Source organism: Rhineura floridana, chromosome 3 (genome assembly GCF_030035675.1).
Source record: "Rhineura floridana isolate rRhiFlo1 chromosome 3, rRhiFlo1.hap2, whole genome shotgun sequence".
Taxonomy (NCBI): domain Eukaryota; kingdom Metazoa; phylum Chordata; class Lepidosauria; order Squamata; family Rhineuridae; genus Rhineura; species Rhineura floridana.
In genome coordinates this window covers 150,944,767-151,088,945 of record NC_084482.1, presented here as the reverse complement: position 1 = coordinate 151,088,945, position 144,179 = coordinate 150,944,767, and the positions used below count along the sequence as shown (strand labels likewise).

Here is a 144,179-nt window from a genome sequence, read left to right as displayed (position 1 = left end):
TTCAGGTACATCCATAGTAAAAGACAGAGAAAAGAAATGGTGGCACAGGTACTCAATGAGGAAGGCAAAATGATAACAGATGACAAAGCAAAGGCAGAAGTGCTCAATTCCTACTTTGGCTCAGTCTTCTCCCCAAAAAGGGTCTATGACCCTCCCGGGAAACATGAAGTAGAAAGGGCAGGATTGGATCTTGAGCTTGACAGACAAACGGTCAAGGAATACCTAATCACTTTGAATGAGTTCAAATTGGCAGGGCCTGATAAACTGCATCCTAGAGTATTGAAGGAACTGGCTGAAGAACTCTCAGAACTGATGTCTATTATCTTTGCAAAATCATGGAGGACTGGTGAAGTGCTGGATGACTGGAGGAGAGCTAATGTTGTCCCTGTCTTCAAAAAGGGCAAAAAGGAGGAACCGGGGAACTACAGACCAGTCAGCCTAACATCAATCTCTGGAAAAACTTTGGAGCAGATTATAAAGCAGTCAATCTGTAAGCACCTTGAAAACAATGCAGTGATTACCAGGAGCCAACACGGATTTATGAAGAACAAATCCTGCCAAACTAATCTTATCTCATTTTTTGATCAGGTAATCTCCCTCGCAGACTGCGGGAATGCTGTGGACATCATATATCTCGACTTCAGCAAAGCTTTTGACAAAGTGCCCCATGATATTCTGATTAGCAAGCTAGCTAAACATGGGCTGGATGGAACAACTATCAGGTGGATCCACAGTTGGCTCCAGAATTGCACTCAAAGAGTACTTATCAATGGTTCCTTCTCAAACTGGGTGGAAGTAACAAGTGGGGTACCACAGGGCTCGGTCCTGGGCCCAGTGCTCTTCAACTTTTTATTAACTACTTGGATGAGGAGGTACAGAGCATGCTTATCAAATGTGGAGATGATACAAAATTGGGGGGGCATAGCTAATACCGCGGAAGACAGAAACAAAATTCAAAGGGACCTTGATAGGCTGGAGCATTGGCTGAAAACAACAGAATGAAATTCAACAGGGATAAATGCAAAGTTCTACACTTAGGAAAAAGAAACCAAATGCACAGTTATAAGATGGGAGATACTTGGCTCAGCAATACGACATGTGAGAAGGATCTTGTAATTGTCATTGATCACAAGCTGAATATGAGCCAACAGTGTGATGTGGCTGCAAAAAAGGCAAACACTATATTAGGCTGCATTAACAGAAGTATAGTTTCCAAATCACATGAAGTATTAGTTCCCCTCTATTCAGCACTGGTTAGGCCTCATCTTGAATACTGCGTCCAGTTCTGGTCTCCGCACTTTAAGAAGGATGCAGACAAACTGGAACAGGTTCAGAGAAGGGCAACAAGGATGATCAGGGGACTAGAAACCAAGCCCTATGAGGAGAGACTGAAAGAACTGGGCATGTTTAGCCTGGAGAAGAGAAGACTGAGGGGAGATATGATAGCACTCTTCAAGTACATGAAAGGTTGTCACACAGAGGCCGGGATCTCTTCTCAATCACCCCAGAGTGCAGGACATGGAATAATGGGCTCAAGTTGCAGGAAGCCAGATTTCGACTGGACATCAGAAAAAACTTCCTAACTGTTAGAGCCATACGACAATGGAATCAATTACCTAGAGAGGTAGTGGGCTCTCCGACACTGGAGGCATTCAAGAGGCACTGGACAGCCATCTGTGAGGAATGCTTTGATTTGGATTCCTGCATTGAGCAGGGGGTTGGACTTGATGGCCTTATAGGCCCCTTCCAACTCTACTTTTCTATGATTCTATGATTCTAGGAAAATGATGTAGAGGGAAAGGATCAACACCCCCTCCCCCCGACACACAATGGTGTAGACCAAGTTTCCCTAATTTATTTAAAAAAAAAAAAACAGGTGGAGATGTGATCATGGACCTCCAGTTTCATGTCTAGCTTTGTCCTCAAGCTATTTCTGTTGATGTTCACACAATTTATTATATTTATGTCCTCAAGGTGGTATATGTAAGGTTCTCAGATGGTCTCCCATCCAGGCACTGACTAAATCCAGACTAGGGGCCCATTCACATGGAGATTTACAGTGAGATAGGGGCTACTTGCATGCACGTTTAATTCGCAAGGTTTACATGATGCTGCTGGCAAAGGGAAGGTATGTCACTGTTTTCCCCTTTAAATCTGAATTAAGCCAACCTGCTGAAAATGCAAAAAGTGAAAGAAAAACCGTCTCCGCTTCGCTACTCTCTTCCCATGTAGGCATTTTGCTCCGATGCTTTTTGCTGGGGGGTGGATAGTCACTTTCAGATACTCCCCTTTCTCCACCCACTAAAATCTCCATGAAATTCATTTCATTTCCATCAGCTTAACCAGCCACTTCCAGTCGCTCTAGCCTTCCTTTTCCCCCTTTCCCCCAGTTAAGTTCCTTCCCTTGCTTTTACTTCTATAGTTGAAATAAATAACAATGAAGGCCAGACGCATCACTAGATCGTAGTGGGCCGGGAAGAGTTATTTGCACGCACATCCAGTCTTGTTTATAGGCAACAATAGCTTGGGCAAGACCCATGACACTCTATCTGTTGGGAGGAACTTCTCTATGGTTATCAGTGATGGCTGTTCCCCCCTTGTCTCTGTGGCTGGAGGGGGATTTGGGTTGATACCCGAGCCCTGAGTGGAGGGGGAGAAGTAACGGAGACGCTTGATCGGACACATGCGCCAGTGTGAGGAGTGGTGAGGAAGAGGGTAGGAATTGGGGCGGCGACCACCTCATCCACTTGGAAGGCGCTTCCCCGTAGGAACGGCGCGGTCCCTTTGGGAGTGGAACAGCAAAGTTCTGAAGCTTGTGTGAATGCTTCCTCCAAAGTAAGCCCCACTGTGATCGGTGGGCCTCCTTTGTAGGCAAATATGTATTGGGTTGTAGACTTGTGTATTGCCCGTTCGCTTGAGGATGAGCCCTGTTGAGGCTTACTTCTGAGTAAATAAGGACCAGGTAGTTGTTTGAGGCTGCAACCTGCGCACATATACATGGGAGTAAATCACACTGGACACGGTGGAACTGACTTCTGAATAGGCAGGGTGCATAGTATTGCATTGTATAGTGGCAATTTTACTAACACCTGCCTGGGGAAGTCAAGCTCCTTGAATTTACAAGAAACTATGAGACAACAAACCCCTCCTCTTCTCCATTAGCAATACTCCGGAGGGAGTAAACATGTAAACTTGGGAGTGCGGCCACAAGGAAACAGTGATACTAAATGTGAATGGAAAACAGCGGATTGGAAGGTAGTGGAAAACAGCGGATTGGAAGGCAGTGTGAATCTTGCAATCTATCACAAAGGGAAAAGTTGCATCTTTAATCTGAAGTTTACCTCCCATGTGAATCAGCCCTCGCTTAGCGTCTGCAAAACTGTTGTATCATATGTCTTCAAAATATTACCTATGGGTTCTCTAAAAAAAGTGTACGGTACTACCGATGTTTAATGACACACATAGTCAGTACTACTCCTGATTCTTAGGGCAGATAACGTTTTAGCTTATTCACATCATTTTTGTGAGATGGGTCACAATAGTGGATTTCCATTGAATAGATCATAGAGGGGAAACTCAGGACAACACGCCAATGACTTCCCCAAGGCTATGCAATGAGTGGTATTAAGCGGAATTTTTATCTAAGGCCCCATCTACACTATACATTTAAAGCAGTAGCATACCAATTTAAACAGTCATGGCTTCCCCCAATGAATCCTGGGAATTGTAGTTTGCTAAGAGTGTTGAGAGTTGTTAGGAGATACCCTATTCCCTTCACAGAGCCTCAATCCCTACAGAGGGAGGAGGGATTGATTTGTTAAATCACTCTGGGAATCTGTGAGGGGTTTTATTTATTTATTTAAAACATTTATATACCGTTTAATCATTTGCATTTCTAAGTGGTGTCTCTTAAATAGGGAATTATTCAATACGCAAAGCAGATGCTGTGCCCTGAGCTATGGTCCAAAGTTGAAAAATCTGCACTCTTCATTAGAGCGCCAAAAACTAAGAAGTTGTCAAACTACAAGGGGAGGGAGTGCCAATAGACTTGAGACCATGGTTTAGCATAATGTGCATAAGACTTGGGTTTATGTGCCTTCTCCCCCCCCCCCCGGTCCCTTCTCCTCCTCTGGCACAGCTATGAGGAGAAGATTGGAAGCTTTCACTTCGGTTTTCAGCTAACCACGGTTTCTTGTTATATCCAAAGTGGGAAATGTGGTTAGTGTTAACTAGGCTGCATTGAAACAAGCCAGGATTTCAGCTGAAATTCACAGGATTTCCTGATTTCCATTCCAGTGTTTTGACCGTTCGGTAGATCAAGCTGCTTTTCTCATTTAAAAAATGTCCTAATTCCTAGGATCTGTGAGAAAACATACAGCCATACACGTCAGAGCAAGATGTTTCTCAGCCTCTGCCCAGACACTCTAAGGAGCAATTATTACCTTTCAAATGTATGGTGTGAAGTGACCTTGGGGCACAGAGTTGATGCTTGACTCCAGAACAATGGGAAAGAGCTGGCAAAAAGGAAACTCTTTAAGTAACAGACGGTAATCCCAGGGCCAGTGGAAGAGAGGGGCAGGAAGCTTCTGCATGCCTAAAGGTCACACGTAAAAACCACAACAGATCTTACTGGGGCCCTTATACACAAACAGGAGCTGTAACAGCACACAAATGTGACCCTGTTTATAACTCCTGTGAAATATATGTAGCATTTTTATCATATTCCCATGCAGTTGAGCCTGGGAGAAGGATTGCCTTGCATCTCCATGGCAATCGCTTCTTCATTTCTTGCTTAGAAGACAGGGGTTCCCACTTCCATGCTGTGTTTGGTGCTGAGATGTATTTGCATCATCCACATGGGGTTAATTGAATTGCCTGGTATACCTTTGCTGCAGTGAACGCCTGATGCTTCAGTGTAATTATTATCATTGGTCTGCCAACAGTAACAGTTATGCTAGGAATGCTTCATACAGCTAAAATTACATCAGGCGCTTTCAGCCTCACAGATACAACGTGAACATATATGCTGTGTTTTAGGGCATGTCTGCCTCCTAGGACACTTTGATACAGGGTAATTTTGAGGGACTGAATAGCCTCATCCAATCTGTGTAAACTCTATAGCGTCTGTACTCAGCCAGCTCTGGTCTCCTCCCCTCCCTGATTATGGCTGGAGCATCAGAGGCATAGACCTTACCAAACAAGGAGTAATTTCATTGTGGGATATTCCATGCTGTACCTGACACCCTAAGTTTGTATCCTATGGTTCCTACTTAGTATTAAAGCAACAGATTATGGGGTGGTATTCAATGCTAGTCCTACTCAGACCCATCGAAGTAAATGGACATGACGACCTGAGGTTAATTAATTTCATTCTGTCTACTCTGAGTAGAATTTAGTTGAATACAATCCTATGGGATGCTCCTGTGCCTATGCACTCTAGGTGGCCAACTACAGTTCAGTGCTAAATGGAGGCTTCATATTATTATGATGACGATGCACAGTGTTGTATGCGCATCCGCACATGTGCTATATAGCTCTGGCAATTGTACCAAGTAGAAGAGTAACAACCATTGCAATTCATTTTATTGTGGTTCATCTCCCACAGATCTGACACTGGTGGGTGTATTGTCAATCCCCTACCAATTCAAAAGGTGAGATTTACACTGGATTTCATTTTTCTTGCTTGTGATTAAGCTAAACTGAAAGGCAAGGAAATCTAGTGGCAATGCCTTCCAGCCAGAACTCCACCCAGTTCTTTTGTTATGGTTTTCTTCCTTTCTCTTGATTCTACTTTGCACAATGTACAACTTTTAAAAGAAGCAGGCCTAAAAAAAACCTGAATTCAGGCTATGGCTAGGCAATGCATTCATAGCCTTGGAATAACTAAACCCATGCACATTGTGTTGGGTATGAAGGTAGAACACCCAGGTTCTTGTTCCATCATGCAGCTTGTTGCTTATCCCTGGACCAATCAAGCATGCTCTCAGTCTAATCTACCACCTCCTAGTCCTTGTGCAATTGTATTGAGGAAAAATGAGGTATAGATTTATTAAGAACTGACCTTCTCCAACATTTCCTTCCCCTGTTTTGTTTTGTTTTTAAGAAAATCAGTAAAAAGACTATGAGAATTTCCCTGCTGGATCACAACTAGTCCATCTAGTCCTTGTTTTCTTTTCCAGCAACAACCAGCTAGATGCCTCTGGAAGCCCAGAAACAGAGCATGAAGGAGGTGGGCATGCCTTGATGTCTCCTTCTCTCCCCCTCGAAAATGTGAGGAATAATTAATAATTCAATCTGAAAGATTTATTTACTTACTTATTTCGTTCCAGCGCTTGCATGGCACTCTGTAAGTTCTCTGGGCACCTTACAATGCATTATAAAAACAATTTAAATACAAAATCAGTCGTAAACCCATAACATCAAAATAACAGAAGTGCAACAAAAACAAAACACTGCACACACCATTAAAATACAGCTTTAAAAACGGAGAGGACTAGACTATCAGACCACAAGGATAGCACCAGGCGAACCTCCTTGGAAGGGTGTTCCATAACTGAGATGCCACTACTGAAAAAGTCCTCTTCTTGGTAGTTATCCGGAGGCACTCAGAACAGAGTGTCCAAAAAGGATCTTAAGGTTTGTGAGAAAAGGTGGTTTTTCAGGTGAGGAGGAGGAATAAGCTGCTATTTAGTGGCATACTGCCCCTGAATATTTAGATGGTAGTGTGTATGATTTCACTTCAAAATGTGGTAAACCAGCCTGTGTTTGAGGGCCCTGCACATTCTGTTGAATGGGGCCCTGGACATCTGCCCCAAAGTACTGCCCTGCCATCACTTTTTTCAAGCCAATTTGCTTTTTTTCATTCCTTACTTTAATTTGCCTTGAATCATTAAGAAAAGGCACAAAAGAGCTGTAAGTCTAGTGCCGTGGTAGCCAAGACGGTGCCTTCCAGATGTTGTTGGATTCCAGCTCCCATCAACCTGAAGACAGGTCAGGACCGATACAAATTTTAATCCAACAACATCTGGGTATCTGGGGCCTAGCATTTGGGGTTTTGAATAACAAAAGATGAGGGAGTAACCAGCATGTTTTGAAGGAATTCTTCTGCATGAATGTCATAAGGTCAATCACTGCCTAGATTTATCAGTTAAGAAGCATTCATAGCTTTAGATTCAAGAATCTTCATGAAGGTGGGATTTTACATACATACAGCATACATTGGGCATACTACAGTCACAGCCAGCAATGGACAAAGGATGCACAACATACATAGGTAGGACATAGCTGATAGTTTCTCTTGAAAACATACAGAGGACTGAGGGCAACCATTGAACATATAGTGCATTATGACAGAGGCCAAACATCTGAAGCTGTTGATGTTACATAATCAATACAGCAGCACAGAAGCTTTGCCAGTTTCATGATGAAAAAGGGTGGTGAATGGTATGCTGTGGAAAGTAATACCAGGAGACTGAAGTCATTATGATGGCTAGAACACTAGCCACTCACAGCAGCCTCTTCCTGTCCTTTCCCTCAACCCCACTCCCGTTGGAGTTTCTTGTGATCTATGGGGCAGAGGGAGGGAATCCAGCTTCCCAGGTAATAAAGGCAGCTAGCAGCAACTGCTGTTGGAGGATATCATGGCAAAATCAGCCAGGCTATTTATAGGCAACTAATTGATTAGGGTGGCAGCATCCAGAGGAAATGACTTTCAGGACTGACAGAGAAGTACAGTGAAAAGTATTTCAGATCCAGACCTTTAAGCAATCAGTGTCTTTCAGACCCTTGAATGCAGAGAACATTTGAAAGGGGAGTGACATGAACCAAGGCCAGCCATGAACAACTAGAACAGCCTTCCCCAACATGTGCCTTCCAGATGTTGTTTGGGCTCTAAGATCCCATTAGCCCCAGCCAGCACTGCCATGGTCAGGGATGATGGGAGCTGGAGTCCAACAACATCTGTAGGGCACCAGCTTGGGGAAGGCTGAAGCAGAAGTAGCAAAGCTGGCTAGCTGGCCCCATCTGAGGTACATCTTCATGGTGTATAAATTTCTATCCCACTCTTCTTCCCAGGAGGAGCTAAGGACAGCAAACAAGGGACAAAACACTAAAAACATTTTTCAAACATCTTTTTTAAAAAATATTTTAAAATATCTTAAAGAGCAATTCCAACACAGATGGAGACTGGGATAAGGTCTCTACTTAAAAGGCTTGTTGTTGTTACATACATCCTCTGCTGTATATAACCTCTGGGCACACAGAAAGACCAAGGCAATCCTTATTAGTCCTCATCCTCTGGTGAAAAATGGAAATGGCCTGCCTTCAAGTCGATTCCAACTTATGGGCGACCGTATGAATAGGGTTTTCATGGTAAGTGGTATTCAGAGGGGGTTTACCATTGCCTCCCTCTGGGGCTGGGAAGCAGTGACTGGCCCAAGGTCACCCTGTGAGCTTCATGGCTGTGTGGGGACTCGAACCCTGGTCTCCTAGGTCGTAGTCCAACACTTTAACCACTACACCACACTGGCTATCCCATAATTGTGGCATTGTGCACAAGGTGCATCTGTGCACTTTGGACAATGAGCAAAGCTTCTGTGGTGCTGTGTTGATTAAGAGCTTCAGATACTTGGCCTCTATACCTATCCAGTAAGTATTGGTTGCCCTGAGTTTCCGTAAAGTTGTTCTATGAACTGACATTGTTTCCAAGAGAACGACCAGGCAGATCCTCAAGCCCAGCAATTAGTTAAAAAAATAAAGGAAAACGTAAGAAGAGCCTTGCTGTCACACTGGACCAAAAGCTTGGCTCCTAGACTGCTGACGGCATTGTTCTCTACTTCTTCGACACTCTCAAACCCCCTCACTAGGTTAAGGTGTGCATCCTAGAAAGGGTTTATCTGTTAGTCTTGTCTTTTTATTTTTATATATGTGTGTTCGCATTTTTTAGCCTTGTATATCATCTTGAAATCAATGTTGAGGAAGATGGTATACAAATGTGGAAAAAAATAGTAGGACTTCATATGCACTTAAGTCCGCTTTGCTGTTTTTAATGAAATAGCAGTATACAAATATTTTATTTAAAAAATTAAAAAATAAACTTTCTAGAATCAACTGAAGTCACAACTGTTCGCTTAGGCTTTGAGAGGGGGAAATGAAGATGATCTTGACTCTCAAAGTTAGTCTCTTTCAGCTGTTGCATTATGGAAAGAGGGCTGATAAAAAAAATGTCTTCCCATGTCATTTTTAAATGTTTTTAATTGTCTTTGTAACCAGATGTATTTAATATGATTTCACTGTAAATCAATCTGAACTCCCATAGGAGGAAGGGCAATTTAGAAATAATACAAATAAATAATATAATGAGATTGCCTTAAAGGAGACAAATGTTTCCACTAAATCATTTGCTCACCGGCTTTTCAGGAGAGGCTCATCGAACATTGCCAAAAGCTTTGTGATCTTTGACTCAAAAGTATTAACGAAGTGGGAAGTATTATTATGAAAATTATATTGCATAATACCAAAAGTTTAAAGTGCTTCTGCAAAAAAAGAAAAAAGAAAAGAAAATCTGAGCAGAGAGCACCATGGATTGTCAAATACAAAGACTCATGTTTACTCCTCAGCTTGTCAAGCCAGAAATTCTCCAGTTACAACAGATCTATAACCATACCAGATCCAATTTCTCTAGCACTACAGCCCTGTGCCTCCATCATTTACTGATTCAATGACTGATCTTGACCTCTGTCCTTGATGATTGACTCTGACCACAATCAGATTTCAGGTTTTTGTAGAACAAACTGCACCCCTCACTACACCACCTATTCCTATCTTGCTACATGAAGAATAAAACAGCCCTAGGTGAACCCTTTTACGACTTCTAATAATACAAAAAATCCATTCCATGTTTGGGAACTGGTACACATTTTTCTGTGGCTCACAGTAACAAGAAACCAAAGTTAACATTGCCCTGCAGCTAGGGATGTTCAAGAATTCTGCCCAATTCAGAGATGGTATCAATTTTTTCATTAATTCATTTATTCTCTAATAATCTAAAAATCAGATTTTTATGCAGCAATTTGCTGTGGCTGTTTTCAAAAATGGTTTTTAAATAAAAACAATTCCACCTTTAAGTTATTGCTATTAAGAATGATAATTTTAACTATCATTTATTGATATTTCCTTTCAAAATATCAATATTAATATCAATATTTTTGGAAGGAAAAAAAACAGATGGGCAAAAGCAGCAGCTAATGGGCAAAAAATGAACTTGAATCGATATTGGTCTGCTTTCAAACTGATGGTGCTTGGCTTCCAGAAGTTAGGTGTGCAATACCTTCCTGCCTTCACACCCCACCAATTACTACTGCTTCTGAAGCAGGCTGCTGAAATTCAGACATCTCTTCAGCATGCAGCAGTCAGTGGAAATAAGCACACTAATACAGCAATACCACAGTTAACAAAGCAGATGCGTTCCTGGACATCACTTCTTTAACAGAAATTTGGTACCAGAGGTAGGAATAGGGAAAGAATGGGGATAGGTCCCTACACCTGCTCATAGATGGAGGAGGCAGCTTCAGCAGGGGCTTTAAGGGGTACCTACCCAGTATCGTCCCCCTCCCCTCTTCTGAATCATATTGGTTCCTTCCCGCCCCAGCCTTGGGAGAAAGCAAGAGATCTCTTTAATGCAAAGCAAACACACAGGCTTACTGGTTTCATCCTTGCAAAACAAAGGCACAGACTTATCAGTTATCCATAGCAAAGCAAAGATACAGGCTGTTCAGTTTTACCCTAGCAAATCAAAGGCACAGGTTTTTCAGTTTATTGATAGCAAAGCCAAGGCTGATCAGTTTCACCTTAAAGCAAAGGCACAGGGTTGAAAGTTTATCCATAGCAAAGCAAAGCTGGTCAGTTTCACCTTTTAAAAAGCCTTCCTCATAAGGTGCTTGGGAGGATTTGTTAACTGAGGTATTACAGTAGCATTTGGACCACAAGACTCAAAATGGCTACCAGGCATGGATAGCTATTGTTTACCTCTAGGATGCTTTAAGCCAAGCAGTCACTGACAATAAAGTCAGACACGTTCAGGGCTGGCTACAGCCTGTTTATCTCCCAGCACACAAGAAATGAACACTTCCTTCAGGTGGAAACAAATATTCCCCAAGGCGAGTGCTACAAAATTGGAGCATGTCCACAAGCAAAAAGCACGATTGTAAGTATGCCACCTCGAGAGATGATGCCTGTTTGCTATGTTCTTGGCCATCTTGGAGAACAATTGAGAGGATCTAGCTCAGTAGTAGTGCCCATGCATTGCATATAGAAGGTCCCAGGTTCAATCCCTGGCATTTCCAGTTAGGACTGGGAAAGACCCCTGCCTGAAACTCTGGAGAGAAGCAGTCAGCCAATGTAAATCAGGCATGGGGAACCTTTGGCTCTTCAGATGTTGCTGAACTACAATTCCCATCATCCCTAGCCATTGTCCATGCTTACTGGGGCTGAAGGGAGTTATAGCTCTGCCACATTTGGAGGGCCTAAAGTTCCCCACACGTGGTGTAAATACTGAGCTAGATGGACCAATGATCTGACTTGGTACCTTTCTGCCTCCTCCTGCTACAATGGGTGGATCCCATGATATGAAGCAACAAAGAGTTCAACTCCACATCCTATGCTAGGCAACAGTCCTGTTCTTCTCAGATTAAAGAGTAAGAGAGATATGGGTTGTAGAAGTCAGAAGACGGCAGAAGAAGACGAAGGGAAACTTTGCCTGTGCTGTGCCATGAGGGGTTGCGCAGACCAGTGCAGTTCAGTTGGTGAGAGTCTGGCAGGAATCCTCTGTTTCTGAGTTTGCTCATCTGGAAGTGGTGCTCTTTTCAACGGTCCTGTTATCAGATGGAGCATTTCCTTCATCAGTGTTAATATCCATGTAGCAAAACAATGAAAGGGCTTCCTATCAGTTCCAAATAGGACGTGAAAAGCTCTCAGCATTAAGAGTAGAGGATGCGGGAATAGGGCAATGGGAAACGCCTGAGTCACTGAAATGCCTCTTTGATTCCAGTAGTCTGATACCTTCAAAAGGGCAGGGGGAGGGAAGGAGAGGGGGAGACAGACAGACAAAGCAGCCAGCTAATGGTCTGATCTGACAAGACAGGAAAGGAAAGGTATACAGTATGGATTGTAAAGAAAAACTAATGTTGGTTATGCAGGCTGGATGGCTGGAAAGCAGTTATTTTGAGGAGCATTTAGGAATTTGCAGTTTGGGTCTCTTCATTTTGTATACGTGGGAACAAATTAGGGTTGAGGAGTTTCTTCTTAATGTGAACCTACCTAATTACCACTTCCCAAACCAATGCGCAGACTGAAATGCAGCTGTCCTTCAACATTTGCACTTCTCCAGACTTTGGGACAGTTCTCCAACCAAACAAACAGGGTATAAAATGCATGTGTTAGGGGAAAGGGTGCATTTAAAAATGCATATATAGGGGGAAATAGCATACAAATGCCTTATATTAGTGAACATTGCATAAAATGTGCATTAAAATGCTAATGAGTTTTCATGAGGATTTTTTTCTATTAAAAAAAGTCACAAACTGATACAGGCATGTGACAAACTAAACTTAAGACTGGGGGAAAATGAGAAATTGAGAGCAACGGAAACTGGAAGATTCATCTGTCCCTAGAATAAATCTCAGTTTGTCACTGAGTATATACTCAGCAAGGATGTTAGTTGCCTAACAAGTATAACACATGCTTGGAAAAATGTGTTTACTGGGGCTGTGTGCAGACACATACCCTATTTATTTATTTATCTATTTATGATATTTATTAGTCGCTTTTTTCCAAAATGGAACTCACAGCGACTTACAAAAAAAGATTGTGCTCAAAGTGGCTTACAACAAAAGCAAACAACAATTGCAAAAACAATTTCATAATAAAATAATACAACAGCAGTAATAAAACAATAACAAATGTCACAGCAAACACAAAAACCTTTTCAATACTTTAAGTATAACATTACATTCTTTAGCAGGCCACATTACACCTCTTGGCAATATAGCAAAAATAAAAGAAAATTAAGACAGTTTCAGCTTTGCTCCTAGAAACACCCCATCCGCGATATTATGCACAGTCTCACCCCTGCAGCCACATCTTGCAAGCCCTCCAAAGGCCGGAGGTAGGCTCTAATCTGGTGGGGGGAATCACACCTACCCACCCTGGGTCAACCTGGGGACTAAACAACCCAGCTCAGAGCCACTCCCAAATATGTTTGAGGGGCAGGGGTTAATGTTGAATTAGGTTTTTAAAAATCCCTAATTAAACTTATGGCTGGCAGGGGAGAGGAAGGAGATGTTGCATCTTCTCCCCACCCCCAACCAAGAGTGGAATCAATTCTGTGCAGAATCGTTCCCTCCACTCATCAACTGCTGAACCACAGTAGCAATCATGCGTGATGCCAGGTTGCAAGAGGTTTTTCTGCAGGAAAGCCCCTTGCAAAACACCTTCATACACACACCCGGATCGCTCCCTTGGCTCAACGGTCAATGAATGAAGGGAGCGATCCTCTGGGGTTGTGCTCAGCCAGGAAGGAGAGCTAAGACTGCCTCTTCTTCCTGCTCAATGGCCTGCCTCCTGACAGCCCCGGGTCACTTTAGGTCATCCAAAGCAACCCGTAGCAATCTGTGGCTGTCGGAACCTGAGTTGGCCAAGGCCAAAAAAGGTCTGAATAGGCCTGATTTGGCTTGGACTCGCTGAATATGATGCATAGCCCTAGTGTTTGTTATATTCACAGTTTACATTTTTAGGTGTACACTTTTTTTAAAGTATGTATAACATGGTTCTAAAATTCCACACCAGTGTCTATTAAAGATGCATGAGGTGAAATTGACTCATTGACTTCAACTTTACTGTGGGCCCATGGGAGATCAGCTAGCAGTCACAGTGTGAATCATTTTCCTCCTTAAGTACGTCACATAACAGCATGGCATAAAGGCCACAAATACAGGCAGATATTAATGATGCTCTTGTCAGGATGTAATGGGAGCATGATAGATTGCAATGCCCTGCAATTCAGCACAATGCAAGACAATGCAGGACAATGCAATGCAATACAATACTGCAGAGTGCCATGTAACTCAGTACAATGCAATATCACCCAGAATCAGACAATACTGTGCTGAGCAAAGGAACAAGAACGCAATACAGCCGGTTTCAATGGCAGCAGTACAGAGCAATTTCAAGTGATAACACAGCCCTAGCTGTGTGAAGTCGGGGAGATTTTTTCCATTTATTCTGATGTGAAAAGAATTGGCCTTAATGCCACACTACATTAATTATGGCTTTCTTGAAAGAATCTCATGTAAAACAGTCACTTCCTGCCCCACAGACCATGAACTATAGGGCTTCACAGATTACACTTCATCTACACGCAGAGCATGTTTACACCCATGCACGTTACAATGTGTGAAATGGAAGCCCCTGATTTGCTTTGAGTACATGTACTTGGAAGCCACTGCATGTAGTGTGGCTTCCAAACATGGGTGTATATGGTGAAACAGACGTTCATGTTATTTTAAAAGTTCGTGGCAGGGTGCTGGGGCTTGAGATGCAAGGAGGTAAAGTGCTTCATCTCCTCTTTTGCAGTCTTGCCTCCAACAAATGCCAGCAACACCTGCTACACTGTGGTAAGCTCAAGTGCCCGGGAGGGAGCTGTGGGCAATTTGGTGCACCTGGGAGAGGAGGCAACCAGCAATAAAGTCAGCAGCAGCAGCAGCCGCCGCCAAAGGCCGCACCTCTGAGCAAGGACGTGGCAAAGCAAGACTCTGATAAAGTGGGGCTAAGTAACAATTCTGTCCCTCTCCTTTTCTTTCTTATCAAGGCACCAAGAACTAAAGATGTATATGCCAAGCACATACGTGAACTTTAGTTGTTGACTATTGAATGATAAATGGATTGGAATATTTTCAATTTTCTCTAATTATTGATTGCTTTTCTGATTTACTAATTATTTGGTGTAATTCCAGAGAAATTTATTTGTTTGAGGAAGCATATCAGCCAATAGCAAAATCTGTTACTTACTGCAAGTCATACAGTATTTTCTTTTAGGCGCCAGGTTAAGACCTGGCTATACTCCCATGCATTTTAATGTTTTAATGTTTAATGTTAATTGTTCATTTTAATGTTTTAAATTTTCCTGTTATTTGAATTGGATTTTATTGACATGGTATTTTAACTCTGTTTTGTACACCGCCCAGAGAGCTACTAGCTATGGGCGGTTTAAAAATGAAATGAAATAAAATAAAATAAAATAAATAAATAAATACAGTCCTTTATTGTAATCATAATGAAGTGAAAGTGATCTGGACTAGAGCATTAAACATTTTGAATGAATGAACACAATAAATTAAGAATTATTTAAGAGAGTTAAATGGTTAATCAATACCGACCGCAAATTAACTACTGATTCTTGACTATATCCTGAGATTTTGCTTTTGGGAAAAATATTTTGCTTTTGAGAGAAATATTGTTGTATCTTCAGAATTGGAAAACAAAACCAAAATTAACTAAGGCTAAAACCTTTTTACTCTAAAGCAAGCTAACTACACAACTAAAGAATTACACAAGCTAAATTCAACATTAACAAACTATAAGACGGAAAAATGTAAAGCATAAAGAACTCAAAAGAAACAAAGAAATAGACTCTAAACAAAGCTTGATTATCAAAGACTTAAGAATATTAAAAGGTCAAGAACACTTCAAAATGAATACAGAATAGAAGTTAAAAACAACAAAAAATAAGGAGATCAACAAATTCCCTAATGGCTAATAACTCTGTTGTCCAAGAGGACAACAGTGAGCAAAGCATAATAAAAATATATCTGATGTATCAGTGGAATTTGGAAGCAAAAGACAATAATAATACCAGCCTGTTACTATCCTTGAAGCAATTGAGGAACAGGAAAACTCTGAGATAAGAATAAATAAAATGCTAGAACTAAGGTCAGTGGGTTGTATTCAAAGTAGCACTAAGTGGATCATTCCATCAGTGCAAGGATATTTCTCTCCATCCCCTCCCCTCATGTACCCCCAAAATCTGTTCTGAGGGTTCCACCAACCTTCCTGAGCAGATTTGGAGATGACAGGGGGCGTGCCCAGGGAAGGAGAGGGGAGAAACCCCATTGTTCTAGCACTAATTGTAGCACTGGCGCTGCCATGGGAGCCATGGAAAGTTCTTGGTGGAGTGATCAGGAAGAGGAGGCCTGGGATCCTGGGGAGGGACCCAGTGGGCTACAATGGGAGGGGGCTGAAAAATAAGATAGCTTCAGTAGTTTACACAGTGACAACTCCACCCCCTTAGGTCCAGTTACAACTGAAGAAGCGCTGCCTGACAATGAGCCAGTCTTATCGCTCAAGCTGTCATTTGCGCCTCCTGCAGAGGAGGAGAATCAGAGGCTCAACCAGAGAGAGTGTCAGAAGAGGATCTGGCTGAAGTACCTCCACCCCCATCACCAAGGATGCCCCGGCAGATGCGCAGGTGCGAGCAGATAGCGCCCATTTTTCAACCTGCTCATAGGAGTGCCCTCTTACTAACCTAGGCCCATTCAGAGACACCTTCCCCACGCAAATAGAAAGTTCATCGTGAGCCTGCTTAAGGGTCTCAAGGGGTATGTCATATTGCTGCAACAAAGTCTTAGCCTGAGTAGTCATATCCAATTATGCTGTGTATCAATGCAGAGTCCTGTGTAACCTGTAAGGTGATCTATGAAATGCTTTAAGCTGAGATTCCACATTAAACATAACTGTGATAAACGCACCAGTGAGTCTGAATCTAAATGCAATGGGAATGGCCAGGACAGGTGCAATTTAATTGAATACTGGCCTTTCCCCCCACTAAAAATACTAAATCAATGAGATAAAGAATTTAAGAAATAATGTGGATGGAGATAAAAAAAAAAAAAGATAAACAACTAGAAAGAGTTATTACCCAAATGAAAACTCTGGAAGAAAAGCTCCAAAATCAAGATAAAATAATAGAGGAATTACAAAAGAAGCAACATAATGACAAACTGTATCAGAAGCAACATCAAAAGATGTAGAAGAACTTGGCAGTAAAGAAATTCAATAAAAAGCAGACTTTGATAAAATAGACAAAATACAAGAACTACAACATGAAACTAGAAAATATAATCCAAGACTAAGAGGAGCTGCAGAAAAAATAGAAAAAGGAAACTTAGTGGGCTTCTTAGCAACTACATTGGTAAATACCTGGATCTGGATAGTTCAGGAGCCATGGGTACCAAAACTGCATTGAAAATAGGAGCAAAATCAGCAATAAGGCTGGATCAGTCTAGACCAGCCTTTCCCAACCAGTGTGCCTCCAGATGTTGTTGGACCACAACTCCCATCAGCTTCAGCCAGCATTGCCAATGGTCAGGAAAGATGGGAATTGTGGTCCAACATCTGGAGGCACACTGGTTGGGAAAGTCTGGTCTAGACACATTGGGCCATATTCAACTAATTCATTGCACTAGTGGAAACCAGTCCAACGATTCCTGCTAGCACAATGGGACTTTTCCCCTCCTCCCCCTGCATGTCCTCGTACCCTCCCCAAATCTGCTTTGGGAGGTCAGCAAAACTCTAGAACAACACAAAGTGGGAGGAGAGGGGAGAAATGTACAGAAATGCAGTGCAGAAATGCTTGCGCTGATTGAAAAATCTCCTTAGTGCTATGTTGCATAAAACACATTCTGATTATCTTCATAACATTAAGAGTCAAAGAAGCAATTTTAACATATATATGGGCCAGAAAAAAACAACTAATTGTAGACAATAGAGAAATTTTAAGTTTCAATTATATCCACCCTGAAATATTGGCTAACAGAAATGAGTTTAAATTCCTAACAGTGGAATTGCATAATTTTAGAAATAGTTATAATCGGAGCATTCCATTCAGATGGAATGTTTTGATTACAAATGTATGGGTCTGGGTGAAAACTACGACCTACAATTCGCTCAAATTTCTTCAACCAAAACCAAATAATAGTGGAAATGTGTTATTTTTAACTTCTTTCCCCCTTATTTTCTGTAATTACTTCTTAGCAATAAAATGAACTCATTAAACATTCTTTCATCAATGTAAAAGGTTTGAATGGAAAAGAATGTGAGACTATTGAAACAAAAGAAAGCAGACATTTATTTTCTACTGGAAACACAAATAAAACAAGGAGAAGAAAAATATCTTGAACAATTGAAACTAGGAGAATTGTATGCATCCAGTGAAGAGAAAAAATAAGAGGAGTGGCAGTAGCAATAATGCCCCCCCAAATTATAATTAACAACTGTGAAAAAAGATTATAAGGGGTTATATGTTCTTCTAAATTTATCAATAAATAATATATTATTTAGTATATATATATTAAGTATACATATGCCACAAACTGGACAAGCATATTTTTGTTAGATCTGCAATCAAATTGATATTTCTCAATCTGTAGGAGAAGTAATATTGGGAAGATATTTCATTGGGTGATGTCACCCAAGACAGATTGGTGATCGATGACTCCAAAGGAATGTTACCAAAAAGCTTTATAAATGCACAGCATGGTAACAGCCTGATAGATGCATGGAGGTTCTGTCACCCCAAAACTAAACACCATACATGTTACTCTTCAGTTCATGTCTCGTATTCATGGATAAACGTTTTCATTAAAACAATTTTTAATATTTGACAGACTTATTCATAATCCCTCCCAATCTAACAAACCATTTTTACATCCAACAAATGGTCTGTGCTGACCATGTGACAATACAAAATGCATTCCAAGGTAAACCCTGGAGACTAAGCAATAGCATTCTACAAAATGAAGACTGAGTAACTAGTATCCAAGAACATATAGGTTATTTTTTCAGCAAAATACAGCACCTGAAGTAAACTGGCTTGTAACCTGGGATACAGCAGAAGCCTACATGAGAGAAATACTAATGTCAGAAAGCTTCTGCACTACAAAATGTTTTAAAAAGAAAATGAACTGATCAAAAGAAACAACAGAAGCAAAACTAAAGCATAAAATAACAAAATATCCTGATACCTTTGAACTGTGAAGTCTCTAAGAGATCAGGATCAAAATGTCAAGCTCAGAAACTAGAAAATACACATATAGCATCAAGCAAAGATGGTTCAAATATGGAAACAAACCATTTAAACTGTTATCCAAATTCTGAAAAGAGAAACAAGTTAGAAGATTGGTTCTGTCAATCACATATAAAAATAAAACAGCCACAACATCCCAAGAAATTGCAGTACAATGTCGTGCATTCTACTAGGATTTATAAATGACACAAAATCCACCAACACAACAGATTATACTATTATTTTCTAGGATATCTCTTTCTAAAGCCTCAGTTAAAGACTTGACCATACAAGGGGCTCTAATAACTGAAGCGGAGGTTAGAACAGACAATGTTAAACCTCAAGAACTACAAAGTGCCAGGCTCAGACAGATTTACTGGAGAATTTTCAAAACCTTTTCTGATAAAATAATTCCATACTTTACAAGAGTACTAAATGAATATTTACAAATACATGATCTGCCTAAAATATAGTCAGAAGCAACAATCACACTAATACCCAAACCAGGCAAAGGTCCTTCCATCCCTTAGTCATATAGATCCATTTCACTTAGTCAAAATGCAAAAATGTGACATCATTTCTTACAAACAAATATGATTTCTAAATCACAGAATCATAGAATAGTAGAGTTGGAAGGGACCTATAAGATGATCGAGTCTAACCCCCTGCTCAGTAAAGAAATCCAAGTTAAAGCATATCCGACAGATGGCTGTCCAGCTGGTTCAAGACCAGAGTGGTTGCATCAAAAATAGAAAACTGTAAAGTAATGTAAAAAGAGTTATTAACAGCATAGATCTGTGCCATAAGCTCCAAAAACAGTGCTATTCCTGTTTCTAGCTGGTGAAAAAGCCTTTGACAGAGTGGAATGGAAATTCTTGTTAAGAGGGCTAAAAGAATTCAACTTGGGAGACAATTTAAGTTCTGAATAAATGTATTCTTTCAAAAACCCATTTCTAAAACATATGCCAGTAATTCCCTATCAACTCAGTTTGAAATAGAATTTGGAATGTGTCAAGGGTGTTCACTATCTCCCACGATTATTAGCTCTTTTTCTGGAACCATTTGCTATCCTAATCAGAAATAACAGCCGCATCTCAGGGATAAAATTCAGAAATGAAGAATTTAAAATCACTCTGTACATGGATGACAGCATTTTGTCTTTAACAAACCCAGAGCAATCAATTCAGGAAACACTTCAAATACTAAACCTATTGGGTAATTCTTCCTGGTTTAAAATCATCATGTCTAAGTCTGAATGGTTTGGAGTCAGTACCCCTTCTGAATGAAGAGATAAAATTATATCTAACTGTGATATCTAATGGAAAGAGACACTTGTAAAGTATCTAGGTATATGGTTGCACCCTGACTTACAGGTGGTAACAGAATATAGCCAGACAAAAAATAATGACCAAAAGAAAAATAGACCCTGCAAAATGGGAAACATATCCATTATGTACATATTTGTACACATTATCTGGGCATGTGTCAGAATAAAACATTTCTGGAACAACATAAAATAAAAACAATAACATATCCTTGTAATGGTCACACGTGCGCACACACAATATTTCTAGTGCTGAACAGAGCATTGCCATTCCATCAAAGGATGGAAACAATTCCCCTATTCATATCCCAAAACATCACAGTCAGTTTGTTGTCTATGAAAACCCTTGAAGCTTTCACATTCTTCAGCATCACAAAAAGTCTTGAAAAGTGGATTTTGTCAGGTGCTAAAGTAGAAGAGAATCTGCCTGCATATTCCACACTGATGACAAAAGAAGCACATGTACATCAGCATTTACTTTTTATTGTGAACCTTTATGTCCACAGTCAGTTCTGGTTGTGTTCCTTTGGGATTGAAAGCTTGCAAAAATAGTTTATTTTATATCACGCATTTCCTTAGATGCTTAGAGCTGCAGATTAACCTCACCATAACCCTGTGAGGTAGGCTACATTGAGAGCTACTGATTTGCCTTATCCTGTCTAGTGAGTTTCATAACTTACCAGGGATCTCAGCTGGGGTTTCCATAGCCAAGGTCATACCCATCAGCCCTAGCAAGCATGTCTGATAACCAGGAATGATGGGAATTGTAATTCAGCATCTGGAGGTCTAAAGTTTCCCAGCCCCTGCAGTAAAATATAATTTCATCTGTTCTGTATAGAATTCCTCCCTCCTCCCAAAAATTTTCTAAAGGGATTATATTTATTATTTATTTATTAGATTTATATCCCACCCTTCCTCCCAGTAGGAGCCCTGTTTTTATTATATAAAAAGTACAGATTAAAATAACAGTATATTAGTCATCACATAGTTTCTATAGTAATGACTCCAATAAATTTACTATTCGTATAGATTCCCCCCCCCAAAAAAATGGTGGTACAGTTACACTTTCCCTAAGGCATTTGAGCACATGAGCATAACAATGCTATGGCCTAGAGAAGATGACTGCTCTTATACCTGCACTTAATGCTGGTGCAACTTAGCTGGGAGCTTCCACTTTCCCAGCAACAGTCAAAAGCACAATTATAGCAATAAGTGGGGGAAAGATCTAACTTACCACCACCACAGTGCACCACCACATTGCCACTAATTGATGATACCCCTGTATTAGCCATGCATGGAAGGCACCCATTAACTTGTGGTGATTATGCCAATCAACCCATTCCTTACTTTCTCTCACATATATTGCCCATTCAGGCTGCCAGGAAGAGCCACCAGCACCTCTCCCCTCCCCTCCCAGCCTTCTCCAGTTAGCAATCAGGAGGTTAGTATGTGGAACGTATAGGCTACAGGCATCCCAGGAGAATGCTTTAAGTCCTGCTGTGCTAACTATGCTTCCCCACAAACAAAGTTAATCATGTTAATAATGCTTGTGCACATCATGCTTGTGTGATCAAAGCAAGCATTTTGAAGGGATGGGGGGCATAGACAAGGAGCACCACAAGAAAACCATGCATGAAATGCATGTGTGTGAACTCATTGGGAAACAGTACTGTAATGCAATGTGAAAAGCAAGATACAGCTTTGATTCTTGCTTCTGGGTGATAGTGAGGTGACCTTTACAAGGCAAAGCTTACCTTTTTGATGTCTTGCCAGCAACAATAACTTCTGGATGGAAACAAGAGCTGCAGAAGTAAAAACAGAACCCAAGCCTCCCAAAGAGTAACACACTACCAAAAGTCAAAGTCCTCATGAGGACTTTGTAGGTTTCTGTGGGCCTCTCTCCCTCCCAGCCCCCTCATGAAACTTAAGGTTTCTGACTATAGAGCAGGGGCAAGAAATTTTTTTCAGCCCAAGGGCCACATTCTCTTCTGGATGATCTTCTGAGGGCCACATGCCTGTGGTGGGTGGGGCCAAATGCAAAAGTGGGAGGAGCAACAAATGTAAATTTCACTATTATATAGTAAGCTAGTTTCTGCACAAGCTCACGTACCCCTCTGTATCTTCCATCCAGATAAGCACGATGCATTCAAGGTTCAAGGACACAGGCAAAAAAATGTGGGGTGCAAAGCAGAGCAAGTGAGGGTTATGGCCTCAGGAGAGGGGGTGTGACCTGGAGAGAGTTTCAGGGACCAGATAAAGAGGCTGGTGGGCTGTGTTTGCCCCCCAGGCCTGAGGTTTCCCATCCGTTACGCACCCTGTACCAAAAGGGCCCTACATGGAGCTGTAGTTCAACAGGACAGCACAGATGTAGCATGCAAGAGGTCTTAATTTCAGTTCCTGGCTATAGCCTGCCAAGAGAAATGCCAGATCTTGGGGTTTTCATGGAGAGCTCAATGAAAATGTTGGCCTAGCACATGGCAGCTATGAAAAAGGCAAATTCCATGCTAGGCAGCATTAGGAAAGAGATTTTTAAAAACCTGCCAATACTGTAATGCTTTTATACAAATCTGTGCGACTGCATTAGGAATACTGTGTACAGTTCTGGTCGCTGCATTTCAAAAAGTATATTCTGGAGCTGTCAAAGTCCAGGAAAGAGCATGCAAAATGATCAGGGGGCTGGAATAGCTAAAGGTACGTAAGTGGGGCACAATAACTGTATATAATTATGCATGGTGTAGAGAAAGTGGATAGAGAGGCTTTTTACTCTCTCTTAAAGCGGACAAGGAAGGGGCTGGTGTGTGCAGCTGTGGCAAGCTGAGCAGGCCCTAGCCAGCTGGGGAGGACTAGCCTCAGAGAGAGGCAATGGTAAACCCCCTCTGGATACTGCTTACCATGAAAACCCTATTCATAGGGTAGCCATAAGTCGGGATCGACTTGAAGGCAGGCCACTTCCTTCCTTCCTTAAAGCGGAACTTAGGGTCATCCAATGAAATGGAAGGGTGGGAGATTCAGGACAGACAAAAGGAAGTGCTTTTCACACTGCACATACTTAAATTATGGAAATCATTCCCACAAGGTGTAATGGACAACAACAAAATGGCTTTAAAAGGAGATTAGACAAATGCAAGGGTCGCCGTGGCTCAGAGGTAGAGCATCTGCTTTGCATGAAGAAGATCCCTGGTTCCATCCCCAGCATCTCCAGGTAGGGCTGGGAATGTTCCCTATCCAAAACCCTGGAGAGCCGCTGCCAGTCAGTGTAGACAATACTGAACTAGATGAACCAATGGTCTGACTCAGTGTAAGGCAGCTTCCTATGTTCCTAAGACATACATTCAGTCATGTGATGTCCTAATGACACCATGTGATTGACAGGTGGGTGACACTGTCCACCTGTCAGATGTGTCCTGCAAGGCCGATCCTGATAAGGACGTGGGCCAAAAATATCCCCCCACCCACAGTCTATAGCCAAGCAGCCTAGAAGGAGACTCAGGTGAGGTGCGTGCACAATGCACAATGCTAAAAGAAATGCAAAAAGAAAGAATGTAGAAATGCAGCATGCTACTGCCAAATGCCTTTAATTAACAAATCTTTTTTTCCAAGCACTCTTCCACTACTGCTGTTGCTACAAGCATTGTTTTAGAGGAAGACGTTTTGGAATTAAAAGAGAGGGGTGATACATTTCATACAGAGCAGTTGGATTTTGTAATAAAACTATTTCAAAAATCTGGACATTTTCAGTGAAATGTATGTGCTAAATTTCTTTAGATCATGTTTTATGTGAAAATGCACTTAACATAATAGTCCCTTATTATTTAATTTGTATTTTTATAAAAGGTCAAAAGTGCCTCTTTGCATAGTCAAAACTGACCCTTGAACTTCATCCCTCCCTTGAACATTCCTTTTAAAAAGCATTGGGGAAGGGGAGTTGTCAAGAGCTCTGTGGGGACCCCTGGGCATACCAAGGATATTGGCAGAAGAGGACTTTAGGCATAGAAAGTGAATATATAAATGTGTAGCGTGTTGTTTGTTTCTGATTCTATAGTCAATATGGGCACAAACATTATGAATCTCTACATGTCCTTTCTTCACAATGAAGAATCCCAGTTCCTCCAGAGCGTTACATAGAGAACTGCACCAATTAAAGCACTTGTTACGCCAAAAGGACCTTTACATCTGGAGGAAGCTTCAATAATCACCAGATGAGAAACCAGATATAAAACAACACCTTTATTAATTGATTACCTATATCTTTTGCAAAAGAGAGACAAAGTATTCAGCTAACGCCCGAATCCTGGTCTGAAAGCATAGCTACACAGATTACATTGATATATGGCTCCAAATCCTCCTCACACATAGCCCCTCCCTTATTGCTTTTTAGCAACAGTTGTCAGCGACTCCATTGTCTTTGCATTTAGAGCGTTCTAATCTTGAGCGCTCCCTTTGCTGTTCCTACCTCCCCCAGGCACAGCATATTCTAGCTTAGTCCCTATCTTCTTGGAAGGTGTCCCGTTACATGAGAAGAGCAAACTAGCATTTTAAGTATCAAAACAGCAACTGAGAATTTTGCCTTCACAGAGACTGTTAGAAATTTATTTTCTGCTTCTATGTGGATCAAGTTAACTCATTTTCTGCTGTGCCAAATCAACACTACATACTATAGTTCCCAAACTATAACTCATCACACACTCAGAGCACAATCCTAGACAAATGTGGTCAAAAATAAGGGCAATTCCAGACTGTTGATATTTTGGGGTGGGATTCAATCGCATACTGCAAAATTCAGATCATGCAGTTATAGATGTTGGGGGGGTCTTGCACAGCAAACTGCTGCCCCAAAAGATCAGACTTTCAGCAATAAGGAAAATTATGAGAAAATGCATTGGCAAATGTGGGATAGCTTTGATGCAACATCATCTAAATTCCCTGTAAACAAATCAGAATGAATGCTCAATAAATAGCCAACATTGTCTAATCTCCCTGCAAACAAATCAGGATGAATGCTCAACAGACAGATTGTCTGAAACATCCAAGTCTTACTGAGTGGGACAATAAGTGGGTATAGCCTCTGAGAGTGACTAAGCAAGAACTGTTAAGAATCTGCACAAACCCTAGTTCAGGCATCCCCAAACTGGTGTCCTCCAGAAGGTTTGGGCTACAACTCCCATCAGCTTCATTCATCACAGCTGAGCTGGCTGGGGCTGAAGGGAGCTGTGGTCCAAAACATCCGGAGGACATCCAGCTGGGGAAGGATGACCTTGTTTTATAGATGCAGAAAGCTTGCATGTTTCATGGAGCTTGTGGGATTAGTGGGAAGGATCTTGTGGGATTTGCACTAATTAGAATATTCTGCAATCAGAAAACCACAAATCCAATAATAAGAATGTATTGTACAAATGTACACCTCCTCAGTTCTGTGGGATCTCATTTGTGCAAGAGAGAGCCCTTGTGGTCTAGTAGATAGATGGGGGCAGGCTTGAGTTCAAAGTCCTATTCAGACATGAACCTTCAGACCATTATTATATATAGGAAGTGTGCTTAATATAGCAATAGCAATAAATGTGTTTCTGTTATGTTTATAATCCCCTTGTTGACAGATATACAGATTTTGTATTGATTATTAATTGGATTATTAGATAATGTTTCCTTTGTATGCCTTTGCTATTTATTTGTTTTTGTATGATGTTAGCTGCTTTGGACTTCTTTTTGAAGGAAAATCAGGGTACAAATAAAATGGTAAGAACATAAGAATGATGGTGAAGGTTTACTTGAGAGTAACTCAGCACCCTGGTAATATCTTGTGTTCAGAGTATGCCCATGTTATCAGCACTGCAAATTTCCTACTTGAACATGTGCCGATGGGGAGCATCAACCTAACCTCAATATGGAGTTTAGTCAAGATTATTTTAGCGTTAATTTCATTATGTGCACAAGTCATAAGTGGAATTATTTGGGCTTACTTTTAGCTACCTGGATTTACTTTTGAAGTTAATGCATTTAAGATCAGCTTGCCAGCAAGTTTGGCAGACCAAAAACACCTGTTGGACATAGATTTTGCCACCTCTAAAACAAATAATTCTGATGGAATAACTTTTGACTACTTGGGGCCAATGCCAGAGGGGAAAAAATAAGTAACGGTGGTGTCTTTGGCAATACAGTGCAGTATTAATCATAAGAGAGGGTATTGTGTAATAAATATTTGCCCAGTCAAATCACACACTATCATTGCTTTATGTATAATGAGAGACCTTCAAATCCCATGCCGTTAGCATAAACGTAACGTTAGTGTGTTTGTGTTTTGTGTGTTGCTGTTTTTTTAAAGGGTACCATGATGATCCTGGCTGTTCAGTCCTGTCCCCTCCCTGAGTTCCATAAATATGCCTCAGGAAAGGAGGCTCTTTATACAGCATCCAAGGTTAAAAGGCTACAGAGTTTTGACCCGCTTTATTACCTATTGTCGTCACTGGGGCAGGAAGTGCTTTTTCTGCACTGAGCTGAATAGCTGAAATGAATACTGCTTAGATGCCAAGGAGACACTACATTGGCTAATAACTTGTTGTGACTCTCCTAACAAAGAGATGGAGCCCTCAGTCTGAAGAAATCTCCTTACTTGAACACGACAGAGAAGTTGCAATACTTTCCCTCCACTGATGACTGCCCATTTTGTTAGATCCCTTGAGCCTCTATCTAGCCTCCTGGATCTGATGCACCAGCTACAATTTCCCAAGGCTGATGCAGAAATCATCCAGTTGTCCTCTTGCCAAGATGGGGCCCAAGGAGCATTTTTCTCTAGCTATATGAAAAATGCAGGAAATCTCTCAGCAAATTTGTTGTACATCATCCCTTTTCTTCTCTCTTCATGCATACAAAATCCCAGCTGCTGCCTCCTCCCTCCAGATCCTCAAATTAGGAACTGGTGCCCCCTGTAGATAGAACTAGCAAGTCTGCTGGTCATGAAATCAATCTGATTGGTATTGGGCTCTCATTATGCTTTGAGAGAATCTGTATTCTGAAGATATTTAAAAGGACTGTGTACATGAATAGAGAGGTTTTAAAATGGATAACATTTACTGGAAGCCAATTTTGTATCAAACCACCTGAGGAGACAGAATAAGAATTAGAGAAAATATTCATGTTGAAAACATGAATTACTATTTAAAAATTTAGCAATGCACAGATATAAACAAGATTTCAAACTGGTTCAACAATCACAGCTTCCCTGAAAATGCAATCTTGTGAGGGTGCTGAGAATTCTCAACCAAAGAATCTCTTGCAGAACTAGAATTCCCAGGACTCCTCATGAGGAAGTTATGACTTGTCATTCACCAGTCAGACCTTTTTATTATAATGAATATGGTTGATTCCTCCTTGGCTCATAGTTTGGTTCTCTGTACACCTGTAGAATGCTGGTGTCAAGGAAAAAGTCAGATTCTCTCCCCTACCTTCATTCAAACTGATAATAACATTGTCATATGAATAACTACAATCACAGTTTTGCTGTGCCCAGAAGTATTTAACTTGCCTGGGATGAAGGGAATGTCAGAAACTAACTGTCAACCAGTTCATAAAACCAAACTGATGGTAGTCATGGAACAGTTTCATCATCCATGTAAAACACAGGGAACCTGTAACCCTCCAGATGTTGTTGGATTACAACTCCCATCATCCCTCACTACTGGCCATGCTGGGATGGGGAACCTCTGGCTTTCCACGTGTTGCTGGGCTACACTACAACCCCCATCAACCTTGACCACTCGACAAGCTGGCTGGGGCTGATGGGAGTTGGAGTCCAACAACATTTGGAGGGCCACAGTCTTCCCATTCCTAATGTAAAAACTCCACCTAATTTCTGGAAGCACTGCAAATAGCTTCCGGTTTCCTTATGGCACATCAAATCCAGCATAGATCTACCAGCACCAGTTTGGTTGTGTAGATTTGCTCTGAGATGTGTTCGCAGAGAGTTCAGAGAAGTATAACAGAAGAATTTTTCAGCTGGCCCTTGCCTGGCCTGGCCTTCACTCTCTCCCCACATAGAAACAGATTGGCAACAGTCCTTTTTAAAAGGTGGCAAGGCTTGGAGAGCCCCCTCTTCTTCACCCCTCAAGGCAAATATCCTCAGCTGGGGTGGCACTGTTTGCCACCACTTCTGGCTTCTACTTACCTGCCAGGCTTGTGTCTAGAGCAGCCTTTCCCAACCAGTGTGCCTCCAGATGTTGTTGGACCACAATTTCCATCTTTCCTGACCATTGGCAATGCTGGCTGAGGCTGATGGGAGTTGTGGTCCAACAACATCGGGAGGCACACTGGTTGGGAAAGGCTGGTCTAGAGCATGGCTGTCTTCTGGTCTTCTCCAGTGAATCACATTAAAGGGTTGAGCACCTGGTAATGAAAGCATGGCATGTTTTTATTCCGACAATTGTTTAAGAGGCATTTGTTTGTTTCTCCCAATCAGGGGTTTATTCAGGCTTCTCTTCACCATCACAGCCTACCTGAGACCCAGCCGACGGCTCTTAAACTGTCAGCTGTCTCACCCACTCTTTATCTCCCTCACTTTGGAACCAACCATTTTGGTTCGAGGAGACAGGCTCCAAACTGGCACATACTGCTTTTAAGAAACTGAAGCCAAAGCCCTTAAGAGAAAATGTGTGGCTTTTCATCATCTTTGGGAGCTTATTGTTCTGCACATCTGCAGCAAGAAGTTTCATTTAAGCCTGGAACCAAGCTTCAGTGATCTGGGAAGCATTTTTACACTGGGTCCACATGTAATCTAATAAGCTATTATGGAAATCAAGTGAGCACCTCTTGATGCTCAGAGCGTCTCTTGATGTGCAGAGGCATTATGGGAAGGAATGAAGCCGGCCTGACTCTGTGTGGGGAATCAGGCAGTGACGAGTTAGGAGTCCCATTTATGCAAAGAAGAAGCCCTCACCGCACTGCGGGGAGGGGGAGGGAAAGAACGTGACAGGAGAAGGGATGGAAGGATCCATCAGTTGGGGTTCTCAGTTTCTTATCTTTTCAATCTTCAGTTCTCCACATTTCTGCAGCAGTTTGCAATTTAGAAAAAGTCCTCATGAAAATTCCTCAGCATGTGAATTTTTCCTAACACACATTTTTGTATGCGGTTTTGACCAATTTAGCTGTACTTATGTACACATTTTTGCAAGCAGTTTCTCCTAATATAATGCATTTTTGTATATTTTCACTAACATATTCATTTTCATGCACACTTTCCCCAAATAAAAGCAGGCCTGTGGTGGATCAGAAAGGCTGAAAGGTGGAAGAGGATGGTGAGGGTGGTAGACATTCTTTGGTTGACGAACTTCATCGCAAAATTCAGACATGTATGAATTTGAAGGGATGGCTGTGTTTTGGTTCTCATATTGTTTTGGAAAAATTTGATAGATTCAGCGTGACCTGAATTGAATTTCTCCTTCATCCCTAGCAATCCTAGCTGGGCTGGAGGCAGGGCTAGAGGCAGGAAGCAGGCTTGTGGTGGATCAGAAAGGCCAGAAGGTGGAAGAGGGTGGTGAATGGCTGCTGGGAACAGATAAAGAGGCAATTGAAGACGCTTTAGGGGTCAAGGAAAGAACGCTCTCAGACTGATGCGGAGTTACACCCCTACTGTCCTGCTGGGTGTTTGGAAGTTGAACAGGAAACTGAGGTTGTGGTAGGCTGCTACCTCCCATAGGCCTAAAAAGGCTGATCTAATGTGGTTTGCTCATCCTTACAGCAGAAAAAGTGGTCAGGAGGAAGATGGAAAGATGTAGGAGTGCCACACTCTGGTAACAGTTGTATGAACAACAGTTCAGAAACAGGAGTTATTCCTCTTTTTAAAATAATTATAATCATAAATTGTAATAATAATTGCACTTCTGCTTCTTTCTCACCTTCATGCCTCTTTCTGTCAGAACAGACTACGTGGGAGGGATGGGGAACCTTGGGCCTGGGATGAGCAAATGTCACCCTCCAGACCTCTCTGGCTGGCCCTCAGGCCACACCCCCTCCTCAGCCCCCCTCCTCACCAGCCCTTCTTTGCATTGTCGTTAAGTGTTTTGCCTACCTGGCTGGTGTGTTCTGATAATGCCTCTTGTCTGAATAGAGGACAGAGAGGGGTATGCACGTAGTATCTAGCCTATTGAACAAAGGTAACATTCACATTCGTTGCTCTGCCCGCTTTGGCTCCTGGCCACCACTGGCATGTGGCCCTTGTGAGGTTGCCCAGAAGGTAATGCAGCCCTCAGGCTGAAAAAGGATTCCCCACTCCTTCTCTATGGTTTGTTAAACTGGAGTAATTGTGGGTGTGGTCTTCGTTACTTCGTTTTTAGCAGGCAAAGCAGGCAGTCATGTTTCTGTGTTGCATCTCTGGCATTTTAAAACATCTAACCTTTCAGGATCCAAGCGCCTAGGCCCCTGCGAGTGATGTTGCCAGACTGAGAACCTTCCACCCTTGCCAGGGTTGTGGGTGAGAAGCCCAAGCCAAGGAGGGATAAAGCCACCACTAGCAGAGAAAAGACGTCAGAAGAACTCATCAAGCATGATCAACACTTTCAAATAATCTCATCCTGGGCAGACGTAAAGACAAGCCACAAAGGGAATGCCGATAAAGGAGCTGTCCTCAAAATGCCACTAGCACTCACAGTTGGCATCTTCTGGCCTGTTATTTTTCCTGTGCCAAATATGCAGGCTGTTAAAAGCAGATTGCTAGAGGGGACATCCTGGGTCCTGACTTGAAGGTAATGAGAGGATCCGTTGACAATACCTCAGGCTTTTAACTGAGAGAATCTCTTTCCTGAGCTCATTGACATCAACGGGGCTTTTGGTGGATAGATCTGTCTGGTACCAGTCTTCCACCTGGCAAATATATCCCATTCTCAAGTGGAGGTACAAACAGAGATTGTGTGGGTGAGCAAGTCCTGTCAGCTCTTTTGCTGTAACATGAAACAGACAAAGAAAGCCATTTGTTACTCTATTGGTCTAAGACAGGAGGAAATACAAAATATATAATGTGTTTTTAAAAGGTAGGGTAGAACTCCATAATAACATAAATAAAACATAAAAATAAAGTGATATACTGGATCATCTTATGATGGGAAGGGGTACGGCAAGTTCTGAGTTATGTAGCATTGCTCCTTAAGAAGAAGAATAAAAAGCTCTTGTGTAGTTCACAGGCTTGCGATATTCTCTGTGCAAGGTATCTTACATATTTTCCTCTCCCTCAGCTGTCATCTTTCAACAACATTCCACCAAGTCGCAGCAGAAGCAGAGAAGGAAAAAGGACAACACCATCGTCAGCTGTGCTGAGGAGCCCTTTCCATCAGGCTCCTCCCTCCGTCAACTGTCACCTAGCAGAAGCCATTCTGTCAGGATACAGCAGAGGAGGAGATGGGAAGGAGGGCCACGTAATTGGCTCAGCTGAGAGGCGAGCGACTTCTGGTTCCTCCTCTACCTTGAACGTTCCAGCTCTGAACTAGGGTCTGAGTTTACTTTTTTCCTCTTCACTTCTGATCCCTTTTCCTTGTCTGTCATGTTATGCCTTTTCGGTGGTAAGCTTGAGGGCAGGGGTTGTCTTATTCTTCAGCTGCGGGGAAACCTTTCGGGCTGAAGAGCGGAGTAACAATATTGTTCATGCTTGATGGAAGGAACAGACACGCTTCACAAATGTGGCAGCAATTGCAAACTTCTCTAGAATGTGATTTAGTTGTCTCTATGAAGGGAGGAATATGACAGTGTGAGAAGCAGGCAGGGAGTGATGGGAAGGCATGGGGTAGCTTCTTGGCATTCCCATGTACAGCCTTGCCTGTTCAGCCCAAAGGCATGCAGAGCACGATCGTGGATTGGCCTGTTGTGCTGCAGTTTTCATAGAGGGCTGAATGAGCATGGTGGAGGAGAAGGTGAGAGTAAGCATTGAAGCCTGACCCTAACCGTGTCAACTCAAAAGTAAGCTTCATTGATTTCAAAGGGACTTACATCTAAGAAAGTGCACTTAAGATTGCAGCCTTAAAAGCAGGTAAGCCAGACATTAACATAACAAGAAATAGGGAGCTGCTAACACAGCTCCGTGTTGAGTTTCCCCTCTATAATGTACAATATGGCTCGTCCCATGTCCTGAAGTCCTCATAGATGGGTGTTTCCCTGACCCTGCAGCAACCCTCATCCTTCTTGTAACATTTACTTCTGTCCAAAGATTGCTGCTTTCAGCAATTGCTTTTGTGCTATGGAAACTTAGTCTGCAAAAACTATTCTAATACTCCCCAAATGCGGGCAAGGGAGAAATCAGATGTGCCATTAAATGTGTGAATGCAATTTATATGTGCATCTTTTGTTACGTAGATAGCAGCTTTGGGGAAGCCTGAGCAGCCTCGGGGTTCGTGGGGAGGGGCAGTTTAACTCTTTTCCTGCAGTGATCCCAGTTGCCTCTCCAACCCTGCTATTTGCATTTCAAGGAGAGATTCCATTGATGCTATTTGGCGCTTTCCATGAGATGCAAATGGCAGTGTCAGACCAATGGTTTTTGTGGCAGTGACAGAAAGTGTCATTCCACCACCCCTGCCACAGTCTCAAGGATCTTCAGGCTGTATTCGCACAATCAATGTCTTGTCTAGTTTTGCCCAAAAAAGGACTTTAACGAATGAAGTTGCCTTATGCCAAGTCAACTAGCTCAGCATTGTCTACATCTGGGGTGAAGACTCTGTGGCCCTCCCAACATCATTGGGCTACAATTCCCATCATCCCTGACCATTAGTGATGCTGGCTGGGACTGATGGGAATTGAGACCTGCAACATCTGGGGGGGCACAGGTTCCCCACCCCTGGTCCACAAACTCTCAGCAACTCTCCAGGCTTTCAAACAGGGGCTTTGGTACCCTTTCCTGGAGATGTCAAGGAGAGAACCCGGGACCTTCTGCAGGCAAAGCATGTGCTCTACTCCTGAACTACTGTTCCGAAAGGATACATTTGTAGAAACCAATGCATTTGACCAATGCATGAATGATGGAGCTTTGTAGGCCCATTTCCAGCTTAAAACACTGTCACTTCTCCTGATTCCCTCTCCTGAAGCCCTATGGCAGTTCCACATTTGCAAAAACCCCTACAGACTCTTATGAAGCAATCGGAGCCCAAAAACTAAGAATATCTGTTCTCCACCCACTGGAGATCCCCCCCCCGCCATCACCACCCTGCTTGGAAATGAATGTGAAGGAGACTCCTCTACTGTTTGACACCCTTTGGAATGCCAGCCTCTTACCAAGGCTATCAGCAAGAACCCCCTAGCTGTGGCTGAGGACACTGCACTATCTGCCTAGGCCTAGATTCAGGTATGTCTCTAATTCCCTGGAGTGACAGGAATGCCCTTTGTGGAAGGCAAGATTAGAGCAAGCACGCGGCTGCACAGCCTTGGCCCAGGTGACAGGAGAAGCGAGCCCTGCGCTCTGTTGAAAAGCAAGACAGAGACGAGAGAGAGAAAAAAGTGACAGCCTTGGAAGGAGTCCAAAAGGCAGGGGGAGAGGAAGAGGCTTCTGCACAAAGGGCCAGCCTGTCTTCACACCTGCTCGGACATACAGGGAGCATGGAGGCCCAAAGCATACAGTTGTGGGGACAGAAGCCAGGAGGGGGGAGACACACACACTGACAGATAGAAGCAGGGGGAAATAATTCTCACTGAAAGAAGCATGTCATTGGGAGATAGCTCAGTGAGACACTTCAAATAAAGGGAAGCAGCTGTGGTGACAGGAGACATTCTTTGCCTCAAATGTGCTGCAGGGCTGTGAGTGCCAGAGACATTGCGGAGGGAGGGGAGGGGGAAAGGGAGAGAGAGAAAAAAGGCTATTTGAGTCGCATCAAAGGCAACTACCAGTGACACGCAGTTGAAAGCCCTTGTGTGACGATAGCCAGCCTGAAAGCCGGCTCAGCACGGGATGCTTTATTCTTTGATTGATCCAGACACTTTGCCCTCTCCTTTCCCAACACTGGGCAAGAAGAAGCCAGATAGGACCTAAGCGTGCTTCTTTTCATGAAGGGAGACTAGACCATCAGGCAGTGCAAGGCTGGCACTAGGTTTATTTATTGAAGCTAAGTTTGATCCCACCCTTCAAGCGCAAGTGCTTTCAGGGCAGCTATGTTCTATCCCCTCACAACAACCCCGTGAGGTAGGTTAAGCTGAGACAGATAGTGACTGCCCCCCCGGTCAGCCAGTGAGCATCATGGCTGAGTGGGGATTTGAACTGGGTCTTCCCAAGGCCATGACTCTAACCGCTACACACAACTCAGCTCAACATGGGTTAAGCCAAAGTCGTGTGTTTGTGTGAAATTTAAAGTGCAGCAGGGGTAGATAGGAAGGGGAACGGGATTCTTCACCCACCCATGCTTTTATCGTCAAATGTGGTTTTATTTAAAGCTTCCCCACACCACACCTCCTTCCAGGACAAGTTATTTCTAGCCACAAAGCCTCACCAGGGGAACAATAGCTTAAAAAATTAATGTGGGGAAGGGAAGAATTCACTCTCTGCTTCCACCCCATCATGGTTTGTTTAACTCTTCTGTCACCATCCCCCTGCTTTATAGATTCAGCAGTGACAAAGGCACAGCATACTGGTCTGATGCCCCTTCAGGGGGCCACTAGCCAGCTGTGGCCTGGGCCAGAGCTGAAAGTGGGCAACCTCTCTCTCACTCACTCACTCACTCACACACACACACACACACACACACATTCTCTCTCACACACACAAACATTCTCTCTCTCTCCCCCCCCCCACCATTGGGGAAAGACCTGTACATTGTATAGAACTGCAGCTTTAGCATTAGATGTTTGGGGATTCTCAGTTCAGTTCCCTGTAATTAGGGATGGGAAGATCTTCAAATTTGGTTCTCTTGGTTTCTTATTTTTCCAAACTTAAATTCTGTTCTCCATATTTCTGCAGCAATTTGCAGGGGGGGGTTAATTCTCATGGCAATTCTCCAGCATTTTAGTGCAAATTTCTCCAAATAAACACATTTTTGTATGCAGTTTTGATTAATGTACACATTTTTGCATGCAATTTCTCCTTATGTAATGCATTGTTGTATGTTATTTTCACTAATATATTCATTTGTGTGGACTTTCCCCCCAATATATGTATTTATGTAAACATTGTTTGAAGGATGGTTCTCATATTGTTTCGGAAAGCGTGAATTTGATAGACGTGGCTTTAAATGCAAACAATCAAATTTGTCCCCCATCTGAAACTGTACTGCTTGGAAGCAGTTGGAAATTTATCACTTTTAACTGGCCTATCCAACCTGTTGACACTTTCCTAACAGAGGTCGTTTTGTACCCTTTCAATTCTTCATTGACCCTAACAGATAGGAATCTGAGCCAATATGAAATTTGGAGAAAAGGCATACAATACAGTCCTAATAGGACTGCATGATTTTAGAATGCAGGTTGGGGAATCGCATATGTGAATGTTCCCCCTATCCACAACTCTCTGCACGGAAGTGAGCATGTCAGGGAGAGATTCCTAGCTGAGTCTCCAGTGTGGTGTAGTGGTTAAGGAGTCTCCAGTGTGGTGTAGTGGTTAAGAGACCAGGGTTCAAATCCCCACACAGCCATGAAGCTCACTGGGTGACCTTGGGTCAGTCACTGCCTCTCAGAGGAAGGCAATGGTAAACCACCTCTGAATACCCCTTACCATGAAAACCCAATTCATAGGGTCGCCATAAGTCGGAATCGACTTGAAGGCAGTACATTTACATTTTTCCATCTGTAGGGAATTTTTCACTTGAGGGAACATTCCAGCATATGACCTCCTGCCAAAGTTCTAAAGCAGTCCAATCCCAGATGGACTGTGCCATGTGCTTTATGCACACTTTTGAACAAGGCCTCTGATTATATCAGACCACTGGAGATGGTTCCATCTGCATTTCAGTTGCAACAGCCTGGATTTTTATGTGAACTTACCTTTATTATTATTGTTGTTGTTGTTGTTATTTGATTTATATCTTGCCCTTCCTCCCAGCAGGAGCCTTAATTCATCCTTCTAAAGCAATATGCAGACCGAAACACAGCCATCCTTCAAAATTCACACTTCTTTGAATTTTGCAATGCAGTTCTTCAACAAAAATGTGTATACTGAAGTGTATAAAGTGTATATATTAGTGAAAATAACAAATGCAATGCATGATGCTAGGAGAATTACTTGCAAAAATGTTTATATCGGGCAACATTGTATACGAAATTGTGTATGTATTCATAAGGACTTCTTTTTTTAAAAAAATCACTAATTGATCTGAAAATGTGCAGAATTAAATTTAAGACTGGGAAAATAAAAAACTGAAACTGAAATTGACAGATTCACTAGGCAGGGTACATTTTCAACCCTGCCTGAAGATTCCAGGGATTGAATCTGGGTCCTTCTGCATACAAAGCAGATGCCCTATCACTGAGCTATGGCCCTAATAATAATAATAATAATAATAATAATAATAATAATAATAATAATAATAATAATAATAATAAAATTTCTTACATTTATATCCTGCCCTTCCTCCCAGTAGGAGCCCAGGGCAGCAAACAAAAACACTAAAAACACTCTCAAACATTAAAAAAGACATTAAAGCATATTAAAACAAAACATCTTTTACATTAAAACATCTTTTAAAATATTTTTAAAAACTTTGAAAACCTCTTAAAAAGCAATTCCAACACAGATGCAGAGTGGGATATGGTCTCTACATAAAAAGCTTGTTGAAAAAGGAAGGTCTTCAATAAACGCCAAAAATATAACAGAGATAGTGCCTGTCTAATATTTAAGGGGAGGGAGTTCCAAAGGGTAGGTGCCACCACACTAAAGGTCCTCTTCCTATGTTGTGCAGAATGGACCTCCTGATAGATAGTATCTACAGGAGGCCCTAGCCTGCATAATGATCGGCTGGGTATATAAGGGGTAAGACAATCTTTCAGGTATCCTGGTCCCAAGCTGTATAGGGCTTTATACACCAAAACCAGAATCTGGAACTTAGCCCAGTAGCTAATGGGCAGCCAGTGCAATTCTTTCAGCAGCAGGATGACATGTTGGCAACTGCCCCAGTGAGCAGTCTCACTGCTGCATTTTGCACCAGCTGCAGCTTCTGGACCAACCACACAGGCAGTTCCACATAGAGTGCATTACAGTAATCCAATCGGGAGGTTACCAGTGCATGGAAAACAGTGGTCAGGCTATCTCAGTCCAGAAATGGCCGCAGTCCAGAAATGGCCGCAGCTGTCTTACCAGCCAAAGTTGGTAAAAGGTACTCCTAGCCACTGAGATCACCTCGGCCCCTAGCGACAAAGATGGATCCAGGAGCACCCCCAGATTATGAACCTACTCTTTCATAGGGAGTATAACCCAATCCAAAGCAGGCAACTGACTAATTATCTGAACCTGGGAACAATCAACCCACAGCGGGGGTTTTGCCAGGGTTCAGACTCAGTTTACTGGCCATCATCCAGTCCACCACTGAGTCCAGGCACCACTCCAGGGCTTGCATGGCCTCTCCCAATTCAGAGAAATAGAGCTGGGTATCATCAGCGTACTGCTGACACTTTGCCCCAAATCTCCTGATGACTGCTCCCAAGGGCCTCATATAGATGTTAAACAGCATGGGGGGCAAGATGGTACCTGTGGCACCCCACAGCACAGCTGCCAGGGGGCTGAAAACAATCATCCAATGTTATTATCTGAAAATGACCCTGGACGTAGGATCAGAACCACTGTAAAACAATGCCTCCAATACCCATCTCACCAAGTCGGTTCAGAAGGATACCATAGTCAATAGTATCAAAAGCCGTCAAGAGATCAAGTAAGAATAACAGGGTTGCACTCCCTCTGTCTTCCCGATAAAGGTCATCCATCAGGGCGATCAAGGGTGATTCAGTCCTATAACCAGGCCTGAACCCAGATTGGAATGGGTCAAGATAATCTGTTTCATCCAACAGTACTTGCAATTGCTGCGCCACAACTCTCTCGATCACCTTCCCTAAAAAGGGGGTATTTGTGACCGGGCAGTAGTTGTCACAAACCAATGGGTCCAGGATGGGCTTTTTCAAGAGCGGTCAGATCACAGCCTCTTTCAGAGCGGCTGGAACCACTCCCTCCCACAACAATGCATTGACCACGCCCTGGATCCACTCGGTCAAACCCCCTTGGCAAGCTTAAATAAGCCAGGAAGGGCAAGGGTCGAGAGGACACTTTGCTGGCTGTGTCATCGCAAGCACCTTGTCCACATCATCAGGCCACATCAACTGAAACCGATCCCAAGAAGTTGCAGCAGACATTGCACTGGACACCTCACTGGATGGGGCATCAATATTGTTATGGGGGCGAGCAACTTTACCTTCAAAGTACCTTGCAAACAATTCACAGTGGGCCTCCAAAGGGTCTAAAATTCCATTTCCTGGAGTTGATGTCAACAGATCCTTGACAATACAGAAAAGCTCCACCAGACGGCTACTTGAGGATGCAATGGAGGCAGAGAAGTGGGCCTTCTTTGCCGCCCTCACTGCCACAGAGTAGGCATGGTTATGATGTTTTACTTGTGCCTGATCAGCCTCAGAGCACGTCTTTTGCTATTTGTGCTCTAGCTGTCGTCCAGCCTGTTTCATTGCCCTTTTTCCACTGGTGTACGAAGGGGCAAACCGGGCTACACAATGCTGGAGAGGGCACTCTGGGGCAACTGTGTCAAGAGCCTGATGTGCCTTGCTGTTCCACAGCATGACAAGGTCTTCAACAGGGTCACCTGCTCTATCTACTGGGAACTCCCCCAGAGCATTCAGGAATCCAGTGGATCCCATTAGTCTCCTGGGGCGTACCATCTTAATCTGTCACCATCGCTGCAGGGAAGGATCAGAGCCATAAGTCTAAACTTCATCAGGAAGTGGTCTGACCATGACAATGGTGACATCCACCTCCCTATCGCCTGATGAGCCCTTCCTCCATCTGGAGCAAAAACCAAATTGAGGGTGTGCCCTGCCCTATGCATTGGGCCAGTGACAACTTGAAACAGCCCCATGGTTGTCATGGAGGCCATGAAGTCCTGAGCCAGAACACTAGAGGCAGCCTCAGCATGGATACTGAAATCACCCAGGAGCTGGGCTCCCCCAATACCACAGCTAAGATGGCCTCCACCAGGTCAGTCAGAGATGCTGCCAGGCAGCATGGTAGATGGTACACCAGCAGCAACCCTAGTTTGCTGTCTCCTTGGCCTGACACCAGGTGCAGGCCCTCACAACCAGCTCCAAGACAGAGTGGTTTCCTAGTGACAGAGATGGAAGTTCTGTAGATCACAGCAACCCCTCCCCCATGTCCCTGCAGCCTGTACTGGTATTGCACCAAGTATCCAGATGGGCAAAGCTGGGTCAGATCAACTTCTCCCAGCTCACCCACCCAGGCCTCAGTAATGCACACCAAATCGGCACCTTCATAAATGATCAAATCATGGATGAGTATGGTCTTATTGTGTACCAATCTGGCATTAAACAACAGCACACACAGGGCAGTGGGCACAGCAGATGAGCAACGAGGAACCCATCCATGGGAGGAGAGGGAGTGAGGAACAAGACATAGATAGGCTTGCCTTCTGTTTCTATAGTAGCCAGGGCTGGTTCTAAAGGGCGGCCAGGTTGGGCACTGGCCTGACGGCCCCTGAAGCTACAGGGGGCCCCTCAGCCACCCCTCCACTCCCCTTCTGTGATCCGTAGCCCCCCACATCCCCCCACATCTCCCCACTTACCTGTCTGCTGTCTTTTACCGTTGCCCTTAACAAAGATGGCGGCTGCGGTTTCCCTAAGGTACTGAAGCCCCTGCCACCATCGTAGTTGATGGCAGAGATGCGCGCACGTAGCACGCATGGTTGCAATCAACAAAGATGGCGGCGGAGGCTTCATCCCCTTAGGGAAACTGCGGCTGCCATCTTGGTTAATGGCAATAGTAAAAGACAGGAGACAGGTAGGTGGGGGTGGGCTGCCGGGGCCCAGGGCAAGCTGATGCCCAAGGGCCCTGGCATTCCTGGAGCCAGCCCTAATAGTAGCTCACCACCTCCTCGTGGCTATATCTTCATCTACTCATGATCCCTGAAATTAGGGTGGCATCACCCATGTTCCTCCTTACTAAGAGTCCTCCTAAACTCCTGATATGGACCCAACAAGAGCCCACCAACAAAACCTACCTGAACCAATTATCCCAGTAGACATCTGAGAGAATTGGGAACAGTCAGACCCACTCAATATCTTTCACACTGGGCACATTTACTCCCCCGTCTCACACCCAGGGAGGGCCAGCCTTCTGCCAGTTGCAGACTCTCACTCTGAAGGCATCTGGTGACTTTCTCCTATCATTCAGTTCACTGCACAGGTTCTCACCCTGCACAGGAACTACACAATTGCCTTATGCCCTCCTCACTACCAATCTCCTTTAGATTGTTTTTTTTAAAAATTAATAATAAAAGGGTGGATTTCTCCAACTCATACAACATTGCATGTTTGTGCATGGCATGATGAACCCAGATTAGCAACAGCAAATATGAAATTAAATGAAAGGAATTGCCCCAGAGGCGGCTTCTTCTTCACACAGAGGCCCTCTGGGGTGTTCTTGTTGTTAGCAGTGGGAGAGTTCTTCAGCTTGGGATGGACGGACCATCCATGGCCAAAGTGCAGAGGGACTATGGGGAGAGGCAGTGGGGTTCTCATGCTGGTGAGGCCTGATATAGTCAAGCAGCTTATTCAAAAGTGCATAAATACCATGTGGCACACAATCCCAAAGTCCCTCCAGACTGCCATTCCAGACTGTAATAAACCACAAGTTTCATTAAATCTCTTCTGGATACTTTTCCAAACTGATCAAATATTGCTCTGGTTAGACAAGGATTGTCTATGTCCCATTGTAGACTATGCACACTGTGGTCACATATGTGCCATCATCATACACATAAGCCATTTAAAAAATGGATTTCTCAAGGAACTGAAGCTGAAAATTCTTTATGAAATCTGAACTAACTCCTTACACAACTTCATTCCCCAGTGTTTCTTTCAGGTGATGGGGAGGAACATAAAAACCTTTCTCAAGATTTCCTGTGGATATAGCCAGGGGTTTGGGGGTGGAAAGCTGGTTAAGTTTGTAGTGCAGTCATTCTTATATTTGTCTCTGGATTTAAAAAAAAATCATTGAAAAAAGCCCACACAACTAAAATGGCAGGAGAGTCACCAATCATCCCCAGTATAGTACTGTAAAGTGCAGATCTAAAAAAAAGGGATGAATTTGAAGCCATACCACTACCGGCCCCAAAAGGAATATTCACCTTTGCTGATTTTTCAACTGTCCTTGGCAAATACATATCCCCTTCAACTTACAGTGATATATAGTGAAATATGTACAGACACCATTCTGCCCAATTTCTCCATGTCACTGGTCTGACAGCATTCACTTGTGTTTGTAGCCCAACTGGTGGCATAGCAAAAGGAGAAAGTGAGCCATACAATGGACCTAGTGTGCCCCATGGTCCTTCAGGGATGGGCTCTATGGAAGCAAACAAAATAGAAGGTTGTTTCACTAGCAGTGATGGTCAACACAAAGGGAGAGGCATACGTAAGCCCCTCCAGACTTGGAGTGTGTGCGCAGATGTATTCCACAACATGGCACTGATGCAATAATAGTGTGTTAGTGGTGGATTTATACCAGACCATCCATGTATCATTCCACTGTATTAGTTGTTCTGTAATGTTTCTCCAGTGTTACTGCATTATTGCCATCTAGAGGTAATAGCTTTCACTATAGTGCAACAAACCCGGCACAGAAAAAATAAACCAGGACATTTGTGGTCTAAAACGTTAAGGATTTCATCAGGAAGTTACGGGACCTGCGCCAATTGGAAATGAAGCAATATGTCTGCCCTGAAACTTTTGCAGGCACAAACAATATTGAAAGTGGGATTGCATATAACTGCCCCAATATCATCATGAGTACAAATAGTCATGAATCACAATAAAAAGGATGTCTGGAGGGGCCCACAATGGTGCTAAGCCCATCAACATATCCCTGGAATGTTTACAAAGGAATCTTCATGGTGCACCCTTCACCCTTCACTGCAGAAGTTCATGTCACACTTTCAGGACGCATGGTGTAGAGCACTGATCTTCAACTCATGGATTGGAACCCACTACTGGGTCACAACCTGGTTTATGGTCGGTAGCAACAGAAGCACCACTACCACACAAATGTATGGTAAAAAATGAAAAAGAAATGGGTCCCCAAATGCATGTTTGCATTAAAGGTGGGTCCCGGGTCTGAAAAGGTTGAAGACTACCTTTTCCTTTCATTGTAAGGAAGTCATGAATCTCCTCCCACTAGAGTCTCAGAAGCCACTTTATCTCCATCTTATCTAAATACTTTATAACTGTTTTGTGGATCATCTCCTAGGCATGCTGTTTATAAGATCACCTGATACACTTCTTTTCTCTTGCTCACTAAAATGCCTTTGAAGTGAAGATGATGTGGGGAAGCTGCTTGCAACACCACATCCCCTTCTACAGGACAAATATTCAAGGTCTGTTCATGAGCCTTGTTGACCAGGAAAGTCAAGATAATTTAGGCAATTGCACCCCCAAGTGGTAAACCATGATGTCTGCGGCAGCAAAATACAGAATATTCTAAAAGGAATTATACCTCACTGAATCCAATTTACTTGCTTCTGAACTCACAGTTGTTTCCTTGCTTTTCCCTCATGCTTCTCCTTTCCTCCATTGTGTCTGCAGACTTATTAAGGAATCGTATAGGTCTTCTTGGCTTTCTTGAAAACATCCCTACTGCTACAATAAACATGAATTGTAAGAACCCATAATAAAGGAGGCCTTCAGTCTTGAAAGGCTAGCCTTCTGAGCCATTACAGAATAGACTGTTATATGTTCTTATCCTGAAGAGTGCATGCTGTGTGCCATGGCAAGCACTAAGAGCCAGCGGAGGTTTGACTCCCCTCTGTAACCTAGTAAAAGTTGTTTTATCTGAGCACTAACACCCATATGCTCCCATAGTCAGAGCAATCATTCTTTTTTAAATGTTCTTGAGTACCTACTTAATGAGGATCTAAGTGGTTTAGCTGCAGAACATTGATATTGTTTGGGGCAGATCTGATTGTCTCCTGCATTTTGATATCACCATCATCTCTTCATTCTTCACCCCATAGGATGTCAGTCTACTTTGTGTGAGAGTTTATTTGTAGGCTTTTGCATTTCTCAAGTTATGGGGGAAGAGGGACAGAGGAGCCCTTACCTTTTGAAATAGCTCCCCTAGTGACTGTTTTTAGATGCTTATGGCAAGCATGACTTGAAGTGAGTTTAGGGGAAAAGAGGAAGCAGGGCCTGTGGATTTCAATAAGCTCCCCTCCTCCTCCCCATTGTTCCCTTATAACTTGAGCACTGCTTCTGGAGTGACAGAAGGAATTTCAAAATGCTGGAAAGGTGGGCATGCCATTTTCAGTGCAGAGTGGGGCATCCCCCTCTGGCTTAATGTGGGAAGGAATGCATTATGGGGCCGACAGAACTGGGAGAACAGGTTTTTGCCATCACAATAACATTACCAGGCTGCTGTTTCTAGGACACTGTGGTTTCCCTATCTCAAAATGGTTCCCTACATCCCCAACCCACTGGCTTTCTACCTGACAAAGCAGCAACATAAGACGAGGATGTTTCTGTTGTCATCTTGCTTTCTCCTTTGGAGGTGCCAAGGGGAGTCAGACGTTGCTGCTGCTCTCTCCTTGATTCTGCAGCTTTTCTCCACAATGGCCTTGCGATTAGGTCACATAGATCCAGGTCAGATTTGCAATAATGCCGCACTTGCATACGAGAGATGTGTGCTGTCAGACTCGTTGCTAGACATTGCCAAAATGCTCTCTAGATGGATGTCGTCCTTTGGGTGATATTGTTCCCTCTGGGGACAATAGCAACAATGAAGCCTTGTGTAGGTCAATCCCAGAAGAATACCCTGTTCTCCTAAACATGGAGGCAATTCACCATGATGATCCAATACTAACAATCATTTTTTCCTCCAAATGTTTTAACGGCAAACATCAAGAGCCTTCTTGTTCCATTACTTTGAAGTCAGTAAACTTGAGTTCCATCAAACTAAAGGAGAAAAAGAGTAAAGTCTCTCTTCAGCGAGGACAGGGACATTCAAACCTAGGGGCAGTGCCTGAAAATCCTTTGCTTACAGCGTCATGTTTGTAACAGCCAAGAAGGAATCAGTGAAGGTTCTATAGATCATATGGAAAATTCTTACCAAGGTAATATGCGGGCCCTAAACCTTAAGGGTGGGGAACTAAACAAGTAACACTGCTATAACCAGCTTCAAAGGTCTCCCTCCGAGGGAGGGACAATGCATTGTTCAGAAATCATGGGCTTCCCAAATCCATGTTTGCCTCATAATGCTAATGGAAGAGCAGGGGGTATTTGCAGGGCAGGATCAGCGGGAAGAAAAGGGGTGCTTAACTCTCTCCCTGCTTGCTGATTCTCCGCTGGAACCCTTGCTGCCAGGTTGCCACTATTTTTTCCTCCAGCCAGTTTCAGAAATAAGAAATAAGCCCACTGGCAATGGCCTGAGGGTGGCAGCTGCAGAGGAGAAATAGTGGACAGTTCCATTGGCATGTTGAGAGCCCACATTGGGCCGCTCCATCCAGAAACCAACTTATCAAAACTTGGTCATCTAACACTTGCCACCCCAGAGCTTGGAAGAAATTTGTTACAAGTAACGAATTACTTGTAATTCATTACTTTTTTGAGTAACGAGTAGGTAATTCCTTTACATTTTGATTGTAACAGAACTAGGAGTAATTTTATTACTTTTGTGGAGTAATTGTAATGTTTCCAGCATTACTTGTGGGCATTACTTGGGGGAGGGAAGCAGGGGAAGTCTTCTGCTCCTCTGATTTGTGGATGAAAATCATATGCCTCAAACTGGGCTTCTGTGCAGTGTCGCTCTTCCCTCATGCTCCGTGCGTGGGTAGGAGGTGAGAAGGGAGGAGGTGGAAAGTGAGACAGGGTGGAATAGAGAAAACAATTGTTTAAAAAAATAGGCTCTGGTGGAGAAGAATGGAGTGCAGGGAGAAAGGAACTGGAGGGCAAGAACATGGATAAAGGAGGAGAAGGAGGCAGCAACAGAATGGAGATAAAGAACTGTGGAGGTGAAAGATGGCTGTGTGTGTGTGTGCGTGCATGCGTGCGTGTGTACACTTGGCACACAAAGTAGCCTCAACCACCCTCTCTGGCTACTGTGCTGCATTTGCAGTATTTTATTTTTTTTTGCATCTCAGGGGGAAATGTTTGCTTGGGTGAGTGTCCCTTAGTTGGTGGCAGGGCAGGGGAGATGGTTAAGTGAGAGAGATTATGCTGGCTGGCTGACCCCCCTCAGCTTGCACTTGGTTTGCCTTGCAAAGATCTGAGTAGTTGCCTTCCTGCCCACCTCCCTTACCAGCGGAGAGACCACCATTGCTATCTTATGGATAAAAATAATTATTCTACTACCTCTGTATGTGTGTGTTTATTTTTAATGTTGTTTTAGGCTACTTAGATGTGCAACAGCCAAGGCCACCACCTTGTAGGTGTTGTTTTTTAAAAAAAGTAACTGAAATGCAATTCTAGTTATTACTTTTGAGAAAACTGAGGCTCAATCCAGACAAGACTGAGATGCTGCTAGTGGGTGGTTCTTCTGACCGGATGTCCAACCTGTCCTGGATGGGGTTGCACTCCCCCTGAAGCAGCAGGTTCGTAGCTTGGGGGTTCTCCTAGAACCATCTCTGTCACTTGAGGCTCAGGTAGCCTTGGTGGCATGGAGTGCCTTCCACCAACTTCGGTTGGTGGCCCAGCTACGCCCCTATCTGGTTGGGGATAACCTGGCTTCAGTTGTCCATGCTCTGGTAGCCTCCAGGTTAGATTACTGCAATGTGCTCTATGTGGAGCTGCCTTTGAAGATGGTTCGGAAACTGCAGCTTGTACAAAATGCAGCGGCCAGATTGGTAACAGGGACCAGACAGTTCAAACATATAAAACCGATTCTGGCCCACTTGCATTGGCTACCTGTATGTTTCTGAGCTCGATTCAAGGTGCTGGTTTTAACCTATAAAGCCTTACGTGGCTTAGGACCACAATACCTGATGGAACGCTTCTCCCGACACGAACCCACCCATAACCTATGCTCAACATCCAAGGCCCTCCTGCGGGTGCCTACTCTGAGGGAATCTGGGAGTCTGGCAACAAGGGAGACGGCTTTCTCAGTGGTGGCCCCCAAATTATGGAATGACGTGTGTGACAAGGTGCGCCTGACGCCAACACTGTTAGCTTTTCAGCGCCAGATCAAGACTTTCCTCTTCTGCCAGGCATTTTAGCATGTGTTTTTAAACTGCTTTTTAAAAAATGTGTTTTTAAATTTGTATATTTGTTTTTAATGTTTTTAATTTTTGTAAATCACCCAGAGAGCTTCAGCTATGGGGCGGTATACAAATGCCATAAAAAAATAATAAATAAATAAATAAATAATCAGTTACTTTCAGAGCAATTGTAATTGTAATGGTAATTACTACTTTTTGGGCCGTGTAATTGTAACTGTAATTTATTACTTTTAAAAAGTAATCTTCCAAGCTTTGTGCTGCCCTGGGCTCCTGCTGGGAGGAAGGGCAGAATATAAATAAAATAATAAATAAATAAATAAATAATAAATATAGAAGGAAATCAGGAGAAAAGGGGGATATGTTGAAGATAACATTGGACAGTTACTCCAGCTGGTTTTGCTTTGTTTAAGGATATGTGTGTTTTTTAATCTATGAAATGTATGAAAATGTAAACATTTCATAAATGTTGTGGGCCACTATGACAACTCCAGTCAAAAGGCAAGATATACATCTATGAAGTAATAAACACATGAATAAATGAACAAGCTGCAAGTCCTGAAATGTGCGCATTAGGTCTGCTTTCACCCTGCAAGCAAACCACTTGCTCCATCCCAGAGTAGCACTATTATTATTACACAGGCCCCATCTGCATTAAACATTTAAAGCAATACCATGCTTCCTTAAATAGCCATGGCTTTCCCCAAAGAATCCTGGGAACTGTAGTTTGTTAAAGAGTGCTGAGAATTGTGGCTCCTTGAGGCTCCTATTCCCCTCACAGAGCTACAATTCTCAGAGTCATCCCTCTTCTCTGGAAATTCTGGGAACTGTTGCTCTGTGAGGAGAATAGGGGTCTCCTGACATCTCTTAGCACCCTTAACAAATGACTGTTCCCAGGATTCTTTGGAGAAAGCCATATTTATTTATTTATTTATTAATAGCCGAAGCTCTCTGGGCGGTTCACAACAGTAAAACTTCAATATACAATAAGCCATGGCTGTTTAAAGTGGTACGATACTGTTTTAAATGTATAGTGCAGGTGAGATCTCAGTCACATATCATGAGACCTAAACCTTGACTGTATCATATGCATCTTTTGACTGAGAACAGGCCTTTTTGGCCATCTTTCCTCCTGTCACACAGACATGGTACAAGCTTTGCCCAAGGGAGCCAGGTAAAAAGGCCATAAACAATAAAGGGTGGGGGTTAAATAAATAAATAAATGCATTTTAACCCCCATTATAAATCTCTGCCAATGAGGATGGAGACACAAAGGTTCCCAGAGGATGCCAGAACATGACAACAGGAAGATGGAGGTTCTTAGCCTGGTCCCGGGAGAGATACTCTGATGAGCTGAGAGACAGAGACAATATCAAAGCAAGGGTCTCCTCAGCTTTGGAGATTTAAGTGATTAATGGTTTTTATTGTCATTTTCAAGACCCTAGGAAGAGGAATACTTGGCAGGATTAGGCAAGTGGAGTCTCTGACCCCCACCCTCTCTCCTTGTGCCATCCTGTCAGAGACAATAGTAACTCAAAGAGGAGAAGCTGCAGGGATGACAGATAAACTGGGCATGTCCCAAGAGAGTAGGCCTCCCTCATCAACTTCTATCTCTTCTGATCAGCCACATTGTTAAGTCCTCCATTACTTAGTTTCCAGGCTTTAAGTTGATCTTGCTTCCACAAAGAAAACCTTCATACATCCTTGGTTATATGAGTAGGTCGCTGCTGCAGTCATTGCGGCCACTAAAGTGGTTAAGCATTTGCTAGCTATGAAGGTGTCTGCTCTTAAAAACAAAGCAGTTATGCAAACATGGCTTCTTCTTACTCAACCTGCTAGATCTGCATCTCATTGAAGAAGAGGAAGAATATAGTCCTGTGGTTATGGCAGCAAACTGGGGTCCAAGAAATCTGAGTTTTTGAGTTCCTGACAGCCAGTAGGATCCTAACTGTGCAATTCTATGAATGTTTTGCTTGGAGGCAAGTCCGAATGTGTTCAGTGGGGATTACTTCCTAGCAAATTTGTTTGGAATTGCAGCTGAATCTGGTCACTCAATCTAAGAAAGGGTAGACTTCAGGCTTGTGGAATCTAGTTGTTTTTTACTGGAACCTATTGAAGACCTTCCTCTTTCAACAAGCCTTTTAAGCAGAGACCTTATCCCAGTCTGTATCTGTGTTGGAATTGCTTTTTAAAATGTTTTTAAACCTTTTTTTTTTTCAAAAAAAGATGTTTTTAACGCTTTTAAAATGTTTTTAAAGATGTTTTGTTTTAATATATTTTAAAGGATGTTTTTGTTTTAATATACTTTGAAGTCTGTTTTTATGATGGTTTAAGGCAGCTTTTCCCAACTAGTGGGCCACCAGATGTTGTTGGACCACAGTTCCCATCTTTCCTAACCATTGGCAATGCTGGCTGAGGCTGTTGGGAGTTGTGGTCCAGCAACACCTGGTGGCCCACTAGTTGGGAAAGGCTGGTTTAAGGTATTTTTAGTGCTTTTGTTTGCCACCCTGAGCTCCTACTGGGAGGAAGGGCGGAATATAAATTTAATGAATAAATAAATAAACCCTTAGATCTACCAATTACCAGTGCTTGTTGTGAAAGAAATACATTTATAATTGAAAAGTTCTGAGCCCAGGAATTTGTTTTGAGTACCAGAACTGCTCTCAGTCCTTCCACATAAAAATCCACTCCTCCTGGCTACCCCAAGCTTTCTTCATTTCAACAGTGTAATTTAGGGCTTGGGGAGCCTCTTGTTGTTTTTGCTATTGTAAAACAACTGGGAGACAGGAATCCTTGCTGATCTACTGCAAATTACGGAGATCTACCAGTAGATCCTGATCTAACTTGCCCACCCCGAATTGGTCTATCTGCAGTGTAGACACCTGGTATAAGACAGAGGTAATTCCATCCACCTTATGGTTCATCACACTGTCGACTCCTTTGTGTCCCCCCAAATGGTGGCATGCCCATTTGTTCTGTTTCCTATCCAGGTGCACTATTTACATGCCATACACAGTTCTACCTAAGGAGCACCTGATTTAGCTCCAAAAAGCATTTTGATTGGTTCTAAATGCTCACTCCTGGCTCAGTCTATGTAGAAGTGAGGTTGTTATGTACTAAATCCCAAAAAGTGATATGTGGCTACTGTAGAACAGGATTGGGCTGACTCCAGTCTTGCATGATCTACCTTTAAAACAACAACTAGACACCCTGTTGCCACTGATGTATTTTAAATTTCTAAAGTAAGAAGACATAGGCTCTTTTAACAGATGAGACAGAACTAATGTGGGTTATGTGAGGACCATAGCTTGTAATAGAACATCTGCTTTACATGCAGAAGTTCCAAGGTTCTGTCCCTGAAATCTGCAGGTAGAACTGAGAATGTCTCCAATCTGAAGCCCTGGAGAGCTGCTGCCAGTCAGTGTAGACAATACTGAGCTAGACAGACTAATGGCCTGACTTGGTATAAAGCAGCTTCCTGCGTCCAACCTATGAGTATGCACTGTTGATTGACATATAAAATGCCTTGCTGGATCGGAGCACGGTCCAGCTGGTTTAGCATTCTTTGCAAAAGAAAAGCAAAAAAACAGACAAATCTGCACTTGGTGGTCAGTAATCCACAGATGGACCTTCTGCCTACCCCACTGTAGAAGACATCAGGAAGGACAAATGCACAACTGCTCAGGGCACAAGATGAGGACTCCTTTTAATAGATAGTTGATTAGTTGATTAAATTCTCTGCATAGTGATCATGGCTGTTTGCCACTTGACAAGCCAGATATTGGTACCTTTGTGCTCACTAGCTATATGAAACACTATTCACTAATAGGCAAAAAAAAAAAACTCTTGTGGTTAAGAATGTACCTATAGCCAACAGATATTTCTATCAAACTTTAAAAAGCAGGAAAATTGAGCAGCTATAGTGAATGCACCAGGGGAGCAGGAAACCTGACCTCATCTCTGAGATATTGTACTGCCCTACACATTGGTCAAAATGCAAACACAATTTGGGTTGGTCTTCCACAGTCCAATCCACTTCCTGTGTAGCTTGGAAGAATTTGGTAACGTGCCTCTAAGCATATGGTGAGTGGTGGTAACACCTGCAGTCAGCCCAGATAACAGAAACAAGACATGTGCTGTGCTGATCTTGTTTTAGCAGGGAGGAAGCAACTTTATTAAAACAGTTGATGTCGTTCAGATAGTCACTTTAAATATGTTTGATTTACTTTGCAATTTTAGTGAAGTTTCCTATAGTAAACCATGGGGAGGGAAGTCTGGAGTGGGCAGAGGAGGAGGAGGAAGGAAGAGGGGAGGAAAGGAAGAAGGGAGGAGGAAGGGAAAGGAGAGGGGAAAGGCAGGTCTGATCATTTGCATGCTTATTGGGTTCAATGGGATTTACTCCTGTGCAATCACAGCTAGGATAGGTAAAACTGACGGGGGGGAGGGGGAGGGGAGAGTGGAGGGAAGGAAGAAGGGGGAAAGGGGAGCAGAAGGAGTGGAAGGGGGAAGGAGAGGATTGGAAGGGGAGGGGTGAAGGAAGGGGGAGGAAAGGAGCAAAAGGGAGGTGATGGGAGGGAGGAGGAGGGGAGGGCAGGTTTGATCATTTGCATACTTATTGAGTTCAATGGGATTTACTCCCATGCAATCATGCTTGAAAATGAAATGGATTGTCTTCAAGTCAATTCCGAGTTATGGCAACCCTATGAATAGGGTTTTCATGGTAAGCAGTATTCAGAGGGGGTTTACCATTGCCTTCCTCTGAGGCTGAGAGGCAGTGACTGGCCCAAGGTCACCCAGTGAGCTTCATGGCTGTGTGGGGATTTGAACCCTGGTCTTCCAGGTCGTAGTCCTAGGATATGTAAAACTGACCATGGGGGAGGGGGAGGGGGAGGGTAGAGTGGAGGGGGAGGAGGGGGAGGAGGAAGGGGAAGGAGGGGTTTGGAAAGGGATGGGGAGGGGAAGGGACGGGGGAAGGAAGGGAGAGGGAAGGGGCAAGATGAAGGGGATAGGAGGGAGGAGGAGGGGAGAGCAGATTTGATCATTTGCATGCTTTTTGAGTTCAGTGGGATTTGTGTGCAGTCATGCTTAGGATAGGTGAAACTGACATGGGGAAAGGTGGGGGAAGGGAAAAGGGGCAGAGAAGGTGAGGGGGAGAGAGGAAGGGGGAGGGGAGGAGATTGCATGGGTGGGCACTGGGCAGGGGGAAAGCCCCTTTCCTTTCCAAAAGAAAAACATAGTGAACAGGATCATTCTTTTTCAGGGTTTCCCCCACCTTTTAATTCTACAGCAGGCACATCTAGCCTCCCACCTAAATTTAAACCAAATCTGTCCTTGACCACATCCACACCAGACTGTTATTTCACTTTAGATAGTCATGGCTTCTCCCAAAGAATCCTGGGAAGTGTAGTTAGTGAAAGGTGCTGAGAGTTGCTAGGAGATGCCCTGTTCCACTCACAGAGCTTCAATCAGAACAGCTGACTGTTAAACCACTCTGGCCACTAGAGCTCTGTCAGGGGAATAGGGGTCCCTCTCAGCACACTTCACAAACTACACTTCCCAGGATTCTCTGGGGGAAGGCATGACTCTCACATGAAATCAAAGTCTGGTGTGAGTGTGGCCCCCTGATTAGCCAAGCCCAGTAGCTGGGAGTCTGGCTTTTAGAACACTGACAGTTGGTTCTTATTGAGCATGCCTGACATTATCACTGAGTTCAAGCCAAAATTTCCCAAATTAATTACAAATCAGCCAGGCATTTTTTTTAACTTTTAAACTGCAGAAGATGAAGGTCAGAGTATGAGGCAAGGTCAGTAATAGGATTACAGGTACTCTGTGAACATGGCTGATTTTTAATTAATTTCAACAGATTGTGAGAACTCTGACAGAAAAAAGTCCAAAAGGGGTCTTGTTTTTCTCTCTCTCTTTTTACATTTTGAACTCTTGATTCTCTCTGACTGTTTTGTGTATTCCCATGAAAATTTAGAGGGTTGTTAAGCAAGCCTTTCTGAGTTTAGGATTATAAGTTTTGTAAGGTTTTGTTTTGAAATGAGCTTATGGGAGGGATCAGAATGGCATGAGTGGGTATTTTCAATTTAACATTGCAGAATGTGAAAAATCCATGCTGACTATAGTATACAGCCACTTTTGTGGCTGTATAATACCTCAGGGAGTTCACGAAGCCACTAGGATGAGGGACACCTGATTAGAGAAACTGGAGGTGTGTTTGTGCACATTTATCCAGCAACCTTTTTTTTCCCAAGAGATCACCGATTTTAAAAGCCTGGGCAAAGAAGATTCAAGTCACCTTCTTTTTGTTAACTCTTTGTCTCAGACGTCACTGGGCTACAAAAAAGCAGGAAGAGACTTCCCACAGTGAAATCAGGTGGGCTTGGGTTGATGATGAAGGAGGAGACTAGCTATTTGTATTTGTGTTTGTTTTCCTTGGTTGGAAATCCAGTTGGTAGTTAGTGCCTCTGAGAGTCCGTTATGTGCCGGTGCTCAGGGCCCAGCCCTCCCCCCACTATAAGGAGGTACAGTTTGTGAAATACACTGAGCTTGCGGTTGACCAGAGTCTGAGGCCGGAATTCATGCACTGTTCTGTATCCTGATGTGGTAAGAAGCTCAGGCCCATATGTGGGAGGGTGGGGTGGGGGAATAACCAAGGCTGCTTAGTGGCAGCAGAGGCTGCGAGGCCTCTGCCAAGGAACCTGGGAGGCTTCAGCCAAGAGACTGTTCTGAGGGCCTCTGAAGCTCCGGAAGGCTCAACCTGACCCTAACGGAACTGTGATAAAAATGAACGTGACTGGAACCAGAGAGATTAATGTCCAAATTATCAACAACGGAGAAAGGGGGAGATGTCGTAAAATGAAGGAAATGAAGGAGTGATGGGAATCAAACAGACCCTTGGAAGAGAATGGTAACCCTCCAACTGAGACCACAAAGCTCTGTCTCCACAGTATTCCTGGGCTCTGTCAGTTGCTTGAAGTAAGAAAGTGAAAAGAGGGACAATCTGGGGTCTCCAGAGGGTGCTTTGCTTCCCCCACCCTCCTTTCTGCTAGTTTTCTGTTTGTGCTTATTTTCGATCACCTGGCTACCAGATCAAACCCACTCAAGTCTCCCCACAGGTTTTCTGATCTGTAAACCCACCAAGTGCTAATTTTTAGTGGGTGTTTCACTGATATATCTCAGCAACTGCACCTCCCCCTACCTCTCTAGTTTTAAGCTTTGTGCTGGCCTCTCTGGCCAGTTCCTCATTGAACCTCCTCTGCAATATCGGCTGAGAAGTTTTGTACCCACAGACCAGCCCGGCAGAAGCAGTCCCAAGTCTACTCAAGAAAAGCTTTAATGAGAACGGTGTTCCTGTGATTTCATTAGTTATTATTTACAAGTCTTTGCTACCTGTTAACGTCGTCCTCTAGACAACATGCAACACTGATGCACACAAAATAACATCAGTGATTCATGATACACAACTGCACACACACGTTACAATGTAGGCAAATGAGACCGAGTGAGGTCAAAGGACAAGGCAAAGCACAAGCCTGAGAAGGGCTGTAGCTCAGTGGCAGAGCATCTGCCTTACATGCAAAGGCCCCAGGTTCAATCCCTGACATCTCCAGGTAGGGCTGGGACAGAACTCCACCTGAAATCCTGGAGAGTCGCTGCCAGTCAGTGCAGACAGTACTGAGCTAGATGGACTTTTGACTTAATGTAAGGCAGCTTCCTAGCAGGCTGCCAGGCGAACAAAGGGCACTAAACAGCAAATAAATAATACAAATGTGTTCACAGTGTGCAGAAAATTACCATCAAAAGAGAGGTGCTTTTCAACATTAACAGAAATGAATATGAAATAAAAAGAGGACACATATCTCAGCTCTAATGCAGGGCTAGATTTATGACAGTAGCTCAGCCTTCACCAGCTGATGCCCTCCAGATGTTTTGGAGTACATAGGATTGGTGGGAGTTATAATCCAAAACATCTGGAGGGCACCATGTTGGTTAAGGCTACAGCAGCTGCATCATTCAAATGTTCACACAGCCAGTGGAATCAACCATTCCTAGTAGACTTTTGTTGTCCAGATTTTTCCATCTCCTATGGTTTTGGTCCACATTCACATCTAACTGCATTGTCTAATACATCAGCATCTAGCCATTTGTTTCTTTCCATGTTCCAAAGGTGCATCCTACATCCACACATGTTGAGTTATTCTAGAGTAACTGGCAATCCTTGGCTAGCAGTTAGTTCCTCCCCTTAAAAAAAAAACCCTGCAAAAATTACCCCTCCACTTACTTGGCTGGGAAATCATTTTCTCTCTAAACTCTATCTTCTTCTGGTTCAGGGTACACAACAAGTATAGTTCTAATATCAGCTAAGTTTGGTGGTCCCAATGAGAGAAAACATTCACTGTTGATTGACATAGTAAGTATCTGTCCTCTCATTTCCTGGACCAATTCTTATCTGGAAAAAGCTTTATTTCAGAGCTAAAGATGGTGTGACACAGCCATTGTTGCCTATACTGAGCACTCCTTTTTCTGCTGACATCGCTGATCAAACAGATTTTGCAGTTTTTGAAACACTACAAAAACCTGCAAAACCTATTTGACTGGACATAATACTTTGCTGTTTGAAAAATCTATTGTCTGTCTCAAACGTTTGAGTATTCAATGCAGTTGTAAAAGAAAAAATCCTAGACACCAGAGAGGTAAAACCAGTGACATAATGAAGCAATGCCTTCACAGTAGTTGCCCCATCCTCCCATGAGAAGCCCAGCTAACCCAAACCTGCAGTTTTCAAAAGGTGATACATGATCCACTTATTTAGAAAATGCACTCGGGAGAGTTTGATGGCCCTGCTATTGTCCTTGAGTTTAAACAGAATATTCTTGTTGTAGCAAGAATTAAAAATTTAAGGCAGAGTCTGTTATTTTGTAATGTTTCATTTGTTTTATATTATAATTGTACTCTGCATTGAGTTATGTAAGACAGCAGGGTAAGAACCTAAGAATGTAACAGTTGCGCTGCTGCTAGATCAGACTAAGGGTCCATCTAGTCCACCATTCTGTCTCCAGTAATGGCCAGACAGATGCTTCTGGGAAACTTAGAAACAGGGTATGAAGGCAAAACTCCTCTCCTGTTATATGTCTCCAATATCTGATTGTCAGCAATATATGCTTTTGAACATGGACATGCTATTTAATGATCATATTTCATAACCATTTATCCACCTACCCTCTGTGAATTTTTCCAATCCCCTTTTAAAGTCATCCAAGCCAATGACCATCACCACTTCCTGTGGCAGTGAGTTCTATGAGTTAGTTATGTGGTGTCTGAAGAAGCACTTTCCATTCTCAGTCCTCATCCACCTAATGGCAATCAATTTTGTTGGGTCACCCTACATTCGTATTACGTGCATAATAAGAGTATGGCTCTTCACTTTTACTCTAGTGAGACCCATGAAACAGGCAACTCTGTGCAGCTCTGCCTTTTCATTGTCTGTCATAGAGGAACATCTAGCGGCTGCTAGCCCTTACTGCAAAAGCTAGCATTCTTATTAGCATGAAATCACAGAAACAGGACAAGATCTTAGTGTAGTGACTGTGAAGGCAGAATCATAGGAAATAACACATTTAATACCAAGCACGCGATCATATTTTGGACTGGGTGACACAATCCTGTAGCCAGCCTTCCTTGTTAGGTGGGGCAGCCACATTTCTAGGTGGGGCATTTGGAGGGGCCGGTCCATAGCTCCAGCCAATTCCCCCCCACACACAAAACACACATTCATTGGTGGAGAGAGTTTGTGAGGGCCAGGACAGGGGGAGGGAAAGGCAATGACCTTCCCCCTCACTCCTCCATGCAGAGAGTGTGTTAATTTACAAATGGGCTATGTAAAAGTCAAGTTAACTTAAAATTTAGTATGAACACCAGGAATTAGATCACTGGCATATTTTTTATTTTATAAACACATATTGCTGGGCAAACCTTCACAGAATCATAGAAGCATAGAATGGTAGAGTTGGAAGGGGCCTATAAGGCCATCGAGTCCAACCCCCTGCTCAATGCAGGAATCCAAATTAAAGTGTACCAGACAGGTAGCTGCCCAGCTGCTTCTTGAATGTCTCCAGCATTGGAGAGCCCACCACCTCCTTAGGTAATTGGTTCCACTGTCATACTGCTCTAATAGTTAGGAAGTTTTTCCTGATGTTGAGTTGAAAACTGGCTTCCTGCAACTTGAGCCCATTATTCCGGGTCCTGCATTCTGGGACAATTGAGAAGAGATCCTGGCCCTCCTCTGTATGGCAACCTTTCAAGTACTCGAAGTGTGCTATCATACCTCCCCTCGGTCTCAAGGCTAACATGTCCAGTTCTTTCAGTCTCCCTTCATAGGGATTGTTTCCAGTCCCCTGATCATCCTTGTTGCCCTCCTCTGAATCTGTTCCAGTTTGTCTGCATCCTTCTTAAAGTGCTGTGTCCAGAACTGGATACAGTACTCAAGATGAGGCCCAACCAGTGCCGAGTAGAGGGGAACTAATACTTCACACGATTCAGAAACTATGCTTCTGTTAATGCAGCCTAACATAGCATTTGCCTTTTTTGTAGCCACATCACACTGTTGGCTCAAATTCAGCTTGTGATCGAAAACAATCCCAAGATCCTTCTTGCATGTAGTATTGCTGAGCCAATATCTCCCATCTTATAACTGTGCATTTGGTTTCTTTTTCCTAGGTGTAGACCTTTGTGCTTATCCCTGTTAAATTTCATTGTGTTGTTTTCAGCCCAGCCTCTCAAGATCACTTTGAATTTTGTTTCTGTCTTCCAAGGTATTAGCTATTCCCCCAAATTTTGTATGATCTGCTAATTTGATAAACACTCCCTGCACCTCCTCATCCAAATCATTAATAACAATGCTGAAGAGAGCTTGGCCTAGGACTGAGTCCTACAGTACCCACTCATTATCTCCCGCCAGTTTGAGAAGAAACCCTTGATAAGCACTCTTTGAGTACAATTCTGCAGCCAACTGTGGATCCACCTGATAGTTGTTCTATCCAGCCTGCTAATCAGAATATCATGGGGCACTTTGTCAAAAGCTTTGCTGAAGTCGAGATATATTATGTCCACAGCATTCCCACAGTCACCAGGGAGGTTATCCAATAAAAAAATGAGATAAGATTAATCTGGCAGGATTTTGTTCTTGGTAAATCCATGTTGGCTTCTAGTAATCACTGCATTGTTTTCAAGGTGCTTACAGACTGACCACTTTATAATCTTTACACCATTGCGTCCACAAGTAGCTGTCCGGAAGAGCTTTTCTGAGTGGCAAATGGGCTTTTGTCATCTAGCTAAGACGATGCTGCTCTGACACCCTCGGAAGCTTGTTGTAACAACTTTGGAAGGCACTTTAGAGACAAAATAGCTCATAGTCAGACAGAGTTGGTTGCCACAGTTAGTGGAGGCATCCAGAGCGCTGTCTGTTCCATCTGCTCTGGATCAGTTTCATTTATTATAGCCTGAGGATGTGGGACAAGCTGCTTGAAAGTGCAGCTGACCACTTCCCCCCTTGCCCCCTGCCTATCTTGGCTTCTTAGAGCTAGCTGTAGGGGGTTGACTGGGTGGGTACAGGGAGTGATTAATGCTTCACTGGAAGAGGGGGAGGTACCATCTGCCTTGAAGGAGGTGGTGGTGCATCCCCTTCTTAAAAAGACCTCCCTGTACGACCCAGAAGTGTTAAACAACAATTGCCCAGTAGCAAATATCCCTTTCAGGTTTGTAGCCAATAAATGAAGTCAGGGTTGTGATTGACAAGGGATTTCTTGGCCTCTAGGCAGTACCTAGACCCTATTGCAAAGGTAGAAGCTGTTGTTGTTTTTCTGTTTATCTGAAAATCTCATAAATTGAGTAAGTATATAGCTTTCAGCAGTACCAAAAGTTGTTTTTCCTCTTGTGTGCAGCAGTTAAGCAAGTTTAAATTTTCCTGGGCTGTTGAGGAGGGCAGTGTTTTGAAAACCTTCCCAATATGAAGCTTTAATCCAATACTTGTTTTTCTGGGAGTAAAGCTGCAATGCTAATCCCACATACCTGGAGTAAACCCCATTGAATTAAATAGGACTTACTTTGGAGTAGACATGGTTAGGATTGTGCTGTAAATTAATGTGACTTTTGAGTGAACATAGCAAAGAATTGTGTCTGTGTTGTAAATCTTTCTCTCCCTCTCCAATCCTATTTTTAAAGCAATTAGGCAGGGCTTACATAGGTATCACTGCTTTTATTAGGTAGGAAACTAATACTAATTTTATTTTAATGTTCTGCAACGACCAACTGGTTTTGACAATAAACTATTATATGGGGACTATGTATTTTTACATCTCCAGTGGGTGGGTGTATATGGAGTCTTCCCAATAACCCTGTGAGATAAGGTTGGTGATTGGAAACCAAGCCAGCTCACAACAAGAAATAAATCCCTTTAAAACCGAACAAGTCTAAACAATTGCAAAACATCTTAAAGTGACATGATTCTGAATTTTGGGTTGGGTGAGTGAAGTTCCTTATCACTTGAGGCTACAGTTCTGTGCATGCTTCCCTGTTTGAGTAAGCTCCATTGAATACATTAGGACTTGCTTCTGAGTAAACAATCACAGGATTGCACTACGAAAATCTTTACAGGCTGTGTAAATAATAAACATCTTTGACAGTCATGCTTATATAAATATTTTTCATACTATGTCCCAATAAGTGTCTGATTTCACACTATGGTTCTACAGTATTGCTTCCTCTAGATTTTAAGTGTCTCCTTCTTCCTTGGGGTGTTCATGGTTCCTCTCTGTTGTTTTCATCCTGAGGGGCAGATGAGACTGAGAGATGGTGAGTAGCCCATGGTCACCCAGTAAACTTTATACCTCATTTCCATTTTTAAAAAATAATTAAAACAGTTTACATGCAGGCAAAGTTTATGAAGTAGATTTACACAATACATTTAAAGCACATCCAACTTGCATTTAAAGTGCATGACTTCCCCTAAAGAATCCTGGGAGGTATAGTTACTGTATTTATATGCAGGCAAAGTTATGAAGTAATGCAGCTCCACATAATACATTTAAAGCACATCCAACTCACATTTAAAGCACATGACTTCCCCCCAAAAATCCTGGGAAGTGAAGTTTCCACCTCACAGTTATTGTTCCCACCACCCTTAACAAACTACAGTTCCCAGGATTCTGTGGTGGGATTCATGTCTTTCAAATGTGTGTTGAATGTGCTTTAAATGAATGGTGTGGATCTGCCCTAGGTATGATGTGCATTCATTAGTGAATTGAAAAGAACAATTTTAAAATATACTTTTTTTAAACAGGCAGAGCATATGCTTTGCAGTGGCAGAGCATATGCTTTGCATGCAAAGGTCCAAAACACAATTTCTGGAATAGACTATTGCCTGGAATCCTAGAGAGCCAGAGCTAATCCATGTCATCAGTACTGAGCTGGATTGTATCTAATGGCCTGAGTTGGTATAAGGCAGATTCCTTTGTTCCTAAAAATGGAAAGAGACCAAAGGGCCACAGTGACTCCAAAATATATTTATGTATTTTATTGACAACATATCCATACTGCTTTATTGTAAAAAAATCTCAAAGTGGTTTACAGAAGGAATTAAAACAATCAGATTATTGGCAAAACCAGTTTAAGATAGGTATTTAAAAACATTCAAAATAATATAACCAACAATGAGTTAAAGACAGATAAAAAACACAATAGCTTCTATCTGCCTAGGTAGGCTTGCCTGAACAAAAATGTTTTTAGCAGGTGCTGAAAAGAGTACAATGAAGGTGTCTGCCTAATGTCAATAGGCAGGGAATTCCAAAGCGTAGATGCTACCACACTAAAGGACTGATTTCTTATAAGAGCAGAACAAGTACTATGTGGCATGGAAAGCACACCTTGAACTTCGCCTTGTAGTAAATCGGCAACCAGTGCAGATTTCAGAGCAGAGGTATTATGTGCTGATAGGGTCTCACTAATGTCAGCAATCATGCCACAGCATTCTGCACTAACTGCAGCCCCCAAGTCAGTTTGTGCTGCTTGGGGATTTCTGTGACATTGGCTGACTGGCTGCCATGATTTTTTTAGTTTTGGTTTTTGGTTAGGAATCCTGACAGGTTGTGGGATGCTGAGTTTTATGCCTTACTCATAGGAATTTTGTTGTAGTTGCTATGGTATTGCATTTAGGTAATCATCATGGTCTTTGGTTTTTCTTTTTCCATTTGTATTTAATTTACCTTTATCCTCACTCTCTTATATCCATAGAAGCAACAACAGTCGTTCCATGCACTCAGCTCAACCCCCTTAAACCCGCTGCTGATGCACCTTGTTTGTTGCATGATGGTTTGATTCTTGCTGCCTGTGAAGGTAGACCAAACCATGTGTGTTTTCTCTCTGTCAATTATTACTCACTGGAATTGGGTTGGCTGTCAGAGTGAGTTTATAGCAGCCCACAGGGTAAACAGAAAAGGGTAGAGAATCTTGTTACTCTTACGCATTTCTCAAACCTTTTTCTGAAGAGTCAAATTTGTAAAGAAGTTTGGAGCAGCCATGTTAAAATGTAGGGACAGGGCATTTCAGGGAGGGAGTTCCCAACCCTGCTTTGATATGGATGTCTTTGCAGAGGATCCCTAGTCAAGCTTTACCAACAGCACACACCAAACCATATCTACTCAGAAGTAAGTCCTATTATGTTCTATGGGGCTTAGTAAGTGTGTTTAGAGTTGCAGCCTTCAGGGACATCCATCTTTATTCCTGAGTGCTCCCATCTAACATCTCCACAACACTAGGCTCCTTTCTTCCTACAATGACCTTCTGGCGACTGGCCTGGCCTGAGGGCACTTAAACCCTTCTTGCCAGAAGCAAGTAGGCTAGATTAAATGTTCCCTACCCAGGCTCCATCTTTTAGCTGAGATTTCTATCTTAATTTTCCATCAGAGAAATGTTTTTGTTTGAATTGTATGCTCCAAGCAACTATGGTTGATGCTTAATGTATCATGCTTAATGACATCACTAGGGACCATCTCTGTGACATCACTAAGGCTCATCCCCATGACATCACTAAGGCTCATCCCCATGACATCACTAAGGCTCATCCCCATGACATCACTATGACCTGCCCCTGTGATATCACTGACTAGGGCCTTCCCCTGAAATCTCGGGGTTTGGGATACTTCTGACCTGACAACCCTACTCTAAGGCAATGGGGGAACATAAGAACATAAGAAATGGCCTGCTAGATCAGGCCAAAGGCCTATGCAACACCTTTTTCTCAGAGTCATGAACCAGGACCTGACTGCAACAGCACTTTCCCCATTTGTGATTCCCAGCAACTGGTATTCAGAGGAATGTTTTGGGTGGGGGGAAGGAGAGAACAAAACAAACAAACAGTCCAGCGAGGACTCTAAGCATGCTTAGTAGGCATGGAATGTAGACTGACTTTTGTGGTGCATGAAAAAGGGGAAATGGAATGGAGTATCCTGGAAAAGAGTATGGCTGGCTGGCAGGAATTCTGAAGTCCTCCACATTATAACATTTTGGTGCAGATCCCACTTCATAAAGTTATGACTATAGTGGCAGTAAAGTGATTACTATAGTAGCACTGCTATGGTGACAGCAATGCAGTATTTATTTCCTTTAAAAAAATGTATATACCATTTGACTGTAAAAAAAACCTTCTAAGCAGTATACAAAAAAGGTTAAAATTATCAATAAAAAAGTGAAAAACAATTCACTCTACTGAAACCCAATGGGTTTATTGAGGCCAAATGTGCAAATGAGAACAAAGGTGAAGGAAAAGGAAAAAGCTCGCTGAAGGTGAAATGACAATGGGACTGGTGAAAGCAGGAGGCTGATGGTGTCTTTGAAAGTGTGTTTAGCACATCATGGCCATGATTCTCCCTTTCTTCACAATGAGGCTCATCTGCAAAATGTGTTGCCACTTGTGCAGCATAGCGACACACTGTGGAGAAAAGATAGTAAAAAATACTGTATTTGCCAATTAGGGGTGGGGTGGGAGAATATGTTTGCTTAACTTGAAACCTGATAAATTTCCTCTTTAATCTGTCAGGGTTAGAACGGCATATAAGCTAAAAACATGTAGGATGGAAATGTGCTAACAGCCAAGGTTAAAATGATAAATAAGTAATTTATGCTAAGGATGATTTTAAACTATATCAAACTATTTCCAATGAAGGTTTTGCATCTTTAAAAACTTTGCTGTTGGGAAGTCTACATTATCAGCCACTATGTGGCATTAGCGATTTTGAGTTTATTCTGGAGCCCAGTTCTATTGCAGAGAAGAGGAGTGTGCATATATGGGCAATAGTAAATTAAAAGTTAAAGTCTGTGGAATTATTTTTTTAAGCCATCAAGGCCACTGAGAAAAACATAGTCAAAACGTGTGTTTAGCCTTCTTAAAATTATTCTACTGTGTTCATCTTAATGGGCAGTATTCAACTAACTTTTTGTGCTAGCACAAGTTAGTACTAGTGCCCCTCTCCTCCCCACATCCCCAAATATGCTCTGGTGGGTTACGGGGAAACTCAGAACAGATTTTAGAAGCACACAGAGGGGAGGAGAGGGGGAGATCATTCCATTGCACAAGGAAAAATGGGGGGGGACGGGGGGGGTCAGACTCAGAGAGAAAAATGTAAAAGCTGGCTTAGTATTAAAGCCATAAAGTCTCTCCTAAGAATGAACAAGATCCTCCATGGCGCAGAGTGGTAAGTGGCGGTAACGAAGCCGAAGCTCTGCTCACGGCCGGAGTTTGATTCCAACGGAAGGAGGAAGTCAAATCTCTGGTAAAAGGGGTCAAGGTCCACTCAGCCTTCTATCCATCCGTGGTACCCGGCATATGCTGGGGGTAAAGAAAGGCCGGGGAAGGAACTGGCAATCCCACCCCATATATATGGTCTGCCTACGGCATATGCTGGGGGTAAAGAAAGGCCGGGGAAGGAACTGGCAATCCCACCCCATATATATGGTCTGCCTAGTAAACGTCGCAAGCTGTCACCCTAAGAGTCGGAAACGACTCGCACTACAAGTGCGGGGACACCTTTACCTTTACCTTTAAGAATGAACAAATATACCATGGGTGATTTCCCATTTTTGAAAATATAAAATCCATCCGTTGTCTAGATTTGTCTCCAGCTTTAAAAGAAAGACACAGGTTCCTTGTGGTGGAGAGGTAACAGTTTCTGTCTCTTATGATGACAGAAATGTGGGCAGGTTTCAGGGTTAGGAACTCTATCTTTACAATTTTCCTAGTGAGATATCAGTGGAACATCCAAGAGGAAACATCAAAGTGGGCTTAGGTGAGTTAACAAGAAGAAGCAAAGTGGCAATCAGGTCAGCAAGAGGTCGGGAGGTGCCTGGGAATCAGAAGAGGTAGAAGTTCCAGGGGAGGCACCATAGCACCTGCTTTGCATTCAGAGGGTCCAACATCTCCAGTTAAAAGGATCTCAGATAGCTGGAGATGGGATAGATCTCTTTGCCTGGGACCCTGGAGAGCCACTACCAGTCAGTTGAGACAATACTGGGCTATTTGGACAAAAGGTTTGAGTTTCCAATATGCTAAAAGGGGGCAGAAGGATGCTTAGAACATAGCTGGAAGGAATTTGTGTTAGGGGGATTATTATAAGATTTAGGTTGTTTCTCCAGATATCAGTTGCATTTTGGCTTCCATGTTACATATGGGGAATGTGTGATTGAGAGACAGACACCCCATATATCTGTGGCTGAGCAGACAGCTCAAATCAAGGCTCCCAGATCCAAGTTTGAGATTTGCAGTCCCCATGTTCAGTGGGGCTTGCTCCCAAGCTACATGCACATAAGATTACAGAGTTGATCCAAGGGCTGTGAGGATGGGGGAAAACATTTCAGGCTCTTTCACCATGGATGTCTGGCAGCAGTGAGGAAGGACAAGTGGGCATGCTTGCTGTATGCTGGAACTGCAAATTGTAGGGATCACTGAGACCGTTCCTAGAGTGAGAATAGGAGCAGGCTCCAGCTACTAACAAGGAATTCCCCTACTGTAATGGAGGATGGCCTAGGGCAGGGGTTGCCAATGTGGCGCCTGTGGATGCACATGTGTCCAGAGAGGCCTTCCCTGGTGCCCCTAAGGTCCCCTCTCCTTGGGGTTGAAAGAAGTGTTCAAAAGACATTAGGTTTGAAAGAAGTGTTCAAAAGAACAGTTGTGGGGTGTGCTTGGTTGTGTGGTGCCCACAACAGTTTCTGTGGTTTACAAATGTGCCAAGGGCCCCAAAAGGTTGGTGACCCCTCACCTAGGCTACCAACTCACTGTTTATATGAATGTTGCTTGTTCTGCTCTGCTGCTGCTGCTGATTTCTGACTCCTATTTTACTTTAATTTTTTACAAAATCTGAACACCAAATAAATACAAAGATAATATATACATGGTAGGATAATCTACTACAATTTAGCTTCAGCTTTCTCCTCATAGCAGTGAGCTAGCCTGCCACAGACAAGTCCAGGCTTCCCTAGTGAAATGTGTTCTCCTCCTCCTTTCTGGCTTGGGCCCTTTCCCCTGCTCCACCCAAGCACAGGCTGAGAGGAAGATGGGTGCTGCACTCATCCATTCATTTCATCCATGTTCAAGGCCAGTCCATCTGCCAGATATGTGCTGGGATGGAATGGAGGAAAGGTGGGGGTGGTGATTGTGTCAGCCTGGAGCAGTTTAGGCCAGGGCACTGGGGTGAAGCCACAGGTGTATGGGGTACAGTCAGGAAAGTGAGTTTGAGTCATCATGTAGCAGAGTGGATTACAAAATGAGATTTTAACTAATCCAACCCTGTAAGATCGTATTTAATTTTTTAAAAAATGTATTTTTATTAATCTAATAATATTTATTATTTTTATTATTTATCTTAAAGCATTTAAATACGGGACTTTTTTTCTTTTAAAAATAACTTGGTTAAAATTAAAACTGAATACAAGCATGTTTAAGTCTAGCATAATAATTCTCAAAACTGAGTCAATGGCCCTATGCCATAGATACATTGGCTACAGCCCAGCTCATGTTGAATGTGACTCATGTTGCACTGAGACCTATGAGAGTGATTCATTTAAAGCCAACTGCTTGCAGTGCGACTTAGACTTGACTAACTTCAGCTGGATCAGTGCCAGACTACTTTTCTGTGTAAATAAAGAATTAATTGCTTTATCAGATTATGAATATTTACATTCTGTCTATCAAACAGATTTCAGCATTTCTTTATAATTTCATGAGAATACATTATTTTGTCCATAAGCTACCAGCCCTTTAATTAATTAATTATTGGATTTCTTAGTCGCCCATCCGGCTGGCTAACCAGTCACTCTGGGCAATGTACAAAATAAGCAAAATAGCACAAAGTGACACATCAATACAATAACATTAAAATCTAAAAGTAATGATGTTAAAATCTAGCCCACCCCAAAGGCCTGCCTGAAGAGCCAGGTCTTCACGGCCTGGTGGAAACTCATTGTAGAGGGGGCCTGGCAGAGATCATTTGGAAGGGAGTTCCATAGGGTGGGGACCACAATTGAAAAAGTCCTTTCTCTAGTCCTCTCCAGTCTAGCTTTCCAAGTTCTGGACCCTTAAAAAATGTAAATGTACTGCCTTCAAGTAGATTCCAACTTATGGCGACCCTATGAATAGGGTTTTCATGAGGCTGAGAGGCAGTGACTGGCCCAAGGTCACCCAATTTATGTGCTGTTTTGTGTGTGATTTACTTCCAGTTAACATTCCTGATACAGCAAAATGAGTATTATGTAACATCTTCTAAAAATAAAAATAAAGCAAGTTATCTTTAAAAACAGAATAAAAGAAACACTCCTGAATAGGGAAAATGTTCTATTTAGTTGTACATGATTTAATGGACATGTTTTTGACATGATTAGTACCAGTGTTAAAATTATCTATGAAAACCTGTCTTTCCATGTTTTCTTAGTGATCTAACTCTATCCATGAAGTCATATAGCGTAGAGGTAGCCAACAGGGTGTCCTCCACATGGTGTGGGACTACCTCTTCCATCATCCCCGACAATTGGTCATGTTGGCAGAGGCTGATGGGCATTGTAGTTCAGCAACATCTGGAGGGCACCATGGTGGCGGTGCCTGAGACAGATGATTAGGCTGACAGATTATTCCCCCCATAATAACTAAGCTCCTGGTTAGTAAACTAACATTAAACCACAGTTCCATTTCCAACACAAGAAACTAGTCTAAGTTAACGACTAGGACATCAGTGAAGGGAAAGCAGAGTGCATGGGGCCAACTTTCATTCTTAGTTTGCTAAATTATAGTTTAACAAGGCAGGAGTGTAGATCTGAACAAGGCCATTACTCATCGTTAATCATAGAGCAGTATTAGATTATGCATATAGAGAGAGGTGAAAGTTAGGATTTTGATGTAGGGAGTGGAACCAGCTCATCTGTCCCATTTTTATCAGGCTTAGCAATGAATAAGCACAGTGGATTGTATTCAACGTAGGGCTAAGGTGAATGTTTCATCAGCACAAGGATTGTTCTTCTCTCTCCTCTACCTGCATGACCCCAGAATCTTTCTGGGGTTTTCCCCAACTCTCCGGAGCAGATTGGGGAGGGCACAGGGAGTGGATGGAGCAGGAAAGGGAGGAAATCCTGTTGTGCTAGCACAAGTATTTTATTGAATGCTGCCCAGTCACTTTAAAAAAACCAAAGACAGGTACTGAAGAAGCTTCATCTCATCAGTCAGCAGCACAACCAAAAGTATGTGTGCTTCCACATAGCAGTTTTCTGTGGACTTGGTGCTGCTGATGCATGCAAGTTTTTTGCAGCGCCTACATGTCATCTTCATCAAAATGTCATTCCATTTAATCTATGTGGACATTGCATGAAACTTGCATGGATGAGCAGCACTGAGTCCACAATAAACTACTTTGTAGAAGTGCCACACATGCCTCAGAACAGACAGAAAACATGCAACAGGAAGATCACAAGTAGACTGCAGTGGTGGCTAGTGGCTCCATATTATTGGTTACAGCACCTTGGACAGCTTCTTGCAAGTTTGGACTAAAACCTAGAGTGGATTCCATTGCCCCAATGACATGGAGCCACCAGCAGCCACTGCAAGTAGGCCCCATTAAAAATAATGAGAAGGATTCCAATATTCTACAACTACCACAATCAAGAGAATGTTGTCAACAGAATGTCAGTATGTAAAAATATAAACCATGAACAACCAGTATTTATGTCAACAAGCTGTTTATGCTGATGCTGATCAGCCTGCTGGGGGTGTAGAGATTTGGTATGACTTCTCCAGAATATCCTTCCTGGAGCAATCAACACCTCTTGCATACTTTGGAATTCAGAACATGAAAGGCAGATTGATTGTAGGGTTGTTTCTAGCTAATGAGACAGCTCATTCTCTCATGCTAACTCTAGGACCAACAATATAAAATCAGTATCATATCAATATTAATCTTGAATATTGTATCAATATCCTATTGATAGCACTTCCATCTTTAGCAGCATGAAGAGTTGGAAAGCTGTTTCCAACCCAAATCCTTTGTACAATGGCATTCTCTCTATGGCTGAACTCCTCAAAGGATGGACATTTCCGATAGAAATAGACTAAAAGGCATACAAACCCTTAGGAAATGGGAGATCACTCATATATTTTCCAGCCCTAGACTGTTTAACATAATATGGTCTGTTTATCCGCTGCTGCAAGAGCAGCTTGCAGTGTGAGAATCCTGGATCACATGCTGGGGAAATAGTTCATTCAAGACAACTTCCAATGCAGTGAGATATCTGAATTCAGCCTTCATAGGAACAATTAGTCACAGTGTTTTCAATACTCTCCCCATCCCACCGGGCATGTGGAGAATAGTTTGCACGATGCTCATGACCTCCTTGCACAGGGCTGTCACTATGTACATAGGGGTAAGGGTTAGGGGTTGAGAGAAAGAGGTCAATTATCATTATTATTCCAGCCATGCAAAGTGTCTTTATATGACCCCAATGGATCACTTGATGACCCATACAAAATGGCCTCGGCAAATGGTTCTGGGTGCTCTCTGCTGTCCCTGGTAGAAAGGCCATTGTGTCTGCTTCTCTCTGCACAGACAGTGGCAGGGATCCAGAGAGCCTTCACATCAGAGCCATCATAAGGTTTCCTGTCTGATGTCCTGACAGAAGCAGTGGGTCCCCAACCGCTGCTACCTCTTAGGCTTCCGGCTGGGGCTCCAGCCTGAACCCCCCCTGTGCTATCAGCTCCACACCAGATGCTTTTCAGGATACTGTGGTAAAACTGTGCAAGGCATGAGCGGCAATTTGGGGTTTTCTCCGATGTCAGTCTCGAAGACAAATTGGATGGGGGGTGGAGAGAAAGAGAAAAAAGATGCCCTGCCTTGTCACTGCCCATTATTCACTCTTGTTTTTTTCTTGTATGTGCAGAAAAGAAGTAAAGAGTCCTCCAAGCGGCTTTATGTCAATGGCTGAAATTTGGGAGAAATCTGATCAACTAGGCTGAGAAGGGGCTAGCTAGAAGTTTTCCCAACATGGTATAACCATGTTGGATCATTTGTGTGTCCCTCTAGTGGTAAAACAGGAGAAACTACACCTTGTGTCTCCACAGTTTCGGAGAATAGGACATAGACCAAAACATTAGTACTGGGACTAGGCAAGAAAAATGTATTTTAAGCCTCCAATGTAGTGTCTGGATTAGATCATTTTCCTCGAGTGATGAATGAGAAGATGTGACTTGGCTCTCCCTTCTTGAATCTGCTCTGTGGTCTTTCAGTCTAGCCTGGAATCCAACCCTTCTGTTTGAATTTATTCAATGAAATAAATGAATTTAATGAAAAATCCAGCATTTGCTAATTATAACTGAAAAAGCAACATTTGGATTTGGCGTTGTTATGGCTCCAGTCTCATGCTACCTTCAGTTCTCCTTTTCTTAGGTTCTTCTTCTTAACTGGATGCTGGACTATGCCCAACATGTGCCAGCCATTTCACTGCTATACCTGTTTGGATTAAATCATGGCACTCCTCTAGATGTTGTTACTCCAACACCTATGAGCCCTAGCCTGCATGGCCAAGGGTCAAGACTAATGGGAGTTGCACTTCAACAATATCTGGAAGGCACCATCTTGGCTGCCCCAACCTTTATATAAATAGTGAGGAAGATTGCTGTTTCTTGATGGTTGGACCCAGTCGGGAATGCCATGAATTGCTGTACCCTGCAATGAAGTAGTCACAGGGGCATGATGAGTACTGGCGATGACTTCTAGCCTGCCCTGGCGCTGGTTGAGACAGAACACCTTCCTGTGATGTTGTCTCTGCTCATGCGTCTTGTTACAACGGGAAGACCAGGTACTTCCAACATTTTAAAGGGTCCCATCAGCTTTCTTTCTGTCCCCTCTGCCACATATTGCTTTGTTCTGGTTACAAAAAGGCATGCTTTTCTCAACACGTGCTGGGGGAAATGAATGTGTGAAATGGCCTGTAACATTGGCAGTCTGAGAAATGCCAGCAAAGATGTCAACAATGATGCCGCCTTAAAAGCCAAACTAAATGAGAGTGGGTGGTGGAGGATGAAAAAACAGGGGTTATTATCAATCATTAGAATTCAGTCAATTCCTTTTGAGACATAGGGAGGGCTTTGTCTCAGTGGTAGAGCATGTGCTTTGAATGCAGAAGATCCCAGGTTGAATCACTGGCATCTCCAGGTAGGACTGGGAAAGACTCCCTGTCTCAAACCTGGAGAGCTGCTGCCAGTCAGTGTAGATGATAGTGAGCTAGATGGACCAATGGTCTGACCCAGTATAAGGCGCTTCCTATGTTTCCATGTTCCAGTCTCCATACATTTAGCTGCTTGTTGAAGACAAGCTGCATGAACAGTGCAATGTTCTGGTCTCTAGATGGCGCAGAAATACTGTCCTGCACTAATCTGACAGCTAGAAAAGTGAGCTCAATAGGGTGATGCTGTTTGCAGCAGTTGCCTTGTGGGATTTGTTCTCAAATATTTGTGATACACATAAACTTAGTGTGCATCTTCTCAGTGACTGTACATTAGCTTTTTCCAAAAACACCAGATGCCCTTGGTTTAGACTAGAATATACTTCCTCATCCAGAATTTAATTCCACAAGCAAAGATAACCTGCAACATCTATCCAAACTCTGTAACAGGGAAATACCTTTATTAATCAACCAAAATGTCACAAAATATTGTGCAGGCTTTCAAGTTCTCCAAATATTTTTATCATCTAGCCTGATGAAGAATTCTGAAGAACTTGAAAGCTTGCAGACTATTTTGTGGCATTTTGGTTGATCTAAGAAAGGGATTCCCCTAATATGAATTTTGTTTTGCATTTTTCTTATGGGCCAACATGGATACTGTACCTTTCCTTTTCCTGCACCTGTGTGCTTGTCATGAAAGTCCATAAGGCAAGGTACTATAAAGTAAGAAAAGGCTATGTAGGGTATTCACGAGAGGAAGGAAATTACTATCTAATCTCTGTTTTAATCTGAAGTCCTTTAAATTGCCGGGTTGTGTACTATTCAGCTTTTCACAAGATTTGTGAGACACAAATAGTAGAACATTAAGGGACTTCTTAAAATTAAAGCATAATCATGCTTACATAGTCACATTATTTTAATAATTAAAAATAGAGTTGGAAATTAAGTCCCTAATGCCATAACAATGTAAATTTTCAGAACAGGTATGACAAAATAGCAATGCATTCATTTCTTGTAAGGGAAAAACATCACAAGAACAAAAATAGGGATAGCCTCCATCTGTTATGTGCTTATGAGCAGGGCTCAGAAAATATAAACCATCCATTAAGTGATCAACTGATAGCAACCGTGTTTGGAATTGCACATGCAACCATGGACATGATTTTAAAATGAAGGAGCTTCAGAACAAAAGTGGAGAAGAGGCCAGGAGATGAGTGACACACTTCCAGGCATTCAGACACTACCCAAATGTGACAGTGACACTGTAGTTACTACAGTATACTGGAGGTCACTGCCAATTTATTGTTATGTATGAAGTAAAATTAATTCTACTGTGCAAAACACAGATCTTCGGTAATCTGACATGTCACATTTGGTGAAATGTTGAGTCCACTACACCATCCACGCTGGAACAGACCAAAGTTAGGAGGACAGTGTGGAGTGAGGACTAAGAGAAGGCAATATAGCTGTTCCAGCACAGGCCCTTGTTGGAGATTTCCCAACTGGTGACTATCAGGAATTTGGCTACTCTGTGTTGCTCTGATTTGCATGTGAACCTACCTAATTCACACTTCCTGAAACAATACACTTCCTGAAATGCAGCTACAGCCTTCCAAATGCACACTACCCTGAATTTTGCAACACAGTCCTCCAAACAAATGATGTGTACAAAAATGTGCATATTAAAGGAAATATACCTAAGAATCAATATGTTAGTGAAAATAGCATACAAAAATGCATTATATTAGGGGAAATTGCTTGCAAAAAATATTTTGTTTTATTTTATTCATTCCATTCATGAATTGCTTCCTGTAAAAAATCTCAATGCAATTTAACAATAAAAACACCAACAATCAAAACAATTTCATATATTAAAAACAATTTCAAACCCGATACAATGTTTATATATGTGTATTAGGCAAAACTGCATATGAAAATGTGCATATTAGGAGAAACGTGCACTAAAACGGGGTGAATTTTTGTGAGGACTTTTTAAAAATGCAGACTCATTCAGAGATGCGGCAAACTGAACTTAAAATTGGAAAAAATGAGAAGCCAAAATGGATGGATTCATCTATTTCTGGGTGTGACACTCTACTGTGTGTTGTTTGAGCCCCTGGATTAAACTCACACTTGAGACCATCATCATCAGTCTTTATTACGGTCAAAGACCAGCCAAAGTATACAAAGCACAAAATATGAATCAAAAACAGTTTCCCATCAAAACCTTTAAAATATAGCTTTAAAAATTTTATGGCTTCGTGTTATACTAGAAAGGAGTAACAGGGGGACTGACAGCTCAGAGTTTGATTTTCGGTAGTTTCTTTAGGATGGAAACTATTATAAAAAATTAGATGATATTAAAAACTTTCTAGAGCGAATTGCTGCTGCACAAAAACTGGCCACCTTTGATGTAACCTGTTGGATCTTATCCGCTAAAAGATAAACTATCATTTTTTCATCGTTAAAAGGGATTTGGTTCAGAATCGGAACTAAAAGTGTAGTACGCAAATCATGATAAAAAGGGCAATGGAGTAGTACATGTGTGACCGATTCTACTACATCGGCACCACACAGACAGACTCGTTCAGAGTAGTCGATTTTCTTAAACCGGCCCTGTAAGAGGGCTGATGGCAGTACATTAAACTTTGCCAGTGTAAAAGCCCTCCTGAGTCTAGGGGCGGTCAGGTTAAATAAATACCGAGGCAGAGAAGATGATTTTAGATTGTATCCAGGATTAGGGACAGATGTCACCTGCATTAGATGATTTTGGAGTTCTATGTCATATATTCTCTGTCGAATCTGCGATTTTGCTTTTATAAAGCCCCATGACAGTATTATCGGTGTGGAAAACCCTAGTGAAGCTATTTTGTCTGTTACAGATTTTAACCATTTAGAGCAAAAGGCATCAGTTAAAATAAGAGGGGTAAGACTCACGGGCATAAACAGCATTTTCAACCATAGGTTAATCTTAGCTAACCAGATGCAGGCTTCCATTGTTATGAGACCGGCTTCCAAGCGTATAATAGAGTTTGGAACACAAGTGGGGGTACCAAAGAGTGCCCTTAAGAATTTTGTCTGTACTTTTTCATATGGGGTCAAGTTAGTAAAAGTGCCAACTTGAGCTCCATATAAAAGTTGAGGGATTACTTTAGTTTCAAAAATCTGGATTGCTGAAGGGGCATGTTGACCGCCCTTGTTATAATAAAAAGAAAGAAGGGCCTTGGTGGTTTTATGGGCATTTAAGACAGCATAGTTTGTTTGATGCTGCCAAGAGCCTGAGGTATGAAATAGCATTCCCAAATATTTAAAGAGTAGAACCTGTTCTATGGGGTGACCATCAATCTGCCAAAGATGTTTTAACCTTCTTCTAGAGAAAACTACAACTTTCGATTTATCATAATTGATTTCCAAAAGCTCTTTTTTGGAATAATTGGCTAGCCCCCTTAGCAAACGCCTCAAGCCAATCTAGGAATATGAAAGAAGGGCCACATCATCAGCATATAAGAGTATTGGGATCGGTCTCGCAGCCAAACTGGGATAGTGTGAACCTAGAGGTGACAGGTAGCTAACCAGGGAATTTATATATATATTAAATAGTGAGGGCGCCAGGATACAGCCCTGTTTAACGCCTTTGAGTGTGGGGATGGCTTTTGTTAAATGACCGGCTCTATCACATCTAACTCGCAGGTAAGTGGATTTATATAAACATTGTATCAAAGCTAGTAAGCGTCTATCAATATTGGTGGTCTCCAGCTTATCCCAGAGCTTACATCTCGATATAGAGTCGAAAGCTGCTTTAAAGTCAATAAAAGCAGCGTAAAGAGCACCGTGGGAAGGTTTGGTGAATTTTTATATTAAATGATTTAAAAGAAGTCCATGGTCGGTTGTGGCACGTCCAGCTCTGAATCCTGCCTGCTCTGCGACAAGAAAATTTTCTTGTTCCATCCAAGATGTAAGTTTATCGTTTAAATGGGTGGCATAGATTTCACTAATAATGTTCAATAAACTAATTGGTCTGTAATTGGCTGGGTCAGCTCTGGAGCCTTTTTAAAATATTGGTATTATTATCGCCAAGCCCCAATCACTTGGGATGGTAATATTCAAGTTGATACAGGTAAATAGGGTGGCTAGTACCGGGGCCCACCAGTCCACATTGGATTTGAAGAGTTCAGCTGGGATGCAATCCGAACCAGGTGCTTTTCCTGTTTTTAGTCTCACTATGAGGCATACGATTTCCTTTGGAGTGACCGGTGGCCATTCTGGGAGACCTTGGCGGTGTAGTTTGATAAATTTGTTACAGGGCTGTACTCCAGAAAAAAGCTTTGTATAATGGTCTTCCCAAGTGTTTATCGAGATATGATAATCCAGGGAGATGGAAGAGTGAGGCCAACCTTTAGCGACCATTTTCCAGAAAGAAAATGCGTCTTTTTCTCTGGATGCTTTCAGTAGACGTTGCCAATCTTCCATTTGAGCCAAGGACTTTTTGGCTTTTATTAGATGTTTGTATCGCCTCTTCTCCTCCAACATCTGGAGAAATAAGGCAGGAGAGTTTGTATGTCTGTACGCTCTATACTTTTCAGTAAGAAGTTTTTTCTGGGCAACACAGTCATAATCAAACCATGGTTTAGACTGCAAAAAGGATCGGCGAGAGCTGGATTTTGGACTGCTAATTAAACTTTTTGCAAAACTTGTAACAGTTGTTGAAATGTGTCAAGAGGTGAGTCAGTAGACTGCGTGGCTAAGAGTTTGTTTCGAAGTGAGAAACAACATTCAGAGTTTAACAAGCTCTTTATATCGGCGTCCAGTTGTAGAGACCATCTAGTCCGAATGGCACGCCTTTCAGATTCGGCAACAAAGGTTAGTCCTTGCTCTGCAAAAATAGACTTATTGCCACAGGACAACAAAAGAGCAAGTGGAAGATGGTCGCTTTCAGGACGCGCTTCCACAAAACAGGCAGAAGTGGCCAGCAAGAGTTCTTGGGAGACACTAAAATAGTCAATAGTGGAGATTCTAGGTCCAACTAAAAAAGTAAATTCGCCGGGGATGTCTCCATCTACCCGCCCATTTGATATGACCATATTAAGATTGTTTAACATCTTCGTCAAATAAAGACCGGAGGGATTGGTACCATTATCCTTTGACTGCCGGTCTGGAATGGCATTCTGGCGTGGAATTATTGGCTCTGGTTCATTATAACGAGAGTAAAGGAATTCATCAGAAGGGCCTATCCTGGCATTAAAATCACCCACTAGGATGACCAATGCATCTGGAAAGAGAGCTGTTAGATTTTCAATATATTCTTCCAGCTTTTTTATGGTTGCCTTTGCTGAATTCTTCTGTCTGCATAGTGGGAGATACACATTTATAACCAGCAGCCGAGTCCAGGAGAAATTTATTACTATTGCAATGGCCATCTCGCCCAGGGAATCTAAATTAATAGAGGAGGCCAGTAGCGTAGTCGAGATAAGCAGACATAGTCCACCTTTGGGGCGGCCACCTTTCGTACTGGGGGATGCATGGAGAGTATAAGATGTATATCCGTTTAAAAGGATATCCTCACGAAACCATGTCTCCTGTAATAAAATGATGTCAAATCTTTTTAAATAACTATAAAAATTCGGGTCAGCAAATTTATTCCGCCATTCAGAAATATTCCAGGACATAAAAGCCAGATTTGTCGTGGTGGGCTTAGGTGGAAGTCAGGCTTTGCTAAGATGATTGATTGTCAGCATTGGTCTGTCCCTTTTATTAAGAGATGGTTTAGGAAAGGAGTTGTGGTCGGAGTGAGACTGTATGATGGTTGAGGTGGTTGGGTTTATCTCTGCTGTATCCAGAATCTGTTTAACTACGTTCTTCTCCCCGATAGGGCCTAGAAGATAATCTTTTATTTGGCTAGAAGGTTCAGTTGGAATAATTGTAGACTTTTTGGGAGGAACTGGTGAAAGAATATCTGTATCCTGTGTGATTATCATTTTGCTTTCCAACTCCCCTGGTGATTTGGGGGTATCTCTGTCCTTGGGAGATCTTAAAATTAAATCGATCTCTCCTAAATTGAGGTCCAAGGGAGCTTTCATTTCTTTGAAGATGTTTAACAAGTGTGATTTAAGACGTTCAAATCTTATAAGGATGTCAATTTGGCTGTGAGGGGGCAACGTGGCAAAAGAGTTTATTACCATTTTCTCATCCTCATCGGAATCCTCAGATTCGTTGCAAAATTGACTGCCGTCTTGATGCACTACGTCTATATTCCTCTTGTAGTTGTCTGAATCAATATCTCCATGTTTAGTAGATGAATCTTCCGGGGCCAGATCGTTATAGGCCTCCTGTTTTTCCTCCGCCTTTTCCTTCCCATAATCAGCACATGGCCTGCTACAAGGAATTAGAGCAGCTGGAGCTGCCTTCTTTTCAAAAAATCTTGATAGAGCAATTCCAAGTTTTTCAAGTAGAGCCTTGGTCTTAAGGACTCGGTTCACCACATTCCAAGTAGCAAAGGAAATCACGGCATGTGCTCTTTTTCCATCATAGTGTATGTATTCTATCCGTTCAATTTCTGGTAAAGAAATATGAATCGAGAGATGGTTTCTAAATATTTCCTGTAGATGTAATTTGCGATTAAGTTGGGATAGAGAGCCATTAGGTTTAGGAAAATTTGCCAGTACCAGTTTAAAGGGGTTCAGAACAAGGTTCCAGTTAGAGTTTGTTATAGTTTCCAGTTTCGGCTGTTTGATAGACTCTCTGAGTTGCACATCTGGGCACTTATTTTGAGGAGCAGTGTGAGGCATAGACGTTGGTGAGTAGGCTATTCTCGGAGGAAGCAGGGTAGAAGGGAATGTGCGACTGTCATGGGTTTGGGGCTTCATTCCGGAGTTTGAAGAGGTTGTTATGCCAGAGCTCTTTTGAGGCGTCCTTGACGCCGTTTGGTTGGCGGGCTTGTCCAGAAGGTCAAAGAGCTTTTTAAAGTTCATTTTATTTTCCCGTGGCATCTTTAAGTTCTTTACATTTTTAGACTTTTTCATATTTATTTTCCCCCTCCTAAAGTTCTTGCATTTCTGAAGATTAGTTCTTACCTTCTTGTGTTTAGGTTTTTGTAGCTTCCTTTCAGGAGAGGATGACTCCTCGACACTTTGATCATGCTTTTGATGTAGTTTTACAAGCACTGTTAAAAGATGATTACATTCCCTCAAGAAGGACTTCATGAGATCAATATCCCTTACTAGCATAAGCAGCCAACCTGAAATCAGTGGACTGTTCCCTACTGAGTCCAGTTGGATATGGTGGGGGAGTTCTTCGGTTAATGGGTCTATCCCCTTCTCCACTGTTATGTTGGATTTGGTATTAGATGTATCAACCAAATCATTTTCCTGCTGGTTTTTTGGGGGGTCTAATTGTTGTAAATTGCCAGCCGCTGTCTCTTTACCACTAATTTTAATTTGGGTGGACTGTTGCTTTTGTGAGATCTCAGTCATCGCAATTTCAGCAGCCAAATTTATAGATGGATATTCATCTGGGACAGCTTGGATATTATCCCTGAGGGATAAGGACTAATCGAGGGGGAAATGCGCAGCTTGCATATCTGATAAAAAAAACCCTTCATTTTCCTTCTTTGGGGTCGCAGTGAAAAAGTTTGTAATTTTTAATTGGCCCTTTTGGGGCTCCACTGGGGAATTTGAGCTTGATGTTGGGGCTTGAACAGAATCCTTTCTTTTTAGATCTCCAGTCACAGACAGACTCTCAAGGTTGGGGATATCTCCCAGGGCTTTCCTAGCTTTCCTTGTTAAAACCATTACTAACTTTGCCACTTCAAAGTGCAAACTAGAGTAAGTCTTGGGAGATGTAACAATATTCCAGCTCTCCTGTGAGGAAAACAAACAGCTCATTGCACTCTTTTCTTGCCAGAGAAGATAAGTTATAAGTCTCTAGATAGTCAGCAGATAAGCTAAAAAGTTAAGGAGTTAAAATTTTAAAAGGTAAATTTGAAAATAAGTTTAATATTTAAATTGGAGTTGAACATTCAATTTCTTCCTCAAACACTGTAGAAAAGTGCTGACAGGTTTGCCAGTCATGACGCCATCTTGTCTTCTCATTAACTACTATAACGCTTTATGTAAGATTTATTCTTAATTAAAACAGACTATGAAATTGACGGCCCAAAAAGGTCGTGGTCTGAGATCAAATGCGTCACACTTGAGACCTTGAAAGGCTTCAATGCAAGAATTTCTTCATCCTCAAGATCTTTCTTGAGCGGAAGAAGTAAAACATTGTGATGTAAGCTCAGACTGGGCTAGGATATTCATTTGAAACCAGGGTTTTAAGGCTGCAATGACCTCTTGCTTGGTAAGGAATAAGCTCCATTGAATTCATTGGGGTATAAGTCTGAGCAGACATGTAAAAAATTGCACTGTAACCTAATTGAAATGAGAAACAGCACCATACTTTTGTTTCATTCAAGGCACATTATTTTCCCTAAACAATCTTGTACTCATAAGGGTGCTGGAGATTGCAGCTTTCTCTGACAGGTAAATGTATGGTGTTTACACTAGTGCCCTCAGATTCACAGTTGTACCCCTTAAGAGGAGGCAATAAGAGATAGCAGCCAAGAAGAGGGTCTCCTTCTTGTAACTTCCAAGACTAGATGATACCACTAATAACTGTTCAGATGGTTCAGAATGCAGTCGCTCACTTTCTTTTGATTTGAGTTGCTTAGAACTGCTTCCAGAACACTTGTGTGATGCCACTAGGTTTTAAGGGTTTTAGTAGACTACAAACTTGTGGGATCAAATTCCATACTTTAGCTATGGGGATGGTAGATGGCTAGGATCTTACTGCTAGTGCTGTGCTTTGCAATGTACCCAACTGCCCCATAAAGGAAAAAAATGGGCAGGAAATTCAGGGCTTGATTCCCCACCTCCCAGTCATCCCCTAACCACAGTCCTGCTGTCAGGATGTGGGGCCAGGATTTAGAGATCTGGGGACAAGGCTATTCCCACAGGACAGAGTCAGCTGGCACAATTGTAGAAGCTGGGGAGTGAGGAAGGAAGTTTGTCAAATCTGGCACTAGGAGTGTGCATATGAAGCCTTCTGGCTTTGGAGAGTGAAGAGGACTGTGAGTACATGCCTTGCTTAATGTGTGATGGGTGGTGGCCACACTGTGCCAAAGGCCAGCAATCAATGCCAGAGATTGCAGCTCCTTTCACTCATCTCCCTTGCTAGCATTTGGGCAATTTCCGTGTGCCTTTAATGTCAAGGCAAATTACAGGCCTTCCAAGTCAAGCCCTCTTGCTTGGGGGCAAAGCTCGCCCAAGCAGGACGCTAATTGCTGACTCCCGCAAGGGGCCTAGCTTTAATTGCCTGTGACATGCTAATCTGCTGGACAGTCTCAAACACTCCTTTATCTGTGTGCCTCTCCTTTCCCTCCTCCTTTTCCTCACAGCCCCGAAATCTCCACAGTTTCTGCGAGGCAGGTTGCTCGAACCCAACCTGGGAGTGGAATTCCCGGCCTAGAGAAGCTCGCCTGTGGAGGCAGAAGAAGCCCTGCTGCAGCAGCTCTCAGCCTTTGCCTTCTTGGAACTTGTGTGGCTTTTTCTTGGACGCAGCAGCGAGAGAAATGAAACTCTTCCCCCCCTTCAGCAAGTGTTTTTCTTGCTTGGGCTTCCTCTTTACGGTACTGCAAAAGTCAGGAAGCCTGAATTCAGACAGTCCCGAATGCAGCCAAAGAGAAGACAACCCGGCGTGCTCAGGGTCTTTAGTGGCCATGCCTCTTTCTTTGCCGGAAGGTGGCTGCGATGGATTGGGGAGCTGTAAGCTCCATGTTCTTGTGCCTGAAGAATTGGCAACCCCAGAGGAAGTGCAAGATGTCCCTCCTGGTGAGCCACAGATGGAATTCAAGCAAATCCTGAAGCACACTGGAGACCTCAACAAGACCCCTTCCAAGACAAGGACTCTGATGGACCGACTCAGCTTGGTGGAAACCAGAGTGGTTTCCGTGGCATCAAGCCTGCAGAAACTGCAAGAGGAGAGCCGGCTTAATCTACATCGCCTAGAGGAGCAACTCAATTCCTTGGTGGCCTTGTTGCTGGGGATTCTCTCTGGCTGCAAGTTGCCTTGCAGTGAATCAGTTCTGAAGATGTCCATTCTTGGTGAGTATACCCGGGGTCTTCACTTCCCATTCTTTGTTTCTTTTATAGTATGATGAGATAGATTCTTCTCTAGTGGAATGAATCCAACAAGGTCCAGGGTGGGGCACAATCTGAAGGCTCATGATGCAGCAACCTTGCTGAAGTTAACCAGCTCTGTGTCTGGCAAGTGCCTGAATGGGAGATCACCTAGGAATCCTATGTATGCTGCCTTGATATCCCATGATAGGAGAAAAGAGGGATATAATGAAATAAACAAACAAGCAGCCTTGTTAGGAGTGATCATGATTGCAAACACACATGGAATTAATAGAACACCCAAGAGGTAATCTAGTTGAATTTCTGGTTATGATGCTCGATATCCTATGCCCAAAGCATTCTCTAATATTAACAGATGTGTTTTATACAAAGGAATCTAATCCTCCCATCTACCAATCCTTCCCACCGAATAATCATGTTATGTGATAATGCTGAATCCCCTGTGTGTGCGCACACATTCATTCTGTTTCTACCTTCCCTTACGCTATTATCCCAAGGCTGATTTTCAAATACAATAAAAACAATCCACATGTATCTACTTTTTTTTTTTAAAGGCTTTGTTAAAAATAGCTAAAACAACTGTGTGTCCTTGTCTATAGCACAGATTGAAATAATTTTACACTACTCCAGCGACTTTATGAAACAGGTATGTATTAATACCTCCCTGGAAGGTACCCACATATTGAGTCATACAGGCATCCCAAGGGTGAGTTTCATGGGTAAGGTATTACTGCAGAGGAACCTGGCTGTGGAGTAGAATCTGCCCACAAGACCTGAGGGGATGAGGAAGCTCATACAGGAGGACTCCCTGAAATAGACAAGAATGAACTTTGAAGTGTTTCTGAAACATTGACGGAGGGCATTTCCGCACATAAGACTTAAATTACTGTTGAGCAGCACCTCTTGTGCTGTTTATGTAGAGGGGCATTTGTCACATGAATTAGTGGGTTTTACATTCACTGTACAAAGTGGTTTTGAAATGGAACCACTTTTGTAAGCCTCATGTATGAAAAAAATGCCTTTTTCCAGTGTACCAAATCAAATGCTTTTTCAGGATTGAGAGATAGGAAGAGGGTGAGACTCTTTAACTGGTGTCCTTTTGGACTGCTGCTGCAGTTATGTTCAGAAAAGCTTGTAAGATGTAGTCAGCCTGTGCTTTGCCTGTGTACTGAAAGCCATGTGATTTGATTAGGTCACCTAGGGACAGTGTGTAGAAAGAGAAGAGCAGAGGGCCAAGAACAGATCCCCAAGGGATCCCAGCAGACAGAGGGAAAGCAGACAAGGAATCTTTGATCCCATCCAACTGGAAATCCATCCAGTCTTAAGTGTCTCTGCCAAATGAATCTCACGTGGTCCATCATCTCTATCCAGGGCCATAGTTAGGGAAGGGCAAGGGATGTAGCTGCCCAGAGCCTAGCTGGGTAGGGAAGAGGAATGAGGGCCAAAAAATATCAAGATGTAGGGTTCTAGAGTGCTAATGGTCATTTATGCTAGAAAAATAAAATAAATACAAAGGGTGTGTGTGTGTGCAGTGGCAACCAGTGAAGTGGGGTGGAAAGCAGCAAATGGTGGCGGCTGCTGCTGCTACTAAGCCAATAGAAAAGGGAGCTCACTGTCATTTTGGGAACTGAGGCAGAGGGCAGGTTGCGCAGCAGGGCGTAGGCATGATGCTGATAAATGATCAGTGATGTCTGGTATGGAATTCAATCCCTGTTCACCAACATCACACCTGCACAAGCCACCACTTGCTTCTAACATACACCTCTAACATACCACCTCACTGGCTGCCACTGGCCTTGTGCGTAGACCCTTAAGGTTGTGCAAGGTGCAGAAATGCCTACTCCAGTTGTCTTTACTTGCGAATGCTCCAGAGATGTAAGTTGTAATTCATTCCTACCTCCACCAGCAAACTCGTTTGGTTCTGAATCATGTTTTGCAGCATGAAGTTTTAAATAAAGCCTTGTAAATAGTTCACAGTAGTCTGGTGGAATACAGCCTCCCCTCCCTGCTTACACAGAGCTTGGAGTGCTCAGCAAGAAGAGAAGGAAGCCATGCCCCCCCAGGCCACTGTGTGTGGACCCCCACTGTCTTCCTTTGGTCATGCTGTACCTGGTAGGCCAAAAGAGGCAGGACTCCTTGCACAAACCTCACATGGTTAGACAGTGTCTGGTCTTTACTGAGCACTTGTTCAGATTTGTTTACGGGGTGGTTATTACGACAATGAACATTCATCCTGCATTCATCCTGCAGTGCTTGCTGAGTGTTTATACATCTTCCTGTTAGTCATTTGTTCCACCCTAGCTCATGTTCTGGCAAGCATGGTTAACCTACAACCTCCCCAGTAGGGATGAACTCCCTCTCTCTGCAACCCCTCAATTACTGACCCCTGGCATAGATGGGAGACGGAGCAATCATCTCCCTCACCACTACCCCCATAGCTCTTGCACCTAGCAACCCAAAATCAACAAGGCAAAGTCTTTCCTAGGAAAGAAACACATTAATGCTTTTTTAACAAGATTTTTTAAAAGTTGTTTTAATATGTTTTTAAAGTATTTAAGATGTTTTAGAGTGCTTTTAGTGTTTTTGTTTGCCGCCTGGGCTCCTCCTGGGAGGAAGGGCAGGATATAAATTTAACAAATTATAATAATATTCCTATTTAAGCCCATGCTGAAGTCTCACATGGCCAAATTAGTGCACATATGAAGCGGGTTGAGCTTGGCATTGTGTTGTTGTTATGTGCCTCCGACTACGACTTATGGCAAGGCACATAACAACACAATGCCAAGCTCAACCCGCTTCATATGTGCCCTAATTTGGCGAGCGGGTTGGCATTGTGTAGTCAACCTAAATTATGGCCAGAATAAATCGTGACAAGAATGCCAGCGTCCTGCACATGCAAGAGCAGTCACATCACCAACTCAGCAGTGCGCATGCTGAATGAAAGCCGTGTGCTGAACTGGTCATGTGAATTGGTCCTCTTCCCCTTGTGGTATCCTGGATTGAATGGGTGGGGACTGACAATGCGTTCAAAACTTTCATTCCATATCTGCCTGGCCTTTTTTCATTCTTTTTTTAAAAACACATTTCGTTCCCTTCCCAACTTCCGCTGCTTAACATATTCCATCCCTCTTTCTCTTTGATATCTGACATCCCAACAGTTTGTGTCCCGGCCGGGATTTCCAGACAGCTGGATGCTCTGTTAATGAGCAATGGTTGAGGGGTTTGCCGCTGACTTGTATAGCTATCAGGCTGTTGGATGATGAAAAGGGAGCAATTCTTCCTGTTGAACACAATCACCCCACTGTTCAGCATTTTCTCAGATTGGGCCTTCAGATAGTGCCCTCTCCCACTCCACATCCTCCCTGATTATGCCAGAAAAGAAAAAGAGGAACAGAGATATGAAGATGCTGTTATGGGAGAGGGAGCAGGCAGCATGATGTCTGCCCAAGATATTTTGCTGTCGGAGAGTCAAAAAGCCAGGGCTAGGGGGTAGCGCCAGATGTTTTGGTCTGTGGGATCAAGGCGTCTCCTCACTTGGGCAGAAGGAAACTCAGCTCCTGGCTCTTTTCGGTTGCAGGAGGAGGGGGACTGATGAAATCTCAGAGCGGGGTCATAATGATATCCATTCCCCGAGACTTAAGCCTTACATTTGGATCCTCGGGTGTGAAATGCACACGTGTATTTTTCAATGCTTCCCATTATAAAGCACAGCCAGAGATGGGGCCAACTGCTGCTGATCTTTTGCTGCTTGCACGTATTTTTGAAGAGACAGCAGATGCTGGGAAATACACATGCTTATTTTGCACTTGGGTGTATTTTGTACTGAATTTGGGGGTGGAAAGGAGAGGGATGAAGAAAGAAACTTGCGGTGCCATTTTGTGGATAGAGCCCAGTCAATCTGACTACATGCTCAGCCCCAGCATTGCAAATACTGGAGTTGAACAAGAGGGTCGGAGGAAGCCCTTAATTCTCATATGAAAACCCAAGGACTGATTGGAGGAACCCTGCCATGGAAATGATAAATCACCCAAAGTGTTTACAGTCCAGTGTCTCAGCTTTGCTTTTGGTCATTTTTGCTAAGGGCCAAACTTGACATGACTGCCGGTGAGCCTAGCAGTTAGATCTGAATATATACACCTATCATGTAGGAAGTGTGTGTAGTGCGTCCAGTAGAAAAAACAAAAGGAAGCCAGAGCGGTGGTTGCTAAATCTTCCCCTACCCACAATTTATCCCTCCACGGGATTGACAGGTGAGTTATCCCACCCACCTGTCAAAATCCCTTGTGGGAGTTCCCAAGCACCTACTGCCACTGATGGAAACTTGAGAAAGAAGCCTGCAGTTTACAATACAGCATCAAAAGCGGGGTGAGGGAGCAGAGAATTATTTCTCCCCTTTGTCTCCTGCCACTACTGCTGGGGAAAGCACATTGAGAGTGTGCAATTTCCGTTGAATGGAAACCGGTTCCCCATTTTTGAGCAAAGCACGCTTCTACTGCAGATCAGCTGATGGTCTCTTGGGAGCACGCATGGTTCTAGCAAAGGAGCAGTCAAGAGCCTACTTTAAGCTCCCAATTGTTCCTTTGAACAATCATGTATGATGTCAGGTATAGGACAGGTGGCTATGGCTTCTCCAAAATAGCCTCGCAGGCTAAATAGGGAGCCTGAGAGGGAGGAGCTGCATTTGGGCCATGGGCTGGAGGTTCCCCACTCCTGTCGTAGATGGTCACATGGCAGTCATACACATAGAAAAATTGGGTCTCAATGTTCTGTTTGTAACATAAAGTTGGTCCACACATTTAGCAAATCTGTATAACTCAACACTAGAATAACTCAGTCACAAATATTGAGAAGAGAGTGGATGGTGGCTTTTCACAAGAAGCACTTTGTAGTAGTCTCACTCACGGACTCCAAATTCTCTTTCAGATATAGGGAAAGAGCACAAGACTGAGGAGACACCAGCACTTTTGGGTTAGTATAAATCTATTATATTGTTACTTAGAGGACATGAGATATCAGACAGAGACCCCCTCTGTTCAGCATGGTGGCTGCTTCAATGGTCCTGACTCCTCACCCCACAGATGTCAGAGTGCCAACATCAGAAGGGCCAAAAAGGGTGTGTGTCAGGATGATATGTGACAGGGGAGAACCATGGCAAGGGTTAGCTCCAAAGGATTCAAAGCCTTTCCAGATACACCCACCCCAAACTCAGAATAAATTTAGTCCAGCCCAAGAGCTAGTGTAAATCGATCCTATTTATTGTGAGGGAAATAGTTTTGAAAACTTAAAAAAGACAGAGGGATGCAAGAGTGGTCCTTTGTCCTTACTACCACCCTGATGAGATAAAGTGGAAGAACTGCCTTTGAATTCCCATCCTCCCACCAATGCCTTCCGATTGCATAATATTTATATAGCTGCTCATCAATAAAAATTCCCTGGGTGGATATATATATCAGCATGCATGGTGCTTTAGTGCAGGAGCTTACAATTTAAAATGAAGCCAAACAAGGAGGACAAAGGAAGAGGTTTGGAAAGAGAAATGGCTTTGGTCAAGACACAGGACAGAAATGATGCCCTATTCACATGGACCACCCAGGTGTGCAAAGACAACTCTGCTCCCCCCCCTGCATTCCTGCCTTGCATCTACATATTGTACCTGATGATTAATTACAGTCCAAGAGTGTGGAGTACAATACACATAGGTTTGATCCACATGTTATTTTCTTATCTCTTTGTGGAGACCTCCTTTGATCACTATATATGAGTGTGTTGAAGCAGGCAGCAGTGCTCTAAGAGTGATCAGGGAGCACAGTCCTACTCTCCAACCACATTTACTCACATTGGTGTTATGCGTTCAGAGAGGCATATCTTGCTGTGTACATCTTGCATCTGTTCCTATCATCAAAAGACTTTTCTGCTCCTTGTCAGCTGAAGTGTAATACAGTTTCTAGGTCCCATGTCACAGAAAAAATCCTTCAAAGCCAGCAATATGGCCAGGATCGGGTGTTCCCATTTCCAGCTCCCTGTGGTTTATCACAGATTGTTATGCTTAGATGGACCAATGGTATAACTCAGTATAAGGCAGTTTCCTATGTTCCTATGTACTTCTAGTGGAACCCTCTGAAAATTCTGGGCAAAAGTATCCTCGGGATTGTGCCGAAATCCACAAACAGGGCATCAGAGACAATGGGATATATACCATCCAGCCCATTCCTGTCCGGCAACCCTTTGAGGTAAGGTAGGTAGTTTGAGGAATATATTTAATGAAATAAATAAGCCACGTACACAACCAAGTGGGTCTGCACTTGGCCAAAAATAGCACAATTGCGGTACGTATGCAAATTCTTGCTCCACTATTACGTTACTGTACATGTAGTTTGCATCCAGTGTCACACCACAAGATTTTCATTGATATGTTCCCAAGGTGGATAGTCTCCATTCATCCTCCTCTGCATCATTATTGGTAGATTATATTGTGCAGTGCAATCCTATGCATGCTTATTCAAAAGTCCTACTGTGTTCAATGCCGCTTCCTCCTTAATAAGCATGTTTAAGATCGCACATTTAATATTATTCTATTTTATATTTTCCTCATGGTCTTGTAGAACTCTATGGAATTTATGGAAAAGTTCCTTGAGTTCTTGTTATTGAACTTCATATATCCCACTTTTAACTTCTGTGGACTTTTCTGACAATGTCCTCTACCCCAGCTTTTCCTAACCTTTGGTTCCAGAGAAGTAGCTGGACTACAATTCCCATTATTCCTGGCCATTGGGTTGACACAACATGCTAAGCCAAACCATAGCTTGGCTCAGTGCAGCAAAAAAGCAATCAGGAAGGAGCAAAGTGGCCTTGAATTCTTCTGCAAGAACCTGTTCATTCACACTAAGCTATGGTTTGGCTTAGTGTTATGTGGGAATCAGGCCAGATTGAGCGTCATGAAAGAACAGGTTGTTGTTGTACTTTTACTGCCAAGGAGGGAGAGGGGCTTGTGAGATTTTCTGCCTCAGGTGCTAAATAATTTGACTGGCCATGTGTACTGTACACCTTGACTGGCGGGTGAGGTAGGGATAGTTGCTCTTTCCTGCTATGTCTCAATTAGCAAAATGGCTTGGGGCAGCCAAAGGGAGGGAAAGGACCCCTAATTTCAGAATTAATTTCGACTTGTGGCAATGCTTTCCTCCCCCTCATCCACTCTTTCCACATCTTATACTTTTAATAGTATTGTGTGTGTGCAATCAGAAGAACAGCCAGAACAGGCAGTAATATTATTGCTTGGCATATCACCCTAGCATGGCATCCAGGGTTTTCTTACCCACCAAGCTACTTCGATGAAGCTGTGAGGATAAGGACAGACCTAGCTAGGCTTGGCCCCTCTTCTTTCCCTGCCCCCAAACCACAGCTGCAGTTCCAAGAGGGTCCTACTCCACCTGTTTCATTGTCACTTCCTTCTCCTGCCAGGCTCCATCAAACCCAAATAAACTTGAGATCTGTGAGATGAGGAAAAGATCCATTTTCATCACTTCAGAATAAGTCAATTGAACTTACGCTGGGAGCAAGCAGGGATTGAAACCATCTCCCTCCATCTCCTGCTAAACAGCTAGTTGGTGGGATTCTGGCTTTTAAAAAAATGTTTGTGCATGTGCAGTGCCACCTTTGGATTGCTAGAGAATGCAAGTAGAGATGCTCACACAGTAGACTGCTTTCCTTGGCAGGATCATGATGCTTTTACTTTGCATTAATTAATCTGGAGTAAATATCATATCCTTACCATCACTAATACAGATCAGAATCTTCATGCCCTTCATTAGCATATATTGAAAGGGTAGAGGAAGGTGAGAACAATCCTTTTCGCCATTGCGCTCCTGGGTACAAGTAAATGTTTAAAGAGTAGTTTGTGGCCTTTCCCCCCACATGGTCACAGTGTGCCCCAGTTTTAGCCTTTTAAATGGAACTAGCTAAATGTGTATGAATATAGCAAAGAAGAGGATAGACTTGCTGTAGGGAAGAGAGCCTTCCTATGAGAAAATAGTTGTGCTTTTACTGAGGCCCATTTTTTTAAAAAAAAAACACCCACCCATATCTGGTTATGTATGTTCTCCAGTGCAGGACAGAGGAAATGCAGCCCTGGATGACTTTTTTAAAACAACAACAAAACGTTTAGTTCACAAAAATAGCGATGTTCACTATTCAGTTGATTAAAACAAAACAAAAAGATGGTTAGATGCAACATGCCTGCATTGACAACGTATAGCACAGACTCCATAGAACAAAAATAAATTTAAAATGCTGAAAATAAAATTTCCAAAATGGCACGAGCTGGTGGGTCATGAATTTCTGCCACTCATCGTTAATCATATGTGCATGTTTTCAAAGGCTGTTTAGTGACAGTGCTGAGAGTTATTATTTCTTACATTTCTAGCCCACCTTTCTTTCATCATGGAACCCAAGGCTGTATACAAGTAGCTCCCAAGCAGTCTCCCATCAAAGTACTGACCAGACCCAGACCTGCTTAGCTTCAGCAAGGTGGTGGCCTCATGTGCCTTCAGACCATAGCCTGCGAGTTCACTTAGCCCTGCGCCCCCTCACAAAACTACAGTTCCCAAGGTTCCCTGGAGCCGGGAAAAGACCATTAAAGCTGGCTAAGCACCTGATGTTGTACGCAAAGTGAACATTCCCTTAGAATGAGCTCTGGCAGGAGAGAATTGCCTTTCAGGATAGGCAATAATATGGCATGATTCAGTGGCCTGGAGCTATCAGAAAAAAGCTCTTTTGGGGGAACTCTATTGGCTTCTGCTGTTAACCCTCATCTTGCATATTGCCAGGCATACTGTGACATGGTGACAGATGGTGGTGGATGGACCATGATCCAGCGCCGACAGGATGGCACTGTGGATTTCAACCGCACTTGGCAGGAGTACAGGCAGGGATTTGGCAGTCTACAAGGGGAGCATTGGCTGGGCAATGAGCACCTCCATAGCTTAACCCGTGTGGGTCAACACGCCCTGCGTGTAGAGCTGGAGGACTGGCATGGCATCAAGCGGTATGCCATTTATCGCAAATTCAAAGTGTCCAGCGAAGCCCACAAGTATCGCCTGACAGCCCGGGAATATCAAGGCAGTGCAGGCAACGCTCTGAGCTACAGCCGCAACTACAACCACAACCACAAGTGCTTCACAACTTGGGACAGTGATAATGACAATTACCCTGTGGGCAACTGTGGTGCGTACTATGGGGCTGGCTGGTGGTTTGACTCTTGCCTCGCAGCAAACCTTAATGGGAAGTACCACCATGGACACTATAGTGGGGTGACCAATGGCATCTACTGGGGAACATGGTACATTTTGATTGATAAAAGAACCAATCAGAAGTACTCCTTCAAGAAAGTAGAAATGAAAACAAGGCCTGGCAACTTTTAAGAGAAGCCTGCAACTAGAATGCCTGATGCGTGTGGACTTGTGGCAGGGAAAAAGTCTTTATGGAAAAAAATGAAAAGTGCCTGCTACTGAGATCGACTTGGGGAAACCAAGATAACCTGTGTCTGTGTTCGAAACAGGACAAAAGTCTACTTGTGGTGTGTAATCTTCTGAAGTCCCTAGAAAACAAAATAGCAGCATTGTCACCAAGCTGCTCACAACTCTTGTAACAATCACCAAGTCCTGATCCCACCTGCAACAATTAGTTGCTGCCCCTCCTTTCCCCTTTTATATCGACTTCAGCAATGCTTCTTTCATACTCCCTGGTGGAATTCATTTTCAGGTCAGCACACATCTGCAGTTTTTAAGATATTTGTTTCACAAGTGGCTCATTCCCCCTTTGTAGCCTGGACATACATCACATTGCTTCACCCTCCTAGTTCATGGCTTGCTGTTTAGTGGGCACCAGTAATTCCAGGTTTAATCTGGAGAGGAATTGTAGCAAGGGAATAGGTCTTAACAATATATTATTCCAAGTCTTCTACTTCAGATCATAGCAGAGTTGGAAGGGATCTATAAGGCCATCGAGTCCGACCCCCTGCTCAATGCAGGAATCCAAGTTAAAGCATACCCAACTGGTGGCTGTCCAGCTACCTCCTTAATGCCTCCAGCGTTGGAGAGCCCACCACCTCCCAAATCAGCTCCTTTCATTGGGATTTTTACAAAGAACTACAAGCCTTGTATAATGATCTGGACCTTTCCAGTGCTTAATTTCTAAAGAGGTAACCTGAGCTTACGTACCTGGAAGACTTGCTCTTTTACTCTAAGCAAATGGGGATAAATTGCAGGAATTCAGAAGAGGCATTCAGATTTTCAGAGGATTAATATGCTTTGTCCGAACACTAGAAGGCAGAAAAAGTTGCACTTGCATTTTCTGCACAAGATTGTCAGATACAGGCCAAGCCAGTGTTCAGAAACCCTTAGTCCCTCTGTGGCACATGGGAACTTCCAAGTTGTAGTTTGGGATGAAGCAACAGGGAATGCATCCTTACTCCCTCACTTGTGATGACATTCCTGCTCATAAATATGTAATGGAGTGGTGAATCAGTGCTGCCCAAGGGCTCCCCTCTCTGAAAGGCATGCAGCAGTGGATGCCTCCAACAGACTTAAAGACACATTGTAGCCCTTTTGTGGCCCACTGGTGTGCACCAGGCTAGTTTGGGAATCACATCTTATGACATGTTACTGAAGGGATAAAGCAGATTACCTGGCAGTGTTAGTAATAAAGTGCCTTTGTTAAAAATACTTACAGTTATTAGTAATCTCAAGCCTAAAATCCAGAGAGAAACAAAGTCATGGGGGCTGTTAAACTAGTAATAGGAGCAGTGTCCTTAATTACCAATGAGAGCTGGAGAACCAGCCTTGGATCATTCTAATGCCTCAGTTTTTAAGACTCCAGCATTGTTTGTGTCTAAATCCTCGTTATCTAAACATTGACCTAGTTATCTTACATACTACAGATTTGCTTCTTTATACTTTGTCTAATTCTGTAACTTTACTTGAATTTGACAGACATTCAAATAGTTGCTAGGCTAGGAGAAATAATATACATCAAACCCAGACCCCAGGACCAGATGACTTATCTTCAAGTAACTGGAATTAACCTTCACCAATAGGTACCAGGGCGGGTTACAAAATCTAAAATAAAATATTCAAAAAAATTAAAAACATTCCAATCACAAGAATAGGGTGGGTTCTGAAAGCAAGCATCTTAGGAGCTGGAGGCCAGGGTAAAGAAGTGTCTTTAGCATTCCCTGAAAACTGTACAGCAAAGGTGCCAGATGCACCTCTCTAGGGAGGGGATTCCACAACTTAGGGGCTGCCACAGAGAAAGCTTTCTCCCAGGCCATCATCCCCCAAACTTCTGAGGGTGGTGGAACTACCAAGAAGCCCTTCTCTGCTGATCTTAACACCCAAGACGGTCTGTAGGGAAGAAGACTGTCTCAAGGTTATTTGGGGCCTACATGATTTAGGGCTTTAAACACTAATGTGAGCACCCTAAACCGGGCCCTGAAACAAACTGGCAAAGAATGCAACTGTCTTAGGAGTTATACAAGTTCTCAAAGGATCCCCAATAATCTGGCTGCTGCATTTTGGATCAGTTGAAGTTTCCGAGTTGTCTTCAAGGGCAGCCCCATGTAGAGCACCTTGCAATAATCCAATCTGGAAGTTACCAGCGCATGAGAGAGACCAGGTACAGGTGGGCCCCGCTTATACGGCAGGTTCCGTTCTGGACCCCCGCTGTAAAGCGGAACCCCATTGAGTATAATGGGGCATGTCGCGCAAAAATGCCACAAAATCGGCTTTAAAACAGGGAATGAAAGCCGCCGCATTAGCGGAATGCCGGGAAGTGGGGCCCTACTGTAGTTCAAATGCAATGACTACAACTCTGCATTTGCTTCTGTCTCCTTTTGGGTGTTGTCCTAGTTTAGGATGCCAGAAGCCATGCATGAGAATTTCGTGGCATGAGAGTAGCCTTCATGAGATGGCAATATGCTCTAATTACAGAGCCACTGAACAAATACTTCAGAGCTAGAATGAGATATGGACAAATGGGAGTGGATGCTATAGGGTTGGCTTGAGTGACAATTGTATCTTCCTTATTCTGTTTTTGAAGGCAAGGGGATCATACTAATTAGCACTGTGACAAGTTAATTCAGAACTACAAAAGCAATGAACCTCAGGCAGTGATAGAGTGGAGGAGTTACTAAAATTAACAAGCACCATTATGGCAGAGAGAAAATATGGAAGCAGAGAAACAAAGGGATGCTTTGCTTCTCTTTCACATCACATTTGACATTTCCTATGGACAGCCACACATACAAGACTTGCCTCACCCATACTGAAGTCCAGAGTACCCTTTCCTTACCCCAAAGCTAAACAGTACCGTGCTTTCAAGTGTCTTATCTCATAAATGCCCCTTGATAAAGCTGGTGCATGACTGGAAAATTTAGATCTCAATATGCTTTATAAAACAAAATGATTGATGATCTTTCTCCATGGTCAGAGGTAGTATGATTCTGAATACCAGTTGCTGGAAACTGCAGGAGGGGAGTGTTCTTCTGCTCAGCTACTGCTTGTGGGCTTCCCATAGGCATCTGGTTGGCTACTGTGAAAACATGATACTGGAGTTGATGGACCACAGGCCTGATCCACCAAGCTCTTCTTATGATCTTTAAAATTGTCCTCATAGTTCAAATAACAGACACTTTTATTCAAAAGGCAACATATTGCCAAGAAGAGAGGGCAAGATGAATGTCTCCTTACAAAAGTATTTTAAGGTAGAAGGCATTTTCGAATATTAAGGTTTAGGCCAGGAATGAGAAACCTGTGGTCCTGCAAATGTTGTTGGAGTACAACTTCCATTATTCCCATTCATGGAGTTAGAATTCTGCAACAGCTGAGAGAGCCACAGCTTCCTCATCCCTGGTTCAGGCATCTGGCACTTAAGAGTACAGGTGGGCCCCGCTTATATGGCAAGTTCCATTCCGGACCCCCGCCGTAAAGTGGAAATTGCCATAAAGCGGAACCCCATTGAGTATAATGGGGCGTGTCATGCAAAAATGCTGCAAAAGCGGCTTTAAAACGGGGAATGAAAGCCACCGCATTAGCAGAACGCTGGGAAGTGAAGCACCGGGGAGTGGGGCCTTACTGTATCTGCAAGTCCTTCTTGTGTGCCTTACCACATTGTCTGTCACAGTTTAACACCATGAGAACTTCACTATGCAAACTGTTGTAGCTGTTAGCATGTTAACACATTTAGTGTATATTATTGTACTCTCCCCGTAGGGGAAATGTAGATATTTGAAGAGCAGCTCTTGTACATAAATAAGGCCAACAGTTAAAAATGGCTGCTTAATTTCATATGACCAAGAATGTGAGGAGTGGAGGAAATCAACACTTTATACATGTATTTTCCTACATGTATTAAAACTGTCTCAGTGGCAGAAGTTACCTTCTCATTGTGTGAAGCTAACAGAATATAACTTCCTGCATACAAATGAACATGGCGCCATCGGGTGTGTAAACTGGGTCTCAAACCAAATCACAAGTTTTGAGTCCAACACTGGATACTCCTTAAGGGGCAATTGCCTCTTCACAGGAGGCTCATTTCTCTCATAAAGCACTTTTCAGGAAACAACTACTGCAAGATTCAAACACATTACAATGACAAGAAGGTTCTCCAGTTCTGCCTGATGATTTTAGCTGTGTTGTATGGAATGGCAGAAGAGGAAATTTTGGGCAGGAGATATCAGCCATAGCTTATGCACTATATTAAAAAATAAAATATAAAACACACCAGTTTAAGGCACCATGAAGGACAAAAACATAGATAATTTAACTGGGAAATGTTCACTCCTCCCCAGCTAAAATGGGAGAGGTAATAAGGGAACATACTTTAAAGTCTCTGAAAAAGGAGCCATATAATTTGACAAAAATGGTTTTAACTAAACTTCCAAGTACTAGTATCCCGCACCAGAAACTGCTAGTTCCCTGTTATTTTGCACTGGTTGATCTCTAGGCGATTTAGCAATATATTCTACAGTTTTGAACATTCACCTAAAAGTTATCCATGCATCCACAGAAAGGTCTGATTATTCCTACAACCAGCATTAATACAAGAGTTTGTTATTGGCTGCATTTCAGTATTTTGAAAACTTTTTAACAGCTTACATATTGGTAGTTCTTACATAAGTGGGACATCGTCAACCAAACCTAATTTGCTGTTCAATTCAGAAATCCAAAAGGCACAAGGCACTCAGATTAGATTTTTTTTAAAAAAAGAGGCAGAACATCTGTAAGTCTTTATTTCAGTTTGATCTTCCCTACAAAGTTTGTTTTTTTAAAAAAAGAAGCAAATTGTCTGAGGAAAAGCACAGGCTTCTAAGCAATGAACCTCACCCGCCCCCTTTACTTGCCCTGTACTCTACCCCAATGCTGCAAATTCAAAAGAGGCTCAGAAAGTTCAGGGGCAAGAATCTCATTTTGTGTGACAAATCGTAAAAAAAAAAAAAAAATCCTTTGTTCAAGTTACTTATCCATATCCCCATCTCCAAAATATAAAAAGTAAAAATTCAAAGGTGGAGGACAGAAGGAAAGATTTGCCACCAAACCTTTAAACAAGCCAGTTGCATTTATTCTGATTGAGACATTCAGTGCCAGTAGAGGACCTGTGTGAATGCTTCCCTCCTGGTAAGTAGGGGGCCTTTCAGCAGACTTTGAAGTTAAGTCCAAGGCATGTTATAAACATACCTCTTCCAGAAAGTAGGTATCGCAGAGCAAACAGGTCCTAAAGTAACAAATCCCAAATTTTGAAAGCAATTTCCAAAAACTTCTCCCTTGCCTCAATTTTGTAGGCTAGACACACCTCCCCCCATCCCAACTTGGTGTGGCTCAATATGCCCATTCAACCTTTTACCCCTTTCATAAACTTTTTACTTCTAACTTATAACGCATCAAGGATGTTGTCAATTTTGGTGATCAGCTCCTGACGCTTGTTAGAATGCATCTTCTCATTCTCTATGTATGTATCCTTCTTAAGCTTGCCAACAACCAGCCGTTCAGCCTCCACAGAAGATTTTAAAACCAGCTCCTTGACTTGGATATCAAGTTTCTGAATCTCGCTGACCTTGAAGAAATTTAGGACAAAATGTTAGAGGACTGAACACAATCTTAAGTGTTCAAGCAATAGTGGTAAAGTGTTTTTGTTTGTTTTTTAAGGTCATTCTCTGGGCAATAATAGGTTTGCAGAGACTAAGCGAAAAGTTACATGCCAAACTGTAGATACAGACCATAGCTCCAAAACAGGTTCATTTAGACGCTACACCCATTTCCATTTAAAATTAAACATTTCCATTTAATGGCTCTGAAAAGGGACACTCATTGCAACAAACATGTTATCGAGGGTTTGTTCCAAATTAGTGCCAGCAACTGGTTATTATGCTGTGTACTATTCATGCTTTGTTTTTGAAAAACGAAGTGCTTTGTAACCCTTCCTCCTATTTTACCGCAAAACAGCACCACACAAATTTGTAGATGCAGCATGTACACACAGCCATATAGCTTGGCCTTCTTCCCAGTCACCAAGGGAGTTTTCCACTAACAAGTGAATATCCTCAGCTAACTGCAGCTAAGCATTAGTGAACAGAACTCATTAACAGCCCTTCAACTACACGTTTTGCCTTGATATACTCCCCAAAGTGATCATTTTCAAGACAGCTACGTTCACCACCAGTTCGAGGAAGATCCACTGAATCCCCTACTGTGAGTGAAAAGTTCTCTCTCAAAGCACAATAGAAACTGTCTGCCAAAAGGAGCAAAGAGAGAGGACATGTGGATCACATTCATGTCTGAGTATCAATACAACTCAAAATGAAGGAGCCACGATACCTTAGGCTTCGCTCACCAATGCTGAGCAGCACCTTCAGAAAATATTTCATTTCAAAGCAGTATGCATGTTAGGTAAATGGCAGCCAGAAGGCTTAAGGCAGCTAGAGACGGGATTGATATGTTATCACGATACTCTTTAAACACGGAACAAAATGCACCCAAAATTGTTTCCTTAATGTGTCAGGAAGACATCTGCCTTTTTAGTGACAAGAGAAAAAGCTACTGTTTGGAAGAAGGGCAATGCTGCCCAGGGCTCCTACTGGGAGGAAGGGCAGGATATAAATCTACCGTATATTCCGGCGTATAAGACAACTGGGCGTATAAGACGACCCCCAACTTTTCCAGTTAAAATATAGAGTTTGGGATATACTCGCCGTATAAGACTACCCCTGCTTATGACATGCAGGTACTTAGCAGGAAAACTGTCACTTATAAACATAAGGCTGTTTGTCATCAAGCATGTAAACATAAAACAGTGCAAGTGGATTAAACTTTTCCTAATTCACTCTAAAGCTGAAAGGAAGGAAATTCCCTAACGGCTCTCAGGGAGACCGCGGCTGCGGCTCCTTTCGTTTTTTCCCCCAGTAAATTGCCTACGGCTTTCAGGGAGGCTGCAGCTGCGGCTCCTTTTGTTCTCTGGCGGCTGACGCAGCTCTAATCAGGAGCTTGCGATCGCGGCTTCCTGGCCCGCTCCGCGGCATTTTTTCCTGACTTCTTCGGCTTACTTACGTAAGAAGCCTGTGCATACGGCTTCCTTTGCCTCCTGAAGCTCAGTGACGTTACGGGAGACCGCGGCTGCGGTTCTCCCCCCCTCAGCAAGCCACCTAGAATTAACTGAGAGCTTGCGGCTGCTGCTCTGTGTCAGAGCCCCTATCTGGGGGGGTTGCTCCGCCTCCCCCGGCTCGTCTGCGGCATCTTAAGCCTACCTCAACTGCCTTTAGAGCCTGCAGCTGCGGCTCATTCTTTCCCTCGTTTGCTGAGCCCAATCGTGCTCTCGCAGCCCAGCGGCCCCAGAGTTTTGGTTTGAGACTGTTCTGTGCTTGCTGGTGCGTTCCTATGACCACCATTGCTTCTTTATCACCCCAAGCTTCTCTGATTGGCCAATTTTCCCGCCGTTTTTTGCGGCCCCCATTTCACCCGGCGTATAAGACGACCCCCGACTTTTGAGAAGATTTTCCTGGGTTAAAAAGTCGTCTTATATGCCGGAATATACAGTAATAAATAAATAAACAATAAATAATATAAGGCAAATAGGAGCAAAAGACTAAAGGTAGGCAAGAGACTCTTACTTTGTCACACAAGTCAGAGCCTTCTGTCTTCAGCTTGGACTGCAATGAAGCTATTTCATTGGTTAAGGCCTTATGTTCAGTTTCCAGTGATTTCTTGCCACTGTTCAGGTTGGAAATATCCCGCGACTGCTTGTACTTATTCACAGCTTCATCAAAATGACGGTACAGACGTAGTCTCTTATTCACTAGAGTAAGAACTTGCTCTATAATACAGGCAACTTTCATCCTAGCTTCTGCTGCTGGATCCTGCAAAAGCACAAAATCTTGAACTTACCATTTATACTGCATGTTAAGTGTTCAAAAACTATCTCCTGTACTCTGTCAGTAGTCCTGACAACAACCCTGTAAGGTACGTTGGCATACATCCACCCTGCAAATAAAAGGCTACAACAAAGAGAATGGCATATCTAAAGGCTATTTAGTGAGTTAAAGGGAACGGCAATATCTGAACAAGGGAATTCCTAGTTCACAACTCTGTCCCTTAGTCACTACACTGGCTAAGTGGCACTATTATTACGTTTATTCGTCACTTTTTTCAGAAAGGTGAACTCAAAGTTATTTATAGAAACAAACATTAACAAGAGTAAAAAGAACCTGAAATGCACACTGATAATATGTATAAAAGAGCATATCCAACTCAGCCCCAACCCACTAAAAAATAAGCATAGCTTCATCACACGGAATTTACCAAAAAGAGTTGCCTGGAACAAAGCAGCAAAAATTAGGAGTAGTCAGGAGCCCACCATTTGCTTAAAACAGACTTCTCTTCAACAACAGAACAAGGCTGCTTGGGTCAATGTTAAGATAAACGTGGACTGAAAGCCCTTTTAAAAATCTACTTCATTTGCTGAAGATTAAAGATAAAGAACTTTGGCTGACTGAGAAAGATCAGACATCACAGAACATGATCATATATTGATTCAAACAATTTAAATATATATTTCAAATATATTTTGCCTATGCTAAAAAAGATTAATTCTCAGAACATCACTTATATAAAGATAATGTAGTAGCCTGCTTTTCCAAGGTAGCCATACTTACAAAAAAAATGGGCTCCTGCTGGGAGGAAGGGCGGGATATAAATTAAATAATAAATAAATAAAAAATTAAAAATATAAATAAAATACAAAAATATTTTAAGTACGATTGCACATAAAAACTGCAACAAATCCAGTGCTCCAACACCACCAAGATATCCCATAGAAAATGGTGAGATCAACCCTCCTGCAGCATCTTCTCTGTCTCAAGCCTGTATTGTGGTACCTTAGTGATGGAGAAGTCCAGCCTCACATAGAGGATCACTGTAAAGAATAGGATGTAGAAGGCTCCAACCACCAGAAGAGGTTCCTGCAGCATCAGGATCTTGTTAAAGGTATAGTGTACCTAGAAAAAGTAGGGCAAGTAGTGAGAAGAGAGTAAACTACTTTTAGCGAAGATGATACTCTACCCAGCTTACATTCCTAAACGCAAGAATGAGCTACATGCAGGTTCAAGGCTGAGCTCAGAACACAAAGAATAGTAAGGCTCAATCTTTTCACTGACCTACAAATTGAAACATGAGTTGTTGCTATTGCAGCCATATCACTTGTTATAGAGGCTTGTATCCAATGCTACTCCTAGTTAATGGACATGGCTAAGTCAGGTTCATTAATTTCAATGAGTCTACTCTGAGTAGGACTAGCACTGAATACAACCCAAAGTAATATGGGCTGCAATGATGAGAGCGGTACTTCTAATGTTTTATGCTATTCACACAAAGGGACTATATTTACCACAATATCCTGGATGTGCTGCTCAACTAGATTGTTCTTGTGTGCCACAATGACTGGGCGGCCAAAAGTGTCCAAATAGGTGTAGTGCAGTTCATCAGGTTCCCGGCTGATATCATATGGACTGTCTACATGGATGTGTCTGTGAACAGGGGAATATGCAAGAACATCAGCTGTCCCAGAAAAAGCTTAAGTAGTACATACAAACATGTAAAACAGCCTGTTGTAACCAAAGAATGATTGGCTGTGTACTCGTACCACAACAAATATAGCCTTTTGCATATATGTCACTGAGGAATAGCACACTCCTGTGGTGAAGCCGGAAGGCCATGCTTCAGGCTTTGGCATCACTTCTCAGGCTAACCCCTGCCCCCAGTTGCTCACAGAAAGGAACTGCATGCAGTTGGAATGCATGGTTGTGTAGGCATTCCAATTGTGTGGAGTCCCTATGCATAAGCAGCTGCTTACATGCAGGAATTGTTTTGCAGACAAGCATGTTCAACATGCTGTCACTGGAGGGTAGGGACTAGCATAAAGATGTGAAATCGGGGACACAGCCACAAGCACAGCCCACTCTTGCTTCCCCATGGGTGTGAGTAACACGTAAACAGGGCTTATGTTTTATGGCTAACAGATTAAAAGCACACAACAAACTCATATTATTACTTACTTGGCACCTTCTGGAAGGATTATCTTTACTGTTAATGAGTCTGTAACTTGCTCATCAAACACATGGTCAACAAATCTCATCTTCAGTGCATATTGATCACCTAGGAAACAACAATAATAGGCTACCAAGAATTTTTCTATGCCTCAGGATACCAGCTCTGGAGGCCATACTCAGTAAAACAGGATTTTTAAAAGGTGTGCTCATAAAAAATATTAAGCCCCATTAAGACTAGTTTTAGAATTTACTGCCAGTAAGTAACATGAAGGTAAAGTTAAAAGTGGTCTACACGACAATCTTGATACAATATTAAATTGTGCACACAACATAAGCTGTGCAAATCACAGAACTTGGTTGGATATCATCCTTTGGCTGCATTGTTTATCAGTTTGTATGTTCTGGGAAAGGAACAGGATGGTGCCAGGAGAGTAGGAAGTAGGAGGTGGTGAGCCTAAGGGATAGAGAATTACATCTGAAGGCCTTGAAGGGACTCATAACCATGCAAGCTGCTTTTCAGACCCTGGCTGCATGGTTTAAATTGTTTATGTAATCAAGTCTTGAGATGTAATTTAACAGTACAGCAGCTAATTTTGAAATACTGTACACACACAAATAAAAATCTATGGAATTCCAAAGATGCCATTCTTATACTCCGGTTACTCACATTATATTCCAGATGCCACTACCCTAACAGGGAAACGTACCAAGATTAAAGAGGTATTCATAGCTAGGCAGGTTATAACCAATGATGTAATGTGTCTTCCAACCGCCGAATAGGGGAAAACGAGGGCGAATCTCCATTTCCACCGAATCATCCAGGATGAGAAGGTGACTGGTAGATATGTTGCCGATTTCATCTCTGTAATATACATCTTGAGCAGCAGCAGGAAGGATAGTCTGCAAAAGCAAGATAAGCACTTAGTGTGGATTTCACCAACTGGGTCATTTGCCATTTACTCAGTTTTTAGTGAAAATGCATTCTTAAAAATTGTTATCGCCATTCCTACAGCAGTTGTGATCACAGTATAAGTAGACCATATATGGCAGGCTAAATCAAAGGATTCAAGTTAGAAGAGATTCTGGTCATGTGGTCCAATCCCTTGCCCTAAAGCATCACCAATCAATAGCTGCCTAATCTTTCGTTCAAAACCCTCCATGTTTAAATATAGTGCCTCCCTTTCTAAAGGATACAAAATGACAGCTGGGCCGATCAGAAAATTAACTCCTAGTTTCTTAGATGAATGTCACCAGGTCCCAGTGATTGACACCATAGTGTACTAGACATCAAAGTAACATCATTCCTTGCTTATTCTTACCTAGAGACTCTCCCCCTCATTTGTTGAGACTATTAAGGGTTCAGTTCTAAGCATACTTGAACTTACTTGAAAGTCAACACACTTAAAATCAAGCAGTCAGTCTCAACACAGTACTGCTTCAGATTTTAAAAAAATAAATTAGGTACCAAGGAGGTCAGAGTTATTTTCCTGTTACTGGGTTTCCCAAATTGAGTGCCATAATTATTTTAATACAGTAGGGCCCTGCTTACCGGCATTCCGCTGATGCGGCGGCTCTCAATTAGGGGAAATTCCGTTTCAAAGCCGATTTTGCGATTTTACAGCATTTGCGACATTTTCGTGCGACGCAGCCCATTATAGTCAATGGGTTCCGCTTTAGGGTGGGGGCCTGGTCCCTAACCCGGCATATAAGCGGGGCCCTACTGTATTTAACATGTTTTGTTTTAAATTGCTTCTTTTCCACTATCCGAGTAATTCTTACACATATTGGATTGGGAATCTTTTACCCAATGCACCTTTTGCTTGAGAACAACAGAAGAATGGTGGGGAAGGCTGCAATCCTAACCATCTGTATTGAGATGATGGAGCTTACTCCCATGTAGTTAAGGTACTTCTATATCAGCAACAAGAGTGTCATAAAATGGGACAGAAAGGAAGTGCCCAGTAATGCCCCATCTCCTCAAAGATAGTTCAATGGTAATGCTTCCTTGCTATCCCTTTTCCCACCTAAACAGCCTTGTCCGTTTCTGGTAAGGGAAGGATGAATCATTTCAAAAAATGAGCCTACTTTTACTACAAAGAGAAATATGAAAAGGCAGACCTTAAAAGACTTCACAGAAGATATTCCACTGTCTGGTTGTCTTTGGTAGTCATATCTGGAGAAAGGCCCTTTGAGAACAGCTCCTGTATGCTTTAAGTCAACAGTCTCTTCTACAGCAATATTACCCCAGTGGGAAACTTCAATGACACGTGTCATGCTAGTGATAGTCAGGAACGGGCTGTTGTTTTCATAGTGTACTTTAAGGATGTCCTAAAAATAATAATTAAAAAAGTAAACAAACCGAAGACGGTGTGTCCCTACTTTGTTGTAAAAAAAGCAATTTCATTTTATAGCAAAGCCTACTAGCAAGTCAGACTCTAGTTCTTTTGTGTTGAAAGATTACACAATCTAAGGTTTAATGCTCATTTCAGCATGCAGTCACTCACTTCATAAAGACCCAGATGTCAATTAACCATGTCACCACTTCTCTAAGGGCAGCATACACAAAAGTGTTGTTTCATGTCTGGAGAACATCACTTCCTCACACCCTTATTATAAATTCTTCACTGTCAACACAATCCACTGTTTCCTTTTTTAACATAATTCAGTTTTGAATAGAATAATCAACTGAAATCTTTTGTGCAGAGGGCTAAAGTACTGAGATTTTACACCCTATAAAAATAATGCAGTGGGAATATTCTAATGGAGTAGTGCGTGATCTTTTCCAGCTTCATGGAAAGCAGAGTTTTTATTTTGAAAAGCCATAGGCATGGAAGTGGAGAAAACAAGAGAGGGAGCAACACCACTGCAAGAAGACTCTTCCACGAATCCCCTTTTCCTTCTGTCGTTACATTACACGCACCAATGATTTTGATCGAACAGGGGTGTGACAATATTTGCATTCAGCTAAAACTAGATTAAAAAACAATGAAGTGTCATATGGTGCCTCAAAAACTAACAAATTTATTATGACATATATTTTCATAGACTTAGAGTTTACTTCACGAATGAGTGAAGTGTTATCATGAGTTGGCAGGCACATATAGACATGGGTGCAGGGCGTATATATACCCACTAACTAATAACCATACATCTACTGAAGTGGCCTCTGGTCCATCAAAGATTATGCCATAATACATTTGTTTATTATTTAAGATACCACAAAACTCTTCATCCAACAGATTGACGTACCTACCCCTTGGGAAATTGAAACCAGATTTAAGAATCTGAGAACAGCCAACAATTAAACATAATTAAGCCAGCTCTCTGTGTTCAGACACCAAGTACTGTTTGGGGCTCTCAACTTTAAAATGCATTTGATAGGGGGTTTTTCCCCTGCTTATGTACTTTCATAGCATAATAATTATTTCCCCATTTTCTCCCTTTAGAGAAGTTTACTTTTTTTTTGGGGGGGGAGGGTTTTATAACACCTGAAGCATTCATCATATTTATTATATGTTATGAAGTGGTCACAATATCAATTGACAGGAGGGCTCTTTGTAAGTATTATGAAGCCGCCACCTCCTCTTTGGCTGTATTCACAATTAACAGGGAGATCACACAGTGAGCATATAATTTTCACTCTTAAGATTCTTCACAGCCAGGACTATACATAAGAACTGTTGGCTAGATCTAGCAAGGATCTATGTAGTCCAAAATTCAATAATCAACAGTGGTAAGCCAGATGTTCTTGGGAAGCTCATAAGCAGGACATTAAGGGAATAATTACTCCGTTTGCCCCCACATCTACAAATCAGAGATGTACAGCCTCTGAGCAGGAACATTGTTTTAACTCAAACATCCATGTTCAGAGGCAGTATCTGCCCAAAATCTATACCGAGAAACCACACATGGTCTATTGTGAACACTGTCCATAAGCAGTGATTAAGTATTATTTTTCTGTCCCCAGTAGAAATCTTTCTCTCTCTCTCTCTCTCTCTCACACACACACACACACACAAAATGCTTTGTCTGATTTTAAAGATTATAGAGGACTGGTGCCCTTTAGCTGAATCTTAATAATACTAGTGTATGTTTCTATGCTAGCCAGAGAGGAGAGAAAGCTTCTTAGCAAGCCAGGAAAGAAATCTGTCTTCTGTCAAAAGCTGGCTGGCACAGGAACACAGCACTTCATTTCTCCTTCACCAACCCACTCACTTGCCTGCACAAAATTCCATGTACTCACCTACATGGAATTGTCATCCATGATGAACAGGTGAGTTGTTAAATACAAGGCTGCTTTGGTTTATTTTAGTTAATTAAACTAAAAGTTTAGGGCTCCTTCAGGGGGATGGATGGGATGTAAATTCAATTAATAATAACAATAATTCTTTTAAGTTCCTTACATTTTGTGTTTCTTGATTTGTATTACTCATTTGGCACAGCAGAACAGCATGTATGTAGCAGAATTAAAATGTATGTATTTTAATTCTACATGAATGGCAAATTCCCTTTAGATAAATCTTCTATTAGCATTAACTGGAATTTACCTCGCTGTATGGTGGAACATCCTTGAAGGGTCCATATTCAATCATGTCCTCTGACCGACTGGGATTGCCTAGTTTGGTGTAGCTTTCTACATTCCTTGAGGCTAGTTTCACACGAGTAGTTTGGGTCTTGGTTGGATATGGAGAGTAAAAATAATGATTACCCTCAAAAACCACAAACTGCTTCTCTGCCTGGGTGATATGAATTGGGTATGGCTGCAGGACATGTGTAAAAACTGTTTCAACAGATAACCGAATCTTTGCACCTGGAGCCAAAGGAGATGGCAGTTTTACAGTGAAGAATTTGCCACTGAAAAAGAAAAAAAGGTAGAAAAATCAGACAGGTTCCGGTAGCTTTATAAACACACACAAGTGTGGACATAAGTTCAACAAAGATTCTCACTATAAGAAGATATCCTCTCCCCCTTTTTAATCGCTACTGCAGTTTTGGAAGAGCCTGTCTGCCATGGTGGTTAGTGTTGAACCAGCCAAGGTTCAAATCCCCACTCAGCCATGAAGCTCACAGGGTTACCTTGGGCCAGTCTCAGCCTAACCTACTTCAAAAAGTTGTTATGAGGATAAAAATGGGGAAAAGAAGAATCACGTACCTTGAGCTACTTGGAGGAAAGATAGGATATAAACATAATAATAAATAAGTGCACTGCTATGGATACTCTAATTCATTTCTGCATTCCTAGATCAGACCTACTAGCTTGGGTTTAATTAAAATGGCAATAATGGGGCCCACTGCAAGAAGTAAATATGGAAGATGAAATTCTCAGGAACTGTTACTACTTCAGAGAACCTCGATCTCAGCTGATTGAAATCATACGTGCTAACAGTCTTATTTTAAATGCCTAAACGGCAGCAAAGATACTTTATTAACATTAAAGAATAATCAACGACAATTATTTTCTGTCTCCAATAGGCAGGTTTAGGTTTTTGAGAAGCAGATTGTGATGCAATTCGGTAAATTACTACACCTCTCAGGTTCAGGCAACAACCATATCTCATCACAACTATCAGACTAGATTGAAAAATAAAAACTCCAAGAATCAAAAAGAGGCAGCCACTATGAAAACAATGTTAGCCGGTCTATGATTCTGCAAGACTGCAGGCAAACATAGAATCATAGAGTTGGAAGGGGCCTATAAGGCCATCAAGTCCAACCACCTGTTCAATGCAGGAATGCAAATTAAAGTATACCAGACAGGTGGCTATCCAGCTGCCTCTTGAATGCATCTAGAGTTGGAGAGCCCACCACCTCCTTAGGTAACTGGTTCCATTTTCGTACCAATGGAAGAGTTAGGAAGTTTTTCCTGATGCTCAGTTGAAATCTGGCTTCCTGTAACTTGAGTTCATTATTCTGTGTCCTGCACTCTGGGACGACTGAGAAGAGATCCTGGCCCTCCTCTGTGTGACAACCTTTCAAGTACTTGAAGACTGCTATCATATCTCCTCTCAGTCTTCTCTTCTCAAGGCTAACATGCCAAGTTCTTTTAGTCTCTCTTCATAGGCCTTTGTTTCTAGTTCCCTGATCATCCTCATCGCCCTCCTCTGAACCAATTCCAGTTTGTCTGCATCCTTCTTAAAGTGCGGTGTCCAGAACTGGACACAGTACTCAACATGAGGCCTAACCAGTGCCGAACAGAGGGGAACCAATACTTCACGCAATTTGGAAACTATACTTCTGTTAATGCAGCCTAACACAGCATTTGCCTTTTTTGAAGCCACATCGCACTGTTGGCTCAAATTCAGCTTGTGATCAAAAACAATCCAAAGATCCTTCTTGCATGTAGTATTGCTGAGCTAAGCATCTCCCATCTTATAACTGTGCATTTGGTTTTTTTCCCCTAGGTGTAGACCTTTGCACTTATCCCTGTTAAATTTCATTCTGTTGTTTTCAGCCCAGCCTATCAAGGTCCCTTTGAATTTTGTTTCTGTCTTCCAAGGTATTAACTATCCCTCACAATTTTGTATCATCTGCAAATCTGATAAGCAGTCACTGCACCTCCTCATCCAAGTCATTCATAAAAATGTTGAAGAGCGCTGGGTCCAAGACCGAGCCCTGCAGTAATCCGCTCGTTACCTCCTCCAGTTTGAGAAGGAACCGTTGATAAGCACTCTTTGAGTACGATTCTGGAGCCAACTGTGAATCCACCTGATAGTTGTTCCATCCAGCACACATTTAGCTAGCTTGCTAATCAGAATATCATGGGGCACTTTGTCAAAATCTTTCCTGAAGTCAAGATATTATGTCCATAGTATTCCCACAGTCTGCCAAGGATTTTACCCAATCAAAAAATGGGATAAGATTAGTCTGACAGGATTTGTTCTTGATAAATCCATGTTGGCTTCTAGTAATCACTGCATTGTTTTCAAGGTGCATACAGACTGACCGCTTTATAATCTGCTCCAGAATTTTCCCAGGGATCGATGTCAGGCTGATTGGTCTGTAGTTTCCAGATTCCTCCTTTTTGCCCTTTTTGAAGATTGGGGCAATATTAGCCCTCCTCCAGTCATGAGATACTTCACCCATCCTCCACAATTTTGCAAAGATAATACAGTTGTTCCGAGAGTTCTTCAGCCAGTTCCTTCAATACCCTAGGATGCAGTTCATCAGGACCTGCAGATTTGAACTCGTTCAAAGTGATTAGGTATTCCTTAACTGTTTGTCTATCAATCTCAAGCTGCAATCCTGCCCCTTGAAGTTCACATTTCTCAGGAGGGTCATTGAGCCTTTTTTGGGAAAAGACTGAGCCAAAGTAGGAACTGAGCCCTTCTGCCTTGTCTTTGTCTTTAGTTATCATTTTGTCATCCTCACTGAGTAGCTGTACCACCATTTATTTTCTCTGTCTTTTACTATGGATGTACCTAAAGAAATCTTTTTTGTTGCTTTTGGCATCTCTCACTTACCTCAGCTTATTCTCAGCTTTAGCCTTCCTGACACCATCCCTGTAATTCCATGCTACCTGTCTGTACTCTTTCTTTGTGGCCTGGCCTTCCTTCCACTCCCAGTATGTGTCCTTTTGTTTTGTTTTCAGGTCATCTCTAAGCTTTCTGTGAAGCTGCATTGGCTTCTTCTGCTGTCTGCTCCATTTTTTCCTTGATGGAATTGTTTGTCATTGTGCCTTTAGAATTTCCTCTTTTAGAAACTCCCACCCATCTTAGACTCCTTTTCTCATTAGGGTCACTCGCCACAGAACCTTACTTACAATTTTTCTGAGTTTATTAAAATCAGCTTTCAAGCATATGGCTACTCTCAGCTTACATCTATGTCCTTAGGACAATATTTAGTTTTAGGACCACTTTGCAAATTACACAAATTTAAAGTGTAAGTGGGGTAAGTGTATGTATCATACGGGTGCATTCAACAAGACTGGGTCAACTCCTTCAATGTATGTTTTGTGGCAACCCGGGTGCAATATAGCTCTAAGTTTCCCATAGCAAAACTCACCTTCTACCTTTTACCTTTGTCTCCTTCAACTCCAAAGTATTATCTTCTTCTTCCTCACCTTTCACCTATTACAAAAGATTACATTAAAGTCTGGTCAGTTACAATTTAAGGTTCCTATATAGATGGCTAAATTCATCAGAAGTGCTAATCCTTACTCCCACCCAGCGGAGAACAAGTCAGCAGAAATGCTAAGACACACTTTAATTTGACATATACACTAATAATTAGCCATGCAATCATTAACAAGTTGTTGGCTAACTCCATAAACCCTGCAGCGTCATCTAAAAAGCAAATGACAGATGTCAGTTTAACCCTGAAGACTTTCATACAAGAACACAGAAATTTTGGCTTGGATTACTAGCCGAATCTATTGTTTGTGGTTGCAGTTTACCCTTTTCTTCCCAGTATCCTGTGGCATATGGAGAGAACTTGGAGAACGGAGAGGTGTTTGCCCTTGTGCTGGGCTCTTGCTGAAGGGGCAAGCAGCACCATGCTTCTGCCTCCTACAAAATCCAAGCAGGAAGGGAGAAAAAACATTCATCCCTTTTCTCTATGGAGACTTTGAAGGAAGAAGAGGTAGTTTTCCTTTGAGCTGGGCTTCTGCAGATGTGGCAACAGAGAGGCTCTGCTGATGCTTTTTGCAAAAGCCAACACGAAAGAAATCACCTTTTTCTTCGGCTAGTAGCAAGAGTTGCTTACTGGAAAGGGACGGCATTCAATAATGGCAAACAGACAAGCAAGTTCTAGGATGTTTATTACTTTCAAAACAGTAGTGGTTTATGGGATACACGTTCTCATTCAAAGGCTTGTTTCTACTGAAAATTTTTCCGAAGAGCTCCTTGAATAGCCACAACTGGATGGACAAATGATAGATGACAGGATTTTGGCCTTGCTTTGTTGAAATCAGAACAGTCCTGATTTTTCTTTTCCCAACAACTCAAAGGTTACAGGGGTTGAGATGCCCCTGGCAGCACTTTTATTCTCATTCTGGAGCTAAACTGGCCAAAAGAAAGGATACGTGTGATGCTCTTGCGTCCCCCTTGGGAGGGGGTTCATAAGAAAGTGAAGACATGACCAGAGAAGAGACATACTTGGAATCAAGATTCACATGAGGACCAACACTTAAAAAAAATTTTTTTTACAGATGATTCATCATTAGACACATATATGAAAATACATACATTTATTCCCCAAGATTACTTCAATGATCATTTTGTTCCATTTTAATTCACAAAGGGCTTTGCAGGCCTCATCATAACTCTAAGGTGGATCAAAATTACTAGGAACTGCAACTAGAAAATAATAGGTTGCCCAAGGACTTTAAGGGAACTAAAGTATGACAGCAAAATGCCTATATTCAAAGTCCATATTCAGCATTGTTCAGTTGTATGCTTAATTTACAAAATGAGCCAGCAGAGATGATGCAGAACAGACAATGGCAGCCATTCTATGCATTATAGTTACAAGGATGTAAGTCTCATTAAACTCAAAGGGACTTCTGAGTAATTGTATTCAGAATGGGCCTCGAAGTCACATGAAAAATCATACTTTAGGGCAGCCTTCCGCAACCTGGTGTCCTCCAGATGATTTGGACTACAACTCCCAGGTTGTCTACACTAACTGACAGCGGCTCTTCAGGATTTCAGACCTGGGTCTCTCCCACCCCTATCCGGAGATACCAGGGATTGAATCTGGGATTTTCTGCACACAAATCAAATGCCCTACCACCAAGCTACAACCACTTCCCGAACAGTCGAGATTGCTCGTTTTCTAATAACTGCACTCCAACAGAATATCCAGTCGTTCAAGGTTCAGAACAGAGCTTCCATTAACATTCATGGACAGTCAGGAAACACAGGCAGTAATCAGTGATAAGAAGTCACTTAAATGTTCTCATGCCAGCAGCCTGTGTGTTCAGCCAGCCACAGGCCTTGCAAACGCATGCGTATGCTATTTCATAGACATGCCTTGAAATCCACGCCTTCTTCCCTCTAGATTGCCACTGGTTGCTGATTGAAGCACTTACGCTTACGTGTCAATATATGCCAGGGCATTACTACAAGGGCAGCAGCTCTGGATGCAAACTTTAACTGCAAACTTGCACCTTTAAGACAGACCTCCATTTCTCCCCATGGATAACATATTTTCCTTTCACTCTGTTCCCAGAATACAAAGCAATACACAAGCAACTTGCAAGATTCCAAAATTTTACTAGATGAGCAACATTTTATTTGGCTTTGTTCATGGCCCACCTTGCTGACAAACTGTTCAGAGGCAGCCTCCTTTCATCTCTCTGTGGGCATACATGCCACCCACCCACAAAATGCAGCTCGGCAGCCCAACTTACTAACTATAGGAAAATAGGAGCTAAACACACCACAACCATCATAGTAAACCACCAAATAAACAGCCCCAAAATCATTTCCACTCAAATGGTAAGAGCTCAGTGTCGGTTAGCAAAGGGATTCTGGAATGTGGGGGGGCGGGGTGGAGCAGGAGAGAATGGAAGCAAATAGCCAAAAAACTGGAGAGACTCTGAGCAAAGGAAAATTAACGCCACCCAAAGAATGGGAGAAGAGGAACAATGCGGGAAAGGCAGAAGCATCGCACCTAGAAACGATCAATGCACAAAAATCTTAAAATCGTGTCGCATACAGGAGGAGAAGCATTAGCGAAGAAACACTAGGGCTACCAAGCGCATCATCTTTGCCAAGAGCTGGAGGGCGGCTCAGTTCGCGGATCGAAGCCACAAAGGGGGTTGGAAGCCGAAGACGGAGAGGCTACAACCTGCATCAGTTGCTCACCTGCACCCCCAGGTAGGCCAGGTGGCTCTCCAGGCCGGGGTCCAAAGCCAGGAGGAAGGAGGTGGCAGACCCGGAGCCCCCCGCGGAATTGGCCAGGCTCAACTCAGCCGTCACTTTAGCCAGGTGTGTGCTGAGGTCCACCGTCCGCTTTACTTCTTCATTGAACAACTCCGGGGCCGTCAGGGCGCTCCCCACGCAGAGAAGGAAGAAAAAACAGGCGGTGCTGGTCTCCATGGCTGGCCACGCCGAGACACGAAGCAGCGGACCAAACCGGATGGACTTACTCCTTCGCGGCGCCGTTCATTCATCAAGAGGGCACAAGATGGCGCCCCGCACGCTGAGGGAAAGACAAGATGGCGACACCCAGCAGCAGGCAGCGCAGGACTGTAGCGCGTGTAACTCCAGGCCAGGGCCTGACCCTCCCCTCGCGTGTACGTCATGTGATCGAGGAATCACTGCAGTTGCGTGACTGTTTATAAAACGTCAGATTAAATGCTGATGGAATGAGTCATACTGCGGGACTAGCGTTACCAGCAACCCAGATGTTCAAAACAAGGACGGCAAAAAATAAACATTGCGCAATCGCAAGAAACTGCTCTTCTGGAACAAAGATGCTGTTCGGGGAACCCATTATTCTCTGCTGTGCCTTCCGAAATCCTGAAATGTGGTTTTCAGATTATGAAGTCTAAATTTGAAGTAGAGAAGGCCAAACTTAAGTGTTAATGTGAGAAACTTTGTGTGTGTGTGTGTTCAGTGATCCTGAAAGAACAATTATCAGAACAATTTTTAGAGAGAGAAAGCACAGATTAGATCGGGTGGGCTAATTAATTATATAAATCGGAAAAGAAAATACAAGGAGTCTTGTGACACCTTAAAGATAACTATACTAAGGCATAAGCTTTCATAGACCATAATCCCCTTTTTGATTAGTTTTTAAGGTGACATAAGACTTGTTTTTACTGCAACAGACTAACATGTCCACCCTTCTAGATATAAGAGGAACTGCTTTTTCTGATATTTCACTTCCATATGGTTTGCTCTGCCACTTCTATTGGAATGAGACTGATTTTATTCCTACATTTAGTGTTTTTGTTTTTTGTGTGATGGCACTCACTGGTACAGAGTACTGGCATCTTTTTTTGCTGCCTCTGGCAACCATTTTGTGCTGGCAAACAAGGTATGAGTGTTGGCACTTCATTTTTTTTACTAAAAAAAGTGCTGCTCACATCTATCATATTTTTATGTAATATATTGCATTGCTAAATCATTTTTATTTAGAAAATATGGGGTACAATAATGTGAGATGTGTGTATTTTATCACCCTATTTGTTTAATCTGTATGCAGAACATATACGAAAAGCAGGATTGGACCAAGATGAAGGAGGTGTGAAAATTGGAGGGAGAAATATCACTAATTTGAGATATGCAGATGATACCATACTACTAGCAGAAACCAATAATGATCTGAAACGAATGCTGATGAAAGTTAAAGAGGAAAGCACAAAAGCAGGACTACAGCTGAATGTCAAAAAGCATAAAAGTAATGACAACAGAAGATTTATTTAACTTTAAAGTTGACAATGAGGATATTGAACTTGTCAAGGATTATCAATACCTTGGAACAGTCATTAACCAAAATGGAGACCATAGTCAAGAAATGAGAAGAAGGCTAGGACTGGGGAGGGCAGCTATGAGACAACTAGAAAAGGTCCTTAAATGCAAAGATGTATCACTGAAGACTAAAGTCAGGATCATTCAGACCATGGTACTCCCGATCTCTATGTATGGATGTGAAAGCTGGACAATGAAAAAAGCAGTTAAGAGAAGAATTAACTCATTTGAAATGTGGTGTTGGAGGAGAGTTTTGCGGATACCATGGACTGCGAAAAAGACAAATAATTGGGTGTTTGAACAGATTAAACCAGAAGTATCACTAGAAGCTAAAATGATGAAACTGAGGTTATCATACTTTGGACACATAATGAGAAGACAGGATTCACTAGAAAAGACAATAATGCTGGGGAAAACAAGGGAGTAGAAAAAGAGGAAGGCCAAACAAGAGATGGATTGATTCCATAAAGGAAGCCACAGACCTGAACTTACAAGATCTGAACAGGGTGGTCCATGACAGATGCTATTGAAGGTCACTGATTCATAGGATCGCCATAAGTCGTAATCAACTTGAAGGCACATAACAACAACACAATGATAATAGTAAAAGTTCATACTGACAATCCCAACCCGATAGGAAGAGTGATTGCTCACCCTCCTCTGTGATGGGTAGGGGAGTATGCAAGACACTGCAAAGGGTACTTTTAACCTAAGGTAGGGATGGAAAGATCTGTCAATTTCAGTTCTCCTGGATTCTCATTTTTCCAATCTTAAATTCACATTTCTGCAGCAATTTGTATTTTTTTACAAAAAAAAATCCTTGGAAAATATCAAATTTTAGTGTGAATTTTTCCTAATACGTTTTGTATGCTGTCTTTATAAGCGATTTCCCCATATATAATGCATTTTGTATGTTATTTTTACTAATATATTAATCTTTATGTACACTTTCCCCTAATATAGGCATTTTTTTAAACTGGCTGGTTGGATAACTCCATTGTAAAATTTAGATAAGTGCAAATTTTGAAAAATAGTTATGTTTCAGATTGCATATTATTTTGGAAAGCGCTAATTCAGTAGACTTCTATTGAATTGTGAACTGAATCAAACTTCTGCCACAGTCCTAACCTAAGGATGCCTTTATTCAACTGTCTTCACTTAGTGGTACAGGCAGATAAACTAGGTTTTCCTTCACATGTGCCTCTTTAGATGGTAATGCGCGCAAGAGGTAGGATGGCCACCAACTTAGATCACTTTAAAAGAGGTTAAAAATTCAGGGAAGGGAAGGCTATCAACGGCTAGCAGTCACAATGGCTATGTTCTGAATATCAGGTACTAGGAATCACAGATGAGGAGAGTTCTGTTGTACTCTGGTTCTGCTTGCAGAATTCCCATGGGCATCTGATTAGCCACTGTGAGCAGGGCTGGTTTTAGGAGTGGGTGAATTGAGCCTGGTGTGCCAGGCTCAGCTCAGTGGCTGTTTTTTAAATTTACTGCCTGCATTGAACTAGGCTGACAAAAAGCAATAATTCTCATATGCGGTCCCCAGCTTTGTATACACATGCATTGGTCCTTGTAGAAGGGAGCAGCAGAGCCCCCAACATCACACCTGCACCAGGCCCCATAAACCCCCTGGGTGGCCTTGCAAAGCTGAAGGCACTCCGCACCCGGGGTGCTCTTTATCCTAGGGCTAGCCCTGACTATGAGAATGGAGTGCTAGACTAGATGAGCCTTTAGCCTGAGCTAGCAGGGCTCTTCTTACATACTTCACTTGGTTCAAAATGTAGTATGGCAACCCTACTACAATTGGGGCCCCTCCTACCCATTCTGTTCAGTGGGACTCTGGACTGCCCGAAAGTCTTGACTTGATAGCTCCACTGTCAACATTTTTTTTATGTTACTGATGCAGCCATAATTTAATGCAACACAGTTTCTGGTCATGTGAATACTACAGATGCACAGCTTCAGTGAACTACTGTGCTGGTAACTCCAAGTACTGTAATTTTAAGAATTAGTGCCTGTGCTTGCTATTTGCTTTTTCCCTAATAATTCCTTTTTCCTTGTCTGAATGCATATGTAACTTCTATGCTATTCCTTTGCCTCCAGAGAATCAGAGCCATGCAGTGCAGAAGATTATACTTTTCACTGCAAGAGTTTTGGAGGAATTACACATCCTCTGAGCAGGGCCAGTGTAGTAGGCAAAGAGGATTATTTTAGCCACTGATTTTCGACTTGCGATGAACAAGCTAAGCTGCAATAAAACAGGGAGAAGGACCTACCAAAAAATTTGGAGGTGTACTGCAGTAGCACAGCAGGCAGCTACCAAAGAATTAAACAAACAAAATAAAACTTAAAAGTTCACTTCATAAAATAATGCTGGCCTGGGGTAGGGTGTGATGTTTTCTACTTATTAGAAATGCCCAATGTCCAAGCTGGATTTTGAAAAGGAAGAGGTACCAGAGATCATATCGCAAACATATGTTGGATAATGGAAAGGACCAAGGAATTTTAGAAGAAAATCACCCTGTGCTTTATAGATTACAGCAAAGCCTTTGATTATGTAGATCACGAAAAACTGTGGAATGCTTTAAAAGAAATGGGGGTGCCACAGCATCTGATTGTCCTGATGCGCAACTATACTCTGGACAAGAGGTTACTGTAAGGACAGAATATGGAGATGTCAAAGAATTGTCCCCCTGGGGTCCCTTCCCCTCAGCACCCCAAGGGGGGTTCTTTGCTTCTCAGAACAGTCCCAAATCCTTTGGGTCTCTGCTTCCCAGGCAAATCTTTCTCCCTTTCAGTCCTAAACTCCAGATAGTTCTGCCACCACCCCTCTTCCTGGTTACTTTCTCTGAGAGAGGGGATCTCAGAGACCTATGTGAGTTCCAAGGTATAGTGCTGGTCATTGACCGTAATAAATGATGATTGATTGATTGAGTTCCAAGCGTATTAACCCTCATTAATCAACAGTAATCAGTAGCGTTCAGCGATCAAGGACTAGATTTAGAATCATTAGTTTCAAGCCAATACACACCATTTATAAAAGGATAGTTTATTTAAAAGAATTAGAACGATACTAGAATTAGAACAAAAGAGAGCAGCAGTTTGATTATTCAAAGCCAATCACCCTCAGCCAGGCTACACAAGGTACATTGGCATAACAAAGGTGAGAGGTTCAATACAGACAAAATAACTACGGGCTTGCTAAGCTAAGATCCTAGACTTACAGTAGAATTGCCTGGTTCCCAAATGGCTTTTCCCTGTCAAACTTCAGGCGAGTCGAGGTAGATGGAAATAGGGAACAAAGACTGAAAGAGCATCCTTCATTTTTATGGAGTTTATCGGTCAACAAGGAGGGGGGAGGCAAATAGCCATATTCCGCCCCGCCGTGATCCACTCCTTTGAAGCCTTTGAAGATAAGGGGGCTAGACAGCCTCACCCAGGGGTCCTGATCTACAACACCCCCTCTTCCTGACTTTTGATCTCAGGAAGCTGATAAGGGATAACAGCTAAGGTTCAGTTGCATCTTCTTGCAGGGTTGCAAATTCTCTGTCTGGCACTGAGTCGCGGATCTCCCCCAGTAGGGTGTCCTAGGGAACCACAAGCTCCCAGAATTCTCTCTGGTTGACCCATTTCAGCTTGACCAAAGTCAGCTATTCTTGACAGGAGAAACTGATTGGTTCCCAAAATGGAGACAATAGTCAAGAAATTAGAAGAAGGCTAGGACTGGGGAGGGTAGCTATGAGAGAACTAGAAAAGGTCCTCAAATGCAAAGATGTATCACTAAACACTAAAGTCAGGATCATTCAGACCACGGTATTTCCGATCTCTATGTATGGAAGTTGGACAGTGAAAAAAGTGGATAAGAGAAAAATCAACTCATTTGAAATGTGGTATTGGAGGAGAGTAGAAAAAGAGGAAGGCCAAACAAGAGATGAATTGATTCCATAAAGGAAGCCACAGACCTGAACTTACAAGGTCTGAACAGGGTGGTTTATAACAGATTCTACTGGAGGTCACTGATTCATAGGGTCGCCATAAATCATAATTGACTTGAAGGCACATAACAAATTTCCCCTTGTGTATTAATGTGCTTTTCTATAGTACACAACCTTGATTTGAATAATAAGTATGGTTAAATTGATTTCATGTTGGTTACTATGCAGAGAAGTAGTACAGCTCTATTTGAATGTCTTGCTGTGTTGGAAATGACTGAAACTGAAGGACGAGTGTGACCATTGCTTACTTGAATAGCAAATCTCAAGGACTTGTCCCTGAGAAAACACACTTCGGATTGTGCTGCATACCTGCAAGTCTGTGCATCTGTACATATCTGGAGAAAGCAGCATTGAACCCAGTGAAATTTACTTCTCAGTGACTAAGCTTAGGATCAAGCTGGAGGGGTCTTGATTTCAGGAGCAATCATAAGGAAAGCTTTCACTTTCATATTTAAAGCACTAACAAGTTAAGGAGACTATAGCTTGCCAAAAAGCAGTCCCTCACAAATTTCTTATTCTGGTTTATAGGTCTGGTTTCCACAGTTTTGAAATCTGCACCTATGAGTGTATAGATAAGTTTTGGAGCAATGGTTGTTTGGTAACACACTTCAAAGGTGAATAACAAAGGATCCAGCACAAACTCTCAGAGACTAATCTCTTTATGGTGAGACTTCTCATTTGTCAGAATAACGAGATGCTTTCAACCTCAGCCAATCAAAACACACTTGTTTCATTTGTCACTGGTATTCAGAGCAGTGTTTGCAGACTGAATGGTGTTTTCCCTCTGTGTGGGGAAAAATGTTACGAGAAGAGGCAGCTTAAAAAAAAATGCAAGGAAGCAACTAACACAGGCAACCAAGACAGTCATGCATGTACTGAGTAGTAACCTAGATTTGCCAGTTTCAAGGTAACTGAACAGTTGTGCCCTCAAGTCACAGTTCATTTCCTTTTATCTTCTGTGAAGCTTGGTTTGGTCTGCAGTTGTGACAGGTAACCTTCTAAACACAATTCTATATACATCTGCTCAGAAGTACGTTAGACTGATTTCATTGAGGCTCATTCCCAGATAAGTGGTTATAGGACTGCAGCCTCAGACCTATGCATAAAGTGCAATGAACTCAGTGGAACTTCTAGGTAAACAAGCTTAGGACTGTACTGTGAGAAATCAATAGCATACTAACAGAGATATCAGATTTCTTAACTTTACCAGTTCAATTTTGAAATGAATTGGGGCCCCTCCAAATCTTCTTTTCAGTTTATATTATAATGATTTGTGATCATGATAGTATTAGGGCAGTTTTACATAAAATCCCACTTTCAATACAGTTTGTGCCTACAAATGTTTCAAGGTGGAAGTACTGCTTTTTTCCAATCAGTGCATGTCCCATAACTTCCTGATGAAATCCTGTAACTCTTTGTACCACAAATCGGGGGGGGGGGGGCTGGTCCCACTTTTGTTGTGCTATAGTGTGAGAGTGCTCCTCCAGACAGCATTAATATGATAATGTTGGGAAGCGTTACTGAACAGCTAGAAGCAGAATGAGGTTTGGCAGTCTAGTATAAATCCACAACTAATGTACTCCTATTGTGTCAATGACATGTTGCAGAATACACCTGCAAAAAACCCACCAGTCTGGTGGGGCCCCGAGGATTGAATAAATTTGCATACATTCATGGAATCTTGTTGCCATTTTGTACATCAGGGAGCTAACCTGTTATTGTTAGCTATATTAAGAGTCCAATCCTATAGATACCTACAGAGAAGCTCAATGAGTTCAGTGAGACTTACTCCCAGGTGTGTATAGGATTGGAGCCTATGTTAAATATGCTTACAGTGTAATCCTGTATATTTACTCAGAAGTAAGTTTCAGTTTATGTCAAAGTAGAGATGGGGGAGAAATTTTGATTCAGTGTGCATTTAAAGGCAATCTTATCTAATTCACACTTTCCAAAACAATATGCAAACCAAATACAGACACCTTCAAAATTCACACTTACCTGAATTTTGCAGTGTAGTTCTCCTGCCAAGTAAGGTGTACAAAAATGCATAAACTAACGTGTGCATATATTAGTAAAAATAATATCAAAAATGCATTATATAGAAGAAAATTGCTTTGCAATTGTGTATACTAGGCAAAATTGCATCTGAAATGTGTATAGCAGGAGAAATTCACACAAAAATGCTGATGAATTGTCATGAGACCTTTTTTTTAAAAAAAAGATAATGTAGAGAACAAAAGAGTAGAAAAATGAGAATGTTCTCCCATTCCTATGCCTAAGTAAATGTGCATGGTCCTATACTGTAATCGTATACACACCTCAAAGTTAACCCTATTGAACATAATTCTGAGTAAACATCTACTTACCTGGGAGTGGGGTTAGGGGAGAAATTTGATTTAAAGATTAACTTACCACTTTCTGAAACTATATGCAAATCAAAACATCTTTTGAAATTGGCTCCTCTCTGAATTTTACAGTGTGGTTCTGCAGTCAAGTAATGTGTACAAACATGCATATTCAAGGGTAAAAAGTGCATAAGATGCATATTTTACTGAAAATATAAAATACATTATTAGGGGAAATTGCTTTGCAAAAATGTGCCTGTTTAGGAGACATTCACACTAAAACACTGGCATTTTTGTGAGAACTTAAAAAAAAAAAAACCAAACTCACAAACTGATGTAGAAATGTGGAGAATTGAACTTAAGACTGGAAAAATGAGAAGCTAAGAAATATTCACCCATCTCTACCTGAGAGTAAGTCCTATTAAACTCAATAGGGTTTACTTCTGAGTAGATATGTATAGGTGTGCACTGTTATTTTTGTATTTCTTAAGTGGTTATTAGACAGGTGACCTATCAATTTTGTAAATAATTATATTTTTTCCTTCATCACATCACGTCAGTTCAGTTTACCATACTCGGCAATAAGGTCAGGAATTGCTAGATTAGCTTGGGTATTTTAATTTCCCTGTTTATGTTTACTTTTTGTATGTTGTTGTTTAATGCTTTTGTTTTGGAACAAACTTCTAGAGGGCTGCATGTTAGCCTGTTGCAACAAATCTTGCAGCACTTTGGGGAAAAAATATATAGCATCAGCTGTCATGGACCACAGTGCTACATTGGTTAGGTTTTATAGTGCTACAGGACTCTGCAGTATCAGCTACTAATAACCCAAGTTATGTTATCAACAACTATTTGATGAATTACCACTGTTAGTTACACAACTATCACTGTCTGTGCTTTCTGCATTTTATTTCCCTCTGACCCCAACTTTAACAATTCCCTCTCCAAACTATGTATATATAAATGTGCAACTCTGGATAACTCTTCTTGCACCTGATCAAGTGAACTAGTCCACAAAGCTTATGCCTTAATAGATTTGCTAGTCTATAAGGTGCCACAAGACTCTTACTTGTGACACCTCAAATGTGTGCTATAGTTAGTTTCAGGGACGCAAGCTGCTCCTTGAAAAGTGTTACCTAGACAACTAAGATCAGTTCAGACTGTGTCAGCTAAGGTCTTTTTGTCCTTCACTTTCTTGCAACCCTTTCATAATGGCCCAATTTCTCTTCTTTGCCAATTGCTTTCTGCTGCCAGTCAGGAAACTCTACATACGTTACCTTTATAAGAATCACATCATGCATTGATTTTAATATGTATGCGTTGCTGTAATAATGCACTTGGCTTGACCTGACTTTTCCTGGTTCATTTCAGTGGACCCTAGTTAAGGATCAGACCCTCTGATCCACATCATTTTGGGAATCCCCCCAAATATCAGACTCTTTGGCTCCACAGCAATGGCAAAAGGCTGATCGGTGAGAGGCAAGGGATAAGGTATCTGCTCCCTTGATGATGTATCTCCTTCAAACAAACAGAGGTGTTAACTGAAAATGTGTGACATCCATTGAAATAGTAAAAGATTGTCTGTTTTTCCAGAGGAAGGAAATGTATTTTCATACCTCACATGGAAATGGAAAAAGGTAATTCATCTATCCATCAAAGGAATCCTTTCAAGTCATCGCTACACCTCCATTCCCCCTCTCCTGTTCACATTGGAACCAATGGGATCATAACTCCATTTAAGGCAAGGCTATGAACAGGTTCATTGGCAAGCTTTGCTCCAACAAACCTCTTCAACCTTTGCTCTCAAACTCTGCTGGATCCAGGATCACAAGGACAGGTGTAAGTCCTATTGCCTGTTTCCCCAGTAAGGCAAAACTCTCTGCCCTTACTTGGGGCTCATATATACTGTGTGTTTGGTGTTTACTGTGTGTCTGGTGCTACTTACATTCCCTTTTAATTTGCATGGTTCACATGATGTTACTGGCAAACAGAAGCTATCATGCCGTTTCCCCCCTGTAAATCTGTACTAACCCAGTCCTCTGTAACCCAATCCTCTGATAACGCAAAAAGGGAAGGGAAAAAGTATCCACTCCATATCTAGATCTTGCAGACACTGTGCTCTGATGCTTTTAGGTGGGTGTGTCAATTGTTTCCCTCCCCACGCCCACTCCCTCCTCCTCCTTTCATTTCAGTTCCTGAAGGCTGAAGAGTAACTTCCGGCTGCTCTCTCCCATTCTGCTGGCATTATTTAAGTTGCTGCAAACAATGCTGTTATTTTCTTTTCCCCTTAACTTGTGTGCAAAAGCTTAACATTGCTCAAACAAAGATTTGCATCGGAGCTGTACTGTACCAGTGAAAATACAAACAATGTCACTTCTGGGTTGCTGTGTTTTTTAAATGAAACTAATTGGTAGAACAAACTGAGCATGCTTGGTTGCCAGGAAATGTTAAATTAGAGGGCGTGGTCATTAGGAAACTGTGTGATTGATCCTTCCCCTCCAATGTGAATAGAAAACACTGTGTTTGAAGCTGGCATTGAGCCCTTACTGTGGATGGTGCAGATAGAAAATGGAGGCAAAAAAGTGCTTTTAGTACAAAGTAATACTCCCATGTGGATAAGCCCTTGGTGATTCCTCCAGGTTACAAGAAAGGTACCACCACCACCTTTCTCCTCTTTCTCTGTCTCTCCCCCTTCTCTAGCATGAATCTGTATAGATATTCTGGGTAGGTAAGGACTCTTTATTCTCTATAGGATTAGGTGTGTGTGAGAATGTCAATGTACCAATGCAGTCTACATACCACATAACATTACATTCCTGTATATGCTAAAACCTTAACATCTGACATCCCTCCATGTCTTTTCTAAAAAAAGCCTTATACCCTAGAAGATGGATGGGAAAACTTAGGCCTGGGGACCACCTATCTCTCCAGGCGTCTTGCTTGCCTGGATGGAGAGATGCGAGTGGATAGAGAAACTTCTGACTTGCATGGATAGGACATAACCTACTGGAGAAAGGTAAGAGTCACACCCATTGCTCTCTGCCCACTTTTGCCTCTGGCAATGTCCACCATTAGCATGAGACCCCCAGTAGGTTGCCCACAATGGAATGTAGCCCTGTTTGGACTGAAAAGGATTCCCTGTCCTTGCCCTAGAACCATTATCTTGGGAAACATGATACATCCCAGCTGACTGGAAATGCAGTTGTAATTATCTAAAACCTTAAGGCATTTTAAAACACAATGATTATTGCTGCTGCTGCTGCCCAGCCTATTAATTTCACATGTACTCAGCATACAAGTTATGGATTGAGGTGAGGGGGGGGTCTGGAAGGGGAGGGGGGAAGACAGAAGCAGGAAAAGTACACTAAAAGGGAGGGCAAAACAGCAGCTCTTAGAACTAGGGTTGCCAGATCTCCAGCTTTCACCTGGAGACTCTGGAGTTCTGTGGTCCTCTCTGGATGAATCACCCCAATCTCCAGACTCTCAACTCTCTTTTTTTTTTTTTTAAACAAATTAAGCTTCTAGGTGGTCTGGTTCAAGAGATAGACACCAAAACGTGAGCCATCCACCCCCACAACTTCTGTTAAATGAGCTCATAGCTGTCTGCTCTAACCCCACACTTTCAGGTTTGCAGCCAATAACTGAAGTCAGGGTTGTGATTGACAAGGGATTTGTTAATATCTAGGTAATAATTAGAACTCATCGCAAGGCCAAAAAACTCTTGTCTTTTCCTGGTTTATAGCTTTCTCTGTGTGTGCATGTCAGGAGATGTAGAACAAAAAAAAATCACAGCAGCATCTTGGCAGGCAATTGTTTACTGTAAATAATTTCAGTTATAATAAAAGTGTACATACAGGGTTTTTTTAATTACTTGCAAAAGTAGCATATTATAAGTTTTATCTTTCAAATAATTTTTGAACAGAAATTTAGAAGAAGTATACATACAACTTGTTTAAATTTTCCTGGGCTGTCGAACAGGACAGTTTATTTGTCTGATTTATTTGTCTATTTATTTGTTTATTTGTCTATATTGTAAACCTTCCTAATATGGCTTTAAATCCTATACACATTTTTCTGGGAATAAACCTGCAATGCTAATCCCACATACCTGGAGTAAACCCCATTGAATTCAATAGGACTTACTTTTGAGTAGACATAGTTAGGACTGTGCTGTAAATCAGTGGGACTTTTGAGTGAACATAGTTTGTGTTGTAAATCTGTCTCTGCCCCTACAATCTTATTTTTAAAGCAATTAGGCAGGGCTTACCTAGGTGTCACTGCTTTTATTTTGTAGGAAACTAATACGGATTTTATTTTTAAAAAATGTTCCTCAATGACCAACTGGTTTGACAATAAACTATTATATGGGGTGTATATTTTTACATCCCCAGTGGGTGTATATGGAATCTTTCCAACAACCCTGTGAGGTAGGGTTGGAAACAAAGGCAGCTCACAAGACCTAAATCCATTTAAAATCCAATAACCATAAAACAAATATGAAACAGTTGCAAAACAGCTTAAAGTGGCATGATTCTGAATTTTGGGTTGGATGAGTGAAGGTCCTTATCACTTGAGTTTGCAGTCCTGTGCACGCTTCCCTGTTTGAGTAGGTCCCATTGAATACATTGGGACATGCTTCTGAGTAAACCTGCATAGGATTGCACTATAAATATATTTATAGGTTGTGTAAATAATACATATTTCAATATTTCTTCATGCTATGTCCCAATAAGTATCTGATTTCACACTATGGTTGTACATTATTATTTCCTCTAAATTTTAAGTGTGCACTTCTTCCTTGGGGTGGTCATGGTCCCCTGTTGTTTTCACTCTGAGGGGCAGATTAGGCTGAGAGATGGCGAGCCCATGGTCACTCAGTAAACTGTATCACTTGTTTCCATTTTAAAAAATTAAAATGATTTACATGCAGGCCAAGTTTAAGAATTAGATCCACACAATACATTTAAAACACATCCAACTTGCATTTAAAGTGCATCACTTCCCCCAAAGAATCTTGGGAAGTATAGTTTCCCCCTCACAGTTATAGTTCCCATGATTCTGTAGTAGGATTCATGTGCTTCAAATCTATGTTGAATGTGCTTTAAATGAAAGGTGTAGATCTGCCCTAGGTGTGCTATGCATTCATTACTGAATTGAAAAGAACAATTTTAAAAGATATTTTTAAACGGGAAGGGCTATAGCTCAGTGGGAGAGCACATGCTTTGCATGCGAAGGTCCAAAATCCAATCTCTGGAAAATACTATTGCCTGGAATCCTGGAGAGCAATGCTAGTCTATGTCACCAGTACTGAGCAAGGTGATACCAAATGGCTTGAGTCGGTATAAGGCAGATTCTTTTGTGCCTAAAAGAGGAAAGAAACCCAAGGGCCACAGAGACTCCAAAATCTATGTATTTTATTTAACATTTATATACCGCCTTATTGTAAAAAACCTCAAAGTGGTTTACAGAAGGAATTAAAACAATAAATATTGGCAAAAACAGTTAAAGCCACGTATTTAAAAACATTCAAAATAATAAAACCAATAATGAGTTAAAAACAGATTAAAAACGTGAAAGCTTCTACCTGCCTGCCTAAACAAAAATGTTTTTAGCAGGTGCCAGAAAGAGTATAATGAATGCACCTGCCTAATGTCAATAGGCAGGGAATTTCAAAGAGTAGGTGCTGCCACACTAAAGGGTCGATTTCTTACAAGAGCAGAACTAGTACCATGTGGCAACCATAACATAGAAAACACACCTTGAACTTAGCCTGGTAGCAAATTGGCAACCAGTACAGATTTCAGAACAGAGGTATTATGTGCTGATAGAGTCTCATGTCAGCAATCATGCCATAGCATTCTGCACTAACTACAGCCCCCGGGTCAAGTTGTGGTGTATGGAGATTTCTGTGACCTTGGCTGACTGGCTGTCAGGATTTTTTTTAGTATTGGTCAGGAAACCTGACTGGTTGTGGGATGGTGAGTTTTCTGCTTTACCCATAAGAATCTTGTTGTGGTTGGTGTGTGTGTTATGTGCCTTCAAGTCTATTACAATTTATAGCGACCCGATGAATTGGCGACCTCCAATAGCATCTGTTGTAAACCACCCTGTTCAGATCTTGTAAGCTCAGGTCTGTGGCTTCCTTCATGGAATAAATCCATCTCTTGTTTGGTCTTCCTTTTTTTCTACTTCTTTCCGTTTTCCCCAGCGTTATTGCCTTTTCTACTGAATCATGTCTTCTCATTATGTTTCCAAAGTATGATAACCTCAGTTTCATCATTTTAGCTTCTAGTGATAGTTCTGGTTAATTTGTTTTAACACCCAGTTATTTGTCTTAGTCCATGGTATCTGCAAAACTCTCCTCCAATTCCACATTTCAAATGAGTTGATTTTTCTTTTATCTGCTTTTTTCACTATCCAGCTTTCACATCCATATATAGAAATTGGGAATACCATGGTGTGAATGATACTTTGGGGTTCAGTGACACATCTTTGCATATGAGGATCTTTTCCAGTTCTTTCACAGCTGCCCTCCCCAGTCCTAGGTCTGATTACTTGACAATTGTCTTAATTTTGGTTAATGACTGTGCCAAGGTATTGATAATCCTTGACAAGTTCAATGTCCTCATTATCAACTTTGAAGTTACATAAATCTTCTGTTGTCATTACTTTAGTCTTTTTGACGTTCAGCTGTAGTCCTGCTTTTGTGCTTTCCTCTTTAACTTTCATCAGCAATCATTTCAGATCTTTACTGGTTTCTGCTAGTAGTAGTAGTAGCAGTAGTAGCTATATTATTGCATTTAGGAAATCATCACTGTCTTCTCTCTTTTTTCCCTATTTGCATTTCATTTACCTCTGACATCACTCCCTTACATCCATAGAAGCAACAACAGTGGTTCCATGTGCTCAGCTCAACCCCCTTAAATCCACTGATGATGCACCTTGTTGGTTGTATGATGGTTGTTTCTTGCCCAATAGTGGTAAAAAAGAATTCACATACTGGGCAGTGTGGCTTCAATTGCTGTTGTTTCCAATCTGCTGCCTGTAAAGGTAGACCAAACCATGTGTGTTTTCTCTCTGTCAATTATTACTCACTGGAATTGGGCTGTCTGTCAAAGTGAGTTTATAGCAGCCCACAGGGTAGGCAGAAAAGGGTAGAGAATCTCCTTAACTCTTACTCATTTCTCAGACCTCTCTCTGCAGTGAAGGGTCAAGTCTGTAAGGATGTTTGGAGCAGCCACATTAACAGGCAGGCAGAGCATTCCAGGCAGAGGGTTGCCAGCCCTGCTTTGATATGGATTTCGTTGCAGAGGATCCCTAGTCAAGTTTTTCCAACAGCACAATCCTAACCATACCTACTCAGAAGTAAATCCTGTTGTTTTATGGGGCTTACTCACTTAATGTGTGTTTAGAATCGAAGACTTCAGGGGTACCTATCTTTACTCCTGAGAGTTGCCATCTAACATCTTCACAACACTAGACTCCTTTCTTCCTACAATGACCTTCTGGTGACTGGCCTGAGGGCACTTAAACCCTTCTTGCCAGAAGCAAGTAGGCTAGGTTAAATGTTCCCTACCCAGGCTCCCTAAGCAGGTGAGAAGGAACGATCCGTCACTTCAGCTGGACCTGGGAACACTGTCATTTAGCTAAGATTTCTATCTTAATTTCCAATCAGAGATTTTTTTTTTGTTTGAATGGTATGCTCCAAGCAACTGTGCTTGATGCTTAATATATCATGCTTAATGACATCACTAGGGCCCATCCCTATAACATCACTAGGGCTTGCCCCTGAAATCTCAGAGTTTGGGATGCTTCTGACCTGGCAACCCTATTTAGGATGCCAGGGATTCCTGTTGCCTGGTGTCCAAACAACTGACTTATCAATCACAGCTCTGACTTCACTCATTGGCTAATAACACTGACAGACAGGAGCAGCCAGGCTGGCTCATTTCACATAAATTCCTTAAAAGGGTATGTACACATTTTGCTCAACAACTTTCATTCTGGGAGGGCTAGAGACTTACTTTTAAAAACATGAAAGCTCAGATTCTGAAGGCTTCACAGATGCCATGGCACCTACAGGCAATGGATTGGCAACCCTTGGTCTAGCAACGGAGTAACAATTATAAAGAATGATGATTGGATTTCCCCCCTTTGCTTAATTTTATTATGTTTTTATTGATGCTATATGGGCCATTATATTTACTTTGATACAATGTTCTTTGTTATGATCTATAGTCACAACAATAAATTATTTGCAAATTATGGGTGTACAACTGACAAGGTTGCAGTCCTAGACACACCTATTTGGAAACAAGTTTTAAGGAAAATTGGATGAATTTGCTTCCAAGTAATGTTTTTACAGAAGTTTCATTTTCAGTGAAGAACTTTGTATACCAAGTAAACCTTTGCAAACTATTACTATGTTTTACAAATAAACTGTTGGCTTGCGAATTTGACACAATAAGTTGCCAGGACCCATGAGCAAAATATTGTTAATTCCCCACTTGTTCTTGAAATGTGATCCCTTGGTTACCTTAGTTTATACATAGTCAGGATATTGCTACGTTGCAGTGGAAAGTCTTTGTCCTTGTAGGGAATGTCAGAGTGGACTGTTTGGCAGGTATCATTGGAGAGGCAGTGGCTTCCACATCTGCCTGCTTTTTAGGAAGGGGTGGAACCTTCCTCTCATGATGTTCAGGCCACCACAATGTTATTATCATGTGAGAATGGTGTACATCACCATTTTGATTGGATTATGTTGCTAAGTGACTCATCAGTTGTTTTTAGAAATTTAAAATTGTGCTACATCAAAATCTGTGTCAAGGATCAAAATTGGTACAACCTTTAGAAGACTGAGAGTTACAAGTCTTGTTGACTTGTTAGCAGACCTATGAAATGATTACTACATATGATTACACTTTCCTGTACGTTATGTGACTTCTCCTTTCTCTAACTGCAACTTTCTGAATTCAACATACAAGCCAATACTTTACAATTAATAACTTTTTTTGTGGCAGAGGGAAAGATGTTACTGCCATATTTCTCTCAGATCATTGATGTGACTAAAGAAGATAGTGTTTGATTTGGAGTAAATTCATGGCAGGGCATTCTCTTCTTACGGTTATTCACCTAGCTCTCTTATAAGGTCTAATTTCCAGTACATATAGAGTCATTTTTTTTCTATGTACAAAATGTGGAGTTATTTGAGTAGTTACTGTTCAGCTGTTTTGGGTGTCATAAAGGAGGCAAGTATTTGAACTGTTTCCTATATGAAATATGTGAAATTTGTGCCTTGTTATAAAATAGCTTCTAGTTGTTTGTACTAATTGCCATCCTTTGTTCACATACATTTTAGGGAGCATTCAGATGATGATGTCAGCGTGCATTTTGTGTGTGTTATCTTCCTGTATGTTTTCAGACCTTGTTTGTAGCTTTTCTTTTTCTTTTTTGCTAATACTAGGGTGTGCCAACCCCACATACACACACAGAGCCGGGGCTCCCAAACACACACCCCACCCCCAGGCAACTCTCAAAATAACCCCCTGGGGCACTTGCCACTACCCCATTTAGGCAGCTTACCCAGCCTCTCACCTTCCCAGGCTGCTGCCACCACACTGCCTCAACTGCTTACCTATCTTCCACTGTGTGGCTGCTGCGCACTTGCCCCAGAGTTTGCTTACACCCAATGCTTGCACGCTCACTCGCCCGTCCGCCATCCTCCCTTCCCTCATTCCCTTGCCTCGCTTGCCTGCTGTTCTTCCACTGTGCCCCACCCCCGTACATGATGGCTTTCAAAATATTATATAGTTAGAAACTTTCCTACAAAAAGATTGTACTGAAATCTGTATTGGGTACACTTTTCATTCTGCTGTTGACCGAGATTTAGTCCAGCCTTCCCCAAACTGGTGCCCTCCAGACATTTTGGACTACAGCTCCCATTCCTGAATATTGACTGTCCTGGCTAGGGGTGTTGGGAGTTGTAGGGAAAGCTAATGTAGTCATTCTAGGAGAGGATCATCTGCACAGCAGTATTGTACCCAAATTCTAGCCAGATAACATTTAGTTTTCTTTCTGTAAAGAAAAATTGCCTGGAGCACACCCACCCAACAGTCTATTGATTTTTGCCAACAGGATGCTCTTTTGCCCAAGCCAATATTAACACATTGGAGGGAAGCAACAGTGGTTGTCACTAATCTGACATCCCATCATTTATATTGCTGCAGCTTACTAGGAGGGAGAGGAGTATGGTGGTGGTGATGTCAGTGCAGTGCGAACCCACTGGCAAAGCCAATCCAGTATTGTTGCCAGAGCTTTTGCGCTGTGCCAGTCTCATCACCTGCACCCTTTGAGTAAGCCACAATGACAGCAGTAACAGGAGATCAGATAAGCACCGCTGTCCCACCTCTCTAACGTGGAATGGGCTGGAAAAATGCTGTTCTCAAACAAAAAACCACCCAGGGTATCAGATTCAACTGATCTGCTCCTGACACATGGCCTTATTTGGGACATTCTAACACCCCAAAATACACTGGAAGGCTACTTGGGATTGTAAAATATTCTATAAAATTACTTGTATTAGCATCTTAATTTTTATCCATGAAGATAGACTTCAGTTGTAGCACTTGCTTATCTAGTGTGGGCAGGTAAATGCTATCAAAGCCTTTAAGTGTACCATAAAGATTCCTACCTTCCTTATGATCCCAAGTGCCTTCACAGCTCCAGCACATCTCTTATATTCAGAGCCACCTGATGAGCCAGTTTTCCTTTCAAGGTTAGGGCTCTTCTCATCAGCAGACACACTCTGAAGTTTACTTATTAATATACCTAACATTTAGCCTGCTGTGAGGGTGTACATACGTACATACTCACTCATCCCTTCCTCTCTTATTTCCTCCTTCCTCCTCCTTCCACTAATATTTAATGGCAAATCAAGGCTATCCTTCCTCCTTGGTAGTGTTGTAAGCTCTTATTCAGCTGTAAACTCTCTCTTAATTCGCCACAGGTGATACTCTTTTTACCGGTTCAGTCAGTATCTTACTCCCATCTCTAGTTACATTCACTTATTTTTGCCTGCTCACATGCATATTCATGCTCCCTTCTAGCTCCCCTCTCTCTTCTTCACTCTTTCCTTCCTGCCAGGTTCCTGTCCCACATACACCCACTCTCATTTTCTCTCATTGGCTTCTATTCATCTATGCTCTCTCTGCTGCCACTCCTTTTGCGGCTGTCTCCTTTCCTATATGTCAGTATGTCAGCTCCTGTTTCCCCTTTTCAGGTGCTGGAACCCACACATGATGCATCTCCCTTCCTGCCTTTGTTGGGCTGAGGAGTACTGCATTCTCAATGTGCTCTCCTCACAATGTCTCTTCCAGCCTGACGGGCCCATCTTCCAGTCGGACTGCCAGCCCCTTAGCACACCAGCGAGGAAACCTTCCTGCTCCTTTCTTGCAGATACTTTGTAGTGAATTAAGTATTTCCTCTTTGCAGTGTTAGCCCGTTTTATTGCTTTCTGATGAGTGCTGGGGTGGGGGGTTAGTAAGCTGAATAACCCCTCTCAATTGCATAATTGTGCATTTCTGTCCCCAGTAGTAGTAGAAGCTTTAATTACTGTTTCTATTTTTTTCCTTTCATGCTTTGATTTGTGAGATGGCACTATTTTGCTACAAAAAAGTTAAAAGAAAAACATAATTAAAAATCAGTAATGAAAAATTCCTCCCACCATAGCAAAAAAACCTCACCTTAGAGAAATTAACAATGCTTATTTACTCAGAAGTAAACCCTAGCCTAGAGCTTATAGCTTTCAATGAGATTGACTGTAAGTGTACATAGGATTGCAACCTAAAAGTGTATCCATTAGCAAAATAGTTCATTAGGAAAAAAATGCAGCAGGCTTAACCTACACAGAAGGAGCTATGAATTATGTTGCTAAGAACCTTTGCTGACTGGTTCTTATTTGTGAGTTAACCTTATAGGAGCTTCTAGGCCATGGAGAATGGTATTGCTGGATAATATAGTGCTCTATTAAGTGCAGTGTAGGACCATGATTTTAATTCTGTTTCCTACTAATTGTGGAAAAGCCTCAGCAGTGTTAAAGGGCTCTAATGTGGAAATAACATAGTTATTTTGATGGCAAAATTGCTCTGACATTGGGTAGCCCACACCCTGCTGATAGAGACCCTACATGCAAGGATGACAATATGTGTCTGTGCAGAAAAATAGAGATCTGTTGTCCACTGACATTGTCTCAGTCTCAGTGATAAGCACATCATTGGTAAATCATCATAGAAATGCAGAGCCTACTAAATACGGTATACCTCCTACAGTAGCAGATATTTATTGCAATGGAAAATGTTGCTGCACAACAATAAGACACATTCCTATATATTGCAGAGTACCACCCTTTTGGTAATACCCTCAATAAATTGACTACAGAAATTCCATGTGGTTAACTTTTCCATATGTACTTCCTACATGAACAAAATGGATTAAGCCTGTGCTCTTACTGGGAATCTTAAGTCCCATTAGAACTTCTGTGTAAATATGCATCGGATTGCATTGCTTGGGTCTGTCTTTAGAAAGAAGAGGCAGAACTGAAAAATGCCTGTGTTCTGGCCCTGACTCTGCCATGATTCACAAGGTCATCTCATGTAAGGTATTTACAATTTTGAGTTGATATTTTGTTTTTTTTAAAAGTAATAATATCTACTTATCTACTAGACCATTATGAGCACTAATTAATATTGTATACCATGAACTGCACTGGAGTGGGACTCACTTGCACACATTACACACCTCAGTATAACTGCAGTTTCTGGCAGTCAAGACGGAAGAGCAAACCACTGCAAGAGAGAATATGAACATTTCATTTCTTTATCTCTTGGGCAGAGCAATCTAATGGGCTCACCACACCAGCAGCCAGGTTGTGCTGGCATAACATCAGCATGCCTTAGTCAGGATTCTGTACACTGCTACCCCTGTTATTTTTGGTTGTAAGACTGGGATTTGGTCAGGAGAGGATTAATGGAATTAGTAGACCTACCAGAGATTGTCTTGATTGCTCTGGCAGGGTGCTCAATCACCCTGTTTTGGTTAAGGAGATACAGGTGGGCCCCGCTTATATGGCAGGTTCTGTTGCGGACTCCCGCTATAAAGCAGAAATCGCTGTAAAGCGGAACCCCACTGAGTATAATGGGGCAAGTCGTGCGAAAATGCGGCAAAAGCAGCTTTAAAACGGGGAATGAAAGCCACCACATTAGCGGAACACCGGGAAGCGAAGCGCCAGTAAGCGGGGCCCTACTGTAGACATCAATGGCTGGGCTCTGCTTCCCCTTTCTCTGTAGGAGATGATGTGATCAAGTCATTTGAGAGGAAGTTGGACCAAAGCAAAATATACAGAAGAACCACACACACACACTGGCAGGGCTTGGGATCCAATAGTGGATCTACTGCTCTGCTCCTCATCACCTCATGTTAGTACTGCTCTTGTAAGCCTCTACGGATGAGAATCAATGGCTTGAATTACGCTCAGAAAGAGAGTACAGTTGTTTCAAAACTGACAGGATATGTCCCATTTGACTGGTCCCACTTAGTTATCTAGCTCCTGTTTTGAGGTTTCAGAGCAGTCTTCATAAAATTCAGTAGTCCAGGAATGGAGAACCTATGATATTGTGGGACTCCATCAGCCCTAGTCAGCATGTCCAGTGGTCAGGGTTGATCATAATTATAATTATTTATTGAATTTCTATCCCACCCTTCCTTCCAAAGGAGCCCAGGGTGACAAACACATCAACAAGACAATTTAACAACAACAAAAAGAAAAGCATTCTAAAAGCTTTCTTTCATTCAGTGATCTTCTCGTTGCCAGGAATGGTTCCTCAGCCATCAAATGCCTGGGTAAACATGAATGTTTTCAAATTTCTCCTGAAAGTCAATAGTGACAGAGTCAGACATGCGTCAGTGGGAAGAGCATTCCACAAATGGGGAGGCATTACTGAAAAGGCCTTCTCATAGGTCACTCCTTTGGGCATTTTGTGTATGATATATTGCTTCAATGGCTATGGAACCATGCAAACTATGGTTGGAGGACAAAGTCAGGAAGTTTGCATGTGAAGTATGTTCAGGCAATAATGCTGTAATTGCATGTACTAGGGATGTACATCTGCTTCAGAACCAAGGCAGGCTGCTTTGGAGTGATTTAGTTTCTGTTTGAGGTAAAGCAGGGCTTCCTCAAAGCAGGCTGAAGAGAATCAGAATGCTCATGAATGGCTGAGTCCACCTCAGAAAGCCTCACACTGTTTTTCATTCATCAGAACTCGCTAACCCTTACACTAAGGCCAGCTGAAGATATGATGCTGCCAAAGACATGGAGGCTAATTGCCACCCCTGCCTGCTGCCCCCAGTCAAGGTGCATAATGCATGCACAGATTTTCATTTAAGAAGCATTTTCTTTCAGATCAGTAGGTAGACCAAACATAATCCACACTACTATGCTACCTGCCTCCTATTCCCATAGAGCAAAGATACAGAACTCCAAAATCCAAAGAACCAAGATGGAGCAAGATATGAATATAAGTGGCAGTATATCTTATGGGTTTATGCATGCTTTGCCCCTTCTTTTTTGCTGCATTTACCAGTTAAAGAATTACTTTTGCTACCTGAAGTATCTGTGTTGGGGAGGCTGAGGAAGAATGGCCAAGGGGCAGGAGCTGCCTCCCCTCAGCATCTTCTACCTGAGGCGGCTGCTCACTTTGCCAAATGGTAGGGCTGGCTCTGCATGTACCTATCCTTCTGAAATGTTACAGGTTGCTTACCTAAGGGCACTTCTACACTACAATGTATATGATTTTCATACAAATTGCCAAAGAAAATAGGGGGTGAGGTTATTCAAATCCCTCAAAGCTTTAAAGACTCTCCTTAAATAAAAATCCTGTGCACCTCTTTGTCTGAAATTTGGCAGGTTTCATCCCCTCAGAAAGGACAACTATTCCTGCATATTTTATCCAATTCTTCCAAGAAATTTAAAAAAAGGTGTAGGTGTTCCCGCCTTAAAAAAAAAAAACCCTCAAACCTTCAAAATGTAAAGCAGCTTAGTCCATAAAGACTTGCAGCTATTCCTCTGAAACTTGGCAGGCACCATCCACTCAGAAGGCACTGCAATGCTCAGGGCCGGCACCAGGCATGACTTGGCCCTTGAGCACCAGCCTACCCTAGGTTTGTGGCACTATAGTCAAACACACACACACGACGGGGTGCGGGGCTAATCCTGCCACGGGTCATAGAGAGAAAGCTCCCAGGCACACACACCCAACACAGACAGTGCAGGCTTCAATAAGCCTGTACACACGCCCCACCTACCTCTTGTATTGTGTGAATGACATGTGAGCATAGCGCACATGCCTGCCATCAACCAAAATGGCAGCGGGCATGTTAGCACCTTAAGGAAGCCCCCACTGCCATCTTGGGTGATTCACATTGGCAGGAGAGGTAGGTGGGGTGTGCATGTGGGCTTACTAAAACCAATGCTGTCTGAATGGATGTGTGTGCCTGAGAGCTCCCTCTTCATGATCCGTGGCAGGGTTACCTGAGGCTCCCGTGGATCAGGAGCACCACCCTCCTCCCCTAAGAAGGGGCCCAACCTGGATGCCCTCTGGCACCGGCCCTGGCTATGCTCACAAATTTCATCCAATTCTGTTGAACAGTCCTGTCAATTCTGTCAGTGTTGAATTCTCAGCGTCTGCCAATGGGGGAAAAACATTTAAAGGCTTGCATTTCCAAAGTGAGACTCATCTTCATAACCAATAAGAAATGGGTCATTGACAAAGTGGACCAAGGCAAAGCGACTCTTGTTTCCAAAATCTGAACCTAAAGTCTTCTGTGGGAACTCTTGACTATGCATACTGACTGAAAGTAAGACCAAGTTAAATCGATAGGACTTTCACGTAAATATACTTGCATTCCAATGACGTGCATGTTTACTTGGAAGTAAAGTTCCCCTCTGTTCAAAGGGGTTTACTCCCTACTAACTGACCGCGATAATGGACTGGATGGGAGCTAACAGACTGAAGCTCAATCCAGACAAGACTGAGACGCTGTTGGTGAGTGCCTTCTCTGCTCAGATGGTGGATGTTCATTCTGTTCTTGATGGGGTTACACTCCCCTTGAAGTAACAGGTTCGTAGCTTGGGAGTTCTTTTCGATCCTTCCCTGTCTCTTGAGGCCCAGGTGGCCTCGGTGGCACGGAATGCTTTTTACCATCCTCGATTGGTAGCCCAGCTACGTCCCTATCTGGACAGTGACGACCTCGCTTCAGTTGTTCATGCTCTGGTAACTTCTAGATTGGACTACTGCAACGCGCTCTACGTGGGGCTGCCCTGTTCGGAAACTACAGCTAGTCCAGAATGCAGTGGCCAGATTGTTGACGCGGACCAGAAGGTCCGCTCATATAACACCTGTTCTGGCCCATCTGCACTGGCTTCCTATTTGTTTCCGGGCTAGATTCAAAGTGCTGGTTTTGACCTATAAAGCCCTACACGGCATGGGACCGCAATACCTGGTGGAACGCCTCTCCCAATATGAACCTACCCGTACACTACGCTCAACATCTAAGGCCCTCCTCCGAGTACCATCCCACCGAGAGGCTCGGAGGGTGATGACTAGAACCAGGGCCTTTTCAGTAGTGGCCCCCAAACTGTGGAACAGTCTGTCTGTTGAGGTGCGCCTGGCGCCGACGCTACTATCCTTTCAGCGCCAGGTGAAAACCTTTTTATACTCCCAGGCATTTTAAAGTGTGTTTTAAACAGCATTTCCATATTTTGGATGTTGTTTGGTTTGTTGTTTTTTTATTATTATTTATTGTATTTATTGTATTTATATACTGTGCGTGTTTTTTATCTTTTTGTACACCGCCCAGAGAGCCTTCGGGCTTAGGGCGGTATATAAATTAAACTAAATAAATAAATAAATAACTGTGGCCGCAATTCAATACATACTTATCTAGGAGTAAATCCCACTGAACCCAATAAAACTTGTGAGAGTATTGGATTGCACTGTAAATCGGTCTGAAAGCTCAAAGCTGCAAACCTCATTATAAAGCAACTGCGGTCCGCTTACTTCAAAGTACACTCCGCAAGGATCAGGTTGCAAGGCCAATCAGCGCCCCCGAGATTTCCCAGAAGTCTCTCGTTATCATAACGACCGTATCTAAGTTACGTGAGACGACAGCCAAGGCAAACACCATAGAGTTGCCTCCTAAGGCTAGAAAGGGAGGATGCCTGTTGCAAAACACTTCCCGAACTCTCGTCAGATCACAAATTCCGCCCTTCTGCGCGTCAACACGCCGGGCGGGTCTCGTGACCGGAAGAGGGCGAGCAATAGGCGGAAGTGTTAGCGGGGAGGGTGTTTGGCCCATTAAAGCAGAGCCGAACGAAGCAGAGAGGAGGTGGTAGTGCGCTTGGGAAGAGTCAGCGCAACAGTCGTGTTTTCATATACGGTGAGTGGGGAGATGCTAGGGAGGAGGAGGAGCTGTTCGAGATCTGTAGTCATTGGGCCTGGCACTGGATGCGAGGCCCTGAGTGTGGGGGGAGACCGGGGCGCGGCGGTGTCGGCTTGTTCGCTCGGCTGGAGTAGTAAAGGTTGGGCGCGGCTCAGTTAACGGCGTCTGACTGGCTGATTCTCTTTCTTCTTATCCCCCCCTTTTCTAGAGTTGTGCTTGCTGAGGGGGGACGGAGCGACTGTCTGGGCCCCACCCTGGTCTCTTAAGAACTGAAAGAAAGCAGTTCGGGGGGGGGTTTAGTGGCGGCGACGGAGGAGATAACTTAGCCGCTTCAGTGTCTTGTGTGTGTAAGAGGAGCGGTCTTTATGGTGACCCCGGGGTGCAATTGGTCCTTGGAGGGGAGTCGGTAGGAGAAGCCCGTGGGTGGTTTCTCTTTCCTTATCTGTCTCTCTGTCTCCCTCCCACTAGCCCCCTTCTTGGAACAAAGGAATGTGAGAAAGGGACCCTAGTGCCTGTGTGGGTCGCTCAGTAGTCCTATGTTCTGGCCCCCGGAGTTCTGGAAGATGAAAGCTGAGGAGCAGATATAAGCCCAGCCCAATTTTCTTCACCCCGCCCCTCCTGCCTAAACAATAACGCTTCCTGTAGCTCCCGGTTGAGCAATACATACGGGATGAAACGCACTTCGGATTCTGAACTTCCTGGTTGTGTTTGTCCTCCTTAGTATTAATGCTGAACTTTGTACTTTTTTTGTAGTATATTTCTTTTGTCGAGCCTTGAGTCTGCAGCCACCAAACGTGGATCGTTTGTTCTTTGCCATGTGTAAAAATATGGCATGTACATTGTGGAGAGTAGCGTAGACCCTAATTTTTTTCTAGTTCTGCAACCATGAATACGCTGTTAGGGAGTTAGGCCTATGGAATGCACTGGGACTTAGTCCTAAGTAGCCATGCCTTGATTGTGCTGGATGTAAGCTATTAGCCATATGTGGATAGCTTGAGAATACTGATGGTGAATTGCTTGTATGGAATGAAATGACTAAATTTACACAGAGAATTAAGATAGTAGTTATTACAAGAATCTGCTGTTACAGAATCTTCCCTGAATACATGAATGTGAAATCATTGGGACCAGTTAGATGTTATCTGCCTAGCTAAACATGAGGTCACTGATAAGTTGGGCTGGTAAGCAAAATGTGATCTTCTCTTGGAGTGTTGTCCATAAGTACTTCAGAAGTTGTTAGTTTGATCAAAACCACTAGTGTTTCCAGTGCTGCTTGTGGCCTTCAAGGCTTGAAGCACTGATGTCCTTGAGTAAAGATTTTATCTTAACTTAATCCTGTTCCATGTGTGTGATATCTTCAGACTGACTCTCTTAAACGAGTTTGCTAGACTTTAAACATTTAAACATGAGTACAGTTGTGTGAAAGCTTGTTGATTCTAAAACAGCAGATTATAAATGACAGGAATGAAAATGGATTGGGCTTTCAGATTGTTTTTACTATAATGGCTACCAAATACTAGCTAACATAGTAAAAGAAGGTTTAATTAGTTTAACAGTAATGCAAGCATTCCTGGGTGCCAGTTTTTCATCAAATGCATCTGTATTCTAATACCTCTTGTAGACAAAGAAAATATTGGAATATGTATTTAATTTTGTTCAGATGCTGGGGAGCAAAATGTGAATTTCAGTAGGAGGAGTCCAGATAACTTCCTGTTATAAGCGATACCCTCTTGGTTGGAAAGAAAAAGCACACAGTCTTCCCTTGTGATTGCAGCAGCTGATAAAGCACGTGATTTAGTTCATGGATAGTTAACTATAATTTGACTTGATATAGGGATCAAATAAATGCTGCATCTTTAAAAGAACCTAGTAAATACAGCCTGCGACTTTCTACTTCAGAAATCTTGGTATGTTTATGCAGAATGTCACCTCTTCTGACAGCGTTTGTCATATGCTTAGTCTTGGAGTTCATCAACATATTCTCCATATTGTACATGATGTAGTTTGAAAATAATATCCAGTCATAAAATATCAATAGTACAAAATCTGTAGAAACATCTGATACATTCAGTGTCACAGTAATAGAAAGATGCTCTTGGGTATGCTTTCCTGCTTATAGTACTTACAAAAGCTCCAGCCAAGGGTTCTTAAAAACAGAAGGAAGGATAAACCCAAAATATAGGAAGTGGCTCATCTTGGAGCTCCAAGAAGCAAACAAAGTTTCAGAAGCATATATTTTTACATTAATATTTATGTTCTGTTACTTTACCTGATACTTTACCTCTTAAAGTAAAACTAAAGGAAATTTCAGTTAAACAAATAATGGGTTCAGTTGGAGTTTTTGCTCTGAGCCAGCCCGGTATTAGAGCATTTGCTTTGCATGCAGAAGGTCCAAGGTTCAGTTCCTCAAAATCCAGTTAAAGGCTCTCGTGTAGCAGGCAATGAGAGAGACTTATGCCAGACCCCAGAGAACTGCTGCCGATAAGAGTAGAAAAGACTGGACTCTGGACAGAAAGCAAGTTTTAGCAGTCACAATGCTATGCAAAGTTTCCAGTGCCCTCATCCATGTCAGATGGATTGTCTCCTCTTTACAATAACTGCATTTCAGGTGAGTTGCCCCAAACATTCACCCTAACACTAGATGATATTGTATTCATCCCGTTAGAGAACTTCTCCCTTTCTATCTTCCGCGCCACCACTTGGCTGCTGCCCAACGCTCTGTGCCTTCCGTGCCTTAACACTTTGCTTTTCTCTCCTCCACAGTGCCAGTAATATGTTTATCTCAATTTACCCCTTTTATGCAAGGGTGGGAAAGATGATAAAATAAAGCTAGAGAGTTTAACCTAATATGTAAGTGGGGAGAGCAGTGTGCGGGCACCACTTCGAGTCAGGCCATATACTGCATGTACATTAATATGACTTGGCATCAAAGATGCTTCCTATGGCACTCTGTCTTGCATAGAAAAGAAGCCTTTAACACAGTGTGTGATAGGGGGTCCATGATTCAGTTAGCAAGTATGTATAGCTTCAGCTCAGTTCTGATTTGGATTGAACAAACCTAAATTTAAGACACATCTGAGATTAAGCTTGAGAACTTTTTTAAAAAACTACTCTGCAATATACTCATGCCCGATTGTAATGAAAAGTTCAAAGGACCCACTTTGTACCATTGATGCACTGTCGGATGTATTTGGGCACAAGAGTTTTTGTGCAGTTTTGGGTTAATCGGGCTTCTCAGTCTGAATCATTCAGAAGTGGCCAGTATAGGGAATTGGAATTCATCCAGTGGAGGGCTGGTTCAAGGACTGATTTGTATTGGGACAGGCTTGTAAGGAGGAGATAGGTTTCATTGTCATGGTTTGGTTATGTTTCCCAGTTGAAGAGGTTGGTAGCTAAATGAATAGTATAAGACTTGCTATATAACATGCAGGCATTTCATGGAGCATTCTGTTATCAGTTGCTGTCTTTCTAGCACATCTTGCTACAAGCATATTTGCTGATGAGCTTTTTCTTACCAAGACTGCAGCTTTCATGCAGCAGCTGTGCTTGAAGTTCTCCACCCAGCACTGGTCTGGCCCCAGTGATTTCATTGTTGCTGTTTAAAAAGGCTCTCTTCTATATAAGAAATGGCTAAGTTCATGGCAGGTATTCTCAGTAGCGCTGTTAATGAAAACTTAAGAAGCAAGAAGTCTGGTCAAGCCTCCCAGGCTGATTAGCTTTTAATAATTTAATACTTTATTGTTTAAAGAAGAACAGTCTCAAAAACAACATTGAAAATAAAAGTGAACATAAACCATAATGTACATAAAAAGTACAATAAATCATCCAACCATCATACTTGATGAAACCTCCTTTTCACTCACCCAAAAAAATAATCGCCACAAAGCCAATGTAATGCCCTCTGAAACAGCAGCAGTGTTAAAGCCATAAGTCTTCTCTGGTGCAAGAAAGAGGTCTATGCCAGCCACCTTTCCATGTGAGAGCAGCCCACAAACGTTTGGTGGGTGCTGCTCGAAAGGCCTACTGCCTTATAGCCAGCCTCTTGACTTCTTTCCAAGGGGGTGCATGGAGAAGGCCCTCGGAAGACTATCTTGGAGTCCAGATGGGTTCATAAGGGGAGAGCAGTCCACAAGGTATTGTGTTCCCAAGCCATGTAAGCCTTTATAGGTGAAAACTAGCCCTTTAAATTGAGCTCAGAGGCAAATTGTCAGCCAGTGCAGCTGTACCACAACTGGTGTGATAGGTTCAGATCTCTTAGTGCCCATTAATAATCTGGCTGCTAATCTTTACTAGTTGGAGCTTCTGAACCATTTTCAAAGACTGCACTATATATAGTACATTAATGTAGTGTAGCCTAGGCTACTGAAGCCAGGCTACCCCCTTCTAGCTGAAACACTAGTGGAAGGCAATAGAAGACACTCCACATCATGGGGGCTACTTGTGCCACCAGTGATAGTGACGCATCCAGGAGTACCCCCAAGCTGCTCATCCAATTCTTCAAGAAGAGCATGACTCCATCTAGAACAGACTGCATCCCACACACCTCTTGTTTGGCAGAAGACAATTTCTGCCCCAGGAAAAACTGATTACAGCAAACAGATTATTTTTAACTATGTTTTCTGGATACTGTTGTGAAAGATGAACCTGTAAAATTACCGGGTGTTGTGAAATATAAAGGAGGTGGCATCTTGATTGCATGAGTGGCTGCTGCCATAAAGACTAATTCAGAGTTGAGTCCAGAAACACTTGATACAAAAAATTGCATTGTCTTCTAGAGTACTAGAACCCTTATGCACATGCATTCCTATATCATACAAGTTCTAGCATTGCTGACTTTTCAAAGAAAAATTGCTCAAGAAGGGAGGAGGGTACCTCTGGTTTAACACGGAGAGTCTTAAGCTTCTGATCTATTTGTGTGGTCTCGCTGATGCCAGCATTCATCTGGTATCTTGAAGTTTGCCCTTTGTGATCAGGTCTTTAAAAGCTGAAAGTGAAGACTCTGTGTGAGATGGAAGCCTAGCTCGTATTTGATAAACCATCATGAGGCTAGTGAATCCTCATGGCTAGATAAAGGAAGTTGTTGCATTAACCTGGTAAGTTGTTCACTTACTTGAAGATTTTCTAATGATGAAATAAAACTTGATCTAAAATTTGTCCAGTACTCGTCTGTATTTTGTGGACATCTTGTTTGACAAGGTTGTTCAGATCCCATATAACTTTTTTACCAGTACTTGGTGTTTAACAAAATATTCATTTGAGTTCTTGTTGTTCACTTAGTAGATTTATCTGGGTTTCAGTTTCTAGCTTAATTTTTATTCTTTATAACATGTGCAAGCACTTGTAGCATAAATAGGCAGTATAGAAAACAAGATCATTGTGGTGCTAATGTAGACCTTCCTACCTTGATTGCTTCTTGAATATTTTCTGTTGTCGTGTTCCTCTAGCTTGGTGTTAAAGGACTGTAAGCTAGTAAGCACTGGCAGTCATTTAGGTATGAGCCGTGAGCTGCGGAAGTTGGCTCTTAGTTACCATATTCTGTGCTCTAGAAGTTGAAGAGGGGTTTGCAGACACAAGAAACCTGAAATCCATTGAAAGAGCTGTTTCAATTAAGCTGCTCTTAAAGTTTCCTTTGCTACATGAAAGTCAGGCCCTTCATGTGTCGGCAGGGAGATTTTATGTTTCATAGCCTTTAGCTTGCTTGGAAAAACAGTAAGTCAAAATCTTGTGAAATAACCATCTACACTCGGTGGTATTTCAACATCCAAGTGGCCAACACATCCTATTGTCCCAAGGACTGTACTGCTGCTTTCCGGTATCAGAAAGTTTTTTCTAGTCTCTGCTGCATTTCAATTTGAGTAGGAGCATTTATGGGAAAAGTAGAACCTGCCACTCAAACATGTGGCACTAACCTAGCTGTGTTTAAAATCTCGGGGAAGGAAAGCTAATTGCTTTGACTTCTGCTGGTTTCCAAAAGAAGCAGTGAACTGTGCCAAGTTCACGATACATACTTCTAAAACAATTGCAAAGACTCATTCTTATGGGGCGGGGAAGCAGACATGGAGCATTTATTTGGAGAAGGAGGGCAAGTGATTAAGCATCCTGAGCCCACACATGATGCTGTAATCTGACTGTGCGGCCTTGAGCCAAGTACTGTTCCTACGGACACCAGAGGGAATGAACAGGAGAAGTGGAGGCTTACAGCTAGAAAGAAGAAATGGCAGTAGGAACTTGCTTAACGTGCAGAAACTGAACTGCATTTCAGTTTTCACTGAATTTATTTCTTTCAAAGTAGCACAGCTTGCTCAAGGTATCCTCCATTTTGGCCCCTTCCCTCATTCTTCTGTTCTCCACTATAAAAGTACAAACCTGCCACAGTGTGCTAGATTTTGTGACAAAACATTAGCTCAATAGAAATATTAACCTGACTCGTGATAATGTTGAAAGAGCATGTTCTCTGTAGCATGGTGGGGGGCTAGCAAAAATGAGGGCAAACAGGCATTGATAGTATCATGCTTCAGGACATATCGACTAGTACTTTTTTCAGAACAACCTGAAGCTTTGAGCATTGTTTGGAGGATTAATCTTGAGATACCATTTCCCTTGTGTCACAGAAATGTGTTGGGATACTTCGTTGGGATATGGGCAGAGCCTTGTTAACATTTGGTGAAGTAAACCCATGTTGTATGGGAGAACTAACAACTTCATCAGATGTAATATAAGTAGAGCTGCTGGACCAACGTGCTGTGGATGCCATTAGATTATTTTTAGAAGCTTCTGACGCAGTGCACTCTTCCAGATGTGCACTTGACAGGCCGGATGTCTAAATTTCTTTTTAAAGGAGACAGTAGCTGGGCAGAAGTATAAAGACATATTTGGACAAGTGTGCAGGAAAGCAGGTAGTAATAGCCATCATTGACTAGTCAAACATTGATGAAATGACTTGTTGCCCTGTGTTACTGAGGGTTGGCACTTGGGAGCCATGGCCTTGTAAACTTAAATCTGCATAATGTCCTAATTCATGTACTACATAACAGTGCTCCTGAGATGGTGGTTTAGTTGCTTATGGCACCTTACAGCCAAATACCCTGAAAAAAGTACACTGTTCCATGTGAGGTAATATATCTGCACAGCATATAGCTTGTTCTCTAGGAATAGGATTTTCCCTATAATTCTTATGGATGTGCAATGGCAAATGTCAGGTCTCTCTGCTCCTCCAAGATCTCTTCAATTCAGGTCTCCAAAGCATGAAGTTATTCATTGGACCTAAATATATAATAAATGAAAGTGCCACAAATGTGGCCGTTACACGTGCTTCTTCAAAGCCAAACCTGAAAAATGAAATAGGCTGCCTTCAAATCATTTCCGACTTATGGCGACCCTATGAATAGGGTTTTCATGGTAAGTGGTATTCAGAGGGGGTTTACCACTGCCTTCCTCTGAGGTTGAGAGGCAGTGACTGGCCCAAGGTCACCTAGTGCGCTTCATGGCTGTGTGAGGATTCGAACCCTGGTCTCCCAGGTCGTAGTCCAACACCTTAACCACTACACTGCACTGGTGAGTATAAAATGTTTATCCCTGTAGGTGATCTGTGACACTTGAATAT

General features: G+C 42.4%; 3 protein-coding genes across 4 annotated transcripts in view; 2 read left to right on the top strand and 1 right to left on the bottom strand.

Moving 5' to 3' along the window:
- Positions 1-80,171: 80,171 nt before the first annotated feature.
- Positions 80,172-91,579, top strand: LOC133382334 (fibrinogen-like protein 1). Its single transcript, XM_061622026.1, has 4 exons — positions 80,172-80,703; positions 85,663-85,707; positions 86,848-86,969; positions 89,562-91,579. The coding sequence occupies exons 1-4, from the start codon at positions 80,172-80,174 to the stop codon at positions 90,153-90,155; spliced, it is 1,293 nt and encodes a 430-aa protein (XP_061478010.1). The 3' UTR covers positions 90,156-91,579.
- A 3,748-nt stretch (positions 91,580-95,327) lies between these two features.
- RPN1 (ribophorin I) lies at positions 95,328-129,948 on the bottom strand. Of its 2 annotated transcripts, none has more exons than XM_061618355.1 (10): positions 129,774-129,948; positions 108,326-108,390; positions 104,872-105,178; positions 102,443-102,652; positions 101,032-101,224; positions 100,331-100,430; positions 99,664-99,802; positions 99,155-99,274; positions 97,892-98,137; positions 95,328-95,841 (listed from the first exon to the last, which is right to left on the bottom strand). In XM_061618355.1, exons 1-10 carry the CDS (start codon positions 129,915-129,917, stop codon positions 95,659-95,661), a joined length of 1,707 nt encoding a protein of 568 aa, XP_061474339.1. In that variant the 5' UTR covers positions 129,918-129,948; the 3' UTR covers positions 95,328-95,658. The 2 variants fall into 2 exon arrangements, with proteins under 2 accessions (XP_061474339.1, XP_061474337.1); XM_061618353.1 differs by lacking the exon at positions 129,774-129,948 and adding an exon at positions 111,130-111,531.
- Positions 129,949-136,385: 6,437 nt separating this feature from the next.
- RAB7A (RAB7A, member RAS oncogene family) overlaps positions 136,386-144,179 on the top strand; it is a 23,236-nt gene continuing 15,442 nt past the window's right edge. The window contains exon 1 of the mRNA XM_061618356.1: positions 136,386-136,573. The gene's annotated coding sequence lies outside the window, so the exon portion shown is untranslated. The remainder of the gene's footprint in view (positions 136,574-144,179) is intronic.

Bases quoted from the DNA above. Each gene is read 5' to 3' on its own strand.
- LOC133382334 (XM_061622026.1), top strand. From the start codon at position 80,172: ATGAAACTCTTCCCCCCCTTCAGCAAGTGTTTTTCTTGCTTGGGCTTC. The intron at 85,708-86,847 runs GTTAGTATAAAT...ATGTACTTCTAG, and splicing joins GGAGACACCAGCACTTTTGG to TGGAACCCTCTGAAAATTCT. The intron at 86,970-89,561 runs GTAAGGTAGGTA...GCATATTGCCAG, and splicing joins CTGTCCGGCAACCCTTTGAG to GCATACTGTGACATGGTGAC.
- RPN1 (XM_061618353.1), bottom strand. From the start codon at position 111,363: ATGGAGACCAGCACCGCCTGTTTTTTCTTCCTTCTCTGCGTGGGGAGC. The intron at 105,179-108,325 runs GTGAGTTTTGCT...TTTCTTTTTCAG, and splicing joins ACAAAGGTAAAAGGTAGAAG to TGGCAAATTCTTCACTGTAA. The intron at 100,431-101,031 runs GTACGTTTCCCT...GTTGTTTCCTAG, and splicing joins TGAATACCTCTTTAATCTTG to GTGATCAATATGCACTGAAG.